General features: G+C 40.1%; 5 protein-coding genes across 9 annotated transcripts; 1 reads left to right on the top strand and 4 right to left on the bottom strand.

Annotated features, from left to right (window-relative positions):
• Positions 1-12,050: 12,050 nt before the first annotated feature.
• On the bottom strand, positions 12,051-24,201 carry SEPTIN10 (septin 10). The gene is made up of 7 exons (XM_041418118.1): positions 24,172-24,201; positions 20,534-20,651; positions 19,648-19,843; positions 18,017-18,203; positions 14,331-14,492; positions 12,769-12,865; positions 12,051-12,217 (listed from the first exon to the last, which is right to left on the bottom strand). Exons 1-7 carry the CDS (start codon positions 24,199-24,201, stop codon positions 12,051-12,053), a joined length of 957 nt encoding a protein of 318 aa, XP_041274052.1.
• A 219-nt stretch (positions 24,202-24,420) lies between these two features.
• On the top strand, positions 24,421-29,427 carry SOWAHC (sosondowah ankyrin repeat domain family member C). The gene is made up of 2 exons (XM_041418204.1): positions 24,421-26,120; positions 28,368-29,427. The coding sequence occupies exon 1, from the start codon at positions 24,536-24,538 to the stop codon at positions 26,042-26,044; it is 1,509 nt and encodes a 502-aa protein (XP_041274138.1). The 5' UTR covers positions 24,421-24,535; the 3' UTR covers positions 26,045-26,120; positions 28,368-29,427.
• A 39,353-nt stretch (positions 29,428-68,780) lies between these two features.
• Positions 68,781-79,796, bottom strand: CHAMP1 (chromosome alignment maintaining phosphoprotein 1). Its single transcript, XM_041418129.1, has 2 exons — positions 79,659-79,796; positions 68,781-72,459 (listed from the first exon to the last, which is right to left on the bottom strand). Exon 2 carries the CDS (start codon positions 72,397-72,399, stop codon positions 69,562-69,564), a length of 2,838 nt encoding a protein of 945 aa, XP_041274063.1. The 5' UTR covers positions 72,400-72,459; positions 79,659-79,796; the 3' UTR covers positions 68,781-69,561.
• Positions 79,797-87,468: 7,672 nt separating this feature from the next.
• Positions 87,469-113,775, bottom strand: UPF3A (UPF3A regulator of nonsense mediated mRNA decay). 5 transcript variants are annotated; one of them, XM_041418171.1, is made up of 10 exons: positions 113,456-113,775; positions 111,089-111,195; positions 103,228-103,334; positions 101,216-101,314; positions 101,020-101,130; positions 97,563-97,618; positions 97,312-97,470; positions 95,305-95,465; positions 92,098-92,172; positions 87,469-88,959 (listed from the first exon to the last, which is right to left on the bottom strand). In XM_041418171.1, exons 1-10 carry the CDS (start codon positions 113,585-113,587, stop codon positions 88,674-88,676), a joined length of 1,293 nt encoding a protein of 430 aa, XP_041274105.1. In that variant the 5' UTR covers positions 113,588-113,775; the 3' UTR covers positions 87,469-88,673. The 5 variants fall into 5 exon arrangements, with proteins under 5 accessions (XP_041274105.1, XP_041274107.1, XP_041274103.1 ...); XM_041418169.1 differs by having other exon boundaries at positions 88,653-88,959; positions 91,878-92,172; positions 113,456-113,768; XM_041418172.1 differs by having other exon boundaries at positions 88,745-88,959; positions 91,934-92,172.
• A 3,574-nt stretch (positions 113,776-117,349) lies between these two features.
• On the bottom strand, positions 117,350-137,581 carry CDC16 (cell division cycle 16). The gene is made up of 18 exons (XM_041418197.1): positions 137,459-137,581; positions 134,572-134,626; positions 133,729-133,826; positions 133,208-133,246; positions 132,254-132,394; positions 130,707-130,866; positions 129,975-130,069; positions 129,215-129,348; positions 128,089-128,168; positions 126,486-126,535; positions 125,746-125,819; positions 123,720-123,845; positions 122,854-123,006; positions 122,165-122,228; positions 121,648-121,709; positions 119,400-119,535; positions 118,775-118,865; positions 117,350-117,671 (listed from the first exon to the last, which is right to left on the bottom strand). Exons 1-18 carry the CDS (start codon positions 137,504-137,506, stop codon positions 117,406-117,408), a joined length of 1,872 nt encoding a protein of 623 aa, XP_041274131.1. The 5' UTR covers positions 137,507-137,581; the 3' UTR covers positions 117,350-117,405.
• Positions 137,582-144,179: the final 6,598 nt, after the last annotated feature.

The raw sequence follows: 144,179 nt of genomic DNA, 5'->3' as shown, positions 1-144,179 counted from the left end.
AAGGTGAGAGTTGGTGACTGAACAGCTTCCCAGAGCAGTGGTCATGACACTAAGTCTGTCAGAGTTCAAGGAGTGTCTGGACAATGTTCTTAGTCATTTGGTTTGGATTTTATGGCAGTCCTGCAAGGAGCAGAGAGCTGGAGTCAATGAACCCTAAGGGTCTCTTCCAACTCCTTATGGTCTTCTTCCAACTTGAGATATTCCATGACTATATGGTAAGTACAGTGGTATATGACAAGTATATCACAAGTCACACAGCCCTTCTGGTACAGTGCACACAAATCACCTTTTTTTTTTCCAATCAATAAATGACCTAAGATATTTAAAACAGATGTAAAACCTTCATATTTTTCAGTTAAACGTAAAATCTTACTCTTTTTTAATAACACATGAGGGACAGGAAGCAGAACAAGAGTAACACTTAGGCAAAACCAATCTATTTTATTTCTGTCAAGTTAGTATGTAATTTTTAAACAGTCAAGCAACACAACTCCAGAGAACTGTACCTCTTATAGTTTCCCATTACTTATCATGACTACTGAAAACATACAACGCACTTAAGAGCTTGTTTTAACCAACCTGGAGTTTTTGTAAATCTTCAACTGTAACTGAATACCACACTCAAAACCATCAAATATAGGTACTTTCCATACTGAGTCAGTAATATCAGATGAACTATCCTGCAATAGTACAGCATTGCAAAAATATCTCAGTAAATTTTGATTAAAAAAAGACTGTATCTGAAATTTAGAACACTGCTCGTACATGAAACCATATAAACCAAAATCTAGCAGCAAAATCAGTAAATGGTTCAAATATGTCAATAGTTGTATTAAATAACACTTAGTGGACTCATAAACAATACCATTTGAAAAGAACTCTTTAGGAAGCGTGTAGCGGATATATTCACTGAATACTTTTGTACTACACTGTTCATAGTCTGAATGGAACTGTTTATGGCAGGGACACCTTCTTTGGCACAATGCATTTAAAATTAAAGCTAGCTGACCACACTTATGTAAGGCAAACTCATATCAAGGCAGAGTTGTAACAGAAACCCTGTGATGACAATGACAGTAACCACCACACTGTGTGTGTACAGATCATGCTTAAAAATTATTCTTTTGCAGAATGCAGCAACAAGAGATATTAGCCAAACATTTAAGTAAGAAACTGGAACTTCTACACTTTCAAGAGCACACCATGAATCACTGCTTCCTCATGAAAAATTACCAATGTTGCATCTTCTGTCATCAGAAGATACATAAAGCTGGAAGTGAAAAACTGCAGCAAGGATATAAACTTAGCATAATCTGAAGAAATAAAACTAAACCAGAGGAGTTGCTCGTAGTAGTGCAGATAATGACTTCTGTTACCAAGAATTCCACTTTCATATGCAAAACCAGAAAAAAAGGAATCTTTGAAAAGGAATTTGGTAACAGTAATAGAAATGCAATAAATTTTAGCCTAATGAAGCTTTTAGCATACACCCCAAAAATGTCAAAGCTTGATATCTGTGGAAATATATGCACCAATGTAGCTTCTAAAGTTCTTCAGAATATAGCAGTTATAAATAAATTCATAACCAAGAAATCTGTTTTCAACTGCAGGAAGTTATTAATTAAGAAAATGTTATCTGCAGTAAATTTTTAAACTATCAGGAAAGAAAATTAGTAAATTAATTGACTTCTGGTTTTGGAGGAGAAAAACATTTAAGTCAATTTAATTTAATATATGAGTATTTAATTCAACATTTTTATTACAAATCAGTTGGGCATGTTATTCTGGACACTACTTTTGAAAGTATTTCTGAATTTTCACAATTTATTCAAGTTTTTCTTTTGAGAGTGGTGAAAGAAAGAAGTGTGTGGGTGGGAAGAAAGTGAAATATTTATTGGGTCATATTCTGTACTTTGTTTTTACAGCCAATTTTATTAATCTCTTCTCTCAAAAACCTGTACTAGGAAGACACATCTAATATGGGCCAAACAGCAGTTAGACCACTTCATAAAACTACTAACATACCCTACCATTCAAAACCTGAGTGCTGCCATCAAATACTATTCCTGAAATTCCCTGGGTGAATTTCTCTCTCTAACTCCTCCTTCTCACTCTCCCTCTCGCTCTGCTCTCCAACATTCACAGCTCCTTCATCTCTGATATGAAAGCATTGGACTTCAAGTTGAAAATCTTGCTTCTTTCATGGAAAAAAGAAAAGAAAGACAAAACAATGCTCATAGAACATACAGCAATTACTCTAAAAGTAAATCCAAGCATGATGGTATTTTATACACTTCCGTCTTCTTATCACAGAATAGGAGCATCTGTCTTTTCTAAATGATTACTGAAATTTGAGTTATAAAAGTGAATGTGAAGAACTTTCTCATTGCTCTCTGATGACTGGCATCAGCACTTACTTTTCGCAGTCCTTGTGTCTTCAAACTAACAGGGGTAGAGACAGACACTTGTGACTGAACAGACTTAGTGATAGCTTTCTTCTCAATAAACTGAGCTTTTTCATCTTCTAGAAGTTTTTTCTCTTCCCCTAGCTTCAGCTCCTCTTTTTGATGCATTAGCGTAAGACGTTCAAATTTAGTCAGTACCTATTTAAAGGAAGCACAAAAAATAACATTTCCAACTGGCAACACAAGGTGGTGATATCACAATATAAAAACCCTCTGCAAAATAACACTAAAACCCATGTCAACTTGTGTTAATAGTTGTTAGTAATTGCAGTTATTTCCCCAAACTACTAAGATTAAAAAGCAGCAATACAGAAAAATAATAACTTTTATCAAACTGTTCTCATGATCCAGGCTACTATACTCGAAGTACAGGTGGAAAACATGGAAGGCACTAAGTGAGTACTAGATTCCCTACTACATTTTACTGTATCTTTATTGTATCAAAATAAGGAGGCCTTTAGAGATTAAACAATTATCAACAGCAATTAAATCAAGCTGACTCAAATAGAATATAGTGGGGAAGTGTATATTGATTAGATTTAAATATTAATAAGTACACAGAGTTAGTCTGGTTGGGGAGTTACTGGTGGGGTGCAAGAAGCTACCTACTTTTCAACTCTTTGACTGAAAAGGGTTTTTTTGACATACTAATGCATTTTTGTTTCCAGATGTATTTTAACCAGTTTAAACTACTGTGAAGTTGTATGTGACAACAAAAGAGGTACTTCATCCTCCCTCATCTCCCATTTCCCCACACAATTTCTCCTAGAATCCTGCTTTTGCAAACAAGAAACTAAGACTATAAATGTTAACAGTATGCTTGCTGTATACAGCAGACATGACAAATTTTACAGGTGCACCTGCAAGTCTCCTCTAAATGAAGGATGTGAAAGAAATCTGAAATTCAACAGAAATTCCTGATTTTCCTTAGTTTCCAGATACAAATACAGCAGTAAGAGTACATGACAAATGTTCTTTAGGAGTGATTGCATGATCACTTTCCCACATCAGGAACTTAGAAAACTAATATCCATAATTCTGCAATATGCAGAGTTCACAAACCACTTTGTATATATATCATACAAGGAAAATATCAAAGGGTTAGCACAGATACTGGGTAAGACCTTGCTAAACCTGTTTTGAACATGGCTAAGCATTCTTCCAATTGAACAGCGTCTCACTGAGAAGGACTGAATCTAATTTTTTTCTCTACAAGTAGCATGGGGGTCTTTACGGATTTAGAAAACAAATATTAAGCTGCCTTCTTATTTAAAACATGCACCTGAACACCTCAAAAAACCTGCTACAGCTTTGCTGGGGTACTGACATACAGAATGTAACATTAATAAAAATACACAGGTTTCCAATTTCAATTAAACCAGTGTTTGAATATAAACACGCATGACCACAATAAGAGTCTGGCAGAAAGTAGATCCTATCTATATAGAGAAGATCCTATCTTGCTAGTCCAGCTTGACAGGACTAAATCTTCAAAAACAGAGCCAAGATATATTCCACATTTTCAAACAACCTTAAGGCAGCTGGGAATAGATGAGATTTTGAAACCAGAACCGAAATAAACCAACAGAATACCAGACACACACACTTTCAAACCTCTCAGCATGAGGACTGAGCTTAGATTTAATAACTAAATCTGGAAGTCAGGCAAACACACATGGCCCACTCGGAAAAGCCTCAGGAAAGACATTTTCCTAAAATCTTGTATTTTACAGAGAAATCTATGCACAAAAGCACCTACTGTGTTGTTATGGCATACCAATGTTTCTCAGCACACTGCTAGAGAAGACAAGGAAACACAACCATTGCATTCATCACTCTCTTACTTCACCATATCAACTCCTGCTCTACAGATGTGTACCAGCTACCCACCAATGCCTTTAGACCATAAGCTCCTGCCTTCCCAAAACAAGATCCATTTATAGAATCACAGAATCATGTATGCTGGGAAAGACCTTTAAGATCATCAAGTCCAAGCATGAATCCAGCACTGCCAAGTCTACCACTAAACCCCGTCCCCAGGTGCCACATCTACACATATTTTAAATACCTCCAGGCATGGTGACTCACCACTTTCCTGGGCAGCCTGTTCTCCAATGCTTAACAATCGTTTCAGTGAAGATGTTTTTCTAATATCCAGTCTAAACTTCCCATGACACAACTTTAAGTCCATTTCCTCTCATGTTGTCACTTAGCAATTAGGAGAAAAGACAAACCCCAAACTCACTACACTTCTCCTTTCAGGTAGTTTTAGAAAGCTATAAAGTCTCTCCCCTGAGCCTTCTTTACTTCAGGCTAAACAAACCCAGCTCTCTCAGCTGCTTCTCATAAGACATATTCTCTTGTTTGCTGGTGTCTAATCAAACTGCTTTTGATTTAATGCACTACTGTCCTCAAAATATTTGGAAATTATAAATATCAACCAGTGATTTTGTTAAGAACTTAGCTGTTCCAAATCTCAGAAAACAAACTCAAGACAGACAGGCATGCTTGCCTGTTGCTCTGCCTCTTCCAACATTGCTGCTTTCTCCTTCACTCTCTGCACAAATCGTTGCTTAATCTCCTCTTCTTTTCTTTCCACTTCAAGGCAGAACTCGAGCCTCTTTGCCTCAATGACTTCCTGTAGACTGAAGTTCAAAAATGTAAGCAACTCTACAGCATGCTGCTTTATTCAGTGTGGAAAACCAACAACTAGAAAATTATTTAAACAATTAATACTCATCTGAAATATTAATTTCTACAACTTCCCACATAAAAATTCAAGACGAAACCTAAACAGAAGCAAGCATCTTATCTTTCCACTCTTTATTTACGTAAACAACCCTGAGTACAATTACTTATGCTAACAGCTCCTGGGCAATTTACATTTCAAAGTAAATACAACACTTCAGGCATCTCATGTTCTAAAGACTTGATTTATACCTTTCTGACTCCAACATGCATAAGCTTCTTCAAGTTGCTTACTACTAAGACACTGAAATTGCCAGAAAAATCTCCCAAAATTTCCACATTGTGAAACCTCAGTCTTCAAGTAGGACCATACAAAAACAATTAATCTGGAGCACTAATGTAAGAGATTGTTCCTGTATGAAAATGGAAGAAAATAACAGGATCTTCAAAACATATAGCACTCTTTCTTTAATGTCAAAATTTAAATATGGCAGAATTACATTAATATAGAATGAATTCAATTTCCTAAATAGTTCAACATCCAAAACACAGGGTTACTTACAACATGCAACAGCCAAAACCTCAAGACTGCTTGTTTTTTCCTGAACCCTCTCTTCCAGAAGTAAATAAACTGAATATATACTATACTTGTATTTGAAACTATATAGGAGGAGTAAATTCGTTCAGATCATTGAGCAAAACTCTGTCAAAAAAACAAGTCAGCAAGTAAATCAAACATTTTTTTGCTTTTAAATCTATGCCTCCCTTCTCTTCAGTACACAAGATCATTTTTTTCCCTCCAAACAACAGGTACTTGAAATTGAGTTACTTCTTTCATGTCAAAGCATATCATGGCAAATTAAAAGATGCTAGTAATTTATTCATATGAATAAACTACTAGAGGTTTGACATTTTCAGAGTCAATACTACCACTGCCAGGAAGTGCTGGTGGGAAATGTGCTTTTCAAGAAATACGAATGGAGCTTGTACATAGATGTACCTCACACACCAAACTTCCTCTGAAAAGCAAACCTGCTTAATGACACAAGTTCTTCCACCAAAACATTTACCATAATCATCTAAGTCACATGATTCCAGAGAGCACACATATGGACGAACATAGCTCTTTCAATGGTTATTGGAAACTCAAAAGCATTGTCTTCTCCATTTGGCTTAAGAACAGATTAAACTGTGGATAATATTCTAACCTTTTTCTGGGGCTGCTTTTTACACATTTTGCTGAGTCAGCTCTTCCCAGCTAACATCAGTTACTGTCCTTTGCCAGGTAACTCATGCCTTCCACCCTCATGTAAAATAAACAGGTATGTATATTAAGAATTTCATTTTGATTTATACTTTTAATATACATACACACTTGTATTTTTGTCCTATCTTTTACTGTTTCTATTTAAACCATTTATAAATGGAAAAACCAAAAGAAAATCTAAAGAGTTAATTATTTAGAGCAACACTAAGCTTAAACAGCTCTCTTCTATCTTTAAATTTATGTTGACTGGGCAGTTTCTCAATCCTGAAGTTTCTTATTTGTATTCAAAATATCATCTAAAGAGAGAAGAAACATCTTGAAATTGCACATGCAGACAATGTTCGTAAGATATCAAGGCCAGAGCACTCCTATTCTATCTTATTCGAGCACTACATGGCAACAAAATAAATTCAGAACAACTATCCTTTTGTGTTTGGGTTTGTTTTCCGGGCTTTTAATCAGCTGTGAAGTAATAGGTCACCCTGAAATTCTAAATCCCTAAATCCATGTTAAACAGGGGCATGGTTTTCACACAGAGTATTAATTCACACTATCTCTAAGTTTAGACAATAATGCTACAGCACAGGTTTTCAAGTGCTAGCAATCTCACACTCTTCAAGCTTCTGCACACAGTGTCAGTTCTGACAGATAAAATGCTGCCTTTGGGAAAGATGAAGCTGCTAGAGCAAATGCTAGACTAAGTTAACATGCTACAATCATACCTTCATTTCCTTATGTGGACATCTTTAGACCCAGACTAGGTTACTTTATCAATTAAAAGCAATTTGTGCTAACATTAGTAAAATATGAACTTCGAAGAGACTCAACTCAGTAAATAATCGTATTGCACATAAAAAGGAGAAATAAAAGTGTATTTTTTAAATTTACTGTGCAGGTAGTTGTGGATGCCAGCACATGTTCAAGTGGAAGTGTTCAAGGCCAGGCTGGATGGGGCTTTGAGCAATCCAGTCTGGTGGAAGGTGTACCTGTCCATGGCAGGTGGGTTGGAAATAGATGGTCTTTGAGGTCTCTTTCAACCCCAACCATTCTATGACTCCATGAAATACCTCCTCCTGGACTGAATTGTTCTGGGAATCACCAAGACAGAACTAAACCAAAATTTCCTTTTCTGTGTGTGGCGTACCAGCAACACAATAACCCAAACACTCTTAAGTACTGGGAGATTTTGGGAGGAAGAAAAAACAGTTCACCACATCTTAAGCCAATCCTTTCAATATTACTTCATCCACTGCTCATAGTAAAATATTTTTTGGTTTATCTGAAGACTGGTTTCACTGCTTCATCTTTAGTACATTATGAAAATCAAGTTCACAGGTGCTCCCATTCTTCTGGCTTAGATAACCAGAATGCAATACTCTGTACAAAGACACTTACAAAATTTAAATGTTATAACTAATTATTTAAATAATGTATTCTTACTGAGGTTGTGTAGTAAGGGATTGTGAAGAAAGCTTAAACTAATCATACATACCAGCACTACCACCTGCCTTGCTACAGAAGCATAGCTGCGACATAATTTTTCTGTCTGCATGAGACTGAAAGCACAGAAGCCTAAAATTGCAAATCAGACACATTATGTTCATAAATAAAGATTCTGAAGTGAATTTACCTCTCAGTGGAACACAATGTGCACTTTGAACAACACAGGTATTTAAAGTTCAATTACACTTTTAAAAGCTTTGAAATTTGAAAGCAACACTTGTAACCTTTTGCAGAACATTTAACTATTAATTACGGTATATTAGAAAAACTTTAAAAAAAAAAATTAACTAATGGCAGGAATTTCTAGCACTGTGCTTTGACTCAGTCGACTAGCTCAGTTGATATTGAGCAATAATAAGGATGTGGTAGACTTAAAGAATTATCAATTTTTCAGTAGGGGCAAGAAAACCAGGTATTTTGGGCATGGTCCAACCTCATTCTAAGATGGTTAAAATATTTAGCTCAAATGCAAAGGTCTGCAGCTGGTCAGATGAACTCCACTGCTAAGGACTTCTTAAGGAAAAGGTCTAACAGCCCTTTCAAACATTAGGTTTCTTTCCTTAGACATGACAAGAGTCATGTCAGCCTTCTACATACAAACTTCTTCATGCCACTGAATCCTTCCTGGTTTTCTGTCATCACCTTCAAAACAGACTGAAAAATAAACGAGTTCAAGAACTGCAAGGTCTGAATATCCCAGTTTTGGGGAAGAAAAAGCCAAGGAATGATTCCCCACACACTGAAAAATCAAGATGCTTATGTTACAACAATGTTTAATTGCAATTATAATGGAGAACAAACTGTAATTACGATGAGAGAAAAACAACTAACCCAGATAATTATTAACATCGGCAAATCTAAACACGCAAGTATATGGTCTGAATATCAATCCTCAGCTTTTTCAGCAGACCCTGGTCTGTCAGATTTCTTATTTCAAAACAAAAATATGCCCATAGGTAACAACTTAAGTTGAAAAATGGGCTCTTGGACAAAATGTCCAACTTCAAAACACTAGCAACCCTCTCCTCCCTTGCAAATACCTAGGCTAACTAGGTATGTGTGTGCATATTAAGAAATTTGTTCTCCTGGAAGCTCTCTTCATGTCTAGATTTCTGTTTTCAACTATTCCAAATTTTACCTTTCAAAACATCTCAGCAATTATCTCTTGCTGAGAATGACCTGAAACTAGAAATTCATGTTCCTAATGGGCATAACTGGATCATCAAAAAGACAGGATCAGACCATCTGCACACACACACAAAAGCTTATCTTTACTTTTCAACAACAAAGAAATGCAAATGCCAATTTTAAGTAGCAAAAAAATTATAAAATTATAAAAAATTCACTTCCTGAATTTTATATCCAACAGATACTGCATAAAACTACACCCTAAATACTCTGCTATCCATTGAGATCATTACTTCATTCTTAGAATGCAATTGCAAACTAACAAATTTAAAAAATATTATGAAATAGCATCACCAAAAAAACAGGATTTGGGAATAGGTGTTTTTAAAAGCGTGCACAAGACAGCCACTTCACATTACCTTTCTTTTCCCTTCTCAGATCCAGTAACAAAGATGCAAATATATTTTTCTGTTGTATGCTGAAACCATCTCTTTCCACATCTCCCATAAAAAAGTAAAACTTGCCAACGTGTTTTTACACACATGTAAAAGTGTGTTTTACACACATGCAAGAGTAAAAGGCTTTACCGACGTCTGCCCACAACCTATCTCACAAGACAGCTGGACATCCAAGAATTACTGGTTTTGCCTTGCAGTGGCATACAACTTTGTGTGAATAAACTACTGTCCTACTTCTAAATCCAAATGAGTAGTACAGGAACTTCACAGGCAGCTTCTTCCCAATATGCCAAAAGGCAGGGCACATTTTGTTACTCAAGTGTCAGTGTTCAAAGGCTACAAACAGCCAATTATTCAAGTCTAGCAAAGGTGTTCTAAATTTACATTATTATCAAATTTAATATGTAGACAGCTACATCACAGGTACAAAATATGAATTCTCAACATGCATTTTGATCATTATTTATACAACTAGCATGAAATTTTAATCTTCAGGCATATACTGCTATGCAATATTAATTAAACTCTAAACTACAGCTCTTAGACTCCACATGCATATATTGTAAACATCTCTAAGGACAAAGAGGATTTAATAACAGATTTTTGCCTAAAACAACTGGATAGTACCTATTCTAAAAGTTATTTAAATGTACAAGTAAACTGGGAACCACTAAACTTCCTCTACCTAAAAAGACATTTTCTATCACATTGCTGAGGATGACACTTTTTATTGTTTCCTCAGTAACTTGATAAAGCACCTTACGGGTAAGGCTGCATTACTCTGCTAATTACATTGCATCCACATCCTCTAAATTCTCTTCATTTTTTATAGTACCATAAAATGTCTCTCCCAAAACACCAAACACCTTCTCTTTCAGACCTCAGCATCATTCACTATGCCACATTACTGAGGGACAACCACATCTATCCTAGTCTCACTTTTCTCTTCCTCTTGCAGTAAATCTGGGAAAAAGTTCATTTTTCTAGATTCTTATGGGATATCTGTTCTCATCCTTCCAAAACAATGGCATTTTCAATAAAACTGATTTACCAAAACTACCAACTAAGTGTACTTTCTTGCCAAAACTCTCTCAATAGAGCTGACATCTAGCAGACCGTACATAAAATCTACACACCAGAGGGAACTCAGCTCTTCTGTACATCCAAGAAGCAGACAACTTTTAAATGAGCTCTGAAGTGTAAAATACTGGGACATTCTGATCTGAACCTGCCACTTCAGGCTGTTTACAAAATGTAAACCGTGTAGGGGTTTTACAAAGATAATTCCTTTGTTTGTAGAAGAAAACACTTCTGTGGATGATGGTTTTTAACCTGAGATGGCTGTACATCATGAAATGGAGCTTCAGAAAAGCTGAAGGTACTGGAGTCAATACTGCCATGAACAAATCTCTAAAAAAAAAAAATCTTCCCTAGACAAGGATAACAAGATATCAGCTATTAACACACATTCTTAAACATAAACCAAATGAAAATTCTATAGTTAATTTCACTTGGTTTTAAACCTCTTTCACCTTTGGTTCTCTTTTTATGAAAAGGATGTATAACATTCTTGTTAAGAGAAATGTCAAGAGACCACCGATTCAAGGTCAGCTTGACATAATCTAAACAAATTAATTTGCAAATGTGCCTTGGTTCAAACAATGATAACTGTTTTTAAAGCAAAGTCTTATTCTGTTTTCATGCCTGGTTTAAGTCAGTATTTCCCACCACAACTATGCAGTAACGGTGCTTCGCTAAACCGTGAAGGCTTGAACAATTCACGAAGCATCAGCTCTTCCCCAGCAGGATTCTGACCAGTTAAAAGTACAGTCCCATGCATTAAAAAAAAAAAAAAAACAGGAAGCTGGAAGAGGGAGATGAGAGAACTGGAAATAAAAGCTTAAACAAAATAGATATAAAATTTTAAATGCTTTCTGCAGAAAGCAGCTTTACTACATGAAAAAACTGAGTGTCTATAACTTTCCGCTTAACTTTCCTTTGCAATCCTCTTTTAACTCCCTACAGTGCAGCAAGTGATTTCTTGATGTGAAAATTTTAAGACATTTGTTATGATGGCAGATAATGTGGGAAGTCAACAGTGTAACCATTTATTTTGTAAAAGTTTTCGCTTCGGTTCCTTCTGAACCTGGAGTCCAACCAAACTATTATTTATAATCAGACATTCTTAAGAAAGAAAGTAAAACATAATATATAACGAAAATAATTTAAAAGTTCCTAAAGCACAGATACCTAAAGAAAACAGACATGCTTCCTTGAAAAAAATTAAAATCCTCAGGTGTATTATAGAAGAAAAAGATTTCAGCAATATAACTGGCTGGCTTTCATGTTTTCAAAAAGAATGCTAATTTAAACCCATATAGCTCTCCATGAAGGTAACTGAATGAACAGCTACATCCTTCAATTAAAAAAAAAAAAAATTCTTTTCTTCTTAGAAAGCTTATTTTATGTATGAACGCTGCTCTGCATGGGGTTGATGTGAAGTGAATGGATGCTGAAAGCAAGCGCTGCACACCAAGTCCTTTACCTGACTGGTTTGCTCTCAGGGCCAATGTCTCTGCAACCCAACTTTTCCAGCCTGCAGCGCCTGTACGACTCATAATATGCACGAGTCTTCTCCTTTAAATCTTCCATATTTGTGCAAAGCATCCTGCGGAGCTTTATAGTGTCACAGTGGTTCTCATTTTCCACTAATCAGTAAAGAAGATGATTTTATTATTATGGAGAAGTAGCAGAATAGTCAAAATACATTATAAACATCATCACTTACTTTGTTCACTAAATATACTTCTAGGGAAAGGTATCTTGTTGTTTATTATATCTCTTACACTTCTGTATAATTTTTAATATACACACTGAAGTACTGAAGACTTGCAAGTACTGGTGAACATATTTCAACCTGTCCCAATTTCCTGCTTGAGATGAAGACCACCACATTTATCTCTTTTTTAACCCTCTTTACTGACAATCACAAATGCTTGAAATTGGGTAGTGCTAGAGGTACTGCCACTATCTTAACCTGCCCAAACACTACATACACCATCTCATACTTTGATCTCAAGAATGAACCAGTGTGGATGAAATTACAAGTTAGTGCATGTCTCAAGTATTAATTGCTATATTCCTTATACTGTATATATATTCCTTATACTGGCATCAGTGAAAGAGCCCCTTGTATTACTGGTGAATTTTATACTTCAATAGCAAAAGCTCATAAAGATACTTTTAACAATTCTTTTACCTTTTACAATGCCCCAAGGGTATTGACGAGCTCTCACCATTTTGTTTCCAATTTTCACCTTCTCCATACTTCCTACCACAGCAAATGGCAAATAACCCTGTGGGAAATGTACCAATTAAGTCTTATCTGTCCGCACTTACGTAAAAAACAGAGAAACACCTCAGAAATAAATTAGGGAGGAAAACACCATTTCAGGAAAAGCCAACAAGCAGTTTAAAACCAGAAACCACCCCTAGGAGATCAGCAGCTAGGCAGTATCTACTGATAAAAAAACTATTAACTACAATAGAAGATGAGGAGCAGTTGATAGATCCAGATGGGTGTATTGACAACTCAGGGGAACCGCAACAGGCTGGAGAAATGGGACAACAGGCACCGCACGAAAGTGGAAACGAGAGCAATGCTAAGTCCTGCATGTCAGGAGGAATAAGCCCATGCCCCAGCACATGCTGGGGGGCCAACACTCTGGAAAGGCACTTTGCAGAACAACCTGGTGAACAGCAGGTTGTTCCTGATTCAGCAGGTCTGCCCCAAGGGCAAAGGCAGCCAACTACACCCTGAGCTGCACTAGGAAATGTCAGCCCCAAACAGAAAACTGCTCTAGAACATATGACTCACATTCAATCAGAGCTCATATCCCAGTAACACTCACATGACAATCAAACATCGGAACCTGTGCTGTGGTTACTGCTGTGGGCTTGGCACAAAGATAGGCTGGGCACTGACTGCCTGCGTGCTGACCCACAACAGCTGACCAAATAAAGAAACATCATTACCTGGAAAATAAATCACTAGCAGAGCATGGAAGTGGTAAGTAACAAACCACCACGTTTCCCCACAGCAAAAGGACCTGTTACTGATGGACAGCTGCACATTCTCACTCCCTGGCCAGGTAACAGAGGTTGGGAATGCACAGCCATGGGCTCCAGCATCCTGGCTCCTGTTCCCTACTTTCAAACCCCCGTACACACAAACATGGTCATGTGCACCTACAAACACACACACAAGAGCAGCAAACACAGAGCACTCAAGGCAAAGCCATCCAGCTTCACAGCCTTAGCTGAGAGCTGGCAGCTACCCCTGGGACAGTCGGAAAGGACAACCGAAAATAAGCCAGTTACTGACTTCTTCATCCCCAGGGAAAATCTGTCCTAATTTCAAAAGAAAGTACTAAATAAAAGAAAAAATGCAGGTGTAAGACGTGCTGTTGTAGAAAGTTGTAGACATAAGGCACCTAAATATCTTCTCTACCAGATGTAAAATTGTATCTGTTGAGGAAAAGAGCAAAGTCAATCTGTCCATCTATAATAGTAATTATATATTAATTAACCAGATATTAGAAAAACCATTTATGCATGAGAACCTCTTTTCTGTTACAGGTATCAACAGCAGAGGGGCAGGAAGACTTTCAAGTAGGGAAAAAACCCCAACACATAAGAAGAATAAACAAACTCGTGACATGCAAACTTACAAGTTTAAAGACAATGGTGAAAGCAGCGACATTAATCAGCATTAGAGAATGATGCTTTAGTACTGAAATAACATTTTTGTCATTTACTTACATTTGTGATAGTATTAATCTCAGAAACTGTTTCATCATCAGTAGGAAACTGGTATATTCGGATGCCGTTGCTAGCTAATTCACTCATAATTTTCTTCTTGAACTCTTGTAGCTCAGTTTTAGAAATGCTGTCCGCTTTGCCTATAACTGGTATAATATTCACCTAGGAATGACATAAATTACATGAAATGTGTGAGAATTCAATTTTGAGGTGGCAACTTTTGTAAATAGAATTGATATTAATTAGCTGTTTAAACTTCCTCTGCAGTCTAAACCTTTCCATCAAGTAATATCAAATTTTCACGAACAATGAAAAATATTCTCATGGGCATCATTCAACTAACTAGCAACCAATTATTCAATATACACCCTTAAAAGTAATTGATTCTAAGAACAAGAAAGCAGGTCTCATAGAGCAAAGTACTCAAATGCAAGCAATGCCATTAAGTATTTATATCTCTGTTTAAAAAAAATAGATTGTTTAGTTTAAAGCAGCAGGGGACACGGCTCAGGTGTTACATGAAAGCTGGCAGTCTAAACACAGAAAGAAAAGGAAGCTGGCTACCAAACCCTGCCTGCCCCTGAGCCTCTTCCTGGGTTCCTTTCAGCTACATCTTCACCTCACCACTGCAGCACAGTTTCTCCAATATCTGACATGAGCAGAGGAATAACAAAGGCTAAAGCTTCTTGCTTACCAGTCTTTACTAAGCTAATTATTCAGACCGCAGAATTCAGTTCCATTAAACTGCCCTATTTCCTAAAATAGTGATGGCAGTAACTTGGAAGCAATAGACGCCAATTTTTTCTTACAAATGCTATCACTACACCCAAAATACACATTTTTCAGAACTAAATGGAAATAATTAATGCCCAAATGGAAATAAATTGAAATAATTAATATCCAATACTTTGAAAGAACATCATAAATAACTCTTTCAGATTTCAGAAGATGAAGTGTTTTACAGAGTTCCTTGATCACAGATGCAAAAAGGAAGGAAGAAAAAGAAAAAAGAAAAAAAGATACACACTTTCTATTCTTCTGAATATTCTGCCTGAATGGAAATGCCTAAATGTCAAGAACAGATTCAAAATTGATATTTTGAAATAAGACTTCTGTCTTAAGCAAAATGTCCCAAAGAAAAAGAAGCAAGCCAGCTCTGAAGTATGACTTCCAAGATTACCTGATGATAGTCCTTAATTGTGTAGCATACATGATCTAAGCATACATGGGGTAAAATATCTAAAATCAAATAAAATTATGGAATATATTTTTCTAATAACTGAACTCATTTAGAATAAACAATCTGTTACACTAGGAATAATTCACACCTTTGATCAAATTAGCTGAGAGACAACAACGTAAGTTTTCTCCAATATAGGTCTAAAAATGGATGGAACACAGAGTCCTCAGAATTAAATTAATCTCTACTCTTTTTCAACGCCAAAGTTGTCTTTTCAATGTGAACGTTTTTCAAGCACTCACTAATTAGGAGAGAATTTCTTAGAAAACAGAAAACAAATAGCAGAGAAAATCTACCAAGAAGAACAGTAAAATGAAAAATCATCAGAAACTGTGATTCCAGCTATCAACATTGACATTAAATCACCACAACTGTATAAAAATTGAAAAGCATAAAATTAACTCTGGCTTTAGATAAGCAGTAAAGAAGGAAAATAAATACATGTAATTGAAAACATTGTTGGTTGCAAGAGCAAGCTGATTGAAGTGTACCTCTGTGAATCAATATAAAAATTTCTGAAGATTCTTTCTGCAGGGAAAAAACCCAAACTAAATCCCCATGATACTTTACTGACTTAGCCATAACCTGCATACAATTCTGTGACAATGAATTACAATTGCAGAGCTCTTAGTTGAATAATCACTATTTCCAGGAGGAAAGAGAACAGGAAAAGATCCCCTTTGTCTGTGAATGAAACCTGGCTGCTCTGTAGTGATGCGATCCGAAGCAAAACTAGAGGATTTTCCGGTGTCTAAATGCTAGAGCCCAAATTCTTAGCTATTCATCCAATTCATAATAGAGAAAAATAAATTGACCATAGATACTCTGTTTTTTAATTCAAGGACTGCAGAGTACGGGATGAACCTAATCTATCCCAAGAACCCTCTGTACCTCTGAGCTGTGTAATCTGCTATTGTTTTGTAGCAGCAGACCGCAACAAAAGTACACAGTGTACACTGCAGTGGATTCAGGAAGAAACTCAAGACAGCTTTCTACATAGATTTACACATTTGATGGATGCATGTGGCTGTACCATCTTCTCTTTATGGAATCCTGCAAATACACCCAGGGACTCCCATATCCTGGGAAACTGCAAGTTCTTAACTGCCACTAGGAGAATGCAGTACTGAAAGCACCACAAACGTGCTCCACAACAAGATGGAAACAAAACTACAGTTAAGCACATAACTCTTTCTGTGTGTACATGGATATTTCTGTAGTAAGATCAGAAAGAATCCATTGCAAATGGATAAAACAACAGAGTTACATGTGGTTTATGCTCTCTCTGTGCCAAAGCAGAATTAAAAATTTTTGCAGTAGGAGGCTAGAAGCCGAAATTTCCTCAAAGCAGAATTACTTTTGGTTTATCCTGATGGAAGTATTTTCTTAGGATGCTGGAATTCAAAGATCTATATCCTTTTAATTTGAAAGAAACACTGTTTTAAAAGAAGTTCAGTAAAGAGCAGGCACAACCTAGAAATAGCACACAGAAATGTGCTCTCCCCTGCCTTTGTACCACCATACCTTCCCTTCTCTGCTATTGAGAAGTTCAGAATGCAAAATACATCCACAAACAAAGTAACAAAAATCCCAAATGTGCTTATCAAACACAAATGTGGCCTCGACTGCTAATTTAATCCTTGCTATATTGGAAAAACTTCTCAGAAACAAGAAAACGCAGGAAGGAAATTTAGTGGGAGGGCTCTAGTACTGCACAAAGAAAAAGGCGAAAGACACAGCAAATGCATTTAAGTTTTCAAAATTTTCAGCAATTCAACAAATTAAATCCAAATAATAAAAGGTTTCTTAAAATATGTTAAACATTTAGCTTCACACAGCCCCATTACATGAAGAAAGTTATGGATTTAGAAAATGCAAGTAATTTCACTAGAAACTGCTACTTTAAAGCTTTCCTAAATCAGTATGTTAAAACACTACTGCAGCCTGTCACAGAAAAAGCCACACTGGCAGAGTTCTCTGTTCAAGTCTCTTTATGCCTCTTCAGTTATCTAAAATGAAGATCTTCAGTGTTGCAGAGCTTTTTGGATGCCAACTTTCCAGCAGTCCAAAAACCAGAAACGAGCTTAATTAGAAATAGTAAAGTACTTATAGAAGGTACACTATCCAATCTCACTACAATGTTTAGGGTTTAATAAAAGTGAAGTTGGTGTGGTTCCACTTTTTTTGACTTTTTTTAAACTTTGTTGTGCTTCTTTTTTCAATGTTCTTACCATATGTCTCTCTCTTTTTGATTTGAAAATAAACAAGTGATGAACTGCAAGCTACTTGCAGAGCCCATTCATTCAGAACTTAAAGAATATCAGTACCAAAAAAACATTACAAAACCAAATGCATCAATCTAGAACTGAAACATGGTAGTGGACCTGAAGGCTACAAGATGCTTTAGGAAGTAAGACAAATTCTTGGAACTGTTTCCAAGTCTTACCTTACTGTCTAGGCTTCTCATAGTTAACAAATCTATGGTTTTTAGAGAACGGCCTGTAGGTGAAATGAAATAGAGGCAGACATGGATGCGAGTATCATGGTAGCTAAATAAAGAACGTATAACTTTCAGTTCTTCCTCGAGATAGGCTTCAAATTGTGCATCTACATAATCCACTATTGGCTGATAGCTGTAGGAAATAAAATTTAACAACCAGATATTAGCTACTCCTAAACAGAGACAGACTAAGAAGGGAATTCTCTTGTATTGTTCTGCAGATTTTTGCTTTACATGTCAAAAGGCTGCTCAAGTAGGGCAGAAAATTATGTGTACAGACTAATCCTAATTTCTGAAAAGCTACTCAAAAAAGAATTGTGCATCTAATACAAACAAAATATTTCCTAGCTACCATTAGTAAAAAAGTTACATAAAGTTAATTATGGTTATAAGCAAACTTCCCAAGTGATGTTTTTCAATTTTTGCAATTAAGTTGTGCAAATGCAGAACTCTTAAATATAAGGAAGATACAACAACCTCTTAGGTACAATACAAGAAAGAATATTCAACTAATAGTACCAAGAAACAGGATGAACTTTATCTTCTGAAGTACCGTATGTGAGAGAGCTCTCAAACAACAGACAAAAACTAAAATGAGAAATGCTAGAGAATAAAAAACTACTGATTTATAGTAAGTACAGTTTAAGTATACTTTATCCTACCTAAAACCAGATTCTAATGTGCTTTCAAAAATAAAGTTTTGCTAGATGCAGAAGCAGTGCACCCTTACATTTCTTCTGCTCCACAAAGTTTACAAACCAGATCAAACGCTACTGAAATCCAGAATAAGGTGTTACACACAAAATCAAAAAAACAAAAAGGCACCTCCTATACCACACATCAAAACCTCTAATAGCTATACTAGTATCTACTTGCATGTCCTTCATCCAATTCACCAGCAGCAGCTATTATCCAGTCATATCATAAGCCATAGCTGTCATATAAACTTAAGGTGACTCTCTAACCTTTTATTATATGAGTACCACCATTTAGGTACTCACATGGCATAAATTATTTACAATTACGTTGAAAGAAAAGATCTGCTGAGTTAGTTCAGTCCTATAAAAAAAGTCACGAAAGCAGAGACTCAAAAAAAGTTCAGCACACTGAAACACCAGTGTGCTGCCTCTACATCTTCTGACTAAGCTGACTGACACAAAAAACAAAGACCTTCGGTAATCCACATGATTAAGCTTCCAGTTTAAGGTCTTCAACAAGTTACAATCAAATTGTTAAAAACCCTGTAGATCTAATCTATATAATCTACAGTACTTTATAATCTGCTTGGCTATTTAAAAACCCACCCACTGAATTCCCTGCTTTTCTCCACCCCAAAAGAAACTACTGCATATACAGACATTTATAAAAGATTAAGAAAGAAAAGGGCATAGTTCATCTGAATTACAAAATAATTCCTTACATGAGAAGAACAATGTGTTTACTTTGGCACACAGGGAAAACAGTTAACCATCTATTTGCAACACATGTAAAACAACCTTACTACAAAGCCCAAAGAAAAATCAACTTGCACTTAAGAGCAAAACTTCAACATAACATAGTGACAAGAGGACACTTACCTATCTGCTTTGTTCACCTGGTCACCAAACCCCACTGTTTTTACAACTGTCAGCTTCAAAAGAACATTACTTTCCTGGAGTTCAAAAGTCTGGGCTCTAAGTCGCACACTTGACAGAAAATGTGTTGATGGAGAGTCCTCAAAATCGGTGTTAAACAAACTGCTCACCAAGGCTGACTTCCCAATTCCAGTTTCCCCTGAAGTTAAACAGAAGGAATGGAGAAGACATTTTTCACATCAAATAAATACATAATAATCACAAAGTGTACACAAAAACTCAACTGATTTCTCTGAGCAAAACTGTGCAACTGTGCATTCTTTTAGTGAACCCTAAATATATTTTCATTAGTATTTTCATCCTACATATAAAGGTAAATTATCAGCTAACGAGTAATGAGCAGAACAGTGTCGTGACACTTTGGTTTCTTTAAAAGCCTGAATTAATTTCCTACAGATTTTTAAAAGTTCAGAAGCTAGCTGTGAAACCAGAGATTCAAGAAAGGTCTTTTAAGAATAAGGGCAAAATATTTGAGCAAAACATTTGATAAGTATAAAAACACTTCAGTAATACCACCTTTGAATTTCAGAATTTTTTTTAATCTGGAGCTCTTTGTTACAGGTGTAAGCTCCATTTACTCAAAAAAATCCAAAAGGCTGCTGATAAATGAATATATGACTGGCATCCACTTTCAACATTTTTTGGTCTTCACACTGTTTACGAAAATGCTACATACAAACCCAAATAAACAAAGCTGGGAGAAGGGGTGGAATTCCAGTTCATGCTTAACATTAAAGAAACTATTTAACACCACAATGGGATTTAAATTTCAGTCACTTCCTAAGATGAGTATACCACTAAAGCCTTTTGGCACCCAGACACTACTCACCAATGCAAAGAATGTTGAAGCAGAAGCCATGCTTGATGGATTTCCTAATCAGTTGGTCAGGTAAGCTGTCAAACCCAACATGTGCAGACAAGGACAAAGTTCGACAGCCAACACTTTGCTGCAGAAAAGTAATTTTAAAATATCAGTTAACAATGGCAATAAAAATTCTACTAGAAAGCTAGAACTCATTCCTTATGATTTCACATGCAATGAAGAAAAGCCAAAGTCTGAAAAAAAAAGACCTGTCAAATGAGCTTTATTCCATGATTTGAGGAAAAAATTAAATTTACTTTACAGAACAATTTGCAGGCTTAAAAGAAAAAAGAAAAACAAAGGGAAAAAAAAAACACCAAACCAAACAACCTTATGAAACATGAATGAAATAAAGTAGACAAGTCCAATTGAAAATGTAAACTGAAAACTGTAGAGAGAAAATACATCACAGTTGGTTTGTTCCTTGAAAATAGGAAAAAGTACTAAAAAAATCTAAGCATCAGAATTCAAAATAGAAAGCATAATCAGAGGAAGGTGTGCATTACCAAACAGAACTCATTCTGAGGAGCTGGAACTGCAATTACTATTTCTGTCAACTAAAACATTATCTGCACTCATTATATGCACCAGAACTCTGAGACAGCATTACATCTATTTCATTAGGAATATCTAAAGGTGCACATTCCTTTTCAAACATCAGCTAGCAATCTAGAACCATGACATCAAGGCAGTGAGCACACTAAAATGTATAAGGCTAAATGGAAACATCTTGATCCATAGAAATTAACTGTATTTTTAAACAAACACTGCATACCATAAGTAGAAATGGTGACTGGTCCACGCTATTCTTTCTCTTATATTTCCAATCCACATGGAATTGGAAACCATTACTGTTTCCTGTGAACATGCACATGGTGAACAGTAGGAAATCTTTTAATTTAACACTTAAAACCCATTAAAGTGACACCTTTTCTAATAGGTATGCATAGCAAGTCTCAGAATTCTAACAGCTACAAGGATATGGATATTCCTCAAGGCATATACTCATCCTCTTCTTTATTTGCACAGGACTTCCTGGAATGGACTTAGAGACTGCACTGCACTAAACTGCACTCACTCTCATTTTACATTCCTCTAATTAGATAATTCCATTTTAGACTAATGAGGGAAAATGCATATGCAAAGTGAACTACTTAAAGACAAAATACGACATCTTTGGGTTATTAAAAAAAAGTACACTCAAAGCATGTCAGAAAACAAAATTTCTCAAGGCATTCCACCAGACGAAAATTACTATTAAAAAGTGCTGAGAATCACTTTTTAATAGTAATTTCCTGTCCATTTAAAGACAAGTGCGTCTGAGACAGAATGGCTGCACATGTAAGATCTCTAGCTACTCAGTCTGATACTCAAAGCACCTCTATTGCCACAAGGAGAAGACAGTTCCTCTAACACAAACCACTCAGCCTCCACACCAAAAGCCAGTGCAAGAGGCTCAGCATGACTGGAGAAGGGAGGCCTTTCACCTTCATGTCATCAGCCTAAATCCCAGCCTCTGCACTGCCATTTGTAACTCTCCAAACAAAAAAAAAACCCACGCAGGAATAAATTTATTTCCTTCTGATGTCCAGATGTTAGAAAGATAAATTATTTTGTCAGCAAAATTGCCTTGCTAAATACTTAGGGCTTGACATGCCTCGATGATCTCAGACCTGGAGGAGGTTAACAAAGCCTGGGGACAAGGATGTACTAATGAGAGTGGACACAAAAAAATTAAAATTTATGGGCCACAAGGACATTTGGCAGAACATCCAATATAAGGAAGAAACTAACAAAGCCAACTCAGCAACTATGCTGAAATCAACTGACTCAGCTCTGAGGAAATTTTAGCAGGAGGAGATTGTGACCTCCAACTCAAGAAACCCACCAACTCAAAAGAGATAAACTGCCAATGTGAACTAATTAGCATGACAAATGAGAGAATGACTAACCAACAGAAGGTAGAACACTAATTAAGAAAACTATGCAACTAGTAGCCAATGCCCCTTGATTTCCTTGTTTGCTAAAATCTATAAATGTCGTTTTGATGACTGGGCAGCTAGCATTTTGTGGGTTATCACCTAGCACCCCACTTTGCACAAACCAGAATAAAGAAATAGAAGTAGCTTGCCTCAGTGTTCAAATTGCTGCTGCCTACCAAGCAGGGAGCACTCCTTCAGGACAACACCTCCCTTCCTTACACAGAAATCACTGTGTAAACCTATTCCACCTGAAGCATTGTCTTAATAGAAAAGCAGTAGCCATATTTTTCCTTCTGAAATTTTCCACGGACATAGGTGCCTGTCCCTCTGCTATTGTCTAACAAATAAGCAGAGAAATCAAGTCCACAAAACTGACCACAGGATATCTGCATTCTTACTACTTCTAAAAGAAATATCACGTAGTTGATCACCTAATTGACAGCACCTAAACCACATCTCATTCCTTCCCTCAACCCCATTTTTGAAGGTTGGTGATATAACTGATGTGTCTGGATTTCTCCAGATTCGTTAAATTGGATGGGACTCTGAGCAACATGGTCTAGTGAAAACTGTCCCTGCCCAGAGCAGGAGGGTTGGAACCAATCTTTTTGAGATCCCTTCCAACCCAAACCATTCTAAGATTCTATAACTTCATCAAATATTTTGGTTTATATAAAGTTTTCTTGCCCATTAAAAACAGCATGAAAAAAGCCATAGCCTGAGATGGTGGAACATTTAAAAATTATTCTTTCAGAAACTAAAAAAAAAAAAGTAATCTTTTAAATTTACCACATATTTTTTATTAAAACTGCACATCACCATGCTGTACCAAAGCAAGTAAGTCTCACACTACCTGCACCACTCTGCATAAACCTTTGCAGAACCAGACTAGAGACTAGCAATCTAAGCAAGAAACTAGCTTGCTACTGGATTTGCAGATGTGACTGAAATTTGCCCTCCAAAACTCAAAGAAAACCGTAACCAGTGCGTGATTATGCAGGGGGTGAGGGTCCCGCCAGCCCCGGCGGCTACGCCGACCTCCTGGGAAGGATGCCGCGCCCGTGGACATCCCGCCATTAACGCGCCCATGGGCACCCAAATCTGACTCTTCCTGAGCTCCGAGTTTTCCACTACTACCTACAGGCACAGCAGCTACGCTCCAGCACTGTCCTGTGGATGGGCTCAATGTCTTCAGGACATAAAGCTGACAGCTTGGCCATCACACAGAAGTAACTCTTCAGTAGGTACGATTCAACTTATTGCCTGAAATACGCGATACGCCACGGGAGCGCTAGGAAGAGTGACACCTGAAAACAAGTTCCTTTAACAACAACTGCTCTAAAAGTCTGGCAGCTCTGAGAACTAGACGGCGTGAGGCAGGAGCCTTCATCCGCCCCGCTAGCCCGACCCCCACCAGCGTCCGGCACGGGCCAGGGGCAGAGCCCGGTGCCCCGCAGCGAGGTACAGGCGGCACTTCCACCTCTTCGCACGGTGCGACCGCCACCCTCCTTCGCCTCCCGGTGCCGTCGCTGCCGAGCCCCTCCGTCCCCTCAGCCGCGTCGGGCTCACCCCGGGCACAGGGGCTGCTCACCAGCCGCTCCCCGCACCGCGGAGGGGACTTACCAGGTGCCCGTCGGCATCGGAAGCGGCCATAGCCCCGCCAGAGAGATAGAGAAGGAGGGAGGAGAGTAGGAAGATAAGGACACGGCCAAAACTGCCGCCGAAAGGGAGAGCCACGCGGCGGGGAGGAGCGCGGGGAGGGGATGCGGCCGCGGCTCCGCCGCCGGGGCGGGCGCTGTTGGCGGGCGCCTCCCGGCCGGAGGGCGGCGCGGTGCCGCCGCCGCGGCAGTGATTGCCGGGCATGCTGCCGCCGGGAGGAGGGGCTGGGGCAGCGGCGGCTGTACCGCGCCCGCACCGCCACTGCCACCACCATCTCCAGCAGCGGCAGTAGCAGCAAGAGGAGCGCCGTGATGGGGTAGCGGCGGCGATGGCGGAGCCGGCGGAGCTGCAGCAAGAGTCCGTGGTGCTGTTTCTGGCGGCGCGGGGCGGGCGGGCGCGCAACGCCGAGCTGCTGGAGCATTTCCGGGACTGGCTGAACCCCGCGGATCCCTCCCGCCGCGCCGCCGCCCGGCATCGCTTCAAGGAGCTGGTCAACGCAGTGGCCACCGTGCGCCAGGAGCCCGGCACCGGCGTCAAGTACGTGCACCTCCGCCGCCGGTACTGCGCTCCCGAGCCCCCTGCCGCCGCCCCCCTGACCCCCGGGGAGCAGGAGCCGGCGGCGGAGAACAGCGCGAAGCAGCCGAGCCCTCCGCCCTCCCCACGGGCAGACGCTGAGGAGACGCCGCCGGCAACAGGCGAGGATGCCGGCAGCCGCCCGCAGCCCCCGGGGCAGCGGGGCGAACCGCCCCGGCCGAGCCCGGCGGTGGCTGGAGGCCAGCGGAGGGGCTCCCGGCGGGGGCCACCTCCCGGGCGCGGCGAAGGCGGCGGCGGCGGCGAGGAGACCGCGATAGCGACGGGCCCGGGGCGGCCCCCGGCGACGGACGAGGCGGGGGCGGCGGAGGGAGCGCCCGGGGCGGCGGCGCAGGGCGGCGGCCGGCGGAGCCTGCGGGAGGCGGCGCGGGGCAGCTCCCCTCAACTGAAGCGCGGCGCCCTCCCCAGCGGGGGCCGCGGCCGCGACTCGGACAGCGCCTCGGTGGCCTCGTCCTCCGCCGAGGAGGAGGGGAGCACCACCGGCTCCGTGGCACTGGACCCCCTGGAGCACGCCTGGATGCTGTCGGCCTCGGACGGGCGGTGGGAGAGCCTGGAGGGGCTGCTGAGCTGCGAGCCGGCGCTGCTCTGCAAGCGGGACTTTATCACCGGCTTCACAGTGCTGCACTGGGCCGCCAAGCACGGGCGGCAGGAGCTGCTGGCCACGCTGGTCAACTTCGCCCAGCGGCACGGGCTGCCCGTGGACATCAACGCCCGCACGAGCGGCGGGCACACGGCGCTGCACATCGCCGCCATGCACGGCCACGCCGAGGTCGTGAAGCTGCTGGTGGGAGCCTACGACGCCGACGTGGACATCCGCGACTACAGCGGGCGCAAGGCCGCGCAATACCTGCAGCAGGGCACCTCGGGGGACATGCGGAACCTCGTGGGGGCCCTGGAGGAGGAGGAGGAGGAGGAAGGGAATGCTGGCAATGGGAGCGGGCGCTGGAGGCTCTCCAAGGTGTTGCCAACTAATCTCATGAACTACCGGCTCTCCCACCACCATCACGGCACTGGGGAGGAAGCTGAAGGTACCGATGGGGCAGCGGTGCCGGGCAAAGGCAAGGAGATGTCCAGGAAAGCCTCTGGCAGCGGACGGATGAAGCCTCGGCTTAATAAGATCCGCTTCAGGACTCAGATCATCCACAACACGCCCTCCTTTCGTGGTGACGCTGAGGAGGAAGAGCATGAGGAGAAATCCCTGAAATCATCATTCAAGCTCAGGCCGAAGTCCAATGTGTTTGGATAAGGCCAGGCAGCAGGAGGTCTGGGAGGTGGATGCACGGACCAGAGTGCCCTCAGGTGTAGCACAGAAGGTGAGGCAGGTACGAGTGGGTGCTCATCTACACTCGTGGACTCCGCCAGAAGGGTCCTGAGTATCTTGCTTTAACTCCCAGTTCGGTGTGGGCAGTGAGCCCAGCAGGGCTCTGGGAGCTCACAGCTCCTGGGAGCAGCTGCTTCAGCCAGGCCCTCAGTGCTGAAATGGGAGGCAGTGGGTGGGTTGAGAAACACTGGGGTGTTTAAAAGCTGTCCTCCTTTCTCTCTAAAAGCAGGCTTTGGGATCGTAAACCTGTGTTAGTGGATCTGCTAGGATTAGTGCAGTGAGTGGGGGAAAGAAAAGTACAAATGCTTTACTCTTACATTATCAACTGGTACTATAAACTATCATCAAACAACTTGCTATGACAGAAGAACACCTCAGTAATATACAAGTATACCTTAAGTTTCTCTTTAACAGCAATACCACCTGGCACAGTGTGGAGTTGGGTACACAAAATGAGATGGTACAGAATGGTTTCCTGTCAGAATCCAAGCTTCAATCCATCAAAGAGTTGAGCCTGTGTTGACTTTATGCATTGAAAATTGCTTAATTTGACATCATGAATATATTATTTTAAAAAGTAATAATCCATTGCACTGCAAGCAATGAATAAAGTTAACCACGTGCAGAAGTCTTTGCTGTCTGAGGTACTACTGAGCTTGCTTATTGCTGTTGGAATACTAATACAAGATAATAGAAGCAAAGAGTTTTTATATATATTTGGTATCTTATGTTTTGTCTTAGGCAAAGCAATTTTATTTTAATCACTGTGAATTCTCAAGTGCCAGACCTAGCGCAGTTCCGGTTATTAAGTCTGGTCAATTCATGTTAATGTTCTTTGTGTAACTCACTGCATTTAAAAATCAGAAAATCGTGTTGTATGTGTTACCTGTGAAAGTCATTCTCTTTTAGAATAAAAGGGCGCAGACACCAAGACACCATTGCATGAAATCTTCATGAAACTCTAATATGGTTCTGTAATGTAATAGCTACGGGTCTGTGTCCGCTGGTAACTTGTGTGCCAATCCCATCACTTTACACTGTGCGGAAATAGAGAAAAAAGGGGAAGAAAACAAAAAAAAGGAAGGTGTGTGAATTCATTCGTAGGGTGAAAAACTAGAGCTCCAAAACTCAATCCCTGTTTATCATTCTGAATGAAGCAGCGTAATTATATATTCTAGTTAAGTGGTGGCAGTGGTGTTTGAGTTCTTTTAAACGTATATTTCTAGAGAAGTGATAGCCAAGGCTTTGAACTGTTGTTTGACAGCCTAGTAAGTCTTAATCTGATTGACGAGCCTATCCGTCTGCTAAAGCTTTCGGAAACCTTGAATCTTGTTTCTCTGCTGTAAAGGTAGCAGCTCCAGTGAAATCTAGGAGGCAGATTTATATCCATATTCAGCTTTCCTTAAGAGCTGAGGTATTGAGCTGACCCTGGATCCTGAATGCTGCTCAGTGTAGCAGCTCATCTGTGTTTAGTCGTTAAAGTATGGCCAGTTTCAATGCAGCATTTGTCAAAGCACGTTTTGAGTTGGCTTCCTTTAGGTGCATGTGCGTGCCTGGCCTGTAGTTAACCAAAAGTAATAGGCTTTGACATGTTAAAATCCAAATTTGAAACACTGATTAAATGCATGCCACAAGCTGTAGAACACCTCACAGGAAAACTGCTGCTGGGAGTGTGCACTTTTGAGGTAACAGCTGGCTCTCTGTGGCTGTTGCTAGTGACTTACATTTCTTGTAGCGACGGGAAGGAAGTGCTACTGATGCATTGGCATCAGACTTTCCATGCAGATAAACAACGTTTCTGCACTTCATGTCAAGACCTAATAAATGACAGTGTTTGCACAGGCATGCAAGCAACACTTAACTATTTCTGGAAAAAGCTGCGTTAAAAATAATACAGAACCTCTGCATAGGTGCTGGTCATTACTTCTGTGCAAAAAGACTAGAGATTATAGAGAGGTTCAGCTTTAGTTTACAATTTATAAGCTATAATGTTATAGATTTCATGTGCCTTCATTTTGGGTTGGTTGCCTCAAATGCAATGGATAAAATCAGTCTTGCAAAGCACTTTTTCTTTATGTCTGTGGGACAGGACCAGAAATCTTCCCTCAGTCCTCCCTGTTTAAACTGTACTCCTGTACAGTGGGGTGTCTGAAAGAGGGAGGGTTAATCATACATATTATGATGTAGAGCTAATTCTGTTGTAACAGAAAAATAATTAGATGCTTATGTCTTAAACTTTTCTCTGCAGGATAAATAGGTTTTTAGACTTCTGTAGGAAGGAAGTTTTCTGACTGAACACTTAAAATGTGAGTATTCTTCAGTGTGGGCACATCTGAATTGAGCACATATTCCATGCAACTACTGATGTCCAAACTTTATTAAAGTTGTTTTCTGCTTTGAGAGTTTATAGTTCTTTCATACAGGCTGTTGGGTGAAGTGTTTCTTTCTTCACATGCAAGTAGCAAAGAATTGCACAAAAATACCAAGTCTTCAACAGCTATTAGGTTCTAGGGAAATAACTTTAGGGTTTTAAATAGAGCATATCTTGGATTTTAAGAGATGAACTGGAATATAATGTTACATAATACAGTAGAACTTTGCAAATTATTAAGGGAACATGAAAAATTATGAAAAGATGCCTCATTTACATCATTATTTGAAGTATCAACGTGAAATTGCTGGTCCACTGATACTGTTTAGCTGTCAGTTCATGAAATTTCACCATAACGGTCCAAAGGTCTTTGCAACAGAGCAAATATCTCTTCTGGTGTTTGAGATATACAAAAGAATGGCTGGATAACCACTCGTGTCTCTCTGCGCTATGGGAATAAAGCACTTTGATTTCACATTATGACTTGTCACATTCCACATGGTTACTTTTTATAATATGACCTAAAACTTAATGTTTGGTTTTTTTTTGAAGTAAGAAAGATTTGATGCCCTATTTCAGTATATTTGCAGTCTAAAGGTATGCTTGAGTCAAATATTTTGGATACATTGCCTAGAAAGATGTGACTGAAATAAAGTTGTATGGTACAGAAAACTGGAGCACTTACTGGTATCTTTTCAGTGGTATGCCTGAAGTTACTGAATGTGTTTGTTCACTTTTTGTGATGGTGTGTAAGGCAGCAAGACTGTAATGTAACATGTGGTATCTTTTTTTTGTACTTTATGTTTGAAAAATTTAAGAGGCCTGGAAGCCTGTTGGGTTTTATTAATACACTTTTTGTGGTTGTCTCTCTAAATGGTTATGAGTTGAGAATCTGTAAGCTTTAGTTTTTCAAAATAAAAAGAGCCCATGAATGCTCTGAATTGCTTCCTGTATGCTACATACTTAGGTGCATATTGGCTGTCAAAACTGTCTATTGGTTTGTGATGGGTTTTTTTCATTATCTTGATGTTTGATGCTGTCTAGCACTCAAGCAGTGAGACATGGAAAACAGTAAATACAGTAAAGTTGTTTGCAAAACAGTAACATTTTTCTTTGGCAGCTACTTTCTAATAACTCATGTCAATGTAAATGAAGACACAACAATTTTAGTTGTAGACAAATATGTCTAAATAAGGGCCTGGGAGAGTGGCATTGCTTAACTTAAAATAGTATACTGACCTTACTTCTGTGCAGCTTAATATCTCTGACCCTGGAAAGGCTAATACTAGTTTTAGTCACTGTGTAAAGGTCAGCACCTAATTAAAAAGGGTTTAGGATTAAGGTATTTTGTAATGTGTCTTAACTACAGCTGGTGGCTACTGTAAAGGGAAGTTTCAGCAGCAAGCTAGACTGTGGGATTTTGGTGTATCTAAAAATTCTTTGAAGCTGTTTCCTTTCCAGAAGATATGTGAAAACCTCATGTGGCCAGTAGCTCCTAACAGACATCCAGATTTTTGCTTAAACTGAAAAGTCTCAGCTGTTACCATGCTTGTGGATCAGGATGCAAGCAGCTCCAAGCCAAGCAACCCTAAATCAGTAGTATGGTGACACAAGTGAGAGGAGAAGGGAGGAGGAAGTGTTCTGGGAACCTTAGGAGAGAACAGAGGCATGTGAAAGCAGCCGAGGTTATGGGGGAAGTGGAGAACTTGGTAGAAGAGCAGACTCCATGAGGCTTGCTGATCATGCAATGGCTTGACTAGTTCTTTAGAAAATTGTATCTAAACATACATCCCTTCTCCTAAAGAGTAATATTTGATAGAGATGGCTTCTGAGAGCTCTTAACATAAATTCATGTCTGATGCTAAGTATTTGAGTTGGCCCTCTTACCAACATTTCTTTGTGTGACTAGTAGTGTTTGCAAAAGCACAAACAACTCTTGTGTTGAGTGTAGCTACAGCTGTTGCAGTACAGTCCTGGTATGTCAGAATAGCCCGACTTCAGGATTCTCACTGGATGAGAAGCTGTTCAGCATTGCATTGCTAACTTATTCTTCCATTAGCTAAAAAGGAGGGCTAAGGAGATTACTGTCTTGACTTAATACACCTTGAGTTATACAGAATGTATATGAACCTGAAGGCAATAGGCTAAACTTCAGAGACTTCATCCAGGAAAAAAAAAAAAAGTAGTTATGCATTTTGTTTCCTTATTGGCATTGAAGAAAGAAAAAGTACATACTTTCATTTTTTCATGTCCTCATCTGAGTGTGCAAAGGAGGAAGAAGTCTGAGATTAATAGAAGGGATTAGGCTAGCTTTTTAGTTTGTGCTAAACTGTGAACAGTTTGACAGAAAAAAATGAAACATGAATTCCTAGTTTTGTTATAATGAAAGATCATTTTACAGCTGTTCCACAATTTATCTTCTATGATTTTTCAGTTTAGCCAAATTTAGTGTTGATGTGTCCTAATGTGCACTCATTTTTGGAAAAACTGAGCCAACCTACCAGGTTTTGTGTCTGCTTTTAATAAAACTGTGTTACAAGTTATGCAGTTCATCTCCTGTGGTAAAACCTTGGAGAAACCAAATTCTGAGACTTTCACAAGGAGTGAAGCTGCAAGTGGTGCATGAGATGCCCTTAGAGCAGGTAATACTCAGGTCAAGGTGCAAAAGCATTCCTTGTTCTTTCAGCTAGACCAGCCATGCCAACTGAACCATTGTAGTGTATTTAGGTGCACCTGCCCTTCTGCATCGACAGCTGTAAACTGTCCCCTCCCCTGGGTGCTGGGGGCAAGTCACATTAATCGATTTTAACCTGCCCTTGTTTCATTAAAGAGGCATTTGCCAAACCCACAGCAGGACTGGCGAGAGTGGCAGAAGTTAACAGACCCGTGTCCATGCATGGCTCTGCATCAGTGCAGGTAAATGATTGAAGCTGACTGCTATCAGTCTAAAGCAGAAAGCCTGCAGAATGTATCCTTGCATCAACCCTTGTCCATGAAAAGAGACTTTGTAAACCTAATCTCAAATGCAACTAACTACCAGAATAATTCAGTCATGTGGGCTGTATCTGGGCATTTCCTCAGTACTTCTCTGCTGAAGCCAGAAGCCTTTCACTTTTTCTGGCTGGCTGTTGAGCTCTCCCAGTTATTTCACTGTGCAGTTCTTTAAGAGTGCCTGAGAAGCTGGTAGTAGGGTGGGCATAAATAACAGATGTCTTTTTTTAAAGCTGGGTCGGTGATGGTTGGTTGGGTGGAAGGGTTGACTATTCTGGAAATGTGTTGGGGGGTCTCCTTTTAAAACAGAGATAAAGTACATCTGAAATATATGTTGAGGTACAGAAATCCCTTGGGACATTTCATACTAAAGAGGTGCTGTCCCTTTTACTGCTTTAAATACAGAAAGACAAAATTAACAGTACAGACATAGGAAGATGTCTCAGTTGACTGAACATACACTTGGACAATATAAAAGCATCCAAGTACCAGCAAACAGGTTTGTAACACTTGAATATATAAGGACATCTATATTTGCTGTTTCTTTTCCTTGTTACCTGTGGCACAGTATCTTACTGTAGATCTCTCTTATGGAAGCGACTGTGACAGTTTGGGACAGTATAACTAAAGGAATGGAGGTATGGAGGTAAGTCCTGCTGGTTCAGCTGCTTCCCAGAGTAGGACCATTAGCTACCAACCTCACACTTGTCTTCTGCATCTCAAAGTGTCCTCTCCTGCCACAGCTGGGCTGGGTGGAACAGACTGTGGGTGTCATAGCTGCCACCCCTGCAGACTACAGCTGCACAGTGTAGGTTCCAGCACTGGTAAGTCTGAGGCCTTTTGAAGCTGCTGGCAGTTCTTCTTTGGATGGGGATGAAAGCAGAGATGCTACATCAACATTTACACAGGTATTATTACACTTTCACATGTGAATAAATGACATGAACTGAACCTAAACTATGGGTGAAACTGGAGGGCAGAGAAGACTAGTGTTAAATGGTGCAAAGTACCTCATATAGCTGACATAGCTAATTAACAGTCCATTATTAATCTCTAGCTACTGACAGAAATCAGCTGGATCAACACTGAACAGTAGCTACAGGAAACTAAAGAGTTGCTGTAAGATTATCATATCTGCTCATAAGATACATAATTGTTCTTAAAGATGTCTCATTAAGGATTTTTTTTTTTTTTTTGCAAAATGAGTTAGTTGTATCATGGGTAAGAGCTTGCAGTACTACATCCCTGGTATGTCTTTTAAGGGCTTTGTAGTAAGTCACTGACAGCTGTCAGCATGCTAGGCAATATTGGGCTTTTGGGTATTAACTTGAAATTTTCTCAACTTTGAAAGTCTGCTTCAAGTTCCTTCAGTAATCTCAACTTCCTTGTAGCCATTTTTTTTTTTTTTCTGGGATAATTAAAGAGCTGGGCAGTTCTTGAACTTGTGTATGCAAGAGAAATGTGGTAGTGGCCTTTATACTGTGTTTACATAAGTGGGGCTTAAACAAAATGAGAACCCAAAACTCTTCCCAGATCTAGAGTAAATTTATCTGAAGCAATGTTTGCAAACAGGCAAACATTGAGGAGAGACTTCTGCTGTATGCACTGAGAGACAGCTTTTTTCCTTCTGATATATCAGTGGTACAGAATAGCAGTTGTTATTTTTTACATCATTGCAAAGTTTTCAATTTAGCTCAGAGCAGATAACAAATGAGAGAATTCTAAATTAAAGTGTGATTCCTTCTAGACTGAAACCTTGGCTAAAAACAAAGCAACTGATTTTTACTAGGTAGCAAAGTCCTGCTATGAAAAAGTCTGCTGATGAAGCTTGGCAAAGCGCAGGGCTCTTGGGATCACAGTGCTGTGCAATTTTTTTCCTCTTCTTTCCTAGCTACTTCCCATACGTCCCCTTTTTTTTCTCTCTCTCTATTTTTTAGTGGCTTGAATTCTATAAATATTGATTCATAGATATCTAAAGCTCAGAAAATGGGGATGCTTCAAATAAAGAAATCTCTTTATTAAGAATTAAATGAAAAAAGTAAACATAAGCTTTCCTTTTCCACTTGAAATTTTAGGAGTGGAAAGAACAAAAATTGTGTTAATGATAAAGGTCTCCAAATACATCATTTTAATTATAACAGAGACAAAACTAAAAGTTGGTGGGCAAATGTGGAAAAATACCACACTTTCTCCTTGAGGTTTTAGTGTTGTGTACCTTAAGGTCAACACTGTGAATCATACTCTGCTTCGAATAAGAAACACTGCACACAGTTCACAGGATTTCCAATGATTATTTCATTAACTATGTCAAAAGTAGTATCTTTTACAGGGGTCCTTAATGGGATTTCTGGCTAACTGGAATGCCCACATCATCCTCTTGTAGGTGAGCCCTTTTTGATCCCTGTGTAACAGAATCTACATTCTGGAAAACTTTGCTTCACATCCTGTTGAAAGTAGAATACTGTAACTTTACAGATGACTAACGTTTTGAAAGTTCACTTTCCTACACACCCTTCAAACTGAAATGCCTGTTGTAAAGACAATGGAAAAAAAAAGCAACCAATCTCAGACATGCCAGTACACACAGTGAAAAAACAGTACAGGGCAACAGCTCCTGTCTTTGTAACTGTTGAATGATTTTAATATTCCACATTCCACACTAGTGCTCAGCAGGATGCCTTTTCTGGTTTAAATCCCTCTGACCCTTTAGAGTAGTAGTCAGTAATGAAGAATTACCTACTCTCAGAATACTGCTTTTTCACCAATGTTCTCTTTGGAAAGGAACTGTTGGAATTCTTGTTGCCAATGTTGCCGGTGTGGCTTTTTTTAAATGGCCCTTTGCAGGCTTATGAAAGTTTGCCTGCTTGTTTGGCTTGAGATTGAATGAAACAAGAGGGAAATGATACTGAGGAAGTGAAAATTGATTGACTGGGAGAGGAGGAAATGCATTAAGCTGTCCAAACTTGTGCTGATGACATTGTACAGTCAGGTGTTGTTCAAATACAGGAAAAGATGTAGCTCCTCACCTACAGTCCCTAGAATCTTTGTAGGTGGCAGCCAGGAGGGATCATGCCTGCAAAATAGATCAAATGTATGCAGACACATAAAATAAAAAAAAATTAAAAAAAAAAAAAAAACAAAAAAAACCAGTCATAATGCTTTTGGCTAGATGTATTCCTACTTATCTCTAGCACCTCGTTATGGCTTTCCTGGGAGCCAGTCAACTCATTTCAAAATCTTCTAGAACATTTGACATTCTTGAAATTTCAAATAACATCAAAGGGGTATCATTAAATCTTCTAATCTTTATCCTTGAAACTCAGTTTAAAGGGCACAATTGTGTTCAGGCTTAACGGATAAAATATTCTTAGGAAGGAACTTAAGCCCAATGTAGTCAATGAATATATGGGGAAAACAGTGTGTGACTGCAAGACTGGCTGCAAGGCTTAGCTGGCAATTTGCATTTATACCCTGGCATGGATAGCTAACTGCTGTATTGATGAGTGCTACAGAAAACCTACTATGTGTGCTTAAGAAACTAATTGCTGAAAAAATACCTCTGTTGAAAAATTGGTTTCTGAAATTTTGTCTAACTTTTCAGTGCAATTTTAACTCTCCACCAGTTAAGAATGAAATTAACCCTGCTGCTCCCTGCAATTTGTTGGTTTTTTTGGTTTTTTGATTTGTGGAGTGCGAAGACAAAGAAGCCAATTGTTATTACAGGATCTTCAGGTTCCCCTGCTTCATCAGAACAGCAGAATTTCCCTATCCATACAGAGCATCTGTAGATTCTCTGCAGATACCACTTAACTGCTTCCAGTAAGAATGGGAAATACTGCCTAAATTATACCCCAAAAATGAAAAGCCTGAGGAAATATGAGTCACACAAATACTGTATGTGTTGTCCAAATTAACACAGGAAGACTGTGAATAAGAAGTGCTGTACCCAAAAAAAATCTGTTTCACCAAATTCTCATTAAATGTTCAATCCTACAATCTTAAATATGGAATTTATGTGGGATTCAGATATTTCCTCATTTTGAGAGTTTTTGACTAGCATCTTTAAATAGTCACAGTTTCTTCACTCCCACAAATGACAACTTAGCATTTGCTGGTTGTCTCCTTTTTTTTTCCCTCCTCCCTGTGGCTTGCTGTGACAATGTGGCAATTCACAAATGAGTGGGTGACATAAAAATGTCACTGTTAATCCTCACTGGTATTGATGCAAAAGGTCTATTTATGTTTAGTGGCTAAATCCTTCATGTAACAAAAGGCATTTATTAGTCTGTTCTTAGAATAATTGTTTCTTTAATGACATGTGATGTTATATCTGATTATGCACAGAAGCAGAAAAGACAGCTGATGGAATTATAGTGCAAATTGCAAATTGCAGCCTCACAGGGAGATAATAATAAAATCTTAGGGTTTCTTTTCCTGAGAATTGCTCTGTATTACACTAATTTACGTCCATTGCTTCTACTTCACTCCAGAACTATGATTAACTAGAACTTCCTTATGTTTGACCTTAGCTACACTTTCTTCATGTCAAGTGCAGGAATAAATTTGGGGCAGGTGTCTATCTGACAACTTGTATTTTATCAGCAGCAGTATCAGCATCTTGAGCAGGATCTACAGGACTGATATGGTCATCATGAAGTTAAATTAGAGTGTCAGTTACTCTTTTTAATCTTTCTAAAGTCAAAGGAGGGAACAAGGACTTTCTGAGGATAAGTACTTTTAAGCCAAAATAAATTGTTATGGTAATTATGCAATAGAGAGCCAGAGTTCTCCATGATTTGCATACCACAAACTATGTCACAGCAAATTATGGCATTGCAAACCAATTGTAAATCCAAAGACTAGAGTAAGTTCAAGAAGTTACTCCATCCAACTTTTATTTCTTTCATTATGTTCTGGTAATTGGCTTCAAAAGAGCCACATTAATGTACAAGCCCTGCACCACTGTGTGAATAACCAGCTGCTTCTCCGGGCTCAGCCACAGAATGCTGTGTGTTTCAAAGCTGAAGAAGTGCTGCTCTGGGGTAAAAAGTGTTTCCTGGTTTTGGAAACACCAAAATAGTCAATAAGCAAGTTTGGTGGTTGGGAATCCTGGCCATCAGAAAAGCTCAGAAGTAGCAAACCAGTGCCTGGAGGTGACTTTATGCATGATTCTTGATCCTGTACTGTGGTTTGATTTTATACTTGTGCAGGCCCACCTAGGCTTACACAGAAAAGACACTGATTCCCCCTGTTCCATCCCCATCCCACTCCCAGATATGAGCACCCACAGCCCCTTAGAAGGGACAGTGGATGGAGAGGTCCTTTAGCCTGGTACCACAGCTGAAAGCTGAGCTGTCATTGCCACTGGAATGCATTATGGTCTCCCTGAGCACTTTGGTGCTTGAGGAGTTTAATTCTACCTCAGGGTCAAAACCAGATGAACAAGTGAAAGAGCTTTTTGATTTGGACAGTGGGAAATATTTCAGACAAAGACTACAAAGATAGTTGGTTCTTATTTGTTTTCTCGAAGGGGCTTGGTTCGTACTTATTTCCTCAAAAGGTATTGGGAGGGTCACATGCAAGGATATAGAGCCTTCTTCTTTCAGGGCAGCAACAGGCTGATGGATCTCATATGACTAGCTAAATTAATTTTCTGTGTAACTCTGCAATAATTCTCATTGGATCTATTTTCATATCTATTCCTTTTTCCTCTTCTAGGAGTTCTACAGATTTGTTTCCTCGCCTCACATTACAGTGTAACCTGTTAGGCTCTCTGTACAGATTGGTGATGGTGTTCACACCAGGGAGCTTCCAGGAGCAGAGGAATATAACACTTTGCAGCACACAAGACTGGTCATCTGCAGCATTCTTTGCAAACTACTCAGCAGTCATTAATGTGGGGGGCGGGGGGTGGGGGGAAAGGAACATTGACAAACAGAAGAAATTACTTAAGAAGCCTAACACCTCCCTAGTTTTTAGGCTGAGTGTTATATCAAGCTGCAGGTTCTCCCTTTCTTGAATTGTCAAAGAATGGGAACTCAAGCTCTAAACCCATCAAGCTACCTCTGTTCATGTAAGATTTAAAAGAAACAGTGGCCAGAAAGGGAGCAATGGAAATTTGCACTGAAGTAACCAAGTCCTCCTTAACAAATCTTTGTGGGTTTGACAAAAAAAAAAAAAATGAAACCAGAAGTAGTCAGAAGTTTAAAAGAACAACATAATAAGAGCTCCCTTTAAAATAAATGAAATAAACTCTAGCACAACTGTCTCCTGCTTTACCAGAAAAATAATAATAACAATAATCTTTGGTTAGTGCTCCTTTTCCTGGCAAGCTTTCTAGATTGTTGTAGCCCCTAAATGCCAGCTTGAATTTAAGAACTTGCTTTATTTATTTATTTTTATCACCATGGAAAGTATTCAATTTTTCAGTGTTTGTTTTCCGTCAATATATTCTATGAGTTTGGTATTTATAAAGGGTCAGAGCTGGAAGACTCTGTCATTCTGCTTGGTATTTATAAAGGGTCAGAGCTGGAGCTAGTACTGCTCAGGAAGACTGTCATTCTGTAGCTAAATAATTTATATCAAAATTTTCCAAGCTGGACATGGGGATTTCCTCATACTATTTAATGAAAGATATGTGGTTAAATCTCCTTTCCTGTTCTAAGAGTCTCAAATTAATCTTTTCTACAGAATCTCAACCTCCCAAATACATTTGCAGTTTAAGCTGTTCTCCTTACAAACTTTACTTGGACTCCAGAAACTCCCTTCCCATCCACATTCCTCAGCATTTCAGTTCTGCTGCTGCTTAGCAGCACTGATTGTCAAGTTGGGATAGCAGCACAAGAGGCAAGAACTGCAACTGGTGGTGTAGTGTTCTTAGGAATAGGCTGTGTACTGAAACCAGCTCAAAACCAGAACACTCACACAGAAAAAAAGAAATTATGCCAGCAGTAACCTGTACTGACATGATTGCATCTGAATGACACTTTCAGCTCTCTTCACATTATTTATCTTTTTGGAGTTTCTTGACAGGGACAAACCCTGGGTATTTGAGGCTGGTTTGTTGGCATGATGAGAAGCAATGATGCTGTAAATTCACAGGAACTGGGAGGGGAGAAAAAAGACAAATTTTGAGCAATCCTAAGTCCAAAGCCATACCTTTCTCTGGCACTGTTTAGAACATGCCTACTAACTACTCAGGGCCTCTACTTCTTAGTGTGAGGGGTACATACTCCATGTCCCCAAACAAACCGGTTTTTCATCTAAGCTCAGAAGCTCCACACAGAGAAACAGATATTGCAGCACTATGAATCCTGGAGAAAGGTGGTGGGCTCTCATAGCCCAGGAACAGACTCCTTAGAGTTATACAACCAGAGTACAGTTAAAGAACATGAGCTCCCAGGTGCTGAGCTCTGTCCTGCTCACACTCGCTGAGAGACCTCGATCTCTTCCAAGTGCTGGAATGAAGCACCAACTGAAACTGCTCATCCTGACCCAAAATAACCCTACCAAAAGCAAAAGGTGAGCAGTTTCTGCCAGGTGAGAATTGGTTCACAGGTTCTCATCTGAGGGGCAGAGATGGGGCAAAGCTAAGTGCAGTGGAGAACAGCTGGGCTGCCTCTTCTGGCAGTGGCAAACTGCTGGTAGCCCTCCGGTGTGCTGCGCGGGTACACCCCAGTGATTGCTCATGTCCTCGCTGCATCCCAAGCACCACAGAATGGAGTTTAGTTTAAACCTGCTTCACTGTCACTCCCAGGCTAGTGGCAGTTATTTTGGTTGTGGTTTTCAGGGGTCCCTTAATGCCAGAATTCACACAGATGTATTTTGCAATTACAATTTCTGCGCCTTAAATTTTTATCTTAATTATGCTAATGCATTTCTCATCTAGCCCAGCTTTTCCTGCCTGTAAGGACTTCTGTCTTCTTCTTCCCAAAACAAGTGAAGCATTACCTCTCCTGAGACCAGCAAATGCTTCCAAATGCAGTACTTGGCAAATGACAACTCACAGAAGAGTGACCTGATAAAAAAATTATTGTACAACTGAATATGCAGATGAAGGGGTTGGTCCCTTAAGTGTGCTCAGAGAGAATGAGTACAAGGAGACCAGCCAAATCAGAACAAAATGGAATGAAGATATCCTAACCACTTAAATATGCTTCCTTGTAAATGACAATGGAGTCTCACCAGCCAGAACCTGCTGTACCAGCAGACTGGTTTAGCTGAATACGAGCCCCCTGCTGTGCAGGGAGATTGCCATCAGAGTTTCTGTGCTGTGTTTTATAGTTACTGCGCCTTTGCTTTGTCCTATGCCAAAATACTTGGATTTTTTTGTTTTTTTTTTTAATCCATGGAATACATAGTGTATGCAGAAAGCAAACAAACAGTACATTGCAGCAAAATGTCCTTTCAAATAATGACATATAGCCAAAATACTCCAACTGGAAAGTTTCCACTGAGTTATATGTGAAGACGAGGCTTCATCCTTTACAGGTTCACTTATGCCTCACACACCTTACAGTCCCATCTTCCATCAGATTAATATAAATATGCCTCTGCAGGTGGATTCTTCTTCCTAGACATAAGCACTTCCACCTCAAGATGGTTGAGCCATTACAAGGCAGTACAGTTCATGTGCAGATAAGCTGTTAGAGCTGAGACATCCTGCCCCTTAGGAGTAGGAATCTCTCTCATGTTTTTGGCAGAAATATTTTTTTCCCTTCTGTGTATTAGCAGCAGCAAATAGCTGTTTGACAATGCTTTTGCAAATACAGCAAATACAACTTTTAATAAGATCAAGAAGAAGACGTAACCTGAAGCATAAATTGAAAATCAGACAGAAAGCGATTTGAAAATTTGGGGTGAAATTGAAGGGCAAACAACAGAACTGCACATGGGCTACCAATACCAAGGCAATATTCATGTTTTCCCAGCAGAATCACTCAAAGCATGAGCTCAGGGTGTTCCTTTGCCCCACTCCCATTGCTCTTAGAAGGGAGAGGCTGGTGCACCAACAGCTGACCCAGAGGGAGGGAGAGAGGAGAGCTCCTCCCTCTGGAATTTCCTCTGAGTCAGGGTGGCATCTCAGGTGCCACACACAGACAGGGAGTGGGGTCACAAAGATCAGCGTTCTAGTGTCTTCCTCAAATCCATGTATACAGGAAATCTAAATTAGTTACACTGTCAGTAAGAATTTCTTATTTTAGCATCCATATGGAGGTCTCTCTCTCACCAGATTAAAGTGGTTTCAGAGCAAGAGGTTTTGATTTTCTTCCATTGGCTCAAGACTTCTCCATCTGTGCAGAGTGTAGGCTGGGAGTCCCAGGCAGATTGGTTTTCTCCGAGTCCTGCCAGCAAACCAGGGCTGGGGCCCCTCAGGACACTCACCAGAGGAGATGGCAGCAGGGCCTGCAGCTCCTGTCCCACTATGGCTGTTTGCATCCCCCTCCTGTTCTCTCCTCTTCCCACCTGAAAAGCAACTTACATCCACAAATGTGAGATTATTTCTCAGAGAAGTTTCAGTAATGCTGCGAGCTTTTGTGATTTGATGCTGGGCTAATTGTCTGTTAAGAGAAAAAGATAAAATTCTTTTTAAGAAAATTGTTTGTTTCACTTCTGCTTTTTTTTCAAAGTGAAATTGATTTCTTTTGAACTTTCTGCCTCAGTAGTTCCTTGAAATTACTTTCTACTATGTTTCATATGTGTGGAAGTGCTCAAAGCAGAAAGAATAATGTCTTTTACTCAAATCAAGTATTTCATTTATCCTGAAATTATTTTTCTCAAACCTTTTAATTTCACCAGCCATTTCTGAAAGGTTTCTGTTTTGATGCAACTCAGAATTATTTTTCATTTCTTTCAGAACTACCTGTGATTCAAAATATCCATTATCTTCATAATCCTATTTCTAGGTAACATAAATAACCTGGTTTCAGAGAAAGATATTTTCCTTATTGATAATTGTAAGCAGAAATTCTTAACTTTCTCATAAAAGAAATGGAAATATTTGAGATTCTTTATCTTAATAATAGCCAGAACATACTACCTGTGATAAGTTCTGTAGAAACTATGGCTCCTACATATTATCTGAAGCTGAGCCAGAAAGAAAAAGGACATGAGAGGAGATGAGGCATCTTGAGAAATGCATTCATTTCAGATCTGGCTTCAGAGCATTTTCTCTGTCTGTTAAAGAGTACTGGAATTTGTCTTTCAGAAATCCTTAGGAGACAAATTTTAGACATTCAAATTCATGGCATTCCATGTGGATTTAATGCTTAGCTTATTTAATTTTTTTTTATGAACTCAGCCACTGTTTCTTGTCACTGTGCAGGTCTGATACTCCTGTCCCTCCAGCTATTTGAAAAAATCTGTTCATCAGAGACAACACTGATATCCTCCTCACATGGTTCCTTTCTCTCATAAAGTTGATAAAGACACAGGATTTGTGCTGTCCTGGGCTGGCCACAGGAGATGATGGGTGAGCCAGCATAAAGCTTGAGCAGCACAAACAGATGATACTAAAGCTCCTATTAAAAAAAAATCCAACCCTGCCAGCACAACAGATTAACAGCAAAAACTTGACTCAGCAGCAAGGGTTTGGTGTAAGTCAGCACTTCACATTGTGTGGCTGCAGTGATTTTGACCTCAGAGCTCTAGAGCTGGATTTATTACACTGTGACATCATGGGCACAGGAAGGCCAAATAAACAAGTGAGGCCAAAACACCCAGCACCTCAGGAATAGCAGCTGGTAGGACTAAGCCTGTAAAAAACTAGGTCTGCCAGGTCTGGCAGTGTTCAGACCTCTCAGCTCTATTGTAAGCACTCATGAGAACAGATGAGGAGCTTGCCAAGTCCAGTGTCTATAAGAAAAGTTGGGAATAAGGAGTATGATAAATTATCTTTCCATATCCTAATTGCATCTAATTTGGTATCTGACCATCTGTCTGCTTTTTTTAAACCTTTTTTTAAGTCTGTGATGTGTGCTTGTTTTCAAAATCACTTCCACATATAAAATTCTTTTAGGTACCAATCCCTCTTTAATTCTTTCACATTAGATATTTGGGTGTAATGGGTATTGGTGAAATGATTTTTTTACCATTGCCTTGTTCATAAACTCTTCTTTTTTAAAGTGTGCCATACCCCAGAATAAGAATGCTCTGCCAGTCCTCTCACGTAAGTAGCCCCAGTGCCTATAATATACACACTGACATCCAAAGTTGCAGTTCTACAAACTCTTCTGCACAAAATAAAGGTCCTTTAAACTAGCAGAGAATCTACCCAGCACCTTGGCTCAGAGAAGGGTCTGAGAAGCATCAGTGTCCAGCCAAATGACACGGCAGTAAGAAATATCTGAGAGACTAAGAAAGAAGGCAGTGGTGGCACTGGCACAGCAGCACCATCTTCAGCAGGCTTTAGTCTGTGCTGGCTAACCAGCAGTGCTATTTCCTAAAATCACTATGTCAGAAACACTATAAGGCAAATATGACCTATGAAGCCTAAAACCAGGATGTAACACTGGATTTGTGAAAGGTGAGACAAGAAAGTTTATGGTCATTTGTCCATGCTTGTCCCCATCCTGTGACCTGTGCCACTGGCAAAGGAACCACGTTAATGTTTAACTAACATGTTTTTCCAAGGGGCAGGATAGAAGTTTTCAATGCACTTTAACCACTCCAAACATTACTCCTGTCTGCCAGTGGAGCCCTCTGACAGGAGCCTATTGCAGTTCAGTTGCTCTGTCTGACCCTGGTCCAGAGCTGTTTATCTCACTAGGTATCCAGGAAGGACAGATTTCATCCTGCCATCTTGTGACATTTTGCTATTTTATTTCCTTCTCAGTGAGATTTAAGCTGTCAGAGATTTCTTAATTTCCACGGAGATGCAAGAGCCTATACTGTAGATCTACATCCTGGAAGACAGCTTTTTTTTGAGATTATTTCTGGCTTTTCCATTTCTGCAAATAAGGTGGAGAATCTGGCAGCCAGTTTGATACCCTGACAAAAAGGAAAATAACACAAATGCCCTTCAGAACTGCAGTAAGTGCTTTGGGCACTGCCAGATTTTCCAGAGGTACTTCGAAAGAGTGTTATCCCTCTCTAGTAGTCCCTCAGCCATGGAGCCCATGGACTCCTTCACCAGGGCCTGGGTGCTGCAAGCTGACGCCCTGACAATCTGCAGGGCTTGTTTTGAGTCCCCTTTTCCTGCCACCTTCCCCTCTGCAACAAATCTCTCTTGAGGGGATGTTGCTCTCCTCCTTGGTCCTCACTAAAAACTGCAGTTGTGGAAGTACCATCTCAAACTTTTTTCTAAGTCTTAGTTGATATTTTTAATTTGAGCAAACTTTTGGCAGATCCCTGGCTTTTTCTGCCTTGAGAAACCCAGATGTTTTCCTGTTCATTTGCAGGCATGACAATGCCCCACAACTTCTGGTGAAATCTTTGTCATTTCAATTTATGTCTGTGAAATTAAAAAAAGCAATTAGTGCAGATATTAAAATAGACCAAAGCACTTTCCCTTGAGCTTGTTTTAGAGGGTACCTGATGCAGTACAGATTTACCTCTATGGAAGTGGGTCACACCCCATGCAATCAGCAGGGGATTCTCTGTAACTCCTTCCATCTACAGGTGTGGATGGGATGGAGCCCCAGCTCAAAAGAAAGACACAGTGGATAACCATTTACCAACCATGTGGTGCTGCAGGACACAATTTGCAAATAGAGCCCAGTTGCTCCAGCCCAGCCTCCTGCTGATGGACAGGGACCCTTGCCAGCACATCTCCTAGGTCATCGAACAAGGCAGCTCCTAGGTTGGCAAATTGCTTTTGAAGCTGTAAGCAGAGTACTAGGAAAGCTTATCAAGACCACTTCCTGCTTGGAATAAGTCATGCAGTTCAATTCACTTGAGTATTGCTCTCCTTGAGCTACTGCATGTTCTGTGAAACCCCCTCCAGATAAGAATAGATTGAGAAGATAGGAAATGCTTGAAGAGCATCCTAATCATCAGGATGAAAGCCAGGAGAAACAGATTGTCCCCTGTCTACTATTAACATAATTAACGGCCTCAAGTTATGCCAGGGGAGGTTTAGATTGGATTCTAGGAAATATTTCTTCACTGAAATGTTGTCAAGCATTGGGTCAGGCTGCCCAGGAAAATGGTGAGTCACCATGCCTGGGGGGATTTAAAGTGCAGATGTGGCACTTGAGGTCCTGGTTTAGTGGTGGCCTTGGCAGAGCTGGACTAACAGTTGGACTCAATGGCCTCAAGGGTCTTTTCCAATCCAAATTTTCCTGTGATTCTGTGGTTCAGATTAGCCTGGGTTTCAGTTCCCCCAGACTGACAAACTTCATAGCTAGATCTCCTCTGCTTCAGGAATTGCATGGCAGAGTGGCTGGGACACTTCTGTCCTATGGCAAGGCTCCAGTTAGTGGCACCAGCACTTCTGGTGGGGCAGCAAACACAGGATTACAGATCTCAGCAGCACTGCCTAGTCAATGTCAGTAGGGAAGACCTAAGTCTTAGACCTGTCCTGATACCTCAGGCAAATTTTCTTGTCCTGCTAGCAAGTTTTCCTACCATGTGTTGTTCTCTCTTTAGCTTTTCTATATCACAAGGTTGCAAAATTAAATTTTAAATGTCTGATACTTGCTTTATTCAAGGACTTGGCATCATCCTGGTGGCACAATCCATCCTTTTTTTTTTTTCTGTCAAAGCAGGAAAAATGAAAAGAAAGAGCAACAGGTACCAAGCACCTCTGCTAGATGCCCCTAGACTTGCACAAGAGCATTATATAGTACCCTGAGCTGTACAGAGAACAGCACTGCAGGGGCATATACCAGTTCCTACAGGCCTCTTCACCCCTCTTACTCATCCTCTCCCAGCACTTTATGTGGACAAATTTTAGGTTACGTGAAAGCAACTACTTTGTCCAATTCAGTGTTTGCAAAACATGTTGGCATGGTTACAAGAAGGGCACCTGGGAAGGGCTATGAAAGCTTCGCCAGCTTTCTGTTAACTCAGGAAGGCCATAGAAAAAAACACCTCATTTTTATTACATATCTTGTACAGACATGTTCACACAGCAAACATGGCAATAAAGATGGATCACCCCCTGAAAAAAAATCCCCACAGCTGAAGCATTACATCTGGTCAACACAGAGCCATGGGGTCCTGCCACCTGAGCTTCACACTTACAGATACTTTAATTTTGGTCTGGATCTGTCCCCTCATGCCCACAGGCACGGTGAGATGGGGAAAACAGCAAAAGGCTGTGGACCTTCAAAATCAAAATTCTCTGCAAATGGGCACTTTTTAACATAAAAACACCCAAAACACAGCTGGAAAAAAAATCTAGTTCCTATCAGTGCTTGTTGTATGGAGGTGAGGCCCCCTGCTTTGATCCAGCTTCAGCTGCCATCTGCCACTTTTCCTCCCTAGCCCTCTTCTCTGTCTGGAGCCATCTGAGCACCCTGGGCCAGCATAGCCGGGAAGGGTGGAGGACAAGAAAGGAGCCAAGTTCAGAGCTCCAGACATTGCTGATGGAAGATTTTCCACCTGCCCAAATGTGCTCTGATTCACCATCTGCTGCAGGCTGAACAAAAGAAGAATTACAACTGAAAGAGCTACTGAAGGATACAGCTATATGTGACTGCAGTGCCTTTTGCCTACTTGGCTGCCTGGCTCCTTGTGACGGGTTTGTGGCACCTACCCAAACCTGACTCAGAGCTGCTCCAAGAAATACTGGGGATTTGTTAGTTGTGAAAAGCAAGGAGTTGGACCCTGCAAGTTTTGCAAATGAGTAGCTGACCTGTGAAACAGAGATGGGAATCATTCACCTTGATGTCAAACAGGACAGCTAGGGGAGAAAGTGATTGCCTTTAACCCTCCCTGTGGGCAAGAGCAAAGTGAAAAGTCATGTAACCACCTGCAGAAGTTTTAATAAATAAGGATATGGTGAAAGTTTAAAAGCTTGCTGCTTTCTACTGAGCAGACTGTCTTCTGGGGCTGTGGCTGCCTGGCTCCAAGGAAAAAGTCTGTGGTTGATACTGACACCCTGGCTGTTTACTGCAGAAAAGAGGTGGTTGCCATCCCACAAAGGAAAAGCAGAAATCTTAAAGCAATCAGTAAGAAATGGGAGGAAGGAATTCTTTTACCACGCATAGTGAGTGGTAAAATGAAAAGGAAGTTGCCACCTTTTGGTCTGAAGCTGAGTCCCAGTTTTACAGCTGCAGACTGGCACTCAAATTTTTCTGACCAGTAAATGAGTCACTTCAGAGGTCAGAGATTTGCTGGTACCTGCCCATTGCAAACATCCATAATCTGATGACTGCTGGCCCATGTACCAAACAGTAGATGAGGATGTACTTAATTCATCTATGTCATACTAAGACTGCTAGCTAATTAAAAATGGAAACTCAGCCCCAGATCTGCAGTGATAATGTCAGATGAGGATATTATCGGCATTAAATTGCTTCACTCTCACATCCCATCCCTTCCAGATGGGAATTACTTGTACTTGGATGTGTGCAACGTCTTTAATTAGCATGTTCAGCGAGTCATAGATTAAAAAATCTGCACAAGACAAAAATAGTAACAATTATTATTCATATGGTGATCTTTTCCATTACTAATTGTTTAAAAACACGCACAATCTGCTAAATGCAGGTACTTATTGTTCTGTTGTTTAACTCTTCATTATCTTAATTTTTTAATTTTTTTTTACTACTTTTGCTTTGGCTACTCGATATCCTTATTATGAGCCTGATCCTCCTGGGCTCAGGGGTCCAGAGAAAAGGAGGAGGTGGTCATCACTCCAGATCTTACAGTCTGATTGCAGTACAAGACAAGAGAGTAATCAAGTGCTGAAGAGTGTAGAAGAGACACAACTGCCTTTGTGAAGTGCTGTGTAAGTTTCCCTTTGCATAAGAGAAAATCATAGAAACTGTGAGGTACCAATTCCAATGTTCTCAACACTTTTTGTCAAAGAAAGATGAGACCATTTATACAGCAGTGTCACAGAGATTTGCACTTACAACCACAAAAAAGGGCCAAAGTCTGAAGGTTTCTCTCTCACCACTACTTCTTTTTGTTGTTCTTCAGTCATATCAGTGAGTGACTGCGTAGTTGTCTACAAATACCATTCTGCAGTCTTTTACTGGATCAAATTCTTATGTTTCATGGAGTGATCACAGACTGCAGAATGCTGATTTTACCTATCTTTTTGGCTGACCACATTTTGGTTTGACCACATTTTCTTTGGGAAGAAAAGGGTGAGACATCACCACTTTTTTATTTTGCTAATTTTTACATTATGTATGCCCTACATTGGGGACAGTAATTCCTTCTAAATAACATCATATTCTTTCCATAGTACATCCTGTGACTCAGGAATAAAAAACCTGTTGTTAGACCCTGCTGTCTATGCTACCTGCCAGTGTACTGGAAATGAGTAATCCTCAGAAGTAGAACAAACGCCCTTAAAGAGGAAAAAGGCCCCTCCTCTCCTAAGAATGGAAAGTTTGAAAACAAACATTATTTAACAGACTTATCTGTTGCCATCTTGTTGCAAAGGTTTCATACCTTCTTGGTGATTTCTCATGGGCAGCTCCTCACAGCACTGACTCTTTCTTTTTCTCCACACAGCCAACAAAATCCAGCCAACCTACTCTTTTACAATACCCATTCTAGTTGGATCCAGCTGTGGCCTATTAAGGGCAGGCCTGTTCCTAACTCTTGATAATTAGCAAGCTGTAACTCCTTAGGGGTGAGATTGCCTTCATCACGATCTCTATTCTCTTACATTCTATCTATCTACACTTATCTTATTCATAAGTAAAGAAAAAAAAAGGGTATCCCAAGAGAGATACAACTAATACTAAGGACATTGTCTTCTTAAAAGTCAGGCTGGCATGCCAGACTACTTTGACAGCAGAAAAATGCCCTGCTTGAGAAGCTAATGTAAGGTAAGGAACTTCAACAACACTTCAAAGCTATAAAAATAGTCATATATATAGATATTAATGACCAGACACAATGAGAAAATACTTCTCTCATTCTTTAAGATGTGTGCACATTTTGGAGATTCCAACACTGACAAAGGCTTCATATGCAGAAACACCAGGGCATTTTACTTTGAACATGGTTGCAGGACAGAGAATCAAGTTCTTCCTTTACCTCTTCTCACTTCCACTTACAAAAAATTGAAACCCAACCGTCAGCCTTGTCACCATGAGCCCACAGATAAACAGGAAGGACTTTTAGTCTCATGGCCTCAAAGAATGCAGAATACATTGAATCAGACCCCCTAAAAACACCTCCTGAAAATGAGATGTGGTTTGTTTCTTTGGTTGTTATTTTTTTAATAACAATCTTCTTTTAGTTCAACTATAGCAGGCTAGAAATAAAGCTTTTTATTTTCCACTTTTTGATCCTTAAGGCAACAAATAATTAAAAGTTTGCAACTTTTAATTGACTAACAATTTATAAGGAAGATTTCCTCTCTAAAACTGGGGAAAGAAACTTTCAGAATGAAGAACTCAGCATGTACTTTTGGTAAAAAACCATAAAATTGTACAGTCCTGGAGTATTATAATGAGTATATGCAGTTATATATATTAACGCTTCAGTACAATATTCTGTGGTATGTTATAACATAAAGAACATTTCAGAATGAAGAACTCAGCATGTACTTTTGGTAAAAAACCATAAAATTGTACAGTCCTGGAGTATTATAATGAGTATATGCAGTAATTAATGCTTCAGTACAATATTCTGTGGTATGTCATAACATAAAGAACGCACTTTCAGTGAAGCTGGAGACCTTTGATGAGAAGTAATAGATCATTTCCTATTTGATGGCAAGAATGGTTGATGGTGTCTTCCTAAGAATATGTTTTCCTTTTAGCCACATCTTAGTTTCTCATCCTTGTCTGTGTCCTCAGCAGATCTAAATGAGCACAATAGATGCTGCAGGAAAATAGGATGTTTAGCAGGTCATTAATGGTAGGACAAGCACTCAGAATTTTTTTTTGGTGGGACAAGAATTACAACCAAAACACACCTTCCCTACATTGTACACATGGTTAGTATCAAAGCACTTAGAATGTCATTAAACATTTTGTTTACGTGGCAGATATCAGACATCTTCAGGCAGGTTTCTGGAGCAGATTGGGCTGCAGTGCCAATGCATTAGAGAAGACATCCTTTGGAGGGAAAGGAAGCCTCAGCAAGGTGAATGGGAACTGACACAGCAGGACTGAGAATTCAAATGCCCAGCTGGTCAGTCTGCTCAGTGGTAGATATAGAGGCAGGGGGGGAGAAGCTTGTGAGGAGCCTGGGCTGGCCAGTCTGGAGATCAAAGCACAGTATTTCCCTTGATGCAGGTCAGCATAAGGCCTTGCCATCTGGCCACAGCACTGACAAGGTACACTTGAGCCATGTCTTAATAAGGACTTAACTAAAGCATGTGCTGCTACCAGGGCTGAACCATAACACTGTATTTCTTGCTGGGATGAATGCTAACATTCACTGAACCAAATAGACTGCTCCTGAGGGAAACTCCCAGCACTTTTCCATGAACTGAGTCTAATACTTAAGAGTGACATAACTCCTGGGAGAGTAGTCATCAGGTTCCTTATATATTTGAGTGTTGTTTCACCTCTTTAGGGAATGTGCTTGCAGACATAACAGGCCAGTGAAGACACCTGAAGAGGCTATTCTTTGCAACAGAAGCTAATGACTTTCTGTAGCTGTAAATAACAGTGTTGCAGATGTAATGTAAAATACAGTGCACCCTTCAAAAATAACTCTGAGGCCCTGAAATAACTCAGAGCACCAGGCTGTAGAGTCAGTAAATCCTGCACCCATCATATTTCTTAACTGTCTGATGACAGACCCTGGGACTACAGATACACAGAGTATTCAGTCATAAGCATAGGCAGGTTAGATGTGGGTGACAAGGAATGATGCTGAGACAGATGGAATCAAGTGAAAATGCAGAGATGCCTTTTACTGCAGATAGAGGGCTGCATGCATGTTTCTGAGGTACAGCATTCTAAGAGCTTGAGCCAAAAATGGTTGCTTAGGTTTCCTGCACAGTTGTGGGTGTCTGAAACAAGACAGATGAAATACCTGCTGGAGATGCATACATATGGCTGTTATTCCCTGGCCACAGAAGGAGTCCAGGCCCTGTGCTGGGAGGATGCACCAGTGCTCAGACAGCCACAGCTGAATGGGGGATCTCGCACAGGATGATCAATCGTGTTGTGTGTGCAGTGCTCAGAACAGGGCATCATGCCCCATTTCTTCTTGTAGGCAAATAGCCCTGTGACTACAAGAATGTCATCAAGAGATGTCCTGTCTTCAGGAGCAGGATTTCATGGAAACTGAGTATTTTACTGCTCCGGAGAGACAATGGTGTCCAGCTGATACCCCTATAAGAAACACACGTTCAAGAAAAATGCATTTTGACACACACATTTTGAAATGACCCAACCAAAACCATCTCCTACTCTGGGAGGTAAATGGAGGGCAAGGTCCTTGGGGCAGCACAGGGAAAACTTTCATTTGTGACAAAACAAAGGGAGAGACACTGTCTGAAGTCATCCAGGAATGGTGCTGTCCTTCACATCCCTACTGTCAGCCTGGGCTTTTCTGCTCTCCCCGTGCCAGTCGATGTGGAATGAATCACTAGAGCAGCTCGATGAAGCAGCAAGCTGTGAACGCATTTCCTTGTGTTATCTAATGGTGAAACACAGAGGATGTGGCTAATTAGGGAATCATCCTCACCCTGGCAGATTTGCTCAAATGGAAATGGGTTTTGAGGTTTGCTGCCTGCTGAGGGTGAAGCCGCTGAGTAGGTAGTCACAGAAGCATTTGAGTGTCCATACTCCTCTGCAGGTTACCTGCTATGCAGCAATCACCACAAATATGTCAAAAATGTAAAAAACGCAAGAGATTAAAAATACAACATTTTTTTCCCCTTGGGAATGTTTGGAGACTGTGTGCTGTTAACTCATCTGAAACCATGATAAAGCCATGGATGGTCATGTCAAAGAGCTATGGATGGGGGATGAAAATAATTTGCTGCCAAGGGTGGCAACAAACCCACAAGCCATCTGAGTGTAAGCCATTTCTCTAAGCAGATGCAGCTAAAGCTTTTTTTTTCTTCTTTTTTTTTCTTTCTTTTTTTTTTTTTTTTTTTTTTTGCTGTGAACAGTACCCTTGTTTCTGACTCAAATTATATTTTCTTTCTGTTCATCTTCTCAGGAAGAGTATTTTTGTCTTTGTTTGTTTTGCCTTTTCCAGGGTATTTGGAGCTCTAGATCACAGATGTGTTTGTATGGGGATAAAAAGGACCATGGTTTAAAGAAACATAAGTAGAACTAATCACTGTAGATATGGTTGATAGTTCTGTCTAGAAAAATACTTTGGTTTCAATTGTTTATAACTTTGAACATATGGTCTGAAATTTTCCATTTTCTGACTTCAGTTTGATTTAATCAAGGGCTTTGGGTAGGGGGAAGTTTGTTTCTTTCCATGTCAGCTGAGGGAGATGAGGCACTGCAGAATAACAGCAAACTAGGGTTTTTCACATAAAAACTTATGTAAAGGTTGATATATCACCATCTTTGTGAGGAAAAAATTGCAGTTGGCATGAAATGTGCTTTTTCCTGTTTCCAGGTTACAAATGTCAGAAAAAATGAGCTGCATATGCTCAGTAAAGACAAGCTTTAACATTTATTTTCTGAAAACATGGTCAAGTTTAGAATTGCATAGGCCCTTCTCTTTAAATGGAGTTTCTCTACTCTTTTGACTGTTCTGGGGCTGGACAGAGGAGCTGAGACTAGGAATCACAGAATCACTAGGTTGGAAGAGACCTTCAAGATCATCAGTCCAATCCATGCCCTAACAGCCCAACTAAACCATGGCACTGAGTGCCACATCCAATCTTTTTTTGAACACATCCAGGGGTGGTGACTCCACCACCTCCACCACCTCTCCAGGCAGAAAATTCCAGTGCTTTATCACTCTTTCTGTTTAAAAAAAAAAAAGAATAAACCTTTCTCTTCTATACATTCATTCCCAGAAGGAATTTGGGAATGAACGCTTTCCACCAGACTTGCCTTGGGTTATACTGAACAATGCCCCAAAAAAATCTAAGCAAACTCAGATTTTGGCCCAGTATCCAAAATATTGGACTAGGAAGTGGTGATCAAATTTTCAAAGGGTCTAAGTACCATTTGCTCTGGTAGTTTTAAGTTACAGTCTTAGGAAGTGTCAGCCTCATGTACAGCATGTACAAAAACAAAACAAAACAAACAACAGCACAAAAAAAAACAGAACAAAAAGCACCCAAAGACTAGCTATTTAGTAAATAGCTAATTGTGTTGCAATAGCTAGAATTAAATACAAATATCTATCTAAAATCTACTGGGAAAATGCGATACGAAAGTTGTCAGCATATATGTAGTTGAAATATGAGTAAATACATTGTTTGTTGTGTGGGTAAACACACAAGAAGAGAACAGGATCCACAAAAATACCCATCATTCACATGGCCACGGGAGCACATGGCCTGCCTGGGTGAGCTGGTGTCTCATTCTACGTAAATTTTCACTCTCTGTGACCATCAGTTCACATAAGTGCCAACCTGTTTGATGGGGGAAGAATGGGGCCCAGGAATATGGGCTTGGTCTCAATTTCAAGAAAAAAGTGCTGTTTTAGCACTGTTTTCAACAATGCCTGTGCAGAAATGAGTACAAGGAAATGGTCGTGTTCATATCCCAGTACTGTAAGTCCCCAAAGAAGCGGCAGGCTGTTGGCTTCTTTTCATACACAGTTGCAAAGACTGAGGCATCTGTAACACATCTTTGGGGTTTTTTTTACAACTCCCCGTGGTGCCTGTGGCAATGGACTGGAGTGATTGCAGAAATGTGCAGAGCAACCAGCTCCCTGGCCAAAAGCCAGCCAGCTTGCGTCCTCTCTGCTTACCAGATCGCAAGCATCAGGGAAATGATGTAGCTGCAAGAACTGCTGAGGTCAACAGCTGAAATCTGCTCTTTGTTGGGTTTTACAGTATTTCCCCCAGGGCCCCAGACAAAAGTTGCCAAGACAGATTGAAGTGGGAACATTTTAAGGGAGCAGCATGTTGGGTACTAAAAGCCCAGCTCTGCATCTGGGAGTGTGGCAGTGAGGGGGAAGAGCAGCAAGGGAAGGAAACAGCTGGTGCAGGTGTTCCTGCCAGAGCACCATGGACAGGAGCAAACACTGCATCACTAAGGTGGGAGTGGTCCTGCATCAAAACCAAAGAAGGAAGGGACAGATTTCCAATTTCTGACTATACATATCCAAAATATCTCAGGAACTCCTTCAAAATTTCACCCACAAACCTATGAAATATGAACACCAGTGATTTAATGGGATTTCCAGCATTGTCTGGAAAAATTACACTGAAAAGTTTTTTTTGAAAGACACTGTTATTATAGCAGAATTCAAACTTAAGGCAGAAAAGTAATTCAAATGCAAACACCGTCTCCTTGACTAATCTTGTTCAGAAATCTTTTCTTAGCACCAGGTAAAAATGCATGTTAATTCCTCTCGTGTTTAGAGTGAAAACAATTTGGAAGTTGTTACTGTTGAACAACAGTAATCATTGTTACTGATCACATCCAAACAGCAATTAAAATATGGCAGAAGTTTTTATAAGTATCTGTTAGCTTAATTTAAAATTACAGTGAAAAGACATTCAAGGGTCACATATCAGGCAGTGTTGTTTCTACTCTCAGAAGGAAGTTTTATCATCTGCAGAACCTGAAGTTCTCTCTCCTCTTCCTTGAACAAAGTCATCTGTGAGCAAACCAGGGCCCAGAAAAGCACCATTAAAATCAAACGGCAGCTTCTTTCCTATCCTCACTGCAAAACACATCAAATCTTGACACCTCACTGTACTTGCCAGTAACACTTTAGGGTGGAAGAACAAACCAATGTAGGTTCATCAACTACAGTCAAGAAAAAATTGTGTAATAATCAGTGAGTCTGAAGTTGTACAAAACACAAGCTCTAGAAGTGTCCCAAAAGAGATTCAGTTTGAGTCAAAGCTACTCCTACAAATCAGAATTCGTGCAGGGAGTCTTTTGTCTTAATGCTGTGTGTGTGGAAACAGGTGGGATTTTTTAATCATAACACCTTGCTATAAGACAAAAAAAGGAAAAAACATTTTGAAGGAAAATGTGCTTTTGAATATCTCAATGGCAATAAAAATATTTCATTTGCTCCAGTAAATTTAGTATCCAAAAAAGAAGCTTTAAGGCTATTTTTTTTTTTTTTTTATGCTGAACTTGGATGGTCCCTCTCCTCTCCTCTCCTCTCCTCTCCTCTCCTCTGGAATGTGAATGCCATCTAACCACACACTAAATGATGCCTCCAGGTGCTGTCATACCTGGTTTACTGTGTTCCTTATCATCTCCCCAAGGCAAGATGGGTATCTGTGTTGTTTTTGAAAAGGCTTTTTTTAGATCTACCTGCTGCTCTATGTTTATATTAGATTAGACAGATTGAAGAAGTACACGTGATGCTCACAGTAGATGACAACACACTTGTGTAATTCCAAATGTCATCTTAGTTGTTTAGTCTATTTATTTCAACACTTGTTTTTCACATGTTTTGTACCTTTAACATCCTTGTCCCTAACACAAGCTGTTTTCTACTTCTTTTGCAGACTGTATGAAATACTTTTTTAATATTGTATTTTAAAGTTACTTGTCCTCTGCAGTACATTCCTGTCCCAATCACACGTCAGTGTCCTCCTTGCAACTGCGAATGGAGGGGATTTTTTGTTGAAAGTTACTTTTTAACATTGTTGTTTCTCTGTCCTGGCTTGTCCTCCCCATATGCAAACAGTCAGCACAACCAAGAGGAACAGGGTGAACAGCTGGGCTGGGGGAAGAAGTGGGAAATTATTCAGCTGCTTTCACTGCCAAAGCAAACACATTGTGTACCTGCACCATCAGCACATGGTAGTCAGGCTTTAAAAAAAGAAAGGAAAGAAAAAAATAAAAAAGGAACAAAGAAAACTCCCGCGATACAGAGGATGTGTCATGCACAGTACAACATGGGGTAAAGGACAACTACCCTCAGTCTGGTCCTGTGGTGAGGTTTCTGCATGGTGAGCCCCTTGCATGACCTTCTGTGTCAGAAGAATGTTTGCTGTCCTGAGGTAAGTGGCAAAGGGTGTGTTTCCTGCACCCAGTCATTTGGTGTGAGATTAACAAAAGTTGCCTGGGTTGTGTTGCTCCCTATAACCAATTGTAGCCTCAGAATCAAGGCTCTTAATTCCCAGATCTGAAGGAGGCAGAGGAAAAAATCTCACATTTTTGGTGAACAGCATGATGTCCAATTTCTTGTCCTAAGAACTCTTTCTAAAATGTCACACTTATATTGTCAGAAAAAATTTCTGGGAGCGGTTGGCAGGGTGGTGGATGTTGTGATAGTGCCTCAGCCAGAGCAGGACAGCCAGTCCATGTACTCCAGAGCAGTTATTCTAACATGGACTGCTTGTTACACTGAATTGATTCATATAAGCTATGCTGACTTTAACAGGAATGCAGTTTCACCCATGCTTGGGGGATGCATTGCTTTGACTTGAACTTGTCTAATTGCACTCATGGAAAAACCATGTGCAGGCGAGCCCTAAGATCCTCAATTCCCAGTGACTTGTTTTTGACTCATGGCCATGCTGAGAAAAGGCAAGACTGTGCTTGTTTAGTCAGCAGATGAAAGTTGTCGTACTAGAAATACCATTATGGCAAAATTAGCACTGTGTGGAATTGTAATAATTAGTTAGCACACCAGCATATAAACAAAAAGACAAATTGCTGACAAAAAGTTTTTTTTATATTGGTTGCAAATAAAAGTTGAGAGGATGGGTGCTTTCAAAATAAGGAGGAGGTATGACAGCTTTTGTTTGACCTATGACACATCCCTTGGGATGAATACTACTTTCCTCGGGAGGATTTTGACATAATTCCCATGGTAGTGCACTCTGGGTACTTTATTAGAATTAAGCCAAATATCCACAGGATATTAAACAATATATAGAGATTAAATCAGTTCTGGAAAACAGATCAGCATTTTCCTGCAAAGTGTTAAAAAGGAGGTGTTCTTTATGAACTTGGCAAAAAAGCACAAAGCATTGAATTAATTATTGTAATTCAGGGAAGGGGGGCTATTTTTCTCTATGTTTTTCTCTTTTTAAATGGAATTGAAGATCAAAAAATGCACTTGGTAAGTGGCACAGGACTGTCCTAGCTCCTGCTCAGGGCAGATGAAGGGCACGGATGGTGCTTTGTCACACACGCTGCAGCTTTACCCGGGTGCTGTGTGAGCTGCCCAGGGCTGTGTGTTAGAGGCACAGCCCTCCCATGGCTTCAGCTGGCCCTGGAGCCTGTGCACCAGTGCTGGCCTGCAGAGCATCTGCTCCCCTCTCCTGCTGACAGACTTAATTTTAGCTCCAAGCCAAAGGACAACACGGAGGCCACATATCCTTGTTTATTGTTCCTGCATAAATATTTCCTAACCCAGTATCTTGAAGAGTATTTCAGCCTCAGCTGAGGGATTTGGCAGACAACCTAAGAGGTGTACATACCCAAGGACACAGAGTAGGGGCAACAAGTGCAATCAAAACACAGCTGGTAAGCAATGCCTACTCCTCCTCATGGCAAAAGTGTGGCACACAACAAGGCTTCTACCAGGACAAGAAAACTGGATGGCAGATGGGAATCTCAGTGGCATGACAATACATGCATAACTCTTTCAGCAAACCACACTGCCCATGGCATGGCTCAGATGGGATGGGCCCTTTGTTGTAAACTATGTCTGTGCCCAATGCATGGATAATCTCCTCTAGTCTGAAGTCTGCCATCAGTGGGATGGGCTTTCTGCAATCTTGCATATGAGTTTCCAAATTATCTACCCCAGAAAGTCTATCTGTTGTGTCTCCACAAGATCTGCAGGTGTTTTCTTCCAAAGGCACGCAGGGCTGTACATAAGCACAAGCACAAATCATATGTGCATTTTTTGTGTCTATTTTAAAAGTAAGCAGACTCCAGAACTACCTTCAATGAAACTGTATGATGAAGAGTTTGAGCACCATGTCTTAAATGTAGCAGGGATGAATATTATATTATAAAGATGCTGTAATTTTTATGAGTTTGCCATTATTCACTCAGTTGTAAGGAGCTAAATCAGAAGCAGGCAATTGGAGGGGGGGAAATTGGGAAGGCAACGATGGCAAGGCAAGGTGGGGTTCAGCTAATACTATAAGCCCATTGCAAAACAGCAATGAGATGTGGAATGCCCTGGTGAGTCTCTGGAAGGAGAGAACCCAGATCTGGAGCTAAAACAAAAGAGGAGACCCAGAGTTGAAAGGTGCTGATCTACCAAAGAAGCCAGGTGGTGGGTGTGTGCATCTGTGTGTGTGTTTGTGTGTAGAGGGAACAGTCAACAGCACCTGGGTGAAACACCCGTAATAAAGGGTGACCTTGAACTCCAGAATGAGAGCAGCCCAACTAAAACCTACAGTTAATGGGGAAATGTATGCATGGGCTTCACTCTTTTCATCCCATCTCTGCTCTTCACCTCCCTTAAGAGGAATAAACAGTGTTTTCCTTCAGTTAATTTGTATTTGGATGACTTGACTGCCAATCATCTCCCTTCCCTTCTTACACATTTGGGTCTGGTCTTGGCTGGACACCTGTGTCCTGTCTGCAGCCGGGGGAGGAGAGGTAGAGTCTGTGGTGGGAGGCAGCTCCTCTGTCCCCAAGGCTGTCACAAGAACCCCTGAGCTATTCCCTGGTGGTACCCACCACATGCCACCAGCTGCTAGAGGAACCTGGGCAGCAGGCTCAGGCCAAACAGTTAAAGCTAAACGAGATGTCATCTGCTCTTGGCATCAGTCAGACTCACTGCAGACAGGCTGCAGGGTGCCCAGAAGAGCTGAGACTCTTGGATCAACAGATCTGGTAATGGTTGTGGGCAGGAGAGGCTGGAGAGTGCCCAAAGGCACAGATTTACCCCAGGGAACACTCTTGAAGAGAGACACTTGTGAAGCAGGGATGTCCCTGAACACACCTTCTTCTAGGGCCTTGGCTGGTTTTAGGAGAAATAAGTGGCTGTTTGGAAACACACATTAAACCATAAGCCAATAAATATGGTGGGTTTTTTCTTACCAGAGTATATTGCAGTGTTTTTGAGTACACAAATTAATGCTACCTGAACCCTGAGTAAGTTTGGTGTTGCCTGCAGTGAAGTGATTAAATTCACTCTCATCATCTTTGTTTAAATGATTGTGACACCATAATCAAATATGTAGAAATGATTCATGCCAATTTAAATTGGTGTATTAAGAAAGCACCATAGTTTCCAAGCACGAAAGAGACAGGCCGATGCTTTTAAAATAAAAATATGTTGCAATGTGAGGTAGGGGACTATACAGTAGAAAAATAAAAACAAATAATATAAAGCAATTCAAGACTTGCAATTCTTAAAAAATTCTCAAGATTCTTCCTGGACACAATCAGTGTAATCAAACTGCTCACAGGTGGCACTGCCTTTCCTTGGGTTCAGCTCGGCTGCTCCCACAACAGGGCTTGGCTATGTGCGTCCTGCAGCATGGATGAACAGAGGTGTTTTGAATTTCTCCTCCACCTGAGATCCACATTCTTGAGAACTGGTTCATCATCAGGACCCAGCAACGTGCCAGCCTGACTGCCCCAGCCCACATCTCTCACATACTCCCTTCATACCTCGTGTACAGCCAGTGACTCTCGGCAGAGTCAGTGCTGTCAGCCTCAGCTGTTAATGCCAGAAATCATGTCCCACCAGAAATAATCTGAAAATACAAGGACCTTATGAACTCAGCTTGCCTGCAGGGGTTTGAATTCCTCATGCATCACATGTGATGGCAAAACCAATTCTAACTGAATTGCTGAAGTACAGCCACAGTGACATTTAAGAACCGCCAAACACATTAACAATTGCATTTGGAGACCAGCAATTTTACTCTGCACTCCACCCAAGAAACTGGAACAAAACTATTTGCAGTCATGATTATTCTTAGCTAAGTTGCCATGGAACAAAGCCTGGTTAATCCTAATGGACTGATTCAGGAACAATCTCTCTTTCTAATCTTATTGCCTAATTCTCTATCACTCCCATTAGGTTAGTATTTATTTAAGACGTAAGAGGAGCAAGTTTTTCAAGGAATTGTCATTTCACTATGTAGAATAGCAGCAGCAGCACGGTCCTCTCACTAAGAATAATAAAGGATGTTTTTGTTTCTCTTTGAAGGAAGCAGGGTAACGAATTTTTCCTTCTAGAAGCAGATCAAATCTCCATTGAATTTTCCTTGAATTCATTGGATTCAGTACACATGAGCCCATGTCTTCCTTTGAGCTTTAGAAATGACAAATGTTTGGTCAGTGATACCTTTGCCAGAGAAATCAATATTTTGGGGAATGTGTATATAATAAGACAGATGTGCTGTTAAAAGAAGTTATTGTACTTTGTAATTTTTCTGATGCCAGCTTCACTGGCACCTTTCTTCTATCACCTAAGCAATAGTCTGGCCTCTTCTATTTGCTGATAGTAATACATAACATTGATTTAAAATACCTTACAAGCTTCCTGGAAACCAGTCAAGAAGTCTTGTACATGCTAGCATTACCTAGGGACTGCAGGCAGCCCAGCAGTACAGAAAGAGCCTGCTATAAATGGCCTGGTGTTGCAATCACACTCAGGGGGAAGAAGCTCATGCGATGTCCAGTCACTCTGCTCCTCCAGACCCTGCCTTACAAGTGTATTGCAAGACTCTCAAGGTAGCTGACTCATATATTGTGACACAGCTCTTAGCAAAGAGGTGTGTGCAGAAGTACCATGAGGAGAGGTGAATTCTTCATGGTTTTTTTGAGAATTGATTTATCAGAAATTAAATCACAGTCAGGTAGTGGAAAGGAGATACTGGGGAAAAGAATGCCATTCATGTTTGCAATATGCCTCCCACAGAAACACAGATATCTCCTTTAATAAATCCCTGGAAAAAGCCATGCAAGCTTTCTGCTTGCAGGGCTAAGTTTGCAGTGATTAAAGCCACAGCAATATTTTCTTTACAAGAAATAGCACCATAAGGTCACTGCAGACATCACCACTCTGCTCAGGGTTATGGAGAATAAGGTAATTTAATTTTAAAGCGCCTCGTCACTGGAATAAATTTGAGAAAGATATTAAAACCAGCACTGACCTGAAAATAGAGGTATCCAAAGCAAATAAAGGTTTTGATGAAACAGATGGTAACCATAATTAACTTTGGCATTTTCTGCCGTAAACCACATTGTTTTAACTCAATTTGTTGGCCTTTGTTTTCTTTTTCTCTTTTTTAATTAAACAAACCCACTTCCATCTAATCAGCAACAAGTTCATAGCCAAACAATGAAATAGCCTGTTTTAAGAAATCTGGATAGGACACAGCCCAGACCAACAGCCATCAAAGGCTCCAGTGCCTGCTTTTTCTGGCCAGGAGGTCGCGGAGCCGCTGCGCCAGAGCCTGGCAGGAGCCCTGCCCTGTGCTGGGATCATATCTGTTTGTTTACACAAAATGTAAAAATCCCATCCTGCAGCTGCTGCAAAGCAATGTGAACTATGCTGCACAAGCCAGGGGCGGGGGTTAATTTTCTGCAATTTATCAGCAAAACTGAAATCTTCACTTCAGCTGTTCGCACATAAATGTGCCGACGCAAACCAGTTTAGATAAATAGCTCTGATTCTGTTGTAAACACGTAGGTATTTGAATCTTTCCTTGCTGCTCCAAAACCACAATCAAGGCTATGCCAACAATCCTGCCTAAGATAATTTATCTTATTTTGTCAGTTCATCTTGCAGCGGGACACCATTACTCAAAAGGGGCATTTGCTTCCAAGTGATGTGACCATTCCTGGTGATCATTGCAATACTATTAAGACATCCCTACAGCTTTACTCCTGTTGTTTTAGTAGGAGGTTAAAAGAATTCTCACTGACAGGATGGAAAGATCAAATTATGAAAGTCTTCTGACTTTTTGTCTCTGATGCTTTTTGCAACACCTAAGAGTGGATGTGTGCCAGAGAAGTCTGAAATTTACTATGAAATTGAGGGAATTAAGGATTTCTGGTATTTTTTTTTTACTGTAAATGAAGCAGGAAGGTTCCCATGGCCAAGGCAGTATGTTTGTATTTTTCCCCGTTTCAACATCATTTTGACCATGTCAAGGCCAAGTTCGTCATTTCACTTATTCAGTTTCATTATTGCCTGGAGTGATGAGAGCAGAGAAGAAAAAATGCTGGAGATGGCCCAGACTACAGCAAGTCAATGCAAAATGATGAAGGACAGACTTTTCAGGGCTTGTTTTTATTTTATATCTGCAAACTGCTTTTGCCTCTGTAAGACAAGTTGTGCACGGCCTTATGCAGGCAAAATTCCCTAGGATTTCTAGGGGAAATATGACTGCAGATGGGCAGGCTGCAGCTGGCAATGTCTCAAAGCATGGATGTAACAGAGAATCATAGAATGGTTTGGAAAGGACCTCAAAGATGATCTCATGCCCCCTGCCATAGACACCTTCCACTAGACCAGGTTGCTGAAAGATCCACCCAACCTGGCCTGGAACAAATCCAGGGATGGTGCATTCACAAATTTTCTGGGCAACCTGTTCCAGTGCTTTGCCACCTGCAAAGTAAATAACTTCTTCCTTATATCTAATTTAATAAGATATAAAAAATAAATAAATATGTCACCAACAAGGTGACAGCAAGACAGTCACTGTCTTGCTGTGCATCAAAAACAAATAAGTGCTGTCAGTGCTGGAAGTGGAAACATACTAAACCCAGCCAGTGCCACCACTGCCTTGCAGGTAGACTTCCTGTGACACCACCAGCTACACCTGGATTCATACGTTCAGATTTCTTACTTGGAGACTGTCCTCTCTCTGCTCAAACCTGGGAGAGTTTAACCTGGATCTAAGTATGGTTTCTCACATTTCTTCTTTTCCATCTCACTAGTTCCCTCCAGTGCATTTCTGTGTGATTCTGAATCACTGTGTGATTTCTGTGTGTCCTTCTCAGCGCAAACCTTGGGTGAGAAACTCTGCTGGGCTCTTCCACAAAAGCAGTGGGAGCTGTGACTGCTGTGAGCAAGACTTGAGGGGAGTGCTCCTGGCCCTGCTTCATCCCCTCATCTTCTGGCAGTCAATAGGTCTGAGATCTTTAAACCTCCTTGTCAGGCACAGGCTGTCTCTCTGTGCGCACCAGCTGCTGTGGACTGCACTGAAATCCTCTTTGCACTTACAGAGCCTATGCTCAGCACGGGTCCTCGGCACAGCAGGCTGGCACGGGGGGCTCGAGCACAGCCCAGCACCCCAACGCCTCCGTGGGAAGGGCAGAACTCCTCTGAAACTCCCTTACAGCTTTTTCTTACCGAGATGAGAGGAGTAGTCGCCTAAAGAACAAAAGAGAGGTAATTTTTTGGTGATTACATAAATGTTTTGAGCACCTTTGTAAATAATGCATGTGCTGAGGGAGTGGGAATACTGCACAGCAGGGAGGGGTGTCAAAGAAAAAAAACACGTGCTTTAAAACAAAAGACTCGGGATACAGTGGTGAGGAATTCAGTCATAGGAGGGCCAAAATTAATTCACCAGAACAAGGACAGAAGCCCAGAGCCATTTCAAACCAATCGTATTGGTATTATTATTATTATTATTATTATTATCGTGCATGTGTACTTAGCATGTTTAATGCTGATCTGCTCATAAATTGCTCTGGAGCTCCCTCTAATGACAACTTTACCGAAACTGGGCAGAGAACAATGAAACTTCTGTGCTCCTGATGAAGCACAGAATGCACCATCACTGAATGGTTTGGGTTGCAAGGGGCCTTAGAAACCCTCCAGTTACAACCCTTCTGCCGTGGGCAGGGACACCTTCCACTAGAGCAGCTGGTCTGAACACTTCCAGGGATGGGGCATCTCCAACTTCTCTGGACAAGGGACCAAAAAATAAAAAATGGCTGATACACTCAATCCTCAGGCTGATGTCTTTGCAGCTACAACAGAGGGACTGCCTAATCAAGGAATGAGTTGCTGATTCCAGAGCAAATTAAAAGAATCAGGTAATAGGGAGACTAAAAAAATAATGACAGGATCTAGCAATGCACAAAACAGCAATGTCATAGCATAGGATAATTTAAAATATTATAACATCCACACTGAATCAGTTGAAAATTAATTATAGGAGTCCATATATTACAATTGAATGAGAAGCCATAATTCCTCCTGTATAGATTAAAATGTACACCAAATCTTGGAACACATCAGTGAGAATTTCCACTCTAATATTTTCTGACACTTTGCACTCCTATAGTCACTGTGAACACCCTGGAGATCAGCACAGTTCAAAAGGGGGGTCAAGTCTGTTCAGTTTCCAGCTCTGAAAATTATTTCAGTTGTGAAATCTTCAGGAAGTTAGATATGAGAGAAAGCTGAAACAAACAATCTCTTGCATGTGAGCAAGTGATACTAGTAAAAGCCATGCTGTGTTTGCACACACATACCCCTTTCTGTCCAATGTGTATTTCTTTCATATGCGTATCAGGAACATTTTGTTTGCTTAAGGGTTTGTTTGTGTCAACTCCAACCTGCCTTTAGCCACAGCAATTATTTTTTTAGGCAAAATTAATATTCCATACTGTCACTTACTTTTAATGCTGACTTTGAAACAAAGACACTTGTTTCAGAGTACAGAGGAAGAGTCTTAATGGACAGTGGGTTGGGTACTGAGCAGAACAGCATCTGGAAACTAGAGAAAAACAATATTTAACAGTTCATTTGGTATAATTCCCACATAAATAATTGATTTATGAAGCAAAATATTTTAAGAAAACCATTTAACATTCTAATACACATTGATTTGCCTCACAGTAAGGTAAGAAAGCATTTCATTTAACAGGGAGGTTTGTGGCTCAGTGGATACAAGTCCCAGAGTGGTCAGTGGCAGGGCCTTGGAAGGAACCTGAAGGGACATGTAGTGACTCATTCAAATAGGAATATTTTGGTCCACATAGGCTACATGTAGAATCACAGAATCATAGAATTCTTTAGGTTGGAAAGGTCTCTTTTAGTTCATCAAATCCAACTGTTAATGTAGCACTGCAAGCTCCACCACTAAAGCATATCCCCAAGTGCCACACCTACATCTCTTTCACACACCTCCAGGATGGTGACTCCCTGAACTGCCTACTCTTGATACTCCTTTGTGAAGAAATTTCCCCTACTATGTGCATGCTCTTTTGCTAAGAAATATGTAATTGTTACCTACCATTCACCCCCAGATACTTTTTTGCCCCTTTTGGATGTTAACATCCCACTTGCACCATAGTGGGATACTTCATTTAACCATAAATGTAGTCAGTTGGAAATCATTCTGGTTTTGAAAAAAAAAAAAATTATAGTCAAGACATGTTAAGAGACTAATTTCTGCTTTAGAAATCACACAGGTGAACAGTTCAACCAAAAGGGACTAAGGAACAGAGCACAGACAAAAGGAGTCAGGCAGCTGAGAGCAGTAACCCCTAAAGCCAAAGCCACCACAGAAAGGTCATTACATTATCTCTTTAGTGCACATATGGTCCTCATGTAAAAAGCTTCTGTCCCATCTGTGAGGTTGCTCTACCAATATGTGTTAATGACATGCTGAGACATCATTTCAACTGCAGAGCTGATTTTCTCCAAGCTCTTCATTTGGTCATTACCAGCTCTCCTCCAAAATAAAACAGCATGGGGTATCACTGAGCCAATTCAGGTCTGCAGCAACTGCATTGATAAGTCCTTATAATGTTACATATTTGGAAACTGCAGAACAGGGAAAACAGAAGTAGCTTTAAAATTTCTTCAGTACACATCCTCCTGCTTTCCTTTAATTTTCAGATTCTGTCCTTAGAATCAGCATAAGTATTAACATTTATAGAAAGCCAGTGATAACCTTTAATATGTTTTCATCATTTTTTATCAGAATAATAGAAATTAAATATTTGCCAGCAGGGAAATCTGGACCATCTTTCTGTACTTTTTTGAACATGGGTGAAGCATTTGTTCTTCTCCAATGACAGGGAACTTTTCCCAACCTCCATCAAAGACAATATACAATAGCCATGGGTGTCAGCCAATTCTCACAGCACCCTGGACACCATCCCTAGGGTGCCACGGACGTGCATGAATTGAGGTCTCTTGAATCACTCCTGACTCAACCTTCTCAGTCGGTAGTTCTTCCTCTTCTTCCACCCTTTGACTAAACAGAGAGGCCTGGGAGACCTTGCTGGTGAAGAAAAGACAAAGGTGGCACTGGATACATCAGACTTCTGTGTGCCTGCAGCCACCAATCCACCCACCCACTTGGTTACAGCCTGCTTTGCTCAGGTTCTTCCCACGAACGCAGCAGTAAGTATTGGCTTTGCGTGGCCAGGCTTGGGTAGCAGGGGGCTATGGAGAGGAAAGGTCTTCTGTGAGAAGCTGCCAGAAACTTCACCCTCTTGTGTCTGTGAACATCTGACTACTGCTAACTAGCACTACACAGCATGGATGCTGGAACTGATAAAATTTTGTCTTCCACAAAGTCAGGATGACATATACGTATGTTAGGTACCTTTTTCTTAATGCAAGCATTTAATTTTCCCCATTGGGTTTAAAGAATTTACTTTTATTTTTACTTTTAAAATGCAGGATGTTTGGGAGGTATTTAAAAGCTGTTTTTCCTCAATGTGTTTCAAATTTTAAGGCTGTGCATGGAGGAAGAATAAGGAATAAAACTAAACACTGAGTATACAAAGACCAGAACAACTGTTTTTAATTTTTTCTCTTGCAGCACTGGAGGAAGCCTCTGGGAATAAATGCCCGCTTTTCCATTGAGTTTCACTTAAACTCTGGAGTTTGAGGTTTTGGATTTCAGAAGGTTGTACACTTTGATGAGTCAATATTAGTATAAGCATTTGAGACAGGGAATGAGAACATCTGGTTTCAATACCTGCAAAAGCCTCTGCTGCAGGCATAGAGTGTCTAGGTACAATGAGGGCTACCCTGCAGCTTCAACAGAACAGCAAGTCTCAACTACAACACCAGGGCTTAACTCAGCTAGTGAAACATTAACCACACAAACACAGTTTATCCATTTTGTTGGGGCTTAGCACTTGTGGCTTGGGCACACTTTCACGAGGGGTAAGAAAAATCTTGCCTGAGCACCCAGTAAGACAGAGTAAAAAAGTAGAGAGGCAGTGAAAAAAAACCAACCCAGCAGACAACTGACAGATAAGAGGCAGATGTGAGGAAATAATGCAACTGAGTTACTGATAAGTAACTCGGCCAGCATGTCTGTGGTTGAGGGCGCAGTTTTAGAGTTACCACAAGCCCAAATGAACTCACTGTCCCTTCTGCCCAAAGCAAGCAAGCAAGCCAGCCTACTCTTTTGATTGTACAGCTCAGAAGAAATACCTGGTCAAGTATGCCAGACAATACAAATTAGTAAGAATTCCTTTGACTTGACTTCTACTAGATTTTAATACTAAAATTTAACACTTCTTTTATAGAACCTTTCTCAGAATAGAAAATTGTGAAGCACAGAATTCTTATTTTAAAACACTGACTCCTAAATGGTCTTCACGGGTGTTTTTACACAATTTACTCATTAACGTAAGACCAAACAGTACCAGTAATGTTATATGTGTTCTTATTCTAATGGTTACATTCCATATGATTTCTCTGATCTAGAGATGAGCAACATACTGATATACCAAGAAAGCTACTTAGACCCTCTTAGCTATACTGAGATAAAATATTACTGAAACTAGTAATTCTTGCAAGAATCTCTTCCCAAATATCAAACTAAATTAAGTTGTAACCGGAGACAAAAATGGCCTTTTCTGACAAACACCTCCAAGTTCTCTGCAGACTACTTTTAGTTTGATTGAATGAAAGCTGGTGAAAATGCACTTTAAAAACATGACTGAGCATTCCATACAGCCAACCACTTTTTGTCATAAAAAGATGAAGATAAGTTTGTATTGCACATATGGCCACAGCTAACATCCTTCTGTAACAACATCCTCTGACGTTTCTCTATTGTTTCCCTTTTGTACTTTCCCTTGAGCATTCTTCACAAAAAGGATTGAAACCAGCGTCCTTCCAAGAGAACCCAGAAGAGGTTCCTCTCCAAGGACAGGAATGATAAAAAAGAACTGCCTAAAAGTTCATATAGAAGCATTTTCTCAGTCATATATATGATCTATTAACGTAACAGCCTTTAAAAAGTTAGAGAACCTGAAAGTTGAATATTTTGAGTATTACACCCAAGTGTAATGAAGACATGCTGCAAAGTCAGGAAATCATTTCACTATGCTGACTTTCATTATTAAATATTTGCCATTGCAAGAAATAATATTTTCTAACACCTGGGAAGTAAAGAGTGACTGTATGCTTCTGTGCTGTCCTGAATGAGTCACTTTTACTGGCTTTTAGTTAACACCACTCTTTCTACACTGAACTGCAGCCACAGAACACACATAGTAAGTCACACAATGCATTTGAATTATTCATATAGACATGGTAGGAAGGCAACTCTTTCACTTAACAAACAGCACTAAGAAGTTACCTCTGCACAGACCTTTAAGTATCTTCACCCTTCCTTACAGAAATCCTATTGAAAAAACAATAAAGATAAAAATACAACCTTCAATCAAACCAATGTGCAGCTCTTTGGTTGGAGATGACACTTGGAGACTTTTTTATTATTAATTTAACACTAACACCTTCATATCCTAAACCATATTTTAAACAGCTTGTCTAGGCATAATTCAGCTGGAGAGGAATTCCTTCTTCCTTGTGCTGCCTCCACAAAAAAATCTACATTCCTTCTGAATTATAAAGTACTTACGTGTTTTTAACAAATAATATACAAATAACACAAAGGCCAGCATCCTAAATAACATTGCATAAATTCTTGTTTTCCTTTTTTTCCTTGTTTTCCATTTACATCTGACATGTTCTTCTGAATCAGATGGGAAATTTAGACTAACCTTGCTTAGTGATGACTGAGGCTGATGACTGCAAAGTTGAAGCTTTCAGAGCAGACCTCCTAGGTGATTTTGCATCTCCTGTTGCCAAAGATACTTAAAAGACACTACGTTGAGAATAAAGATTTTGTTCTTGACTTGAACAAAAAAAAAAAAATTATGGCCAACACCAGGTTGGGTTTCCTTTTATTGTTAAAACATTAAAGCATAACATTTCACCAAATACAGGAAATTTAGGGGTTGTCTGACATTACAAACATCTGGATCATCAAGAAAAAGTGTTGAGCTATACATAGTCTGACGTTAATCTATCAATTTAATGTATATTAGTAAATGATTAAACATGGCCAAAATACAGAATCACAAAATAAGTACCTTGATGCTTCTAAATCTGAGACAAGTCAGAGGACTGAGTGCAATAAATTTCCAGCAAATGTCTATACACTCAATTACAACCTCAGGGCAGAATTATTCCAGGAATATTGGTAGTTCCTCATATTCTTGCTCATTCACATTCAATTTAGTGAGAATTTTGATTTGAGAACTTGATAAAAACATTTTTAAAAATACAACATTTAACAAATGTGAAAAAAGAAGTTGTCTTCACAGGAAAATACAGATTGCTTGCCACTCCAGTCCTTAATTGCCTATATGTTTTACAAATCTTTACAAAACTAGTTTGTATCCATTTTGGTTTCAAAAACATAGTACATCTGAAAAATAAAATATGACTCTACTGATGGGTAATACAAAGACATGAACACGCATTTAAAATTACTTTAAAAAGTAAATCTTTTCAGTAATACAGCTATAAGACAAGTTAAACATAGTACAATAAACCATGCATCTTCTGACTTGTCAGATCAGCTAAACTACTCGGTTAACATACAGTAACACTTTTGAACACTTCATAAATTCAGCTTTTCTAGCACAAGGGAAAAAAAAGCAGATTAAATTTGTTCTTCAAGTGGTTCAAGGCTGTCCAAGTGTTTTTTAGGTGTATCATCACTATGACGGCTTTGGCAATGGGTTAAATGTTTCTTAAAGCCTCGGGGAAAATTTGATTCAAAATTACAACGGGGACACTTCAACAGACTTTGACCATGAGCAGCAACATGATTTTTAAGAAGAGACTCCAAGAGAAAAGCTTTGCCACATATTTTACATTTGTATGGGCTTTGAACATTATGCTTGTTAACTAAATGGTGCAAGACAGCACCTTTTTTCATTGCACGACAGCAACAAATTTTGCAGTAATACTTTCCCTTGCCACGCTTCATGTATTTTGCTATTTCTTCCTCAGAGATGAAAGCCTCTTTCTCTTCAGTAAACTGAAGCACACACTGTGGCTGCGTAGGAGTAGTTGCATCCATTTTGCTCTCTTTACTGTAATCAGATGACTCCATATCATACTGCTCTTGGTCACTGTTGGATTCTTGTTCCTTCATCTCCATTGAGTCCACCACTGGTTTTCCACACTCACTGCTATTTAGTTCAGAATCTGAGTTCTCCTGGTTTTCCTTCTTGGGCTTCTTTTTTGGGCATGAATATAACATGTGTTCAGGTGATTCTTTGGCTAATATTGATTGTTCATCCTGTGAGAATAAATCATCCAGTGGTTTCTGATCATCTAAACTGTGAGAGAGAAAGTCACTCTCACCAGACTCACTAGGTGTTTGGGGCTCAGAGAAAAAGCCCGAAGCAGACTTGTGAGGCTCGGAAAACAGGATGTTCTTCTGCATTTCAGAAGGTACAGTAGTTTCAGCATGTCTCTGGACATCAGAGGACAGAGCAGCAGCAGGCTTCTGCATCTCAGAAAATACAGCATGCTTTTGAACATCAGGGGAAACAGCAGATTTTTGGCAGTCTGTGAAAACAGCTTGCTTGAGTCTCTCAGGAGAAACAGGAGGAGGTTTCTGGGACTCAGTAAAGAGGCCATGTTTCTGAACTTCAGGAGATGTGGATTTCTGAGACTCTAGGAGAGAAGTAGACTCCTGAACTTCAGAGGAAATGGAAGTGAGTTTTTGGGCTTCAGAAAACAGGGCATGCTTCTGGACTTCAGAAGAAACAAGAGCGGATTTTTGGGCTTCAGAACACAGAGCTTGTTTTTGACCTTCAGGAGAAGCAGCAGAAGTAGACGTCTGATTCTGGGGCTCAGAAAAGACAGCACGTTTCTGGACATCAGTAGAAGCAGTAGGATTACATTTACGAGTCTCTGGGAACAACACTCTTTTCCGAGGTTCAGGGAAATGAGCCCGTTTCTGAATCTCAGATGAAGCAGCAGAGGTGGATTTCTGAGTTTCAGAAAAATACATAGATTTCCGTGACTCAGACAGTTTCCAAGATTCAGGAGATACTGAAACACCAGGCTTACGGACCTCAGGAAAGAAAGAAGGCTTCCAAGAGTCAGAGGAAACAGTGTGACTGGACTTTCGAAGCTCAGGAGAAACAGGGGAAGAATGCTTCCATGTGTCAGGGGACAGAACAGGTTTCCAGCCTTCAGGGTAAACAGATGAGATGGGTTTCCAGGGCTCAGAAGAAACAAGAGTAGACTTCTGGGATTCAGAAAAGGACGTAGACTTACACGAATCAGAAACAAGCCTCCTAGGTTCTGGCAATACAACTGAACCAGGCCTTCGGGATTCAGGGGCAGACCTCCGGGATTCTACGGACACTGACATGGCAGGCTTTGAAGCCCAGGGAGAAACTGTGGAAGACTTCTGCACTTCGTGAGGTGAAGACCTCCAGGGCTCAGGGGAAACAGTTGGACCAGGTCTCCACGACTCCGGCGAAACCGCAGAAGCAGGCCTGCGGCTTTCAGGAGAAGAAGCAGAAGCGGGCCTACGCATTTGAGAGGGATGCCTCCGTGGCTCAGGAGACCCAGCTGGGGCATACCTCCGTGGTTCAGGGGACACTGCTGGAGGAGGTTTCTTTGGCTCTGGTGACACAGCTGGGGAGTATCTGCGGGGTTCTGGAGACACAGCAGGAGAATGGCGCCGGGGCTCAGGCGATATGGCAGGGGAATGCCGCCGGGGCTCTGGAGACGTCGCTGGGGAGTGCCGCCGGGGCTCTGGTGACACGGCTGGGGCTGGCTTCTGTGGGTCGGGGGACACAGCAGGAGATGGCTTCTGTGGGTCAGGAGACACGACAGGGGATGGCTTCTGTGGGTCAGGAGACACGACAGGGGATGGCTTCTGTGGGTCAGGAGACACAGACGAAGTTAACTTCTCTGGATCAGGAGATGTGGCCTGGGCTGACTTTTCTGGATCAGGGGACACAGTCTGGGCTGACTTCTCTGGCTCTGGGGAAGTCACCTGAGCAGACTTCTGGGGCTCTGGAGACACAGAAGATTTCTGAAGCTTGGGGGAAACAACAGGTTCAGATTTGGGGAGCTCAGGAGAAAGGGCAGGTTTGCGTGACTCAGGGGAAAGGGTAGGTTTCTGTGGCTCCAATGTGACACTTTTCTTGGATGAATCTGAATCTCCTTCTGCCTGTTGCTCTTTCTTCTCTTCGTTCCACTTCTCAGGTGCTGCATGCTGTGCTTTGATGTGATAATATACGTTGCAATACATTTTGCTGGTAAAGAAACATTTATGGCAGTGAAACAGTTTTGCACTTTTTTGATAAAATATAAGTTTACCCAAACCAGCAGCATCCATTTCATCACAATACTCTGGGTGAACGGTACCCATATGAATTTGTATGTTTTCATAGTCAGTTCCCCTGAAGCTGCAGTAGTCACATTCCAAGCGCTCTGTGGTTTTACGTAGTATCTGCAACATGTCCATTTTTCTATAGGCAGTAACAGTTCCACAGCACTGCACCTTTTAAAGAGGAATTTTCAGTTCCTGCAATAAAGGAAAAAGATCTGTACAGTTATCTGTCCATGCTGATTTTCAAATCTGTCACTCCTAAATAACCACATGGGCTTTTCCCTGCACACCTCCACTCCCTTTTTAGAAAACATAAATTTTGCACAGCTACTGACTACTTCATAGAGAAATACAAACATAAGTGTCACCAACTCCTGAAAGTCATTTTGCATCAGTAAAACTTTAAAAAATAATGCTTATATTTAACAATAGGCATTCCTATCTACGTAAAAAAAACTGGAAGCAAATTATTTAAAAAAAAACAGGTGAGGAAGAGCAAAGTTTGAATTTAATTTGATAAATGTGACTTGTTTTCTCCATTGTCTTCCCATATTTGTTGTGCTTTTATTGGCATTGTATTATTTACATTACACATGTAAACTGAAAACAAGAAGTACTTTGGAAAGTACTTGGAACACTGCCACTGAGATAAGGCCATCTAAAAATGCATCTTCTCCATTAAATTTCAAAACAAATCATCAGTTTTTGACAAAGACCAAAATAAAATTCAAGAAAACAGCAGTCTAAAGCCTAGACTGTTTTCATCTGTTAAATACAGGCTTCCTTTCACTAATTACATGAAAAAAAGTAGTACTGATCATAAAAACTTCATCTATTATGAAAAGGACTTTTCCTGTTCCATTATTTCATCTGTTGCCCCAATAACAACAAAACTACTATTTAAGAAAAACAGCAGGTTTTTTTTTTCCCCAGCTGGTTAACAGCTAGTTAACAGTCTGCTGTTCTCCTCACCCCAAAGGTGGAAATTTCTCAAAATTAATGTTTTTTGCAAGACTTAAAAAAATCCCAATATAACAACAACAAAAAACAAACAAAAAAGACCCCAAAAACCAAAAAAAAACCCTCCCAAATGTAAACAGCTTTTAATGATTTGGCTAGACTCCTCTATTTCCAACAGAATTTAACCAGATGAGCTACTACAATAAACAGAAAACCAAGTCTAGCCGTATTCTGTAAGTTATATTGACATAAAAGTGGAAGGTAAAAAGGACATTTAAGTGAAATACACACACTTTTTCCTTGTAGGTTGAAATTAAAGAGTTGTTACATGATTAATCATGTTAAGATATCAACCTAATTTTGGGGAGTGTTGTAAAACACATTGCTTCAAAACACTCAAAATTGTTGTTTAATTTTAACATTAATTTACCTGTCTAAATATACATAAGACTAACAAGTCTAAAAATATGCATTCAAAGCAAGTTTTCTTAATTTATTCCTAAAGCATTTTTCCCCTGGTTTCTTATGGAAATGAGGCTTAGACAAACACATTGCCCTACAGTCAATGCCAATCAAAACGGACAAAGCAATCCAGCCTTACTTTGCATTTCTGCACCTTTCATGAAAATCAGGAACTAGAGAATGCAAGCAATGCCTCCACTGAGGCAGAATACGCCACTTAGCAGCAACTACTTCTGTTTAGCCTCTCCACAAAAAGTCTTGAAACATTCAGAGCAAGCAGTATCTGATTCAGCTTGTAATTAAGGAAAAGGGGAAGGAAATTCAAAATACTACAGCAGTGAGTTGCTTTGGGCTTGGGGTAGAGACAGAATGAAAGCAAAAATTAGCAGTGCTGCTAAAAGATGAGACGGATACAGCAAAAAACCAAGAAAGAAGGATTGGCTGAGGAGCAGGAGGGCACAAATCCTTAAGAAATACAGGTTCACTAGCTCAGCTGCTTATGGAGCAACTCCTTTGTGCGCACTGTGCGTACACACATCACACTGAGTCACAGGAACAGGTAGATTTCCAATTGGGAAGCACGGTGGAACCACAAACGGAGCTTTAAGAACCTGCTTTACAACCATGAGGCAAATGAACAGCATCCGACCACAGCCTAGCTACAAATGAGAGGTAATTACTCTGCTCTACAAACACTGCGGTGGAAGGGCCTTTGGGGTATAAGTTGCAGTTTCCCAGCACTGCTGGCAGCCATACAAAAGACACCCCAAATTGTAGCCCACACCACATTCAGTGTTGACCCAAAACATTTCCCAACGTCTCAGAACAAATTTTTTACATCTGTAAAAGATGAAAACAAAACAAAGACGACAGCAGTGCTCAATGGGCTGTATCTCTGCAACAGAAAATAACTTGCCAATTGTAAAAACCCACAGCACATCATGTCTTGGTTCTCTAAAAGACTTTCAAATCTTTATGAACTACAGTTTATATTTTGCTTGCAGGACTCAGGACATTGGGAGGAAAGGAAAATTTAAATTTGAAAGCAAAAATTTCTGAATTGCTGATATGAGCGAAACAAAAAGGTTTGGGTTATTTTTTTTAATCAAATCACAGCAGAACATAATTAGGATAATGAAGACATACTGCAGTAATCACATTTTTAGACTTGAAAGGGAATTTGTCAATTCCAAAATTGGTTGTAATCCTGAATTATCCATTTTCTTTTCACTACAAAACCAAAAAAGGGCTTTTCTAATTGGAATTTATCACAGTTTATAACAAAGTTTACCAGACAATCTTTTCTACTCTCTTCATAATTTCCTAGCTCTTCACACGTCACCTGTTGCCCTTGCTGCAGTTTTTTGTTATTCACTGAAATACACTTCACCCCATCTCCCATCCTCTTCTTTTATTCCGTTCTACCTTACTTTATGATGAAAATTCCCACTTCCTTTACAAATATAACAATTAGAAAAAGCCAGTGGCTCCTTTCCACAAATTGTCCACATTGCTGCTAAGCTTTTTTGACCATGAGATTATTTTGGAACCGAAGAAATTACAGGCACAGTCCAGACATCCAAAAGTCTTGACAGTCAAGCCTTTTGCTTGAAATGACGTAACATTAAAGAGCTGAGCACACTTTGTCTCACATTGCCATCACTCACCATTTTTAGTTTTGTAACTCAACCCACTGTATCTGGCAGTCGCTGAAGTAACTGCCTCTTCTGCTGAAATCTCTGCTTAATTGAGGCACCCTACTGAGCAAGACAATTCTTTGCTATTGCAGCACCTTAGGCTGTAAGCCCATGGAATAGTAAATCTAGTTTTAGATGTTAGTGAGATCAGTGAGCCCCTACTAACTCATCTTGTAAATTTAAATTTGTTGAAACACTTCTGGAAGAATAAACTCTGAGATGTTGCTGGTTCACTTAGCACAGATCTAAATAGCTAGTTTGAAAGATTTTCCTATCAATCCCACCAGATTCCTTCTCAATATTGAGCTCCAGTGCCACTGTCTCTCTACAAGGTTTTGGATGCTGTCCTCCTCTGCACTCAGGTTTATCACACAGATGACTCTGCTCCACACTGCTCTTTGCTATCAGCTCCTGCATCAGAACTTGTTCTGCACTGGATCCCAGCTTGCCTAGTTGGGTGAAAGTGCAAGGAACAACATTTTCTAAAGAGTCCCCCACCAGCAGAGCCAGCCAGCCTAGAAACCATATGCTCTGTAACCAGGTCCCCATGGCGTTGGTTCTGCATGAACTGTGATGTAATCTGTGCTCAGCAGCATCTTTTTGGCAACACTGAGAGAGATGGACCTGTTCCCTCTGTGTAAATGCATTATTACAGACATTAAATCTGTGATGCTGCAAATCAAACCCACAAAAGGGTTTTATTAAACAAATGGTGTGATTTTGTCAGGGTGCTCCATGTGCACTGCAGAGACCTGGACCAAGTACTATATCACAACATCACTCTAGTCCTCTGAAGCTCTTTGAGGAAAAGTATGAATTTCATACAAAGATCAAATTGTCACGAGCAACAACTTCTCCATTAAACAAAGCAGAAGACAGATGGTCACTGGAGTATCTCTCAAGACTTCTGGAATACTCCTAGGAGGACAAAGAAGCTGCCACCTCTGCAAGTACAAATAATTGCTGTGCAGTCCCCAGGCCACTTTGTTTAGTTGAACACCCTGCCAGGCTATAGCTATTTTGTAAAAAGAACACCTGAGCATTCCCCTATTCAAACTCTCAGGTAACAGGATGTGCAGTGCAGCAGTGGCTATAACTGAGGCTGTGCTGCATGCTACTGTAACACTACAAAGCACAACACATTCCTTAATTGCTCTTTCTGCATTCCCTCCTACTTTTCTCACTTTCCATGGCTGCAACACTGAGAAAACAAATACACATGCTGCCAAACAGAACACTCTATAACCGAAGCAGAAGCCTGAAGTCCAGCATTTATGCCTGTTCTGCATCCACATCCTGCCTTCAAGTCAAAATACTGTGATTCAACTAAGATTCTGGGGACTGCAATACTAAATTTTAACTTAAGGCAGCCAGGACTCATTCAGAGTCTTCCTAAGACATGACATTTCCCACTGAAATCTACCTGAACAGGTAAGTGCTTCTGGCTAAAAAGCTCACTATATCCTCAGATGTCAAGCACAGTAACAGCATCAGTACCAACTCAGCTCTTAGCTGACTTGAAGTGACACAGGTCAATGTCCATCACTCAGTTTAAAGCTGCCTGAAGAGACACAAATCTCAGCAGTGGGACCACCGGTCCCTACTGCTGCTCCATCAGCCACCTCTCCCAGCCCCTCTTCTTTCAGGCATGTATAGAACCTACAGAGATTCCTACCACCAACTCCCTCCTCTCTCCACTGAGATGCTGAAGATCCTTACACCAGTTCCTGTCCCCTACACTGCAGTTCTGGCCATAATCTCCTCCACCAGAGGAAAAACAGAAAAACAGCACGGGGAAAGGATTGGTAATGAGGGCATGTATCTACCTGAGAAAAGAACAACCATCACTGCTTTTCTTGATTTGTTCTTAGCAGCCGAGAGGCTAAAGTCATGATTTGGCAGAAAGAAGTATCCAGGAAGTCAGAGGCAACGAGATAACCACAAATTCAACCAGAAGTTGGTTATGAGTATCCAAGGCAGCCACAGAGTGGAGTCACACAGCATCAGAAGTTCCTGCTGAGTTCATGTTACACTGAGCAACAGGAGCGTCGTAAGCTAACACACAGAGAGGAGAGGAGAGACCTCCTGATGTCTTCCCAGCCAACACATCCAGCCATGTCAGAGATGGTTCCTGGATTCTGCAACCCATCTTTCACAAGGATCCCACTTAAGATTAAGTCACACTTCCTACAGCCTCTCAAAAACCTCCCAGTGGAAGAAAAGTGGAAGAATGCAGAGGAGATACCTACATATAAGAAGGAATCCACGCAATGTTGGCACAACATGACTGGCAGCAAACAAGATGTCTCTACTTTTTAACTCCATTCCAATTTCATAGCTACAAGTCTTCCAATCATTCCTGGTAATTTTTAATAAACACATTCTATACTCAGCATTGCACTAGTTAATATATACCTGCATTTTTCCTCTACTGAAGATAAGCTGTGACTGTCGGAGGGAAGCAACAAAGGGCTCAAAGCTAAAGATCTAGACTGTCTGTGAGCACAGAAAATTAGATTTCTTTTAACATTACATGAAGAAATTCAGAGCACAGCAACAAGTAGCCTGCCACATCATTGTTCAAAATCAGACTGTCTTGGTTCTCAGTGGCAGAAGAATCTGTAACTCTTTTCCTCTCAATGAACAATCAAGCCTGGTGAAACACAAGCAGATAGAGAACATGCAACATACTTCAATGTCACCAACACAGCTGGGAAAATCATCCAGAAGAAAAGCCCTGGGATTTTCTGCAATGCACTACAACTACACATAAGATTCCCTATACCAGTCACTGCACAGGAAAGATTGCTTTTGATTTTCATCAGCCTTGGAAGTTTCTTGCAGACAAACGGTCCAGTCATAACCCTCTGTCAGTGAGGAGGGTCAATGGCAAATTTGTTCTCAGCAAAAGAAACCTGAGTAAGTGAGATACAGCGGCATCATTGCCTCTGCTAGGAGGAACAGATCCAGACTTTTGCTGGGTTTAAGCAAAAGGAAAAATTACATGTTCTTGCAGTGCCAAAAAGTGAATGGCAGTCTGGTGGCAGCACGATGCTTCTTTTGAAGCTACATCCCTGTGTTGTGACTGACAAAGAGAAGTTTAGCTCCCAGAGGAAGCTGCACACAAACACCCCACAGTGGGGCAGATCAGGCACTCTACCAACACACTAAGCACGTAAGGGCATCACTTCCAAGGCACCACGAACAAGACAGGCAGCCCTATGCTCCTGCTAGTCCACAAGCGTCCACAGTATCTGACCACAACCTCACATGTGAACTCCCAGCTACCAGCCAGCCTACTCAGGCTAAGTTCCACCAGCAATAACTGCTGAACAAGGTCTTTAAAATTACACAGCTACAGAAGGCACAAACACTCTGACCCAACCAGCCACTGAAACAGCAAGATACACTAAGAACACGGGAGGCAGCAGATCCAGGCAGGAAACGCTGCATTATGAAGTTCTATATTTCCAGGAAAGGTTCAAGTCAGGGGAGATCTATGAAGTGACAATGCACATACAGATGACTTAAGAAAAACAAAGCACCCAGAACTGCAGCAATTTTGCAATATTTCAATCTTTGTTAAGAGAATGACAAGTCTACACAACATTAGTTCTCAATAAAAGAGCTAACAACAGTCTAAATTGCAGAGTAAAATCAATGTACCTTTGACAGATTCAAGACAGAAGAAATTAATTCCATGCACTGCTTCTACAGCTAATTCCAAGTTCACAATTCCAGCTGAATTCCAAAAATGGCCCCAAAAACCTTATTGCTGCAGTGCTGTATCTGAACTAATGAAGTGCCACTAGACCAACTAAAGCATTGCAATCTAGTCAAGAACAGAATTAAGGCTGTGACACATGGTACCATGCTAAGAACTCCATTTACACTACCCTGAAAGAATATGGGGTTCAAGGGAATATTACAGAAGAGAAATGTCAAATCTAAAGTTTCTATATTCCTCACTTGCAAAAAATTCATAGAATCATTGAGGTTGGAAAAGATCTCGGAGACCATCGAGCTCCAACCTGTGACTGACACCACTTTGTCAAGCACACCATGGCACTCAGTGCCACGTCCAGTCTTTCCTTAAACACCTGCAGGGACACTGACTCCAACACTACTCTGCACGGTCCATTCCAACGTCACGTTCTTCACTTTCATAGCGAAGAAACTCTTCCTAATGTCCAGTCTAAACGTCCGTTGGTGCAATTTAAGATTATGTCCTCTCGTCCAGGCACTTGTTGCCTGGGAGGAAAGGCGGACCCCCACCTGGTTACAGCCTCCTTTCACGTGGTTGTAGAGAGTGAGAAGGTCCCCCCTGAGCAGCCTCTTCTCCAGGCTGAACAGCCCCAGCTCCCTCAGCCGCTGCTCACAGGACGTGTTCTCCAGGACTGTTGTGAGCCTTGGTTCTGCACCTGCTTCTCTGCTCCCACGTGCGACGCAGCCGCTCCCGGCAGCTATTTCTGTCACCGGGGAAGGGCCCGGTCCCGGCGGGGACACGTCCCGTGCCGAACTCGCTATCCCAGGACAGTAGACCGGCAGCGTGCTCCTCCTGCTCCTCGCTCCGCTGGCATCACTTTAACTTTCCTGCGGGAAGGGGGTGCCTGCGGGCTCGGCTTTCCCGGGGCCGCCGGCTCCCTGCTGCCCGGCCCTCCTGGGGGCCGCACCCCGGGGCCGGGGGCCACGCCGCCCGCCCATTCATCCCGCCTCTCCGGGCGCTCTCCCTCGCCGCCTCCCCTCTCCCGCTTCCCTCCCGTGCGCGGCCCCGCCGGTTTTGTTCCCCCCGCGCCGGCACCGGCAGCCGCCGCCGCCCCCCGCGCGGCGGGGGCTGGACAAGGGGAAGGCCCAGGCCCGATGCCCAGGGGGAGGGAAGGAAGCGCGCCGGGCCCGGCCGGCGGGAGCGGGGGGCGAGCGGGACGGGCCGCCCGCCCTTGCCGCGGCCGCGGCGGCGGGGACGGGGGCGGGGCCGGGCAGCGCCGCCTCCGCGCCCGCCGGCAGGGGGCGCTGCCGCACAGGGGGCCTGGCCTCGTGTGGGAGCCCACAGGGGGTTTTTCCGGTGCGGAGAGAATTCCAGAATCCCTGAAACACAGAGTCACATTGTCACAAAGTAGGCTGCAAAAGACCTCTGAGATCCTCGACTGTGACCAAACACCACCGTGTCAACAAGACCATGGCCCTCTGTGCCATGTCCAGTTTTCCAAAAACACTTCCAGGGACGGTGACTTTACCACCACTCTGGGCATCCCATTCCAATAACCAATCACCCTCTGTGTAAAGAAATTCTTCCTAATCTCCAGCCTAAAAGTCCCTTGATGCCGTTTAAGACTGTGTCCTCTCATCCTGTCGCTGGTTGTCTGTGAAAAGCGCCTGACCCCAACCTGCTACAGCCCCTTTCAGGCGACTGTGGCGAGCGGTAAGGTCTCCCCTGAGCCCCCTCCGCTCCAAGCTGAACAGCCCCACCTCCCTCAGCCGCTCCCTGTAGGACACGCACTCTGTCGCTCTTCTCTGGATCTGCCCATTAATATCCTTCCCGAATTGAGGGGCCCAGAAAGGTATGCAGGGTTCTAGGTGTGGTTCACCAGTGCCAAATAGGCCACACCTCAGGTACTGCGTGTCCAAATCTGGGCTCCCCAGTTCAGGAACTGCTTTCTGTCTTTTAGGTTTTGCAATGCTTTTGTTCAGTATGGAAAGAATGACAGACTCACAGAATCACAGAACGAATTAAGTTGGAAAAGACCTCTGAAATCAACTCCAACCTGTAAGCACCCCCATGTCAACCAGACCACAGCACTGGGAATCATGTCCAGATTTTCCTTAAACAAGTCCAGGGATAGTTACTCCCTGGAAGTGTTTAAGGAAACACTCTCTGGAGAATGAGTAGCATTTTGTTAGGACAGAACCCACGTTCTTGTTGCTAGGTCCCTTGGGGCACATTAGTGTGAAACAACACTAAATGATCAGTATTTGTAAATAAACAATGTAGAGTTTATTATAGAAGAACTTGGTTGCAAAGGAAAACAGGTATGGAGCTGTTTTGGTGGTTATTATCTATAGTAATACAGCATGAAAGCATTGCAATATGAAACTGCAACAATATCACCCAGGGGCACAGACAAGGGGAAAGAAAGAAAGAGAAAGAGAAAGAGAAAGAGAAAGAGAAAGGGGAAGGGGAAGGGGAAACAAAGGGGAAACAAGAGTGTAAGGTTCTCACCACCCTAAGCCTCACAATTGATTTCTATACAGTCTTGGTCGAAGTGGTGGTCGAGTGATGAGGGAAGTCCTGAAGAAGTGGTGGGGAGAAGATGGCAGAACACATAATCTCGTGAGTTTGTATTCACTCTGGTTCAGGTAAATATAAATCAGGTGCCTCCTCAGGACCAGGGAGCTTCATGTAATACTGTAGATCATGGGACACTTTGGGAGTCCTCGACACCTTCTAAGACAGCACAGCTGCCCATCCCAGCAGCGCAGTCGAGTCAGTTGTGCCCCATTGCATTCCATCAGCAGGGATGAACCCGCTCAGGTCACACGTGAGTTCCCTGGTATTTCCCAGGGAGAGGAGGGGGAGCCCCACAGCCCAGTGGTTTGTGCAAGGAAGCACAGCTTAGCATGACAAGGGGGACAGTTCTCTCCACAGGATCTGGCTGGTATCTCACTCACAGCCCATCATTCACCATGTGCCTTATCAGATCAGAGGTTTAGCCATTACACAACTGAAAGTTCACCTACCCCATCTCAGCCAAGCACCCTGGCATCTCCACAAATGAGCACTGTTTTGAGTCATTGAATAGTTCAGTCTCTCACATGTCCTCATTGCTCTCTACATCTTCTGGAGCAGGGAGGTGGAGGGAATGATGCTAAGCTTTTCTCCCCAGTACCCACAGAGAGGATAGGTAGGAATGGCTCAGAGCTCCTTCAGGGAAGGCTCGGGCTGGACATTCGGCAGCATTTCCTTACCAAGAGGGCGGTCTCGTGACAGGCACCATTTAGCAGTGATCTGTTACATCCGCTGGCTGCTTGGATAGAAGCAGTATTTTTGCCAGTCTTATCTAAGTTTCCAACAAAATAAATCCTGCCCATGCTCTGAAAATGTAGCAGAAGTGTAGTGATTAACTATAATTACTGATTGACGAGGAATTTCTTTCTTTTTTCTACATCTAGATGTCATGGAGAAATCTAGCACTGCAGGCTAGGTACCCTCCGGGTCTCCTGTGTAGTCATGTCCCAGCCTCATATCTCTTTGACTACATTCATCATTGGTGATTGTGGTTTTCCCATGACTAACAAAAACCAACTGGTTTTTTCTATCCAAGTCTTCAGCTAAGAACATTATTGCTATCATCTCCCTTGTACTTGCATTTTATCTGGTTTTTATTACTCAAAATTCCGACTCCTGCTTTGTTCATTCATGGAAATAGCTGTAAAGTCAACCCAAGGCCAGAACCTGTCGTTCTCACTTGATCCTGAGCTTTTAATCTCTTTCTGGTTTGCCAATGCTCTCACTCATCTTACAGTTTTAAAATTAATTTCCAGCTACTGTAGTTAATAGAATAATTTCCATTGAGAATGGAATGAAACACTTAATTAAATTCCAGATAAACCGGGTGTACCCCATTTATTAGGTTTCTTCTTAGACAGACTGAGTAAACTTTTTCCATGCTATTGTTACCTGTAAGTGATTTAGAGTACTTGGAGGATTGCCTTTCAACCTAGTGAAGAAGTTTTCTCAAAGGAGGTAAAGAAATCCCACAGAGATTTTTTGCTGGATTAGCAATTACAGAGCATAGGTAAAGAACACATCTCAAGCAATCACAGTGAATAACTTTTTTTTAATAGACTTTTTTTACTGTATGGTTAAACTTTCTAACTTGTTTAGAACTTTTTTTCCCCTTGACTTCTAGGGATTTAATTTGATTTATGAAATCATGCTAAAGTTTCATAAGTCTCCCTCCTTTCAGTTAATATTGTTGTGAAAAACACTTGAGTATACTTTGCAGTTCTAGATTTTTTTTTTATAAGCAATATGTAGAAAATCACCATATTCACCTGTGAAGTCTCTCAGTAAAAGTGCCAGCAGGCTTTTGAAGGCGTGGAATTTAATCATCAAGACAGCTATTTTTTCATTCAATTCCTTCCCTTAAGCCTCTAAATTACTTACTGAAATGGTCTTTTTCTTATTATGCATTAGTAACTGTAACAAATAGAGCAACAAATGTTACCTAACACTGTAGCTATGAAGAGCTCACAATTCATTGGAGATACATCTAAATACCCCTGAATATATTTTTACCTTATGTAACATATTCCCAAATGTTTTCCTCCTTGTTATTTGATCCCTAATTAGGAACTTAAAAGTTTCCAATATACAAACAACTTTAATCTTTGTATTTCAGGGTATTGTTAAATGTTAAGGAAAGAAGACTGAGCCTATTGAGCGCTGCAAGTGTTTCCATTTCTCCTTTGATATCCTGATTTTCTTGACTGAATGCCTGAGAACACAATTGTACACATACTCTTGTTTCTGGATGCTGATGACCTTCAACAGCTGACAAAACTGTGCAAGAACTTCCAACAGGTAATGTCATATATTGGTGTCCATATTAAAGTTTATTGTTAAGAAACAAGGTGAGGTGGAATTTCTCTTCAGTTTCATCCAGTAGAACCGTCTGCATTTCTGCACAGTCAGATACAGGGAGCAGCACAACACACACATACCTGGGCACAGATCACTAGTAACAGGCCAAGTCCTCCATGCTGTGGACAATCTAAAGCAAACCCCCCGTCTGGCCAGCTAAAGCCTTCCAGAATTACTTTTCAATCTGTTCACTAGAGCTGGCAATTGAGATCCTGGCAGAAGAAAAAAAACTAAAGCACCAATACCCTAAAAGACCCAGCCCCTTCCCACTCCCTTTCAACTTCTATGCAGAATCTTCATATTTTATTCTAGACTATATCAACATTTTTAAAGAGAATGGGGGAAAATCGCCTGTATCTACATGTTTTGCATACATTTTGTATGTTTCTGCATAATTCTGCATGTTTTTCCTGCCTTCTGCATATGCTGGGAGACATTCATGGATCTTGCATGGACCATGAGTCTATGTGCCATTTTTGCTAATCTTTACCCTTTTGGAGTGTGTTGGACAATTTTTTTTTTTTTTAAATAATCCAGGCTGTTAATTGGACTTGAGCAAAGAACACTGCAGTCCAATGTCTTCTGTGTTTGTGTCAATTTGAATCAAAATACTGTAATATTTATGTGACAGTAATGAGCCTCTGATAGTATTTACGTAATTGTAGATGGGATATGCAAATGGGGCAGATTCAGGAGATCAGATATAGATTAGATATAGAGATATCTAGAGATATCTAGATATCTCTATATCTAATTAGAGATTAGATATCTCTATATCTAATTAGAGATTAGATATAATGATATCTAAATTACAAAATATATCTGGATTTTTTTTTTCTTTAGTTATGTAACAATGAAGAAGTTTGGGAGAGGGTTTAACTGCTAAGAAGGAAACCAACAATTGGTAAGGTGACATTTTCAGTCCTCAAGAACTTCAATGAAAAACTCAAGTGGAGGCACAGAAGACAGAGAGAATGCCTCTAAGTCACTTAGAAATTATCAGATAAGATTCTGGTTTCCCATTTGTTTTGATATTTTTTCTTTCTAATGAAACAGTTATAAATAAGTAACTGGAGAATTTTAAGTCTCTCCTCTCATCATATAGTACTCAAACAAAACCACCAACTCACAAGTAATTTTCCACAGATTTTCAACATTCCATCAGGTTTGGGGAGGGAAGTACTACTCCATTTTCCTTTTTAGGCATATTTTATTCTGATGTTCAGTATTATTTTGTGCCCAGTGAGTGGGTTTTGTCACGTTCATATTTCAGGCTTTTGTTTGGGCTGTTCAGTTGTAATACTGCAAATAAATGCCAGCAGAGAAACTGCCTTCAGCATGAAGAGGAGTGTTGGCTGAACCATGAATGGACCTCCAAAGACTCTCCAAAAACAACTTTGAGCCATTTGGTTTTAAATTAAAAGAAGCAACAGAATGTATTTATAAACTGAATGTGAAGTTGTCAGTACAGTGTTTGGAGTTGAATAAGCTTCTCTTTAAAGCTGCAACAAGCACAAATGCAGGGATTTTTACTGAATATTTGCATTCCACATCAGTTTCCAGTAACACAATAGATCACGATAGAATGGAGCCCAATCTCCATTTGACAGACAGAGTGATTTCCATCTTCCTAAATGTCAATGACCTTGGAATTCAATGAGAAACCAGGCAACAGAAATTTGGTGAAGCTCTCTATATGTAGAACATTATATTTTAAAAGCAAGAAAACAGATGGCACTGAAGTCATCTGTGATGTAACCAGACACAATTCCCATTCTGTGGGGATGCTGTCTCTACTTCCAGCTAAGCTGAATTTGCAAAACAAAGTTACTATTGTGGCAATGAAGCTCTCACGCCACGATGAGTTTGCACAAAGGCAGGCAGCAAGCCCGCATTTATTTGATGTCATCGGAAGAAGAATAAAAGAACAAGTGAGCACAGAGCAGGTGGCAGCTCCTCCAGCAAGGGAAGCAAGCTCAGGCCCTGCTGCATTCCTGTGCAAGAGACATTGGAGAAGGGACTTGGAAATGTATTCTCCTGCTTTAGCCATTGTACTTTGCAGCATTCCTATGAGGTACATGCTCAATTCCAGCGGGCAGTCTTCCCTGCAGATATGGCTGCACAAGCTCCCATCCCAAACTTGATTCCTGTTTCCACAGGCACAGGCTGTCCTGCTGGCACTGCCCAAGGTGACCATGAGTGCAGAGAGGGGAAGCTCAGTGATGGTGTTTTCTCTGTTTCAGGAGGGGCCACACTGTAGCACAGAGCCTGCAGGCAGCACACCCATGCACCCTGGGTTCCTGGTGCTCCTGGGGCTGCCGTGCTGCTCCTGTCTCTCCTGAGGTACTCGTGGCAGGTGTAGCTGGCCATAGCAATGCTCACATCCTGCTGATGGTGGCCAGTTCTTCCTACTGCCCCCTTCAGATGTGGCAAGAATAGATACCAGTACCTGCTGCGTTAGAGAGGCTGTCCCAAGGACTCCTAGAGTGGCACTGCCAAGCCATCAGGCAGCTTGGGATCCAGCTCAGGCTGCAGCTGTGTGCAGATGTTGACTACTGCACTCTCCACATCCAAATTTGGATGTCCTGAATATTCCTTCCACGTGAATACCTAAGTCAAAGGACAGCTTCTCTGTCTCTGCCCCTTTGGGCAGGAGCCTGCATTCACAAGAACACAAAAATTTGTCAAAAAGCTGCAGGAATTTCTGTCTTGACCTGAATCTACAGCTTGACCTGATGGACACAAGTGTTTAAGCACTGACAGTTTTTACTGAGATGAGGTTTGAGTAAGAAGACCCAAATGGAAAAACACTGCAAAATTCCTGTGTTTAGTTAGTTCTCTGTAATAATATCAAGAGGTGCTTATAACCAAGGAACTTGGGTGCAAGTGGAGAAGCCCAAAAGCCAAAAGATATCAAACTTGAGTTGTGAGCATGTGCAAAATCACAGCTCCTCTGTGTCCTGCCAGTCCCTCTCAGAGGTGAAACACACCCCCTACTCCAGTGACCACAGGGCACCAAAAAAAGGTGGGAAATGCTTTTGAGCAGACCCTCAACTGGTGAAGATCCCAGCTGTGCCCAGCTCTACTGCAGAATTTCCCTGATGAGTTTCCTTGGCTCAAGCTGGGGTTTTTCACTGAGGGGAAAGCCTGCCCTCTCAGTGCTCAGCCAGGACACCACAACAAAATCCTTTCTCCTGCAGTCAGGATAGACTTGGCAAATGAGATGAACTTTAGATGGAGCTAAACCCAGATGATTCTCTAGCAGCAGTTTTACTTAATCTTGAAGTAATTTTAGTTGGCAGCTGACTTATGTAGCCTGATACTAAAATTCTTCTCAACTGTATTTTTATCTGCTTCTGAAGCATGCAAAGCAGTATAACAGCATCTTACTCTTTTTTTTCTGGAGTAATAGATGAAAAAATAGCACAGTATCACATCTCAAAATCATAGTCAAAATCTTGTTTGCTTTTATTCTATTTAATGCTTAATATCTGGTAAAATACAATAAATAATTTTCAGTCTAGGACAATTAGATGTTATGCTTAATAATAAAATGTTCAGAGAGGATGTAAAAATAATATCTTACTATTTAACTTCAATGACAAAGCAGGTCTGTTTTAGACAACTGAGACATTTTCAGCCATGAAAGATAAATGAAGATATCCTGCCCTTTCATAAACACACATCTATCATTGAAACCAACAGAAGACACACACAGCCCCACACATACATATGTATATGTGCCTGCCTTAGAGGGCAGAATTTGGCCTGGATCTTACAAAATGGTAGTTTGCAACTGACATTCATGTGTGTTTAATTTTTTAACAAATAAAACTGCAGAATGCTCACGTATTTTACATTTTCCAAATCCTGTTACTGCAACTTATATGAAACATTAGCATATAAAAAGTCATCACTGTACAACCACATTTTTTTGTCCAAAAGTCAGTGTCAGAATGATAAAAACCAGCTATTTAATTAAAACCAGATTTATTGTTAATGTGCTGATGTTTGCATTAGCTGTGTTCTGTTTTAAGCACAAGGAATCTATTAAAACATAAAAGGCAAAAGTGGCTCAGAAAATGACAAACTCTCCAAGAACATACTTGTAGCTTTACTAACACTTACCTGACACTACAGTTAATTGAAAACCAATGTAAACACCATGAGGTACAGATACCACTGGACATTCCTCACAACTGTGCAAACTGTGGGCCTCATCCTGAAAACACCACTGGCTCCAGAGCTTCGTCCCAGGGCTGGTCCCCTGAGTCCGTCTGCAACACCCTGCAGCAGCCCCTGCCCCTGCCTTTTGCAGGAAGGGGTCCTGTGGACCCTCATGTCATGCACCAAATACATGTAAAATGCCTCAGATTTCAAACTGATGCAAATTTACATTTCATTTTTTTAGACTCAAGAAGTTGACATAGCTTCTCTTAAGTCTTATATAAATATTCCCTTAAAATTTTTAGAGGGTCTTCTATTTCAAGGTAAATCTAATAAAATATTTGAACTGCTTTTAAATTAGGCAAAGAGTGCTTGAGCTCCTTTTTGTAAAAAAGCAACAATATTCCTTTGCTGTAAGATATTTTATATATCTCCAGTCACTCTTCCCTTTATTTTACAGAAAGTAAGAGACAGAGCTTTTATTATTTTGTTGATGCAATTGCCTGTGGAATTCTGAAACAGCCCAATGGATTTTTGTGATGATGCTGAATCTTAAATTCATTCCTTTTCACAAGACTTTTCCCCCAGACTGTTTTATTCTGCTTCTTCAGTCTTTTCAAAACCAGCTCCAGCTGAATTATCTGCCTCATACTTTTTATCAGAAGCATCTTCAAAGGATTTCCCACTGCAGTCATAGGTTTTGCTTGTAGGTCCCATATGTGTTCGGATGCGAGCTCCTGGCTGGTACAGCTGCATGGCTGGACGATCCTAGAGGGAAGGAGATAATGGTTAACGCTGTGAGAAACCCATGTGGGACACATATGTGGAATTTTAAAGTTTTGAATCTTTATGAAGAAAGTAGATTTTGTGTAAAAATTACTTTACATTTTATAAGAACCAGGAAAAAAATGGCATGTAATGAAAATTGACTGGGTATTCAGTATCTAGTATTCAATACGTGTTGTTTATAACACTATTCTTGGGAGCCAAACATTTGAAAAAATGAAAAACGCTTTAAAAATTAAAGATCCTATTTGACATAAACAAGGAGCAAGGACAAATACTGCAATTATCAAACATGCTACTTACAAGTAAAACAAAAGAAATGTTGCTACCTTCACTAACATCAGCTGAGAAGAACAATAGCCTGTGCACTTGCAACTCTGCAGATGAAATGTCAAATATTATACAGAAGCATAAAAATCCAAGACAGACTAGAGAACAGCTCAGCAGGTAGCAGCTAGAAAATTATTCTCAACTGATCATCAATCATTACCCAATCCTTACCAGAATTTAAACATGCAATGCACATTTGAATTATACACATCAAAATAAAATTGCACAGTTTTTGCTCCACTTCATCTTGCCTTCCATACTGAGTATGAGAGCAAGAGAATTTATGCACTGATAATAAACAAAGGAAGTACAAGTTGAGCATGTGCAGGCTCTATGAGTGACCCAATCATACACATGCTGCTCTGATCCTGAGAAAATGGAAGAAGGAGCCAGTTTATGTGGAAAATACACCTCAAACCTGAAAATGGTGATGCTTTTCAGAGCACTCTTTATTTTTGAAATTTCATTAGTAAAACACACCAGTTAGAAACTCTGCTTAAGAAGTCTTTTCCTGGTAAGGGTATTCTACTTTCACATAATCTTATGAAGCAACCAAAAGCTCACCAGTACTTGAGCTTTTTGATCAGTCTTGTGTTAAGTTTAGCAAACAGCCAGCAGCCTACTTAAAGACAGTGGCAGAGCACTGAAACTGTCCTACATCAAATTATACCAATTTTCAATTCCTTCATAATGAAGTAAGTAATATAATAAGTAATAATAAATAACTTTGAAGTAATTCTGGATTTTTGTTCTTCCATTAGTTTTTCTTATTCCCAATATGCATTTCCCCTTTTCTTTTCTTTTTCTTTCATCTTTTTTCACCCATTTTTTTTCTCCTTCTCTTTAGACCAGATGTCAAGATTCACTACTGAGCCTTATGACTAGATCATTCTAGTTAGTGCTTTGCAGTGTGGTATGAAATGCATAACACACCTTTCTATATCCCAAACAGCTGCATAAAAGTAGATCCTCAAGCAGTGCCCTTTAGAAAGTTTAAGATAAAGGGTCCAAATGACTGTTCTTACCACAGCCTCTGCAGCCTGTGGTTTGTATAAAAGCTATCATGTTACTTACACTGGAAATTTTCCATTTTCTAATTAATTCCTACAGACTTCAGAAAGGGGTTCTATCTCTGAGTAAAAATTGGTGTTGGCATTGTCAATGCTATACCTAAGTTGTAAAACTGAGCCCCTAAGGAAAAACTCACCACACTGCAAAATACCTGACTGATTGTGCTTATTTTTTTAGGGAACAAATCTACTGTTTTACTCCTAAGTATGGACTAATCCAGGGACTAAGCAAGGTACCACAAGTGTGATGCAAAGAAATAAAAAGCAGGCAGCTTCTTAAAACTTGTCAAAAGGGCCCAAGACCCACCATGCAATTCCAAGGCTGGAGATTATTTTGACAGATTTCAAGAAGAGCATGGCAAGAATGAGAAAAAAAAATATTTTTCCCATCTTCCTGTTTCTGAACTAGCCATTTTTCTGACTGCTCTACAGAAAAATGTAGAGCCACTGATGTGGAAAGTGGCTAATGTGCAAATGCAGATAAATCTTAGCCATCCTGCCCAGCTGACCTCTGCATAAAAAACAACCTCAGGGCACACCGGGCTTTCTGTGTTGGCACAAGATGAGTCCTTGACACGCACAGTGAATCCACCTGAACTTTTTCCCTGCACACTCCATGCAGACTCACTCTGCATGTGACCAGTTTACTCTTGTCAGCCTTAGCCCACAGTATAGATCAGTCACTTGCTTTGAAAGAAGAGTTTCACATGCAGAATAAATTTCTACGCCAACAGTGCTTTGGTCATCTTTTGTGGAAAATCTAGGATCAAGAGAGAGAGAGAGAAAGGGGCTGACAAGGAGAGCCACATCCTGAAAAGAGTCTGGCATATCCGTGAAATCAGCCAGCCTGAGAAAAATGATACCCATATCTCTGGGAGACAATAAGGGGCAGCTCTACTACACACCCTGATACAGGCTCTGCTCACACTGGCTTTGCATCTGCTCTTCTCCTGACAACAGCTATGAGGATAAATTTATCCTGATGAAATGACAGCCTTTTCATACTGGCAGGTATGCAATACTAAAGAATCCATACATTCATGCTCTCTGAATTAGCTATTTATTTAAGTCCTTATTGTTGCTCTACCAAGCAATGCCTGGCAAATCCATAATATAATTATTTTATGAGAGTAATGGAAGTACATTTTTAAAAGACTAACATACCACAGTTTTTAAATTTCATTACACATCAGAAGTGTAATGATTTTTAATATACTTATAAAATGTAAGGCTTCCAAGAATAGTATTCTTCAAATGGCAGGGTTGAAGTGAAGACAGAAGGTCTTCTATATATTGTGAATATGAATGAGCCTGTAACCTTAACTTATTTTAACTGCTGTTGTCCTTTGACAACAACCCAGAAAGTAATCTGGGTTTTACTGAAAATGAGATAAGGAATTCTTTTGAAAAAGCATCTTTATGCTGAATTTGCAGAAGTTAAAACCTGTGATCTTGAACCATATTAACTAATGAAAAATTATCCTAAATGAATAAAAGAACCTTATTTCTTATGCGCTCCTTTTTGGATGCCATGTCATCACACTTGTCCTCTTTACCCAGTTTGTCTACTGCCTCCACAGTGAAGCTGTAGTTGTAGTTCCCTTTCTTTCCTCTGTCTTGATTGTATCCTTTCCCCCATTTCAGCTCTTCTTCATTCCTTCTCATAAACTTGTCAAACTCATAGTGAGTTCTATGCTTTCTGCCATCATCCAATCGATACCTTTGTCTTTCAGGTTCTTTTTCTCGAAATCTTCTCTCCAAATCTCTTTGCTCTTTGTCACTATCATTTTGTGACCTATGAGTATGTACGAAAAGAAAGAAAATCCAAGCAATTAACAGTAAAAAGGAGCTACAGAAAGATACAAGTCAAACCTTTCCTTTGACTTCAGAAGTGTGTAGATAAATTATATAGCAAGGTTGTTTTCTTCTCATTACAAAGGGTTAAATGTTGAATGTCTTACCCATGTATGTCACCCATGCATTTGGTTCAGAATAGCAGACAAAGCAAGGTTGTTTTCTTCTCATTACAAAGGGTTAAATGCTGAATGTCTTACCCATGTATGTCCACCCATGCATTTACCAAGCTTTTGTGCAACTGTTGTGGAAGGCCCATTCTTCACCCTCTATCCCTCTTTGAAATCCTATCAATAGTTCCCCAATACCCTTGATATAAACACATGCTGCACTATTAGCTCTTGTAGCCTGGCATTGAGGTGAGTCATGCATGGAAGTATTCCTTTGAACGGGAACATTCATGAGCTGAAGGAATTGTGCAGGTATCATGTATCAATTTGTAAATTTCATGTCTCTGCATAACAAAAATTATTTACTGACATCATAACTTGCAAAAGACATTTATGAAAATAAATACTTATGTTCCAGGCTTTTTTTTATTGTGCCTCCAAATAATTTAGCCTGCCTTTGCACATTTTATTTCAGCAAAGACCATTACCTTACCACAACATGATACTTAATTTCTGCTATGCTGTAAATGGTTTATATTATAAAGACTATTGGCAATATTTTGCTGCCTGTCTGATAAAATTCTCAGCTCTTATTCACTTCATTGTTCCAGTTCAGCAAATGGGTGTTTCTCTCATACGGCAAGACTGTAAATAATGAAGATCACAAAATAGATTGAACTTCAAAAGGAACAAATACAGGCAGTTTCTTTCCATTACATATGTATAAATACTTAAAATTGAAACAGCAAGTTACTTATGTTAGTCTCATATTTTGGGAAACTAAAGACAGAATCAGAGAGGATGGAGATTTTTTAATGGTGTGGTGATCAAATAGTGACATGCTTCTCATTTATAATTATTTAATACAAATAAAAGTGTATCTATATATATAACTTTTATTTTTCATATAAAGGAAATGTGAAAATTGGTAGCATCTTTCATGAACTTGGGCATTAGTGGGGCTGCCAAAAGAGGGTCCCCATCTCAGGAAGAGCTGAAACTCAGAGCAGAACCTGAATGAGAGGTTAAGTTATTCAGCATTTCACAAGACTGAGCTAGAGTCAGCACAACACGTTCACCAAGTGGAAGCAACATCTGTCCCAGCTGTCACAGACACCTGAACCAACCACAGGTACACAGACCCTGTACCTGTAGCATGGATATATTTACATAAAATACTAATTAGCTAAGTAAGTTGCTTTGTTTCATGTTTAATATGCTATTCCAGAACCTAACTTCAAGTCCTAGCAAGGCTCAGGGCATGACCTTCCAAAAAGCCAGAAAGACCCTCTCAATTTGTTGCTGCAGTATTGCCTGATACTTGTCTCTTCCCTTGTCTGTTACTGTCAGGGAGGAAGTGCTGTGTCTGAAGGCAGGCAGGTGACAGGGATACAAACTCCTGTTCCAAGAGTAGTTAAAGTAGATTCCTAAAATTCAGTCACAGTGAACAGGCAGGCAAGAGTGGAAATGGCAATTTCAGAGTATAGGTAGAAGACAAAGTTACACAGTCCAAGAAAGCAGAAAGGAATAGAAATAAAGGGAATTGAAGCACTTCGTTTGATGCAGTTTCAAATCTGTATTTGACCATGTAACTTATGTACCTACTGAGATTTTGATTTGTGGTAGGAAGCTATTGCTACCAAGCCTTTGACATGGTTTCAAACAGGAAGTTCAGTCTCCTGCAGGTAGAGTTGGCAGTTACAGCTTATTACCAATTTCTGAGTCAGTGACAAAGTAGTTTCAACTTTAAATCTCAATCCAGCTGAAATAGCTCATAGCTTGCTACCCACCCACTAAAAATCAAGACGAAATCAGCACTTGGAAACACAAGGTAATGCTTATTGTACCTCTGCAGCCAAATTAATTCTGTTTTACATCAGCAAAATCTACATTAATGTCTTATTAAACTTAATGCATCAATAGCAAACAATGGTGTTACATGGCACCACCAAAAGGTGAATCCATAAAAAGCCAGAGAAGTAGTGGGATCAGCATGCCTGGAGGTACTTAAAAGACGTACACATGGCACTTGAGGACACAGTGTATAATGGCAGCTTGGCAGTGCTGGGTTAACAGTTGGACTCAATGATCTTAAAGGTCCATTCCAACCTGAAACATTCTGTAAGTAGCAAACAACTTATTTGCCCCTGCAAGTGTTTCTGTTGAGCTTGTTCTGTTTCCTTTCTTGAAAACCATCAATAAAGAAGTTGCTGAATATTTTCAGTTTCAGAGTTTCAGGACACGGAATTTTTCAGGAACATTCAGAACACACATATTTTTCTTCGTTATTTATCTTGCATATCTTATGGGTAGATCCTGCTTGCAATGGGGCTCATGTGCCAAAGGACAAGAAAGAGAACCAACTGCTGAAAACACTTGTGAGATGAATAATTTCCAGGCTACAGCAGTAATAGAACTGAGCTACGCCTTTTGTTCCTGCCATTGCAAATGTAATACAAAATGCATCAGGAGATAGAGACAGCCTGCTGCATGTATCTATCATAAAGCTTTCATTCACACCTTCACTATTTTGCCATTGTCCCACTTACCTAAACATTTATAGGTTCATTGCAGCCAACCCACACGTGAAGGAAAAATATGGCATTGTGGACAATTTAGTCTTTGACATGATTAATGGAAGGAAAGCCTTACCTGAGCTCTTGATGGAGAACAGGTGAAATAACAACAATCAAAATTACTTGAATTTTCATGCAGAAATCCTTCCAATCAGGGATTTCAAAGCATTTCACCAGTAACAAATTGCATCCACTAATACTGCCACCAGGTCAGTAAATTGTAATGAAACACCTTTTACCAAAACAACAGGAAGAGATTTGTTCACACACAGAATGAAATTGGCTCTTTGGTGCCAGAACATCTTGTCAATGCACCACTTATATTTAAGCCTTGTGATGAAAGCATTTAAGATCTAAATTAAAGACTAAAAGATAAATATTACTTACTTTTCCTTAATTTCTTTTAGTGAACTCTCCAAAGATTTGGATTTTATACTCCCAGATCCAGGTGATTTATCCCATTTATTTTCCTCAGTGTCAGCTTCTTCACCTTTTTCTTTGTGCTTTTCACTGGCCAGTTCATCTCCTTTTTCAGGCTTCCTGAGAAGCTAAGAGATATTTGTTTATATTGTGATGCAAAATTATTCTTCTCTACTGTACAGACATTTTATACAGTAACCTGCTAAGATTGGAGATACCTTATTTACATGCTAGGAACGTATTTTACAAAGTACAAAATTTAAAGTTATTTTTAAAGGGTGGCTTACATTTGCTAAGGAATGACAGTCATTAACAGGCATTCAACTGCACACTTTCAAATATGTGGAGAATACTGGAGAAAGCACTTACCTATTCTTCCCAGAGCACTTACCTACTCTTTTCTCCTGAGTTATAAATATAAAGACATTATTATGGTCTATGGTTTCTTAGAAATCATGTAACAGAGCTCAATGTCATTGCCCATAAAATAAGAAGTAGAACTTCTACAATACTACAAAGAGAGCAGGATTAATACTTCACTCCTTGAAATATTATATCTAAAATGTGAGTCACATGAATTGGGATAGACAGGCATGTAGAAGTAGGTGCTTAATACATGATGACACAAATACAGATGAGGAAAAACTTCTGATATTAGCAGAAGAGAAGTCATTACATTTTCACCTTGAAGATTAGGATTTTCGAGAAGTCTGTTCCTTTCATAGCAACCCATAGAGGGTTTCAGCAGAGTATAGTATTAGAGGCATAATCTTTATAGAAGGATCAACTGTCTCAAATTATTACCCTACCATATCAATTCTAGGCAGAACACCTCAGTTTTTCCATTCCACCATTTTGTTTCTGCAATGAGCACAGGTTAATCTTCTCCAATATATGAAACTTCTATAATGTTTGTCTCAGGTAATATTTTCCTTTTCTTTCAGAGACAGAAATAGCTTCCAGGGTCATATCACCACAGATATGTCATGAATACTGGGGCTTGTTGGACAAGCATTTTTAGGTAATATATTTTAAGGATTAAGTCCCTTTTCTTCTGAACTTCTAGAGTATTTTTTTTATGCCCAGATATGAAAAACATGTAATTCAGCTTCAGAATTTACTATTTTTATACTTTTAGGCGAAGTAAACTGTTTTCCAAGAACAAATGAGGAAATATGTTCACAGTTCTGTGGCTTCTCACCACCATTAAATCTGAGCCAAGTCTGTGTGTTCTTGCTTTATGCTACAGATTCTTATACCAAATTTAATCCTCAAAACAGCCTATAAAGCCTTTCCAGTAACAAAAAATTTGGTTCAGATGAACAGTTTTATCTATGTAATCTTACAGAAATAAGATGGTATTATATGGCCTGAATCCATAGTACAAGATAAACTCTCCTAAGTGATGTTGTTAAAATCTGTTCAGATTGCTGAAAGGCAGTGCAACCTGAAATTAGCATACAATTAAAATACATCAGTTCTGAGTATAAACAGAAATATGTGTCTCTGCATACATGGCCAATTGAAGATTGGCATGACAGAAAGTGCTAAAGCTATGTTTCACAGAAACACACAATCACAGAATATTCTGAGTTAGAAGAGACCCACAAGGATCATCAAGTCCAACTCTTAAGTGAATGGCACATATGGGGATCAAACCCACAATAATCTTCCAACAGGTTGGCACAGAACAATTTGGTTCTGTCAGGTAATGCTGGCACAGAATGCTGCAGAGTTGTATGAAGATGTCTGAGTTAACCTGCTCTAACTGCACCAGCACACCATGGTAGGTAAGGCCATCAGTCACACTTTCAAAGAACACTTTGTCAAAGCCCTACATTGGCTTTCCCTTCCAATCAAAACTGGTTTGCTGTCTCCACACTGTGCTGTTGTACACTGAACAAACACTGAGATACCAAAGAACTTCTGGATAACTTCAAAAGAGGAATAATTTTTTTCACTGATCTCAGTTACCTTGATCCTTATTTCTTTTTCAGAAATCTTCTTTTGCTTCTCCACTTCTTTTCTTTTACGTCTTTCTTCTTCTCTGCGCTTCCTTTTCTCTTCCTCCCGCAAACGTTTCTTCTCCAATTCTCTCCGCCTTCGTTCTTCTCTTTTCTCTTCTCGTATTCTCTGAAGAGTTCAATAATGATTAATTGTAAATTGTCCAACAGAAAACCACATGAAACATAAAGGTGGAACTTCAGGCAAAAGTCTGAACGTACCTGCTTTTCTAATTTTCTATTTTTAATATATTCCAAAAGGGGTGTTGTTCTTCTAGCTAAAACACAAAAAATTTGTGATATAGTGTTCAACTCCTAAAATGTACTCATTTCTTTGCTTTAGTATTAACCCCCTTTTTCTAGCTTTATCTGAAAGGGAGCTAAGCCATTGATAAAACTATTTGTCTCATGTATTGTTGAAGACATTCCCATCATTCTGCTTTAGAAACACTTAATTGCTTTTTTGCTATTTTTGCTTAATTGCTTTTTTGTTAGCATTAGAAGCAACAGAAATATGTTGCACGATTATTTGATATTTAATTAAATATCATATCCTTTCAGTTCAAGAGAATGGCTTTTCTCTTTTGCTCACGGAAAGGTTATTTCACCAAAAGAAAGAAATAAATGTGTTCAGAATATATTCCTACATTTTACTTTTGTACATCAAAACCTAGCTATATTGTTGTTCATATACAGCCCATATTACTGTAATCTCACATAGCACTTTTCAATCCCAGAAACATGAAGGAAACATTTTCAGTCTCATATAATATTTTGATTTACCTGACATTTAGTATTTACCTTTCCATGGGAAAACAGGAGGAATAACAGATAAGCAGTTTGTTCCAGGTTACATAGGAAAGTATTAGCAGATCCATTAAAACTGTGGAAGGTCTCATCTACTGGATCACACAGCCATTCTTTTATTTCAGAGCTATCTCCATGCTCTGAAATCAAGTCACCTGCCTGAACCATCCCCAAATTCTACAAAAACTTGGAGAACATCATCAAAATCTTTACCATGTTCCTTATCAAATTCTTTATTCGTGGCTGTCAGTACTGAATTCAGACTTCAATTCAGCCCGTACTTACAGCTGTGAGTAGTTACAACAAATTTTGTCAGTTTTAGATATCCCAGAATAGAAAATGTTTACTACTTGAAATTGCTCTACAGTTATGTATCGGATTCTCCCTCAAACCACAGAAAAACATTCCCAATTGAAATGGCATGACAAAATTTGAAAGAAAAGAAAGAAAAAAAAAAAGTTAGAAAAGTCTTCAACAAATTTGAAATGACATGGCCAAAATCTAGACACAATTCATATCCCAAAAACATTTAAATGTTTTTGCATTGAAAGTTGGATTATTCTGGGGGCAACACATTCATTAATAACAAAATTTTGTTACACAGTTATGAATGGGAAGGCTGATAGGATTCACTGTTTCTCTTTAGCAAGTATCAGTGGTAGGAATCAACAACCAATAAAGATTGTTGATTTGATATTTTTCTCCCTCTATTCCTAGATTTTCCATGCCCCCCCATCCTCCCCACCTACCCATCATTTTTGACAAGTTTTAGGTCCCCAGAGCCCCCTTCCAGTCCCTCAGATCTGAGTTTTGCCTCTCTCTCCTGCTCCCTAAGTTCCCCTGCCTGAGCAGTGGCTGTCTCTGGGCACTTTTACATGCTGAAAGAGATCACAAATTGTAACTGGAAGGTCTGGGGAAAGGATAAGCTGCACTGAGAGTTCAGAACTTGACCCTAGTAATGACTAAGACTGTAGTGCAAGAGGTTTAATGAGAAATTATAACTTGAAGTTCAAGGGAGAGAAGCAGTGTGTAACGAGTACTACCAAAAGACGAAGTGGGAAAAAGAATGTTTATCAAACTTGAATCTTATCCATCTTATTTATGGGCCTTACTACAAATACAAACCTAAGGGCATTTTCCTAAAATGTTTAAGAATCATTAAAAGAAAATAAATCACTAAATTAAGAGCTGTGTCAGCAAACTTTACATTTTATCTTGCTGTCTACAAACAAACCAGAAGAAATTGCTTTTCTTCATCTTGCTACAGAGAAAAATCTCTTTCATATCTCTCTGTCACATGGAAACTGATCAGCCAACACATCTGGCATGATGCATAAAACATGCTGGTTTGCAGTAACTTCACTGGAGAAATTCTGAGCATGTGGGGCTCAATTCTGCCAGCAAAGTCTTGGGCACATCCTTCATTGACATCAGTGGGAGTAACACCTTTGAAACTGGACACACAGCTAAACCCTTTTGCTATAAACATGCTACCTGCTGAAGAAATCTTTGGTTTTGTATTGATAGCAATGGCCACAGCTCTGAATGGCAGGAAAAATAAAGCAACTAGTTTGATTTCCTCTGATTTAACAGAAATGAAACATTAAAACTCTTAAAGCTGCCTTCAGTTAATATTGTTACTCAGAAATCTGCAACTCTCAAGATTAATCATCTTCCCTGATGTAAGTTAATAAATCTTCTTGAAACTGTAGACTTTTTGCAAACTGCAAACTTATTAAAATTTTTTACTGCGTTTACTCTGCTGTCAACCAGAGAACCATGGAAGATTGGGGGTAAATAAAAATTACTGGATGACTTCCCCATCTGAAGCAGCAACAAACAAGTTTTATTGATAACAGAGTTATCTAAATGTCCATTTCCATTTCCTCTAAATTATTAGAGTTTCAAATCTCTCCAGTCAACACTCAAACAGCAGTAACAAGTGACAGGAAAGAGAAAATGGCCTCAAGATGTAACTGAGCAGGTTTATACTGGATATTAAGAAAAATTTCTTCACAAAAGATTGTCCAGCACTGGAACAGGCTGCCTGAGGAAATGGTGGAGTCACTGCCCCTGGAGGTATTTACAAGATGTGCAGTTGTGGCATTTGGGGGCATGGTTTAGTGATGGACTTGGCACTGTTGAGTTAATGGTTGTACTTGATGTTCTTGAACAGCAAGTTTCCAACCTAAATGATTCTATGATTGTAATCAAAAGAGGTGGCCACTTTTTCACTGTAAAGAAATAACAGCAAAGGTCAATTTTTTTTCCTACTCAGTTGTCACACCTAGGGAAAGACTAACTGTTCTGCATGTTATCACTTGAAGATACACCAAAATTCCACGTCATCCTGAAAACTGCATACTAGCACTGAAGATTTCAGTGCTCACCTTATTTAAAATTCCCCCCAGGACTGTGGAAGCCATGCTGCATGCACACAGAAAACAAGGTGTTGCCTTACTTTCAGAGCTTTTCCAGAATCTTGACCATGAGAACAGAGAGAGATCATTTCATGTTTTGTAATAAAAACAGCTAGTATCAGGGATCAATGGTTAAGTATTCAGCTATTTTGCATTTTAAAAATAAATCTTCCATCTACTAATACATCTGTAAGCATTCAGAATTACTAAGGGCCTATTTCTGAAGCCAGTGTGTGTGCATGCAAAAGTTGAAGTGAAACCAAATGATTTCATGCATAGAGACTTCAAGGTTTACTGCTACTACTTGCCTGGAAAACAAATATTTAACTGGTAATATAAATCTGTTAGACTGAACAGGTCAGCTCTTGCAGGTAGCATCATAAAGATAAAAAGTAAGAAAAAGATAAAGATATTAAATATTCTCAATAATAAGAAAAATCAAGAAAACAGACCAATGAGTTCCCTTGTTTTGGCCTCAATCTCTCCCAAAAGAATCTCAGGATTGGCACAGATCTTGTCTTCATCAGTACAATAATTCTCTAAAAATTTCCTGTATTCTGGATCTGTGAAGAAAAATTTTTGAGTTATGTTAACACTTTGCAATACCTAACAGAAATTTCCCACTGTGTGTCAAGAAAAGAGGCTTACCATCTTCAATGCTCCCAGCTTTGGCATCTTTCTTCTTCAGCTTCTTTTTTGAAATCTTCTGGAATGGAGCAAACTCAACCACTGCAGGATATTCCAAACCTTAAAAGAAATCAATCCTTAATATTTTTGAGGGGGAGAAACATTCCCTACCTTCAAGTAAGATCTTCCAAACTCTTGAACACGTATTGGGAAGTCTTATGTGAAAATAAAAATAAATGTTTCTACAACTCGCTCCTAAACTTCTAATGAAAAGCTACATGTAGAGGTATTTAAAAATTTAAAAAAGGATCTTTTCTTTGGATATGCTAACAAGACTGAAAATGAGGATGAATACTGTTGCAAAATAATTTTTTTTCAATATTATTTATAGCTCCCTTTTAATTATTCGTAGAAATTGGTTAGAAAAATCTATCACAAAATCTCAGTCTGACAAGTGATTAAGTACTATTGGGAAATCAATCTGGAACTGTTGAGGTGCTTTTCTAAGGCTTTGTTGCCTAAAAGCCTAAAAAATAAGTAAATGCCAGGTAATATGCAATAAAACAACAAAGCATCTCCTTTCAGAACCACAACTGTACAACTCAGCACACAGAATTGTGTGTAACTTCCCTGTTTACGATGGACTGTGCAACTCCTTCCTGTGATTTTACTGGCAGGGATTCTTTGCTTTGAGCTGGCTTCTTCTGCGCACTGGAGTCAGAACCGTGCGTGGGTTTTGAACTGCACTTGGTTTCCACTTGCAGCAGGTTCAAGATTACACTTTGCTCAAGTCCAAGGAAAACTTGTCTTCAGTCTGCTAGAACATTTGTTAACCCTATCGAACCTGCTAATCCTTGCTTCAGTTTTAGCCTCATAATGCAATGCTGCCCCAAGCCTCACCAGAGAGCACTTCTGATCAAACCTTCTGCTCTTTAATTGCACAAGCAGTCATGTCAAACTGGCCAACTGTGTCCAAGCTCAGTTTTGCACAGTATTCTGGCTTCAGTCCAGATACTACTGCTGAATTTAGGCAAAGTCTGAGGAGAATCATTTAAAAAACTTATTTCTAGTTTTAAATCTTAAAACACACAGAATTTTAAATCTGGGAAATGCACACTGTTGTTCTTCATCTCTACAAAAACCATCTAAATCTGAGGGATAGTAGAGGTAAATAAAACATCTCAGGTAGGAAATGCTGAAGAGGAATTCATTAGTTTGACAGCCTCTTCAGGGATCAGTTTCTAGTAAGAGTGGGCAGGACCACTTTTCACAGGACCTCTGTAACACTGTGTATACGGATTAGAAAATGTCTGTATAAGAGAGCCACAAATCTATGTCTATTTTACATAACCTATGCAATTTTTTACAGAAGGTATGCCTGAATGAGGCAAGGAACTGCTAAAGTTCTGCTAAACCACTTATTGATGGCAGTTTCATACTCCTGCAGAAGATATGGATTTATCCATATCTACATTACACACTTTTTCTTTACTGTTGGGCAAACATTTGCAGACTGAACATTTTAAAATGGGCAATCAATTTTGCCATTCTTGTTCTCAGAATTCAACTCAAGATGTCTGCAAAATCCCTAAAAATTCAACATCTACATGCCTTAAAAGTGGGCAACCAAAATGTTGAAGGTTTCCTTTTGCTTTTTCCAAACGGGAGTAAGTGGCAGAACTTTAGCTCAGAAAGGCTGAAGATGTAAAAATCTGTGCTCACAATGTGTTCAGTTACTATTGTAATGAATTGTGAAGCCTGCATAAGGTAATTTTCTTAGTATGATCTTGATAGTGCATTCCTGCAAAGTACAGGAATGCACATAAAGCATGCACATCACATAGACAAGCAAAACTGCATGGACAAATATACTTTGCACTTTATTATATTTTAAGTGATAAATGTTAACATATTTTTATGTAATTAACTGCATAGTGATGAAATAATGGCCTAACTTGGAAAAAGAGAGCAAATTGATGGTCTAAACTGGTATATGTATACATACACATTTAATATCTTACAAATAATCTAACCTTTATTATCAATGAAGACATAGCCATCAAAACGATCTCTAAAAAGAAGGATGTCCTCAGGATTCCTAAAGTTAATGTATGCTCTTGAGTAGAGATGAGGATAAAGGCTGCAACAAGAAATTTTATTTTATGTTACTTATTATTCTTTTCAGAGCTAGGGAAAACATAAAACCAGAAGGATCACATCATAATTCTCATCTTCTTTGAAAAACTGCTATGTAAAGCAGTCTTTGCATTTACACATCTATTGATACATATATATGAAAAAAAGTAACAGAACATCAGAGTTCTATATGCAACTGTCAAATTTATTCTGAACTGACACAAATATTTCCAGTTTATTTTGTCCCCCTAAATTGCAGAGCATACATTTCCAACTGTGCAGGATCAAAACTTTAATATTTCCCTATTTAAGAGATATGAATAACAGCAGTGCTTTTGAGGAACTTCTTGGGCATACTAAGAAAAGTCTTGTATCACTGAAAAGGAAAGGTTAAGTAAAAGACTGCAGTGAAGGGGCAGCTTACAGGCTGTCACTGTATTTAAACAGATTTCCACCTTTAAGAAAGAATAAAAACTGTAATAGTTGGCAATATAATCCACTGAATTATACACAAATAAATAAATAAATTCCATCAGACATCCATGTGTTATCAATGTACATGCAATGTCTAGTTGTGACTAACAGTTGCTGTGAAAATTCAAAGCATAGCAAAAGAAACAGGTACTTAATTCTGATTCTTCAAGAATGTATTGGCATAAACCCCACTCCATAGGTAAATATTTAATGTGCCTGATAAAAACCTCAGGGCTGGCACACCACAATCACAATGAAACTGAGGTAATTTAATGAATTAGAACCCATCAGCTAAGTTACTGTGAGTCATGGCAGATACATGCTTTAAACTCCTGCAACTGTTACATATGTCAGTTTGTATTAAACTGACTTAATGATGACTACATATTACATCAAGTTTCTGAACAAATCTTAACACAAGCCCACATCTTTAAAATACCTATAATTCCATAATTCCATTGTCACCTATGGCCTGTCTTCAGACCAACTCGCCACTGGCACCAGGAGACAATAAACACACACAACTGCAATTGTATTTCAATCCCATAGCTCTTTCAAAATCAGATTTCACAATGAGTGAGAAAGAGCAAAAATATGGATTGGATCACAGGATCCATACATGTGGCAGCTCAAAGCAACATTGCTTCCGAGTAATTTTTTTTACATATGCACCCATATGGATTCCACTTACAGTGTTAGGAGACCATAAAGAGCAGTGCTATCAATCACCAATGGTTTTGTACACCCACCAATTTTGTGTTTGATCCCGTAGCCAGAAGAAATGTTAAAAAACCAGAACGACCTAGAGGGTTTTTTTCATTTAGCTACTTTGTAAATACCACCTATGAAGTGTTTCTGCAGCTTGAAGAAGACAAACTGTTTCCAAGGAAGAGAGGAAGAGCCATTTTATCCATATATACCCACATATTTTGACATTCTAGGATAGGAACAGCAGCGTGTGAATGGTAAGTGGGTAACTGCAAAAATGTCTGCTAGGGCATGCCAGGGCTGAGATGCTATAGCATGGCTATAGAGTTATCACTAAGATGCAAAGCAGATATAAAAAGACAGATTTCTTCTCATTGATTTCAAAGAAGACAACATTTAACACTTTTCATAATTACACAGAGTTAAAAGATTTATTTTAAAATGTGTAAGTAAAGGACGGAATTTTATTGTGGCAGTCTATAGCTGTACTGGAAGCAATGTCTCTGTGCTGCCTAATGGCTACAACAGTAAGTCTCAGATAACTGGGGCTCTCATGAAGAAGGAAACTTCCTTTGTCACATCACCAGCACTATTCTTATCGTTCATGTGCTTTGAGGTTTAAATTAAACAAGGCCTGACATTAGACTGATATGACTGTACCCTTGAAGTGCTAAATAATCATCAGACAAAACCAGGAATCTTGAGGGACCGTTATTTTTCATTCCAGTTATTATTACCTGAGACTGAGGAACTAAGTTTTAGTCCCTAGTCTAATTACTCCACTGTTCTTTCCCATCTTCAGCTTTTGTAATTATTACCTGAGACTGAGGAACTAAGTTTTAGTCCCTAGTCTAAATAACTACTCCACTGTTCTTTCCATCTTCAGCTTTTGTAAAATACTAAAACTTTCTATAGATTAAAGACTGTTACTTGGACAAGGGTCCACTCCTACATTACTGTGGCACTTCTCTGCCTCAGTGCACAGCAAGCAGCTTCATCATACAGTTGGATTTTTTTTCCCCTGTAGGAACTCAGAACCTTTATGGATAGACACACTGTGAACAGAACAGAACTGAAAATACAAAGGCTTGCTCCTTCCTTGTTTCCTTTAGCTGGTATATCAATGCCATCTCTTTCACTTTCTTTGGCAACATAATCTTTTCCTGGAACACAACATATTTTTCTAGCTTTTTCAGCTGAAACAGAGTGAATATATTTCAAAATGGAGGAACATCTGATATGGTTATTAAGCACTCATTAGTAAGAAAGAACTGAGTCTGTATAAACAGGACTGTGGAAAACAGATTTAGAATTTACCTTGCAAGTAAGGGATCTAGTGTTGCTATACACTATTAACATCTCCAATAACTTCACATGCATCAGCAGAAACATACAACAATGTAAAAGCATGGTTGAGCACAGCAGGATATTGGTGTGCAGCACAATACCACAGCAGTGTCTGTCCATTACTGTAGCTATGTATTGGGGTAGAAGGTTGCAGAAACAAAGCTGTGACAACGCTTCTCTGATGGAGCCACTTCTACAAAAGAGTTGGTTCTCACATGCATGTGAGTTAGCTATAAGAGTGCTGAGTGCACAAACCCCACACAACTGAGTGTTTCAAACCCTTGTCTTAGGCTTCTTACCCAGCAAAATGTACAGTGTGCCTAAAAAAAGTGAGTAAAATTAACATTCTAGGTGGGAAGCTAACTAAAGCTAGCAAATTTAAAATACTTAGCTTGCATATATATCACTTTTATTCTAGGTTTCGCATACATGACTTTCAGCAGCTACTCCCCACCCTGGATTGTCTTTACCTATCCATTCAGAACTCAACAGCATGGTCATGCAGCAAAGAATGCACAGGGCTTCACAGGCTACAGGCACTCTGAGGCTAACAACCCCTCCTAGAAGAAACACTCTTGCTTGACTTTTGTACTTCGTATTTAGCAATTACTGGCTAAAATACTCTTTACTCTTCAGGATTTTGTCTTCCAGCTGAGTCCTACAGAAGTGAACTCTGTGTGTCTCCTCCTTTTTTCAAGTATCTAACACCACAGATTTCATTCAGGATCTGAAATTCAGTTTTATCATCCAAAAGCTGGTTCCATTTTGCCATATGTTTGCTGTCTATAATGCTGCTTTCCATACGTATAATGTTTTGGACAGATGCACTGCACATGTCAGCACTTGGAGCAATCTCTATGGAAATAACCCAGATGAGTCTGAGTGTACACATTTATTCATTCCAACACACTGTTTCTTTTTTTGTTTTTCTGCTCTGCATTCAAGGGTATTCAATCTTTTAGGGTACATTTATTTCTGTAACACTTAGTCTATCATCTTTTTAAGTCCTTATTTTTCTAGCAACTTTAATAGCAAACACATTCTAAATGTTTACTTCTTCTACAAAGTACCTTTTAACACCATTGTGTAAAAAGATTGATATACAGGAACACAATTTAAAATAGTTATTTACAGTCTAAACAGCAACATATTAACTATAAAACCAGCAATCTTATCTTAGTAAAGTACTTATCAACTCATGAATCATGGTGGGCATTTATAAAACATATACTTACATGTATATAGAGCTCTACAACTAAATTTTGGGAGTCAAACAGCTCCTCCACCCATTCATACGGTAATTGATAACACATCATTGACATTGTCATGTCAAGCTAAAATCCCCTGGCCTTCATCCTTGTCATCTTCTGTGGTCATTTACGTTATGGGTGGAACCAGCACAATTTCAAATAAGCTTAGTCTTTCCTTTTTACAGCTAAAAATGAGCAGTTTGCCTGGCAGAGAAGGCAGAAACACCAGAGCTGTGCCAATCAAAGCCTGTCAATTATTTCACCCAGAGCACAGTAGTGGTGGTTCCCCTGAAGCACTAAGGGCACTGCCCCTTCAGTGCTGCAGTTCCTGGGTACAAACCTACATCCTACAGTGCTAATGCTGTTTAGCTACAATAATCCTGAGCACAATGTTGGGAAGCAGTTATGGAGGGAAAAGGAGGAGTGCTCTTTGGAAAAGCTTTATCACTCTGTGTGGTACATGGCATGGCACTGACTATTTGAACTGTTTTCATGCAAGCAAGGCTTGTGTTCCGATTTCTTTCCTTTCATAACCTCAGAACACGCAACAATTCCTGGCACTCAGCACTCAATGCCAGCCCAGAGAGACTACCCAAACCCTGAAGGGCCAGAGATCAATCACTTTAGAATAGGCTCAGAAACCTTTACTAGCAGACAAAAAGGAAAGAGCATCTGGAAAACATAGTTAATATTTGAAGTCTGAGTACACAACAGTCTATCAAGAAGGCAGAGTCTTTATTATCATCTATAAACAGTGTTTTGTTAGCATTTTGATGTCAATATGCAAGAGAAAATAAATGTAATGCAGTGAATCAGATGAGTCTGAAAAAGAAACGAAACACAAGTCACTTTCTGAAATGATTTTACTGAAATGGATGTAACTGAAAAACTGAAAATTACATTAATCACATGAAATTTGAAAAAGCTTTATAGCTTGCCTATAACACAACATTGTAAACTTATAGATAACACAAAGATATTATAAAGATTACAAAAACAGAGAAACTGGAGCTGATACACATATCTTTGTTTTGTCCTCTAGGATGAATTATCTTGGAAATAAAGATGTAGAAACAGCTACAGTCAGACCTCTCTAGTGCCCTTATCAACAGCAACTAATAGAGAATGCCAGGAGAAAATTTATTAAAAAGGGGAAAATGTACAAATACTTCACTCAGTTCATAACTGCAAGTATCTGCAGCCTAGGGACTTTGTAACACCAAACTTGTAGCTTATGTTTAATAGGTTTTCACAGATAAATATCTGTCTATTTGTCTCACTGCTCCTGACCCATTTCTATGTCTGAGTATTTGTCTAACTGCTCCTGACCCATTTCTAACATTCATCATTTGTGGCATGAATTTCTGACAAGCTGTAAAATCTGAATGAGCTTATAGAGACTTCTGTGAAGTAGTAACACAGGATGTGGTTAACCTGGGATGTTACAGCTCTTAAGGAAACTTGTCTGCTTCTGCATCAAAGCATCTCTATGCCCCTTTCCAACAGATCCTCTTCACTGAGTAGCTTCTTCAAATCCTTCTCGTTGGGTGACATGACATTTCTTTTCATCTTCACATGTTTTTGTTATCACTGAATTCTCTGGATTGCTTGCCACCTATGCACATGGTACAGAATCTAGAAAAAAGCTATTCGGTGAAAGAAAACATGCTAACCTTGTCCTGTAGCTTTTCCTGTCAGCTGGGATGACATGAAGACACATGCACAAAGTTTGCTGCAATCTGGTGAACTGTCCATAACATGACAGACTATGGGAATATAATGCCTTATACTCAAAAAGTATTCTCTTCTGGGTAAGAGAAGACTGAGATTAACCTTGATTAAACTTTTACTTTCTGGAAGTTTATTGTATATTTCTCAGTGGGTAATGTAAAGAGATGACTCATAAAAAGATATATGTCAGCATTTGAACAAAGGAGACCAAAGAGAGAAGGTGATCTTGAGCCAGTGACAAAACAAATAATCAATCAAGCCAACAGGGCAGAATGGCAGTGAAATGCCCATGTAAGCTGCGTAGTTTGCTGAAAGAAGCTGTAGCCATACAAACCTGGTAAAGATAAACCCATTCCAAAAAAACCCATCTTGTGTCCGAAAACACATTTTTTGAAAAGCAGGATGAAGAAAAATGGAGCGAGCACAAACCACTTCATGCTGAAAAATTCAAACTTGAATAAATTTTTAAAAAAATTAGTTTAGATTTGTGAAGGCAGAAGAGAATAACATTACAAACAACAGGGCGAGAGAAAAAACAGTATCTTTCATTGGTAACCTGCCATAGATGCAATTAAAAAAGTGAACAGCAAGATTTTTGAGTAATCCAAATTTCATCATATAGGAGAGAAAATGAAACTATATATGCAACTATTGTCAGTGCCTTCTATTTTTCTAAAGAGGCTGACTCCCTAAATTCTTATGCAAACTTTTCTGGAAAATTAAAATCAGAATTTTTTAAAACTGTTAATTGGCATTGTGCATCTAAACACAGTGAGAACTGACACTCTTCTTCAGAGAATTTTTGGTTTGCCTTTGGTATTTTCCTCTTACCAAATGAACAACTGGGACAAAAGCCTTAAGGAGGCCCATTTGGAAACAGAGATGGCAAAATTCAGAAGAGCAATGTTAGGTACAAAGATTTTCCATCAGAGTAAGTTTTCCTCCTTCCTCACTTCACATCCTTTGTGGTTTTAACAGAAAAGCTGAAGCACCTACTATTTTGATGCTGCACTCATGTGCAACTACCTAGGTCAGAAATGGTCATAATTTCTCTAAATAAACATTTATTTCTTCTTGAACGTGAAACTGACCCTGAGAGAACCCCTAACTTCCAAAATTTGGTCAGCAACAAAGAGTCGGCAGCCCTCTAGAGTCAGTGGAAAGAATCTCGAGCCAGAGGAGGGGTGATTCATCACACACTAAAATATGACAAGATGGATCTTCAGTTTTTCAGAACACATGAAGCATACATGGTGTTTTGCTTCTCTTCTGGAAACTGATTGATTCAAAATTCATTTTACCACTGTGATATTGAGTAAATTATGTAACTATACCAGCAATTCTGATTTCATTTAAATCAACCAATATTTCTCCTTTTTAACTTTTGCATGAGGCAAAAATTAATAAAACTAGATTATTTACAAATTTGTATGAAGCACATAAAAATCCATGCAGGTAAACGAAGAAACTAAACTCAAATGGAACTCATCCTGTTATTGTTTGCCCCAGACTGAATCTTGCTCACAGCCAATTAGGCAGGCTGTTACAGTTCATCAATGAAGGTTAAAACAAACATCAAGGTTTCAAACTACATTATGGCCTATTCATACAAAAAAAAAAAACCAAAACAAAACCCACTTTAAGATCCGCACCTGATTTATATTTACCTGAACCAGAGTGAATACAAACTCACGAGATTATGTGTTCTGCCATCCTCTCCCCACCACTTCTTCAGGACTTCCCCACACTCCTCCTGCCAGATCTGGATCCAAGACTGCACAGCAACCAAGTCTTCCTCCAGGACCTATGGGTGGTGAGATCCTCACACTCTTGTACTTTGTTTTTCTTTCTTTTGTGCTTTTATTTTCTTATTTCTCTCTCTCTCTCTCTCTCCCCTTGTCTGTGTCCCTGAGTGATATTGTTGCAGTTTCATATTGCAATGCTTTCATGCTGTATTACTATAGATAATAACCACCAAAACAGCTCCATACCTGTTTTCCTTTGCAGCCAAGTTGTTCTGTAACAAATCCTACATTGTTTATTTACAAATACTGATCTTTCAGTGTCACTTCACACTAATGTGCCCCAAGGGGTCTAGCAACAAGGGTTATCCCCACCTTCTGAGGTGGGCCATAATAGTAACTCAAGAAAAATAATAAAAAGAGGAAAAACATGTGATTTGGAATGTCCCACATAACTTGATTAGGTTTTCAGCACCTGAAAACCTACAGAAACAGCTCATCCTCACCTGGGATCAGCAGTGCAAAACTCAAAATAATCATGGGCAGGTAGAGGATGCAGCTGTTCCTCCAGTTGCTCCTTGGTTAGACAAGGAGGAAGCCTTCGAATAACCACCTGTGTGTATAAAAAGAAATGGAGATTTATATTTGATCTAAATACTGTAGAAACAGATGGCACAAATTCCCTGACTCAGTTCCTGCAATTGTTTTGAAACTGTAGGATAATTGACATCTTCTGATGAACAGCCTGAGAACAACTGCAATTTAATAATCAACCTAAAAAACGGATACTGATTACATAAAAATTTTAAAGCATCTCTAAAAAATGATTTAAATTAGCTTTTAAGTCTTGTTACAGCAGTGTTTCAGTGTAATAGGTCTCTGTGTCCAGTTGCTCCTGGCAGGGGTTTTTCAGGGCAGCCTCTGAGAGGATGCTGGGGCTGCCCAGTGCTGAGTGCAGCAGCTCCAATGGATCCACCCCAGGGCACAGCTGAGCCCCTTAAGCCAAGTCAGCGGTGCCTCTGGGAAAGGTGTTTAAGAATGGACAGGTACCTTTTAGGAAAGGCAGCACAGCAGTAGGTGAGACAGAGGAGTAAGGGGCAAAAAAAGTGTACGACACAGCCCCGCAGACAAACAGGAAAGGAGAAGGAGGGGAGGAGGTGCTCCAAGTGCCAAAGCAGAGTCCCTTGAAGGAGATCATGGTGAGGCACACTGTTCCCCCACACGCCATGAAGGACTGCAGCGGAGAAGACATCCACCTGCATTCCATGAGGGACTCCATGCCACAGCAAGCGGAGATGCCCTGAAGGGTCCTGCAGCCTGTGCACAGGAGTCCACACTGGATCAGGTTTCTCCTGAAGGCCTGCAGCCCATGAAGGAGACTCATGCTGCAGCAAGTCATGAACAACTGCAGCGTGTGGGAGGGACTCCCTGCAGCACTCCATGAAGGACTGTATCCTGCTGTGTCCCATGTCAGGTCCCCCATGCTGGAGGAGGGAAGCAGTGTGAGGAAGAAGGAGCAGCAGAGAGGAGCTGTTATGTCCTCTCTGCAAACCCCATTCCTCATCCTTCTGCAGTGCTTCCAGGCAAAGGAGGTTGAGCCTGGGAAGGCAGAGGGGAGGTGGGAAGGTGCTTCATTACAATCTTTATTTTTAAGAGTCTCTAATTTTTAATTGGCCATTGAGTAAATTAAATCTCTCCATGTTAGAACCACACTGTATCCTGAGTTAGAAGGGACCCACAAGGACCACTGAAGTCCCACTGCTGGCCCTGCCCCAAGAATCACAGCGTGTGCCTGAGAGCATTGGCCAAATGCTTCTTTAACTCTGTCAGGCTTAGTGCTGACTATTTTCCTGGAGAGCCTGTTCCAGCGCCCAACCACCCTCTGGGTGAAGAAGCTTTTTCTACATGCAATCTAAACCTCCCCAGACACAGCTTTGTGCCATTCCTTCACATCCTGTCACTGGCTACCAGACAGAAAGTATCAGTGCCTGCCCCTCCATTTTCCTTTGTGAGAAAGCTGTAAGAAGCTGCTATGAGGTCTTCCCTCAGCTGTGTCAGTTTTTCTTGTGATGACACTTTGTTTTTTCCATCATGCCTTATTCCTGGGGAGTCTTTCTGAGGGAGAAGTGCAAGAGCACCTGGCTGGAGGTCAGCCATCCAGAGTCAACCCACTACATCCAGCTGAACTGCCCAATAATAAAGACCAGAAAACTGTGTAGAAACCTCTGGCTGAATGATGCTACCACACAAAGCAGTAAAATGGCAACCTGTTTTAATTTCTGAGCACTTCAATATCTGAATTTAATTTTACTGAGCTCTGGGTTATAGTAATTTTCAATTCTTCAGTTTTTCAATTAAAAAAAAACCCGGGAATAAACCAAATCTCACAGTACTGAAGGACTCACAGAATTGTCAGGGTTGGAAGGGATCTCTGGTCCAACCCCCCTGCCAAGGCAGGGCACCTAGAGCAGGTGTCACAGGAGCTTGTCCAGGTGGGTTCTGAACGTCTCCAGCCAGACAGACTCTGTGACATCCCCAGCCAGCCTGTTATAGTCTGCAAGTATTATTTGAAAGGTGCTTGAATAAAGACGGAGAAGAGAGATGTGCTCTTGCCCTTGTCAGAAGCTGCTTTGCTACAGCAATAGCCAGCCTTGACTTCACAATTAAAGGTGAAATGATTTCCAGCGCTGACGCTGGGGGTCTCCCAGTACTCCAGGGAATGAACACTCTCATTCTGCAGATGAAGAAATTCCCGTTACAAACACACGGACCTGCCGAGACCAGGCTCGGTCTGTCCCCTCACTGCAGCCCCCCTCCCACCCTCTCCCATCTCCCACCGGAGCCGCCCCCGCCCCGAGCCCGCGCCCCCTCACTTTGCTCAGCGCCGTTTTCTTCTCCTCCCGCTGTTTCCCCGGCGCCGGCTGAAGCGGCGGCGGCAGCGGGGACGGGTTCGGCGGAGCGTCCGTGTCGCGGCGCGGCGACTCCTGCAGCTGCGGGGCGTCCATGAGCCGCGAGTCGCGGCCGCCGCCGCGGCCCGGCCCCAGCCCCAGCGCCCCGGCCCCGCCTCCCGCTCCGAGCGCACGGAGCCGCCGCGCCCGCAGCCGGGCGGAAACCTCGCGAGAACGGCTGCAGGGCTGGCGGGATCTCGCGAGGCTGCCCCCGCCAGCCGTGGCGCGGGGCGGCGGCGGCTCCGTTCCCGTCCTCGTCCCTGCTGGAATTCCGAAGGGCGCCCACTCTGCCGGTGCAAGGGGAACACACAGAAACGTGCCCATTTCCCTCCTCTCACGGCCTCGCCCTAAGCTCACGGGTGCCTTGTCACGCCGGCCTCGGAGCGGCTCGAGGGCGGGAAGGGCACAGACACCGCGGGGGTGCGTTATTCAGCCTTTGGATGCAGGGTCTGAGGGGTAGCCAAATTCTGGGGAGACAGCAGTGGGAAAAGGAGGAAAAAAGGCCATTAGCCGTTACTTGTGTGAGGCCAGGAGTCCTATGCCCGCAGGAAGGCTCTGTGATAATTAAGCAGTGCCTACACTGAGCCCCCGAGGCCACGCAGCAGGGAGGGCTCTGCCGAAGGGTGCTCCGGGCCTTCCTGCCCGGCTTCCTCAGGAACTGTGGTGACAGGACAAGGGAGAGGGGGTACAGACTGAGACAGGGGAAATTACTGTGAGGATGGTGAGGCACTGGAAGAGGTTGCCCAGGGAGATCCCTGGCAGTGGTCAAAGGTGGGTTTGACAGGGCCTTAAGGAAGCTGGCAGAGAGGTGTCCCTGCACATGGCAGCAGGGTTGGGACTGCAAGGTCTTTAAGGTCCTTTGCAACCCACACCATTCTATGATTCCATGATTATTCTAAGTACTGACCCATCAATCAGAGCAAGGTTTTTTAGTCCTAGATTACAATCAGTGAATTTTGCAATAATCTAGATCCAAAAAGTTTCTTGAAATTCCTGTGTGAGTTGGAATATCTTGGACTAAATCTCCTAGAATTGGTGGCAGAGGTACAGCAAGCTCCAACGTAAGGACATGCCACACATTTAAGGACAGACTTGTCTGGAGCTATGGAAATTAGACACAAGGAGCAAAAATGCCTGCAATTTAATCAGAATACACAGGGTCATTGCAAATCTTCAGATCCTGCTGCATTGATAGTCCTCAAACAGCTGTCCAAAACATGAAGGAAATACATGATCTGATGTGGAATACTAAAAGTAGGTGGCATTGGCTGCGAAAACTGAAATCACAGAATACACTGAGTTGGAAGGCACCCACAAGGACCACTGAGCACTGAGTCAACTCCTAAGTGAATGGCCCACATGGGGTTTAAACTTGCAACAGTGGCATTATTAGCACCAGGCTCTGATCAACTGAGCTAACACATTATTTGTTTTCAAATCTTTTAGGCAGCAGTACCTATGAAGAAACTTTTGGAGCCATTTGCAGCACAAATACCTTGTGGGTTTTCATATCTGCTCTGAAAACTTTCAAGGCAACATTCAGATCTCCCGAGTCTGAGACAAAACTAATCCTTGGAAGAGAAAGATGAAGTTATGAGACAGAGTCAAAATGTCCCTTTTGGGGGTATATTTATCAGCCACCCAACCTGACAGTCCTGGACTCCTATAGTCAGCAGCCAGAGCCAAGTCAGGCAATGGCTTGCAGTACGAATCAAGAATCTGAGGTCAAGAAAGGCCAAAACTAATAACCAAAGTCCTCATGAGGACAAGGACAATACCCAATTTAACTAGAGCCAGGGTGAATGTCATAATACCCCAGAAGGGCACCAAGCACTCTCTAGTAAGAGCAGGACAGGTGATGGGAGGTGCAGAATACCAGGGCAAGCAGGTGCTGCCAGTACAAAGGCAGGGAATTGGACAGAAGAAGAGGAGGTTAAACATTGAAGAGAAGATAAATGGGGAGAGAAGAACTTCCCCTAAAGTCCTGTCTGAGACATACATCATGAACCAGCTCACAAGCTCTAACCCAACTTAGCTGCCTAAGAGGCCTGGAGCCAAGCCAAGCCATATCAAGAATTCATCCAACAGCCAAGAGTCCTGCACAATCTAGGACACTTTGCATACATTTCTTTCTGGGCAATTTTTAATACGAATAAGCAAAGGTTAGCAATAGCCAGCCAAAAAACCTCCCAACAGATACCTGCCAAGGTGCCATGACAGGGTGCTGGTACAGCAATGCCCATTCTCACCATTCCATCTGTTTCCTCCCACTCCAACCTCTCTGCCCCACTGACAACAAGTAACACAGCAGTGGCTTGTTCTCCTTGAACCTGAGAATTGATCAGATCTAGAAAATATTTTTAAATGCTGTTCCAGTTCCCTGATTTCATTCACAATGTAACCACACAAGGATTTGTATTACCACAGCTGAGGAAATGGCACAGTAGATTCCTGCAGGCAGGAGTAACATAAACCAATGTTGCTATCACAGCCAACATAGCATCAGATTGTAACTGGGGAGTGCAGGAAAAAAAATGAATTATCAATATTTAAAACCATTTTGCCAATGAGAAAGATTAGTAACAGAGCAAAACAATGCAAGATTTATATCAATGTCTGACAATAGTCAAAAGGCCTGATTCTCCAGAGTATTATTTTGCCACCTTTGTCTAGTATGACACTGCCATGATGTCTTACTAGAAAACTACATTGACATATGCTGGATTAAAAATAATGATATAGAGAAAAAGGAGTTTGGCCCCTTGAGAATCTATTTGCAATATCCTTCTGTGTGCAGCAACAAATCTTTGCTGTCATATTATTCACGAGATAGTCTTGGTTACAATCATTCAGAATACATAAGCACAGATGTAAAAATAACTTTCAAAAGATCCTGTAAAGGAAGAGACTGGCCTAACAGAGCAGCTGTTGAGACACACTCATCATAGATTCTTCCAGAGTGTTCAGGAAAAATCCCCAGTTTACCTCAAAGAAGTCACCTGAACCACACCCCAATTACCAGGTTCCAAGTGAAAATAAAGCCCTGTGTATGAACTCTTTTTGTCAGTCACACTGAAGAAGAGAGACCTGACTGCCCAGGAGATGCATATGCCTCCTAAATTATTAGTTTTTCCTACACTCTGCTTGGATACTTTTTCACTTAAGACTCATGTTTTTCAGGAGAATGTGTAACTTTCAGTGAATTGTTGTAGAACTAGGAAGTAAAACATTTTTGTTCACCTTATTTTCTCATGTTTAAGAATATATGGGATTGGCATTGAATTCTGTACTCAATGCAAAGGCCAATCTATATTTTCTAACATATGGAAGGGAAAAATTTGGGCATCTCCCGTTCCCTTTGTGGAGCCACAGCACAATTCCCATTGTCACTGGGACAGAACCAAACTTCTCTGGTTCTTCTACTGTGCTGGTCCTCACAGAAAGCAATGGGATGACCTGGACCCAACAGATTTCCACAGTGAGAGTGTGTGCAGTTCCTGATAAAATACAGACTCCTCCCCAAGCTCTTCCTCCCTTGATACCCTTGAATTCCAAAGTGCACTTGTGTCTAAAACTTGAATTCATCTTCAGTAATGCACAGGCATGTGCAAAATAGCCAATACTCTGGATCCAAACTATGTATATGACCTACATCAATGCAATGAGCTCTTCTTGATTCAGATGGGGATTCATGAGAGTGCTATGAGGAAAGGAATATTTATAAAGTAGGAACTATAAAACTCCTGGTGTTAAGTACATAGTAGTTTGAATTCATATAAAAAATAGCAAATTCATGAAAGTACAACACCATAACAAAAATGCTAAAACAAACATAGTACACTTAGACAAAATGAGCTCTCTACCAGTATTTATGGTCACGTACTATGGTCTGACATTGATGTTTCTAACATCATATCACTTTCATTCATTTCAATCTCAAATGTTTCTTCCAGTGGGCGACTGGTATCTGTACTTTTCCTTTGATTTGATGTCTCTAATGTTACTATACCACTTTCATCCAGAGTTTGTCTTTCTATGTCGAATTCTCTGAAATCCCAGGGAGGTGAAATTATGTTCTTTAATGTCTTCACTGTGTGTACATCAAAGTCATAACATCTTAATTTGTCTTTGATCTCTGTTCCTAGGAAAACAGACAAACCAGTAGTTTATTTCAAATGAATACTCCCAAAAATGTAATCTCAAAGAAACTATCATTCAGAAACTACTATAATTCTCTGCTTTCAGATCATCAAGGAGCTGCTGCTGCTTAGTGACTGAATCTGAATGAGTTATTCTGAAAAAATCCAGCAGCCTCCTTTCTCAAAAAAGCACAATACAAGAAGCACAACTCAGATTCAAAAGTGTGTTTTGAGAAGTAATTGCCAATTCCCTTCCCAATTCTCCAAGGGGCTTTTTTCTTGTTTAAGTTACACACAGCTTGGTTTGCATTAATGCATATCACATGGCTGCACGGTTCTTCCAGATGTGTTAAACGACTACATATGGAGCAAGACAATATTGAGAAGAAACATCTGTTTCAATTGTGTGGAAAAATCTGCAGGAAAAGCACTACAGCACACAGATGGCTTTTACTTTTAAGGCTTCAGCCTTCTTAACATGCTTGACAAGACATCAACTGTGTTCACTACAGATAAATCACTAAGCTCAATGAAGCAGAAATCTATTAAAAATATAGAAGTTTTTTTTGCAGGGAAAATCCTTTATAGAAAATTTAAACCCACAGCAATATAATGTATTACTGTTATGAAGCACTTTTCTTTTGCCATATATAAAGCTGTATTTTTGGAGTCACAAGAACCTATCCTGTCTCCACAGAGACAAGTTTTGACAAGGTGAAAATACCTTGCTCTACAACAACCTTAGCATTAGTGCTCTGATTTCCTAACTCCCTACCTCTGTTGAATTTTTCTCCCATTCCCTCTGCGATCTAAGATGTCACAAATCAATATTTTCTATTAAAGAAGCCATCAACACCTTTAATGACAAAGTGTCTCCTTGCTTTATGCTGGTGCAAGTACTGTCATGATGCTCACAAAAACCAGTGGTCATCTGCAATTGCTGCTAAGTTCTGACTCACTTAGCCTTTAAAAAAACCAACCAAAAAAACCCAAAGAAAGACACCCTCTACTTTGTGAGTTAATTATGTAGTGGTAGGCAGTCCTTGATATAACACTCCTCTCAAAGGACTCAATGACTTCAAGAGACACTTAAGTTAGAACTTACCAATATAGGCTTCAGAATCACCAATGTACATTTCTATGCAGTGTCCAAGCATTGTGACTGAAAATGTGTCATCCCGCCTGAGGCCAAGGGCCTATTGAAAAAAAACACTAAAAAGTATTTAGCATCAAATAACAACATTTACATCATAAGTCTGCAATGGTTCAGTTTGTTGGTTTGTGTTTCCACAATGCTATCTGAGCACAGTCTTCACTGTAAAAGCAGAACATTGCACAACCAAAATGACACCATCCTATGAACTGGCTGAAGTAGTAAGCAAGGAAAACACAAAAACAAAACCAGAAAAGAACATATATACAGACAGGAAATCACTCACATATGAGCTACAGCATATGCTGCTTTTTACTTACTGTAAAATTTTTAGGTTGGAAGTATTTACAATTATTTCAGGTACGCGAGAAGCTTACATACATAAAATGTAAATTGCAATTCAAAGTTTGCTGAAGAGGCCATTTTTTACCTAACCAATAAAATATAGGAGATTTAAGAAAAAAAACAAATTAAGATTATAAAATAAACGCTCATTTGGAGGCTGGGAAAAAATGCTGGTTCTCTGTTCCAAACCCAAACCAGAGTGAAACAGTAAATAACAGAATCTGTTACGTACCGTGTGGAAATAGTCAATGGCGCTTTCAAAATTGCCCATGAGGCTGTGGATGTAGCCAATGGCAGAGTAAGTGGAAGCATTCTGAGGGATTAACACCAGAGCCTGGCGATGGTATTCCAGTGCTTCTTCATACTTCCTGTTAGGGTTAAGTACAGGAGATCTATTGGTAAGGTTCATGGTGAAAGGTGTTTTTACAGTACCCTGTGGGTATTTTCCTTAGCAAAGTGGAACACAGTTGTGCCAGAACTTTAAAATTATTGCTTTGCACTCTGAACATAATTCTAAGAATGTACAAAAGAGTCATGGATATCGACAATTTTCTTCCTCAGTGTAATTGAAAAATCATTGTTCTCCTTATGTAGGAAAACAGCTGCTTACAGCTAGGTCCCATTTGGAGAGCTTAGCTGTTTGATATGGTAAATTGCTTTAGATGTTTAATGCTGCTCATTGTAGCACTGGCTTTCTTTCTGCAGCTTTCATTTGCCTTCCCTAGGGAGAGAAGGAGCAGTATGAGACTAAATCACACATGATTCAAACTGAGCAAAGCTCTCTGGGCAGAAATCTCACAACCCTTAAGTGCTGCATACACTGGTACCTTCATCGTTTTGCGACACGCTCTATCAGAAAAAGAGGTTTACACATATCCACGATATCTATCAAATAACAACCTGTCTTTGAAAATTGTATATTAACTACACTGACTACTGCATTTGTTATTTTATAAAACAAGGATTAAATGTAAACTACAGCATTACTCTGAGAAATTAAATTGCCACAACTGACGTTCTAGTTCTACGTTGTTAAAAATAAAGATAGATATCACCTGTTTATAAGAAATTTTAACATCTAAAGTGATAATGAAATTATGCAATGAGCAACACATGAAATTGTTAGAGGGCATTAAGTAACAACTGAGGCAGAAAAATTATGCAACTATTTGCTTGTTGCACAAACCTTTCACATGATTTCAATTTCATTTTCACTCGTAGTATTTACACATCCAGTTGACTGCCACTGTATTTTAATAGGCTGTTTTCAAATTTCAACCACATAATACTAGTGAGTAGACACATAACCAGTAAGTTTTTCATAATAGCCATATTATGTATTACAGACACTACTAAATTAGTTATTACAGAGTTTTTTAAGGTGTCAAAGCATATGTACAGTTGCATAAATTCTCAACTTGATTTTCTTGGAAGATGGTTTACAAGAATGCAAAAATATTTTAGCTTTGATTTCTGAACCTGAGAAGTATTAGAAGTTGTACAAAGCATGAAGTAAGCAGTTAGTTAAGTACTGTAGAAATTTTAAAAAGACAAAAGTAATTATAAACAAAACAAGTATTTGAAAAAATCCTGCAATTATACTCATGAACAGATTTCAGAAGCAGTGCCTTTTGTTTGATCTTGGCACAAGGAGTAACTGTTATACGTCCTTATTTCATAATGAAAATGAGGACTAATTGGCAATTAAAGCACAAAGCAATTACTACCAAAGCCAAAGCAGAAGTACAGCTTTCATCTACCATAATCACATTCTCATTAGCAGCTTTGAAACAAAAATTACAGTGTACACCAATTGAGCAATTAAAACCACTAAAAATATATTTTTTTTTAAATTGCATTGATTGAACAAAAGAAATGACTGGCTAAAGTCAGATTAAGGTAATTAATGAGAAAATGTCTCTATGTTAAAACTGTTAACACTTGTGTATATATATGCTTTGCACTTTTCTATTCATTGAATGCAAACATGAAATGAAATAGTAGATAGTTTTGCTCTAAAAAACATAAAGACTCACTTGCTGTGTTATAATGCCACTGAATATTTCACTTCAGTAAAAAAAAGTAAGTGCTTATCCAAGCAATTAATTGGCATAAACCTACCTTTACGTTAATTATGTATTTATATAATAATTAATGGACATATTTCAGTATTTGAGGACTGGGACAGTGGAGAGTTAAAATTCACACCCATACAAGCATCTAAAAGCCTACAACTAATTCCCTAATAAAAATCAATAGTTAAAGAAAAACTTTTACATAAAGTACTTTAACTTTTGTGTAATAAACAGGATATAAGGGTTGATTAATAGAGTTACATTCACAAGCTGATTTAGAGAATCTTGTTCTTACAGGGTAATTCTACACTGCTCTCATGTGGTACACAATCTTGATATAAAGGAGAGAGAAAACACATTTGTGCAGCATTATAGAGAAATGGAGCTCCAGTACTCTCTGCTTACTTGAGTTTTCTGCAGACATGTCCTAAGTTGTTCAATAAAGGCTCCCACTTATCAACTGTTACCTGCAAAATAATGCAACGATTCAAATAACTGCAGCTTCCTAGACTGTAACTAAATTTTGTCTACTTTAAAAAACAAAACATACAAATGAATAGGAAATTTTGTTTATGAACAAGAAAAATACCACAAGCATTTTAAATTCTTAACAAAACACACAAGCCGAAAACATTTATTTAACAATGATTTTTTCTATTTTTCACATTCCCAAACCTAATAATATTTCTTTAAAGGGCCAGTGTTCTTAAAACTTGATGCAAACTAAACAAAACTTGTTTTCTACTTAACTAGAAAAAGTCAAGTCTCAGCCTAGGAGCACTGAAGGCAGAGTTTCAAAAAAAAATTTACACTGTATTACTTTTATCTCAAAAAAAAAGCACAACATGTTTTGTCACAAGCTATTGCAGAATTTCCTGGAGTTTTACAAATTTGTCATCTTGCATGTTACTAGAATAAATACCTCATTTCCAATAGCTTTGATTTTCTCCAGTGCATCAAGGAACCACTTTTCTGCAGTTTTCCAGCTAAGGATTGAAGGAGTGGGGGGACAGAAAAGTAAATTAGTGAAGAGTTTTCATTAGCAGTATGAGAAAACTGTATTCAAGTAAGATTGCTATGACACTATTTCATCATATGAGTGAATATGATATAAATAGATATAAAACCCAGTAATTTGCATTTGGCTATATTTTGCATTGTGGTCCTAAGAGCTAACAAGACAAAACTAAAAAAAAATCAGAATCAAACAAAAAATATTGGCTAAATAATTCTTATATAGGTTAGGTTTTTTTTTTTCCCCCCCAGAATGTATTTGGAATCTCCTGAGCTGACAAGATATATTGCTGTACACAATTTTATAGTATGTGTGCAGATAGATGCCTTTTCAGGCTTCAACTACACAATGACAGGCACATGAAAGATAGCATCAATCTCTGGATGTTCCTCAAGCATTAAATTCTGTTCTTGTTCAATCTTACACAAGGAAGAACAATGTAGAAAGCAAGGGTTTAAGGTGAACACCATCTAAACTATTACCAAAAGACACTATAGCTTAATATAAGGACTTCAGATACTTTAGATATATTGACACATTACAATTAAGAATAATCCATGTTAAAGATAGTATTTTATCATATTTTGCAAGCTTACTCTCCATTTTGAAATGCTACCACTCCAACTTCGTGCATAACAAAAGGATCTTCAGGTGCAATGCTTAAAGCTTGGCTGAAAAACCGTTCAGCCAACTTGGAGTTGTTGGTCAAACCATATTCCAGTCCAATATAGAGCATCGGCAAATGACACCTAAAAACCATAAAACAAAGTACATGTTTGTTTCTGTGTGCTTGTCAAGAATGGAGTCACTAACTATAATGACATGCCAACTGTTTGGATATGTTTATGTATATCCAAGTAAAAGCTGATTTAAATGGACTACTAAGGGGAAGTTTAAAACACTTTACATCTCTGTTTAAGAAGAGACTGAACTCCAACAGGTAATTGTAACCTGCTCTGCAATCACGTGTATTTTCTCAGCACTTTAGTTCTGATGGCTTTTTCCCCTAATTTCATTCATACATCTAATTTACAAATAGAATGTGGAAGAAGTAATTGATAAAAGAATTACATTTACCAGTAACCACAATCAAGTACAATAGTTTTATATGCAACATGACACGATTAGTTCATGACTCATTTTACAACCCACTCCCACAGCATGAAAGAGCTGTTCAAGCTATTACTATACAGCAATTGATGAGCTGGTATGACAACCATGATTCACAAATTTCAGAAGGTGTTCAGGTAGTACTTGACTTTAGAACTTATAAAATTAGAACAATAATCACAAATAATGCACTTAAAAGTAGATGGTTAAATTATTGGGGATTTTTTCCTCCCTTGTTCTCTACCACATAATCGCTGCAAATGCCTGGCTACTGTTTAAAGGGATGTAAGTCAATATTCTGCACTACTCATGGATTCATTTGAATCTTCACAAATATGATGTTTGTACAGACCCTTTCATGAGCTGTGCAGCTGTGAAGTATGCAGCCATTGCTTGGTCATGCTCACTCTCCACTGCGAATGAATGTCCATATGCTATCCATGCAGGGCCATAGGTTCGCTCCAGTGTAGTAGCTTTGCTAAAAACGAGAGCAAGTCACAAGCAAAAACATCTGAAATGAAATTTCATCTGCTTCAGATGACTACTCAGATAGTAATGCTATGCCACATAGTTAGGTATCTAGTGAGATAATTGCAATGACCAGTGGTAAACGAAGTCCATTTAAAAAGTTCAAACTATTTCTCACTTCGAAGTATCACACATTCTTGTGAATTGATTTTATTATTTCTGCTACTGTTCACAGACAGGAGGAATTATTTGATATTACTGAACATAAACAATTATATAGGAGGAGAATTTAATAAAATACAGGAAACAGTAGTAGTGACTCAAAACTCATTGCAAAATCCTAGCTACACATTTTGAAATAAATATCTTCTATAAAATCCAAGTTTAAGAAGCAGGATATGAATATACCAAATGAACATCTAAGTTGAAATTTTGCCATCTAATTGCGCTAGCTTTGAAGAAGGTGAGCATTTGTCACATCACAGGCCATGCATCAAGGAAGGATACAAAATGTCACTCAAGTCTTGAGCTGAAAACTGCAACCTGAGCATCAAGACATCAACCTAGAGACTTTACAGAAAGGTGGACTTGACAGGAACATTAGAAAGCTCTGTAGATTACTTTCTGAATTTGAAGGCAAGGATATTCATAACTAAACAGCTCAGAACAAGTATGCCCAGTCTTTTCTTAAAAATTTCTGACACGGAAGTAATACATGTTCCATATGTATTCTATCCTATTGCTTAACTATCCTTAAAAACTTACTTTTTTCCTAACATATAATCTAAATTTTGTCTGCCACAGTTAAACTCATTATTTCTTATGACAGATCCTAGAGAATGGTTTGTTCTCTGTCTTCTGAGACAAAACTTTAGGTATTCAAAGATCTGTATCTTGCCACCCATGACAGCAACAAAAGATATGTGGATATTTGACTGTGTCTTCAAGTTTCTTTTCTGGAAACCACTGTGCAGCCCACAGTTGCCCCTAGCCTTGTTAGCTTTACACTATCATTCTTCTCCAAGATATTTAAGCATCTTGTTACTATTTCACTTTCAGCAGACCTCTTTTCCCTTTTGACAGAACTACTCTGAATTTTGATGTTGGTTGTTTCTTGGTTTTTCTCTTCAACACATCTACAGATACTTTCTTGCTGTCTAGAGATGCTTGTACATTTAAAGACGTTTTTCAGCACCAAAACCAAATATATCACTCAGGACACAGCTACTTGAAGAATTTCACAGTGCTATTTGTAAGGAATTTAAATATTTTACTCATAATAACCAGGCATTTAAAAAGTATGAATGACTGACCCATCTTTACATATATTGTCTGTAAAGGTCTCAGGAAAAATTAGTCTTACAGGTTGTTTTATGCCTTCTCAGTTTGAGCTTACAGCACCAGGAAAAATGCCCTACTTCACAGCAAGTTCTGCTCCCCAGTGCTGGTATTCACTACACATACAGAACACCAACAGGAAACAGCACTGACCAAACCTAAGAAGCCCAGAAAGAACTGGACAGCCAAACGTCAGAATTTTCCATATAATTCTTTCCTTTCAGACATGAAACCTGAACCCAGGAGAATGCCTGAGTGTGCCTCAGCTGAGAACTGAGGCCTGATCACCGACAGCTGCAGTTAGCTCAGAATCACGAGTGACTGCAGGGAACCTGCCCAGAACAGGAAGGTGGCTGCCTAGAGAGACACCACGTAAGTCTTCCTCATTTTTAAAGTGTCTCTATGGATGAGGTCTAAACTGCTACACCAAAAAAAGGTGGCAACGAAAGTATTTAACTAGTAACCAGTTTATTGAGGCTTCTCTTTATGAGCTTACAAACAATCATGAACAATAAATGTTTACTCAGCAAGTGAGCAACAGATTCACTAAGGAAAACAGAAAAAAAAATTACCTGAGATATCTTCTAGCGTGCTCATTTTTGTGGCCAACCATGAGATAATAGCATCCTACTGCAAACCATGACACCTACACATTAAAATCAAAATAGAGTATTATTAGATACATCACACTTCACACAGTGAAGAGAGGAAGACATAATAATTAGAGAACTTAGGAACATTTTCACTGAAATCACAGTCAGCTCTTCAAATTATTTGGTGTTACAGAAAGTTGGAACTGCTGGCATGTACCTTTCTAACTGGGGTTTACTCAGCCTCATAAAGAGAGCTAAGTGGAAGCTTACTGCTGTCTTCAATTATTTAACAGTAAGGAATACAAGACAGAGCCAGATCTTTTCAGGGGTGCAATGACAGCACGGGAAGCACTGGGTACAAGTTGCAACACGGGAAATTAAGATCAAGTCAAAGAAAAACAATTTTTACTGAAGGTGATCAAACACTGTAAAAGGTTGCTCAGAGACGTGTAGACATTTATTACTGTAGCATTTTTTTTTAATTATTAATCAAAGTAAATAGCTTGCACTGAATACTTTTTACAGGTACTTAATTTTACAAAAAGAACCTTGGCATAAAGGAATTACAATGCAAAGAAAATAAAAGGAGTGAACCATTTCTACAAGTTTCATTCAGAAACAGATTTTGAATTCGGTAGCTCAGACTAATACATTACAACTTTTATGTGCTTTCACCTAAAAAAGAAACTACCAGACAACAAAAACTTAGAACAACTTACAGGATTATTTGGGTACAAGTCCACCAGTTTGTGAGAAAGGTAGAAAAGTTCTACATAGTGGGAAGAAACAAGAAAAGAAAATTAAAACATGCTAAAACACTTAGATGTTTCAAGTCTTTTAGCTTTCCATACAAAATATACAGAACATCTAACATTATTAATTCACAAGTGAACAAAATGTTTTCTTTTAGTTGTAATGCTTCCAATTGCCTCAAAATAGATTCAGTTTTGCAATTAGCCAAAGAAAACCCAACCAAAACAACCCATAAGTCTTCATAAGACACAAATAAGCAGCTCTACTTCCCACCCTTTAAGAATTCTGCAACAACACAGGTCATTACCATACATTACAATAAATGCCAGTAGTATTATACTTGAATGTACCTTGTCAAGGTAAAACACTATTCAACTTCCTACATCTAAAAGGTATAACATACTGGCTAGATCCATTTCAAAGTAGAGTCCTGTGCATTAATATGCTGAAAATAGGACAAAAGCAAATAAATTATTATATTCTTTGGAATAATTCCAAGTGATTACTTTTTTAATAAAAATAATTCTAGTTACTGGAATAACTTACTACAGATTTTCTAATAGCAGCAGTAATCGGCTACAGGATAACAATTCTATTGCCTATGCAATTTCAAAGGAAATAGCATTAGGGCACATGAAGTTTTTATTTTCCCAGAGCACAGTGCTCTTAAACCAATGAGATTGTCCAGGAGCACTTTGTATCTCAGCTCAGAAAAAAAATAATATCACAACTGGCTTACAAAATATTAACTTCTTTACATAATGCTTCTCAAGGCAGATTTAGAAAAAAAATCAGAGTACTGGCCCCATTTTCAGATGTACTTAACTGTAAAATAACTTTCACTAATCACTAAGAAGTACCAGCACACCTAATGACCTATTTGTGCACATATAATGCACCATCCCGAGGGACTGCACAGCATATGAGCTCCTTATCCTATTTTCCAATTGATTTTAAAAATATTCAAGCTACTCACTTGTTTTATATGCATTCTGGAATGAGAAAAGCCACCCCAGCTACAAGTAAGATATTACTGTAATTCCAATGAAAGTGTTGCATGATTATTAATTTGTTTGAACTAAAGAGAGGCCTTCACAACAGCAAAGGCAAGGAGAGTCTAGAATCGTTTCTATCACAGAATATCATGTCCACCTAAGCATACACAATTGCTGAAGATTACTTTCTAGTTTAATTTATTATATTTTATTGTTGAGCAAAAAAAGTGCAGCCAGATACTGTACAAAGATCACCTGGAAACAGAAATCACAATGACAGAGATGAGGCAGTGTAGCTCCTCCTGCCTACCTAGTCCAGTGGTTAAAAGATAGCTACACTCATGACCATGAACTCTTTGCACATCTACTTCCCCCTAACCCTGAATCCTGCTGTCAGCTGATACTCCTTTCTTTACCAGTTACTTTTTCTTGAAATGACAGGTTTCAAGAGGAGGAAAAATAGATGTAATCTTTCATACAGTATACAAGGGGGTTTCTCAGCATCTTTAATTATTTATTAAAATTGGGGCTTTACAGCCTTCTGTTGAGTTGTGTAAAATGCTGGGTTCCTTACCATTTGCTTTGTTAAGCTCCACAAGTGTCCCTATATGTACAGGTAAACAATTTGCATGGAAGGGATCTTTTTCCATCACTCTAAAAAAAAAAAAAAAAACCACAAAAAAAATCCTGTAATCCACATTTCAAAAACTTTTATGAGTTAAAAGCAAACTGCTTGTATAGCATGTAATGTTCCAGTTAGTTACCACTTTAGGCATTAGAAAACTATTTGTGATTAAAGGACAACTCTTAACAGCATAATAAAGACTCTGCTCAGACCAAAAATACAACAGTTAATTTAGCTTAACGAAAGAGAATAACAGAAAATTCTTTCAAGCTGAATATACATTTAAAAAATCAGAATAAAATGCTCTTTTGTTGTGCAGGTCACTTCAAATTTAACCAGCAGACAGCAAACAACATTTTTGTTCATCTTTCCCATACATTTGACAGCAACTTTCAAACAACAGTCCTCAACTTCCTGAGGTTAACACCAGGCAGCATGGCTTTGGAGTCACATTTAGCTCAGCTGTACAATTTTGTTTCCTGTGGCGTTCAGGAACACAGCCACGAGTGCAGACCTACAGCAGCTGAGCAGCAAACCATGGCAGTGCTCTGAGCCTCTGACCCCAGCAGCAGCACACGCCCGTAACAACCCATACGTGATACTCGGCCATCACAATTGGAAATAATGTGCTGGCTTTTAGATTAATAATATCTTTTGATCATGGTCAATAACATTGTAACTGCTATTGGCCAGAGAAATCAAACTTCTTAACTAACCACCTGATTCAAACCAGTTTATTTTGAAGGCCAAACAAGAAGCAGGTAGAGAGCACACAAAATTGAAGGTACCAGAATAAGGAAAAGGATGGATGAAGGGAAGTTCAGCACAATGCTGATTAAGCCAAGTTTTACCTTGGATACTTCTGATATGTATTAAAATTATATCATGTCTTGCCAGACACAAACTACACATTTTAAATACCTGAGACATATATAACACATGACATGTATATTGCAATACATATGAAATTGTTATTTATGTTTACCCACTGGACAACAGTATTTGCTAAGTCCAGGCAAAATTATTACACTCCACCATATGAGAAAAAAACCCGAAAGTTGCTTTGCACACTTACACTGAAGTAAGCTTATAACACATTTTGAAGTCACAGTTGTAATAATGCCTTTCTGCTAGGGATACTACCACATCCAGGTTTTCCTGAAGACCATCTACTGATTCAGGAATCAGTGTTTCACTGGGTTTATTATACTGAAAGACAAAAGAAACAACATTTGAAACAAAAACTAAACTAAAATCAGATGGTATAAGTATTAATATTTTCAGTCCTAAAAGAATACTTAAGAAGCTTTAAAGTCCTTAAAAGTTTTATTTTTAAACTGAAATCCATAAAACCTGTACTTGGTAAAATGCTTCTTTAAAATATACTTAAAAGCTCATTTAGAACATGAAAGATGCTTGCCATAGTCAATATGTTTAGTGTAGGCTGTAGAAATTAAAACTGAGCAATATATATTTTTATTGCTCTTTATCACCTTATCTTGAGATAAGAATAGTCTGGAATGATGTTCTTATAGCCTAATATTTTCAGGTAACTGACATTTTGTCTATGTTATTAACATTCCTTTTCCCCACCTAGAAGTTTCCTTAATAAATAGATTTTCAAAAACATAAATCAGAATTTCAAGTTGTTACCACAGCAGAAAACAATTTACAGAAAACTGTTACACTGTTGCATAAAGTGAGATGTACTGCATCAAAAGTTTTAAAAATTACAAAGTCCATATTTATTTCCATGTTTAGAATAAATGCGATCCAAGAAAATTTACACCCAAAGTCAAGACTTCCAATGAATTCTCCAGATTTTTGGGACTTACCTTTTTCAATTTATTCTCAAATAAAAAGTGAAGCAATTCCTGTTCTTCTTCTGTACATTGTCTATTAAGAGGTAGAGATTCAAGGAGTTCTTTTTCTGTAAGAGTTAAAAAACATTGAAATGGTCATATTACAGGAGAAACAGCATGGTCCAACATTTCAAGAACTTGGAGATACAAAGGATTTCATGATGGTCATCCCAACCACAAGGATTATAACAGCACAGATACACTGAAACTGATACTAGTACTAATTTTGGAAATTAAGGATTGATTAGTTATTCCTTCCACACTTTAAAAGAAAATGTAATAAAGATGAAATAACACACCATTATTTTTATTGACTCCACATGTCAAATGTTATCACTTAGAATGCTCTATTAACTAATGCCTAGGCAAACCCCAGGAGGGTTTCATTGGTTCAAAGCCTGTGAAATTGAAAACACAGGACACAACTTTGTTTGGGCTGGGCAGGGCAGAAGAGCTTCAGGAGCTAACAAGCAGGACAGCTGGGTTACTGTGTTTCTTTCAACCCTTAGCACCTCAGGACTGAAAAATAAAAGTTCAAATGCAAATTTGTGCAAATTGTAATTTTCACTCATTTCACACATTTTCTATTCTTAACATTTTGGAGTCTGTTACTTGTTGTATTGCCTTAATTTTTATCTAGGAAAACACATCTTGAGAAAGCAGGTAAATTTTACTTGTGTTTCAGAAATACTTCTCTCTCCAGACCTTCTTGTGCTGTCAACATGTGGTGCGAGGTTAAAAGATCAAATGCTTCAAAGCAGTAAACATCCAGCTTCAAGGCCTCTTTGTAGCTGTAAGTTGCCAGGGCTCTATTGTCCAAAGCATCATAGATCTTCCCTCGTAAAAGGCATATAGAGCTCTTGATCTGGTGGAAAAGCAGGACTGGAGGTCAAAGACTGAATCATTGTTTGCAATTTAGTTTTCAGCACAAATCAAATGTGTTCCCTGGAAAGTAGAAAGTATTTCATATATGATAGAACCTGGTTTTCTAGTGCTGTCTTTAAATAAAAAGTTGTCTCCACTATCTCAAAGAAAAATCCAGAGAATTAATGCTCTGTCAGGTTACCTACTGCCAAACAAACACATGCTCGAAATAAACAACAGGAGGACAGAGTTTATCTTTTCTAATTCTGGCATCCAGCTCTCTGATACTGAGTTGTGACTTAATTATACTAAATTCTCTTCATATCCAACATGGAGAAATTGCCCCTTCCAAAGGCAATACACTTCTTTGCTGACCATTAAACCACACATATTTCATGCAAGTCAAGAATGACCACAGTAGAGATGAAAAAGGCCAAATCAATGGACTGAATTGTTCTGAACAGAAAAATATATCCTTTTTTTAAATCCAAAACATAGATATTCCACAAAATAAAACAGTGAACTCCCATAATTACCACTTGTGCTACAACGTTTATTAACTAACGTGTTCTTTCCAAATTTCCTTGACAGGTATTCAGTTCAGTCAGAAGGCCACAAGTGTCAGCAAAAGAGAAAGTTAACATATTACCCAACTCTATCATCAGACTAAACAATCCTTTAATCCCATTACACCAGCATTCAAAATCAGTTCACATCAGCAACGTAAACCACTTTGCTACTTCAGTCTTGCAGGGAAAATGCTGTCTGTCAATCACCTACACTGTAATTTCAACTAATAAATTTTAATTTGTACCTCTGAAACTAATGACTCTTCACAGACTCTTCAGCCTACACACCATACTAATCTCTTTAAACTGTCTCTACACAGATTTTTTTCATTGAGCTTCAAAAATTTCACCTTCGCCTCACATAAATTTCACAAATGTGATCAAAGAATATCCCACTGAGAACAACACTTGAGTGATTATGAAGTATTTCATTAAAAATAACTGGAGGAGAGAGAAAAAAACCCTTTCTTTTTATCTCAGAACCTGCTGCCCAATTGAAAGCAATGTTAGGATACATTATCAAGAAAGAGCTAAAAGACTGTAAAAACCAATACTAGCTCATGAAGTTCCTGCAAAGCGTCTGCAAGTAATTTATAAGTGTTGAAAAGCACTGTTTATTTCTGCATGCTCAGTTATTTCATACAGGCAAGCTAACACACAACATGTGGCTGAAAGAAGAACAATTCAGCATTTCTGAAAATTACATTATCTGAAAAAGAAAGCTTTAATGCAGTTTCAGATTCATGGAGCTGTGAAATCACTCTCTGACTTCACAGGTTTTTTTCCTACAAAAATATTTTTTTAAATAATGTCACTTACTGAGGACTGTGACATCTCCCAGTCTGTGGTAGAATCTTTCAACCCACTTTCATCCTTCAAGTACTTTTCAAAAAGTCGTTTGTTGATTGGCTCCTCCATATCAAGAATATCCAAGGCCTGCTGATGCTCTTTTGCAGCATACTAACCAAACATGTGCATGTAAAAAACAAAGTTTTGAAGAATTTGTACATAAAGGACCAATAAACACAGCATCATATTTCAAAAGCACAGGTTATAACAACTAGTGTTTATCAGCAGGTTTCTCATGCATGCATTTTCTTATTTGGCAACTTGTAATTTTATAATTGCAGTTAGTTCTTTTACTGGTCATCTATAATATGCAAAAAATATGCAAAAATTATAAAATAAAGCATGTACAGAAAAATTTATTATTCAGAATTATGCTGTCAGAGAAACAGGTATGATTCTAAAAATAGTTAACATAGGTTTTAATAAAATGCCATCATCTTATTCTATAAGCAGCACATTATTCTACTTCAAATTTCTGTATTTAATCTACCAATTGATTCAATTGTGTCTCTGAAAGCACTGCATTTTACCTTTTATGTATGACATCTTCTACAGAAGTACAAAGCTGCCAACTATAGTTTTACTACCATAAATCACATCTCCTCTGGTCAGATTATAACCAACCAAATAAAAGTGTAAACGTGAAGACATGAGACAAAAATGGCTCACATTCTTTGCCCCCAAAATATTAGAGGAGTATTTTCTAGGAAAAAAGCTCAGTTGGATTTCTTCCAGTTAGTGCCACAATGGATACTCCAGTGACCCAAATGAAAGTTAAAGAACGAAATCAACTGTCAGAAAATTTAAACCTGTTGTTTCAATCAACATATATATCTACACTGCCTATCAAGTACCTAATCTTCCCAAGATGTGTCTTTTATTTAGTTTAGCTTGTTTCCAGTAGGGGTTAAAATGTGTACTCACATGACATCTGGCTGCAAGGTAGCGACATGCCTCATACAACTGAAAGAAAAGTTTCATACACATCAATTATAAAGAGAGAATGTGTTTGCTTACACTGCCCAAGTCCCTCTTGCTCTCTCCTGTTTCAGTGCTATGGCTTCTTCAACCCTTTCACCAACAAAAGTCCTTCCTGACCAAGACACTAACACTTTCTCTACTACTAAATTCTCAAAGGACGCTTACTTGACTCGTTTTTACTACTCCTTATCAGAGTTGAAGGAAAATTGAAACAACTACATCTGAAATGACAATCCACTTTCCCATACCTGCTGCAGTTACATCCTCAGATCCCTTCTCTTTTCTGTGACCCTGTCTAGGGACAATGCTATAAACCTGACCAATTGAACACAGGGCCTTATAAACTAAATAATGCAGCTTTCTTAATTACTTTTCTCACCATGATGGTGAAGAAGTCACTGTGGTTAGCAGCAGAGCCTTAAAAGAGGAGTAACAATAGCCTGTCTTCGACTAAAATGACTTACCTTATCCAGCTTCCGTGACCGAAGGGCGTGTGCTGCCCTGTGATACTGAGCTGTTAGGTAAAGACATTGGGCCAGCCAGTAGATATCCTGTGGTTCCTCTGAAGTAAAAGAGCAAAGTGTAAACCATTGCTTTACAATGTAGCTTCAAACATTTTAATACAGAATGTTCACTTTTGCTTCACCAGAGAAGTATCTTCCCCCTACTCTAGCATCCGACTGAGTTACAAAGTTTATTTATAAATATGTATAAAGTACTTACAGTATCTATCAGTGAGAGATTAAAATGAAAAGATAATCAGATTCAACTTTAAAGACCTCAGATGGTGCACTGGACAGTGAATACAAAGAATGTCATAATCGAGATGTGTCATGAGAAGGAGACAACAATGACACAGATTTAAGAAGCAGCAGTTCCAGGTTACCCTAGTCTTGGACATAGGGCCGAAAAAACAACCCCTAAATGTCTCTCTCAATAAAAAGATCAGTAGGAATCTAACAACAGTGCAAGCACTAGACTTCCATAGTTTGAAGTTGCAATTTCAGAAGCAGGGCAACCCTGAGTCCTGGGGGAAACCACCATGGTTTCTTGTTGCTCTTGTTTTTTTGTTTCTTAAGGAAAGCAAACCTTAAGGTTTGTTCAAACGTGAATTGTAACACAAAGTTCAAAAGGCAAGGAAGATGAGCTCTGCTCTATTTAAGAGAATGGCATTCCAAAGATCACAAAAATGCACCTAAACCAAACTCAAAACATCAATATTTGGCCACACAGCACTAAAACCCCACCAAAACACTCTACTATCAGTAAGAAGTTAAAAACATACAATATAAAAAGTGACCACTTACCATGAGAGAGTGAAGCTACTTTGTCAGCCCAAAACAGGGCACTTTGATACTGTTGCTGTAAAAGCATGATAGAAATAATTAGTATTCCTTTGGGGTTGGCTTTTCTGAGTAATTTTGAAATACATTGTACATCAGTCAGATCTAATGTCTTGTGCCTGTAGTCTCTAATGAATGGTGATGCACATTTCAGATCTTTGTAACTTAAGCAAATAGTTCAAAAGGGCCAATACTACAGGTATCTTTGACCAAAAGTTATGTGCTCTGTAAGTATGGCAACAGGTCATTAGTTGAACTGCCAGCACTGGAAAAGTAGCAAGAATCCCCATCTCCAGTTTAAAAAAAAAAAAAAAGCTATATTTTAGAAAAAAGAGAATACTACATATAAAAAAGGGCACCAAAATTACTTCAGGTAACTTCAGCAGCACCATCTCTGATCAAGAAATGTTCATTCTCCAGTCAAGATGCTTCAACTTCACATAAATCCATAGTGCCTGCATGCATTTCACTTTATTCTTGGATACACATTTTCACTCTTGAGATTCCAGTTTGGCAAAAATAAGTGAAATAGGAAAGAGTGGTGGCAACCAGAGATAAGACAGAAGCAGAATTTGCAGACATATCCCACTAACCCAGCTAAAGTTGCCACCACTTGGGGTGCCAGGCAAAATCTCACAGAACTGGCTGGGGTTATGGCCTGAGAAGATCACCAGGCATTCTTGCTGTTCCTTTTTCTCCCAGTCCATGCAATGAACCCTAACATGATTCCCAGGATATGCTAGACACTTAACAAATACCCTACCATTGCAGGATTTGTAAGACTTTACAAGAGCATGCAGCAAGAGGACAAGGGGGAAAGGATTAAATCTCAAAAAGAGAGTAGGTTTAGGTGCTGGGAGGGAGTTCTTTGCTGTGAGGGTGCTGAGGCACTGGAACAGGTTGCTCAGATAAAGTGTGGATGCCCCATCCCTGCAAGTGTTCAAGGCCAGGCTGGATGAGGCTCTGGGCAGTGGAAGGTGTCCCTGCCCCTGGCAGGAGGCTGGAACCAGATGGTCTGTATGGTCCCTTTCAGCCCAAAACACTCTGCAGTTCTCTGAAGACTAAGCAAGCCTTGATGGCTTCTCTCCTCTCCTGCACCATTGCAGCTGTGGAGTCTGTTCAGAACCTCAGAGGCTGGTTTAGGCTTTTGGAGTACAAGTCTGGCAGTCTGTTCTGAAATGCACACACTGATGGTATCCCAGGCCTCACAAAGCACTACACCACCTAAATGGTCTCTTCTATCATGTGTTCCTACATTTCCTACTTGATGGGGATTAAAAATACCCAGCAAATTTGTCAAGAGAATAGTGTGGTTTCAATCTGCACTCCCAAGGAGGGAAAAATCCACAAAAACCCACAAAGCAACCCCACACACATTTGATAGCTGTCTACAAGAAAAGAGATTTAAATTATTACCTCAACACCACAAAAGAAAGGCATAAACCAGGCCTACAAGGCACTGCATGCCTTCTGTTGAGCAGTTTTGCAGTACCATAGGATGACACATTATTACACAAAAAAGTGACTTCATGTTCCTCCTGATGCCCCTTCCTCAGAAGTGCACAGCTGTCCATACAGCTGTGGGGCAAAACAGCTTGGTGAAACAGTTTAACAAATGAGAACAGCAAACCAAACCAATCAAACCCACCAAATTAGCTTAGATCCCTAATCAGCCTTTCAGTGAGACTTCACAGAGAAATGCCTTTGCTGATTTAAGGGGTGTGCTTTCCTCAGCAGTGATGCCTGCACCAAGTCTGAACTGGAAGAAGAGCAGAACAGTTTGATGCTACCTTTAACTTAATTTATTTATGCATTTTTCTTTGTGTGTCTTTTTTTGTTTTTCTTTTTTTGCCCTGCAGCAACATAATTGCTGAATCCATCAACAAATGAAAACAACCCTGCCCTCCTACGAGCCCTCTGCAGCACTGCAGGAGTGTGATGGGTTAATCACCAGGTAGAGAATCACAGAATGGTCTGGCTCAGAAGAGACCTCAAAGATTGACTAGTTCTAACCTGCCAGGGGCAGATAAACCTTCCACTAGACCAGGCTGCTCAAAGCCTCATCCAGCCAGGCCTTGGACACTTCCAAGGATGGGGCATCTACAGCTTCTCTGGGCATCCTGTTCCAAGTTCCACCCTCACAGTAAGGGATTTCTTCCTAATAGCTAATCTAAACCTAACTCCTCTTAGTTTGAATCCATTCCCCCTTGTAACGATCATAGAATCATTAAGGTTGGAAAAGACATCCTTGATTATCCAAGATAATCAAGCCCGACCTTAGCCAGAACCCACCATACTCACTAAACCGTATCACCAAGAGCCATGTCCACTTCCAAGAAGGGTGACTCCACCACTGCCCTGGGAAGTCGGTTCCAATGTCTACTCACCATTTCAGCGACGAGATTTTTTTTTTTTTTTTGATGTCCAACCTGAGCCTGCCCTGGTGCGATAGAGGCCGTTTCCCCCTGCCTCAGGAAGGCACGGCCCAGCTTGCACAACCCGACAGGGCGGGATCCTGCAAGTACGCCTTCGCTACACGGCGGCTCCCCTCCTCCTTCTCCACACGAGGGAGAAACCAGGAAAATCCACCGGGAGGCCCCGTTTCCCGCTGGAGACCCACAGGCGGCTCTTCCGGCCCGCCGCACCCCTCCGTGACCGCCGCTCCTTCCCCTTCCAGGGAGAACGGGGCACCATTACAAATGTACGCCCTCTCCGCCCGTGCAGAGGCCGGCGCCGCTCCGCGCCCCGCTCCGGCCTCCCCCTCTGCGGGAGCCACGCCGAGCGCGGTTTTTCCTCGAGGAAAACCCGGGGGCCTGCCACCCTTTCCCCAGCAGCCCTGCTGGGCGCTCACCTGGTCGATGTAGTGGCGCACTCGCTTCCTGAGCCGCTCCAGGTTCATCCTCCCTCCCTCCCTCCGCGCCGCCCTGGATGCCGGAGCCGCCGAGGGACCGCGGGCCGCCCGCCGGTGCAGCGCCCAAACCCGGCCCCCGCCTTCGCTCCCTCCCGCCCGGAAACAGCGCCCCGAGCGCGGCGTTCCGGGAGCGCTGAGGCAGCCGGAGACATCCCCCCACTGCCTCCACACGCCCCCAAATAAATATATAATGGGACTTTTCTCTACAGTCCCTACTGTAGAGAGAGAAATTTGTGGTGAGGGGCTTCTTCACCGTTTCGAAGTGAAAGATTGTCCGTGGAATGTGTCCCGAGGCAATGGCCCGGAGCTGAGTCAGGGAAGGTTTAGCCTGGATAAAAGGAGAAGGTTCTTCCCCCGGAGGGTGGCTGGGCACTGGAACAGCTCCCCAGGGAACGGTCTCAGCACCAAGCCTGACAGAGCTCGGGAAGCTTTTGGACATCGCTGTCAGGCACAGGGTGTGTCTCCTGGGGATGTGCAGGGCCGGGGGTTGGGCTCGATGATCCCCGTGTGTCCCTTCGAGCTCAGGATACTCTGTGGTTCCATGATCGTCTCTGCCAGGGCTGCCACAGAGATCTGCTGCCCTGAGAGCCCCCTTCGGCTGCTGCAGCCTTGTGGTGAAAATGCTCCCTCCGGACTTTCAGGGATGGTGGATGGTGTGTCGGGAGGGTTTCTATGAGTCCTGCACCTCCCAGGCATTTTTGGTGTCACACAGATTAGGGAATCATCCACGAGGACACTGCTGAAACATGTCAGCTTTCACTACTGAAACCCAAGTAATGTGAGCCATTAAAATGCCTGATTTGAAGTAATTCAGGTGTTGGCCAATATGTCTTGGAGCGGGTATGCATGGGACACGAGGAAGAATTACCTTCCATGAATAAGGAAGATTTGTGTCAGGGTTACAGTGTGGAGACTGCAACAAAGGTGGCAGCTGGTCACAAGCAAACAGTCTCTGAGGAAGATGGATCCATGTGCCCTCTCTTGAATTATTTGCAGTAGCTGCACTTTGATGTAAAATGGTTTGATTTTTGTGATTTCCTCCAGGTATTAGGTAGGTCAGATTTTCACCTCACACTGTGTCATCTTTTGGGAGCCAATTCTCTTCAGGTGCCATTGAGTGTGTGTGCTGCAGAAGGCGGATATTTATGCCTGCTGTAAAGCATAAATTTATTCTGTTATTTTTTAAACTCAACCACATTTGTAGGTCTGCCACTTTTTCCCAGTGCCTTGGGGAAAGCAAAATCCCTGTTCATCTTTCCATCAGATCAGATAATGAAGAAACTAATCCATGTGATAGTGGTTTCTTTGGATCCAACAGTCATATCTAATGAGGGTTATTATCATATTCAACTTCCCTAAATACAATTTCTGGGTGTGCAATACCTTCCATGGCAGGATGCAATCAAGCTTTTGTATCTACAGTTCTCAGAAACTTGTGGCTTGTAATAGTACTACCATTCCACTCATTGCATTCAGTTTAAAATCTTTGAAATCAGTATGGAAATAACAGCATATGTATTCATCAGCTTGTTAGTCTTTCTATGTATAACAAAAGATGTTTGAGTGAGATTTTAATAACATTTAGAAATTGCTGAGTGGTGGAGCCCATGATTTGGCCTATGTGGCACATTTCCCTCTTTGACCAGGTGTTATAATAACTCACCAGAGATCAGTGGCTTCTATTTGGTGTGAAACATCAGGGTAGCAAACTGCAGTAATTCAGAGATAACAAGATAAATTTAAAAATCACACAATCATACAATTATTTGGGTTAGAAAGGACCTCCAAAGATCAAGTTCTAACCCTCCTGCCAAAGACAGGGATACTTTCCACTAGACCAAGTTGGTCAAAGTCCTATCCAACCTGAGCTTGAACGTTTCCAGGAATGGAGCATCCACAACTTCTCTGGGCATCCTGTTCCAGTGCCTCACCACCTTCATCATAAAATGTGTCTTCCTTATATCTAGTCTGAATCTACCCTCTTTCAGTTTAAATATCTCAGTAGAGAAACTGAGTTTGAAACTTCATGAAATGCAGAACAAAAAAATGAAATAAAATATGAAGATTAGGAGTTGGTGTTAACCAGTAAGATAGAAATCTTGGCTGGGGAAGAAAAAAAAAAAAGATGCACAGGAAGTGTGGGGGTTGGAAGAGAAGAAAATGCTCTTGTTGGGGATGGGTGACAGTTAAGAACAGCCGTGGTCACCGGGAGCTGCTCTGAAGCACAGAGAGCACCTGTCATCTGCAGGATCTTGGAGTGGTCCAGGGAATGCTCTATGAACATGAGGAAACAGGTACAGAAATGCACATAGAGAGTGTTATTTCTCCTTTAGCATCTATCTAGTTCTTACTGTCAAAGCAGAGTACATCATCTCATGTTGCTCCTTGACATGTGTTTTGTGCTGCTTTTTCATGTTTCCCTGAAAATTTAGCTCATCTGAGTGAGCTGTTTCTGGGACTGGAGCTCAGAGGAATGGTTGCTTAAGCTATGCTGGGGGGCTACAGCAGTGTGGCCCTGGGGGCTCTGCTCAGGGGGGCTCCAGTCCCATTTCTTCAACAGGAAGCTGGTCTGACATCAGCTCTCATGAAGTAGCTGGTCATTCAAAGGCAGCACCCTTATGGACAGACTTCATCATTTTGCTCCTTCCCTGGGAATTATGTAGGCATGTGAGCAAATAGATGCGGCTGACACATCATGTTGTGAACAGCAAGATCTTTGTGAAGTGGTGGTTGAGGCTTAAAAATTACCTTAGGTGTGAACAAAGGAAATTTTGAACGTTATGTAGTTTCAAATAATACGTACGTTTCTCTTTCAGATTCAAAACCAGTAGAGAGCAAAACTACTGTAATGGTTAAGTGGTGTTGATATACCTACTGCTTTGCTTAATAATACTTTTAACAGTGGTGAGGGTATGGAGAGTCAGTTAAAACAAATTGATTTACAAATTTGCACTCAAGCATCTTAAATCTTGACAGGAAGTGGAAGGCTCCACAGTCATAGTAAGACTTTCTCACTTTGTGGAAGTTCCTATATTTTTATCTGCTTTTAGCTATCTTCTTTCTTCTGTTCTAAAAATACCTGTAGACATGATATGTGCTGGTGCTATCACATAGCTTCTTCCTGCTGCTTTTAAATTACTGTTTCCAAGTCAGTTTGGTGCTTGCACATTTCATAGAATCACAGAACAATTCAGGCTGGAGAGGACTTTTAAGATCATCTAGTTGCAACCTCCCTGCCATAGGCAGGGTCACCTTCCACCAGACCACTAGATCAAGTAAAAAGTGAGCGTGTTTCCTTTCACTTTGTACATGAAAAAGGCCTTCTTTGATATTGGAAAGTGTCCTTGTTTCTGGCTTGAGTACTGTAACTGAAGTGAGGTCTCTGAAATGGAGGTCTGTATCGAGCTGGGAGAAGTTCTCTCTGAAATAGCCCAGGAGTGGGTGTCATTCTTTCTGGAAGGTTTCAGAGGCAGCTCCTAACTCAGCTATTTTGTTCAGGTAAGTGGAAAAAGTGAGTGATCATCTACTGCCCTCATTATGAAGTTTTTCTTCTTCACCTCTGCAATCCCAAACCCACGTGAGCTCCTGTTTCCAATATTATGTATAAGAACTGCAGACCTGCTACGGGGCAGCCCTTGGCAATCCCCACTTTACACAGGCAGAATATCTGAATTGCTCCCATGGGGTGTGACTCTCCCTCAGCTGCCTGCAGCATGGCTAAACTTGGAAAAAGGTATTATTTTGATGTTCATTGGGTCTAAAAAAGGTGATTTGGGAAATGGACTGAACTTGATCAACTGAGGACACCTGTGGCATGCATGGAGGGGGAGGAGGATGGAAAGGAAAGCAGCTGGCTTTCTCTTGTCTCCTACCAGCATTTTTTAATTATCTTACAGAGTTCTTGCCTTTGCATACAGAATTTGTGTCATCTCTTCTAAGCTTACTAGCATGATTTCTGTACCTGAACTTCTATTATTTGATTGCTCATGATGAACCGTGTGAGCTGTCAAAAATGCAATCTGCAATTAAAGTGAGGCCTTTATTTAAATTTCCTCTTTCTTATTTTAGCTTGGCTTACACAACTGCTGTAAATCAGGCCTGCCTCTTCCAAACATCTTTCATCCCACTAGTCACTATCAAGCAAGTTTGACAGGTCTCCAAAAGCAGAGTTAGTTTCTGCAAGTTTTGTGGAAGTCAGTGTCAAGATTAGAGAGACGTGGACAGGCTAGTGCTCCTTTTCCCTCAAGGAAGGTTACAGCTCCAGCTAAGGAGTTACCTGCTCCATTTGGCCTGCCAGCAGCCCAGTGAGGATGTGTATGGCTCAGGATCACAACTGGAGATAGTGTCAGAAGGCTTCAAAGACATGGGAGGACAGGGACTAGAGTTACTATGGAGAAAGAGAAGCTGGGGCTTGGCAAAAAATTTGGGGGCCATGTGAGTTGGTCGATAAAAACCCCAGCTTTGTGGGTTTGCTGCTTGTTGAACATTGTTTGTGCTGCAGTTATTTAGATGATGCAACCCTGTTGCTGTAAAGCAAAGGATCTTGGTATTTGTTTTCTGCAGCAGGTTTTTACTCATTGCAGTGGTGATGAGTGAATCCCGTTGATCATATCAAAACAACCAAGATCACATTTGGCTTTGTTTTTTCCAAGAGATAAATTTTGGAAGAGTGGCCTCTTTCATGTTGATTTCTCTCCTTCATGCAGTAATACTCCATTTTAGCTAACAGAAGTGCCTAGGATGAGTTTGAGGTGCTTCATCTTTCTTGCTCAGGAATCAAAAAAAGAGAAATCTGTTTTAAGGAAATGAAGAAAACACAATCTTCTTTTGCTTCTTCTTGTTGGTCACAATAAAATGTAACACCTTTAGGACAAATTTTAACACAGGGAAATAAATATTTGCGTCACAAATAGTGACTTTTATTACAAAGCTATGTTAACTGACTACAGTTAGGGTCCTCTGTGTATGTTTAAAGAAATTGTATGAGTATATGTTGAAGGAAGACTTAGCTCTAAGAGTTATTTTCTGCTTCATTAAGATTTTCTTTACATCTTATTTTCCTTAGATTTCTGTTGAGAAGACTTGTGGTATCTGTGGAGCCAGAGGTGGTGAGCTGAGCTAGATGTACCCAGAGGGAGATGAGGTGCTTGGGGCTTGCTTTGCCATCAGTCTAGATTTTGTCTGGAAGTTTCTGTTGTCAGTGATGCAATATCAATAATATGGCTGGCCAAGCAGATGTGTCTGCACTGGGGGGAGCTGACTGGCTCTCTGGACTCTGTTGTTTGTGTTAATTAGACTTCTGCTGACTAGAATGAGACCTTAAGCACCTATCTCATAGTTATCCAAATGTATGTGTTGTAATGGAGTCTACCCTAGGACCTCAATGAATTTCTCCATATGTAGGAGTGTAGTTGTATTTAGGTATTATCTCAGTTGCTGTAGAGTGTTTGTGACATGTGTATGGGACTAGTCTGCTGATGTGCCTGCTTGGTTAAGAGTTTGCTCTCTGGTCTTTGGGACGGTGAAGCAGAAGCACTGTGATCACTTTGTTGCCTGTGAGACTTAGCACATCTTGCATGGGCTGCAGCTTGAGCAGCTCTACAGTCCTTTGTGACTCATTTCCTTTCACTGTGAAGAGAACTGCTCACCACTGCAGTTCATCACCAGCATGGACAAGGAAATCCATGACATATTTTCTGATTAGCCAACATGAAATCTAGTCTGTTGGCATTTATTTTTAAAGAAATATGGATTTCGATTATCCCATTGCTAAGATTTAATATTTGAAATAATCCTATCCAGAGAATAACTTTTACTTTTATCAGGTCACTGTACCAGACAGATGCAGCTTTCTTATACTGAGATGTTATTGCTTGGCACTTGTGTCCTTCAATTCCATAAAGAAATTTAATAGATGGCTGCATAAGAAACAATCAATGTGAAACAGAAAATAGCTAAAATATGTATACTTTTAGTTTCCTTGAGAAGCAGTTTTGTAGCATCTTTGGGATTAATTTTGCTTGCATTTTTTTTAATCTTCTTTATTGTTGTCTCTGTCATTACCCTCTAAAAGCTGTCTTCTATCTCTTATCACTGCTGTTGCAGCTGTTTTTTGACTCCTGTCATTGCTGTTTCATCAGCACGCATGTCAGAGAAACACTTTACCATTTCATGGAAACTTTTTAGAAAAAAAAAAAACAACAAAAAAAAGGAACATGTTCCCACAAGTAGACAAAAAGTAGACAAAATCTCTCATGCTATCTAGATATTAGATAGACCACGATGATTATTCTTGCAGGTGCTTTTGTTATTTTGCATAATCACATTTGCATTTTGACAGATTTGTGCTCATGGTGTGAATCCCCTCTTTATTTTACGTCCCTAGACACTTGTGTTGTTTAGGACTGAGACTTGAGCATGCTTTTTCCCATGACTGAATATTGAGCCTGTGACTTGTTTAGGGGGGTCATATGCACCCCCACTTTAAAACAGCATTGGCTTCTGCAGAAGTTCCTAATCTGAAGATCCAGACTGGTTTGGTTTCTTTGCTTTAGTGCCAGATTGCACATTTTAAAATGCTGTGATGTGACAAGTAGTTGTGCATGGTTCTGCATCTTATAAATAAATGCTGTGGTCACTGGTGCCCAGTGGGGCAATGCTA

The sequence above is a fragment of the Onychostruthus taczanowskii genome, unplaced genomic scaffold (genome assembly GCF_017590055.1).
Source record: "Onychostruthus taczanowskii isolate IOZ18803 unplaced genomic scaffold, ASM1759005v1 scaffold58, whole genome shotgun sequence".
Taxonomy (NCBI): domain Eukaryota; kingdom Metazoa; phylum Chordata; class Aves; order Passeriformes; family Passeridae; genus Onychostruthus; species Onychostruthus taczanowskii.
Note: the sequence above shows the minus strand (reverse complement) of the source record. Positions and strands in the feature narration are given on the sequence as shown.

Bases quoted from the DNA above. Each gene is read 5' to 3' on its own strand.
- UPF3A (XM_041418169.1), bottom strand. From the start codon at position 113,587: ATGGACGCCCCGCAGCTGCAGGAGTCGCCGCGCCGCGACACGGACGCT. The intron at 97,471-97,562 runs GTACGTTCAGAC...TGAACTCTTCAG, and splicing joins ATAGAAAATTAGAAAAGCAG to AGAATACGAGAAGAGAAAAG. The intron at 92,173-95,304 runs GTAAGTAATATT...ACATACTCATAG, and splicing joins CTAAAAGAAATTAAGGAAAA to GTCACAAAATGATAGTGACA.
- SOWAHC (XM_041418204.1), top strand. From the start codon at position 24,536: ATGGCGGAGCCGGCGGAGCTGCAGCAAGAGTCCGTGGTGCTGTTTCTG.
- CDC16 (XM_041418197.1), bottom strand. From the start codon at position 137,506: ATGAACCTGGAGCGGCTCAGGAAGCGAGTGCGCCACTACATCGACCAG. The intron at 128,169-129,214 runs GTAAGTGTGCAA...TTTTTTTTTTAG, and splicing joins TGTTATAAGCTTACTTCAGT to AGTGATGGAAAAAGATCCCT. The intron at 123,007-123,719 runs GTCTGTACAAAC...TATGGTTTTTAG, and splicing joins GCTGCACAGCTCATGAAAGG to GTGTCATTTGCCGATGCTCT.
- SEPTIN10 (XM_041418118.1), bottom strand. From the start codon at position 24,201: ATGGCCGCTTCCGATGCCGACGGGCACCTG. The intron at 20,652-24,171 runs GTAAGTCCCCTC...ACTTTTCTGCAG, and splicing joins CCGATGCCGACGGGCACCTG to CAAAGTGTTGGCTGTCGAAC. The intron at 14,493-18,016 runs GTAAGACTTGGA...TGTCATTCCTAG, and splicing joins TGAGAAGCCTAGACAGTAAG to GTGAATATTATACCAGTTAT.
- CHAMP1 (XM_041418129.1), bottom strand. From the start codon at position 72,399: ATGGACATGTTGCAGATACTACGTAAAACCACAGAGCGCTTGGAATGT.